Here is a 144,179-nt window from a genome sequence, read left to right on the forward strand (position 1 = left end):
GAGTGACCCGGCCAGAGCCCGGACTTGAACCCAATCAAACATCTCTGGAGAAACTTGAAAATGTCTTTCCCCCGATGGTCCACATCCAACCTGAAAGAGCTTGAGAGGATCTGCAGAGAAAAATTACAGAAAATCCCCAAATCCAGGACTGCAATGCCCTGCTTTCATACCCCAAAATACCTAGATCCTTGAGATTGGAGAATCGTCATCTTTTATGTGTGAGTAGGACAAAATATAAACATAGGGGTGACAGAGCATTTTCACGAGCGGGTCCAAAACTATGGAATTATCTCCCCCTCGCTATTAGATCAGCCGAATCACTACCTACTTTTACACTGAGGCTAAAATCACATCTGTTAAACGCTGAGTGTGAACTCTCTTATTTATTTATTTTTATATATATATATATATATATATATATATTTTTTTTTTTTTTTTTTACATATTTATATATATATATATATTTATATATATTTATTTATTTATTTATTTATTTTACATACTGATGTTGTGTGTGATTGTAAAGCACTTTGGGCAACTTGTGTTGTATTAAACTGCTATATAAGAATAAAGAAAGAAAGAAAGAAAGAAAGAAAGAAAGAAAGAAAGAAAGAAAGAAAGAAAGATACCCCAAAATACTTGAGGCTGTAATTGCTGCCAAAGGTACTTCAATTAACAGGGTGGTATAATGCCCTTTTTACACACTGTTAGACATTTTATCGTATTTTTGCGGTAACTTACTGGCAGCACTATTGCCAGTAAGTTACTGTAAGTTCCCCTTTACAGTAGCTTACCTGTACATTTAATTTTACAGTACAATCACCTTATCAAAATAACTATAATTCTACATTTCCACACAAACTTAACCAATTGAAGCGTAATACATATCCCCTCATACCCCTTTTCCACCAAGGCAGAGCTGGTGCTGGTTCGGAGCCAGAGCCTAGTTTCAAATCGGTTCTTTGTTTTTCCACCGCCAAAGCACCAGCTCCGAACCAGTAAAACTGGTTCTTAAGTAGCACCAAATCATTGCAGGGTCTAGAACGGAGCCAAGAAAGAACCGCTTGCGTCAGGGGCTGGGGGCGGGGTTACCGTGACCAACAAGACGAATAGAAACTTGTGACCGCCATTTTTAAATAGCAGCTAGTCGAGCTAATAGCAGCTCGATTATAATATTCGTCTATGTAAGTTACGGCGAGCTGCACGAACGCGTTGGATTCCGATGTATTTTTGCAAACCCATGAGCATCCATAGTATTGCAACGTCCGTTATTGTTGATGGCTTGTTCGAGATGCATCGGAGCGGCAAGGACCGATCGGAGCTGCGGGAGTGTTTGGAGAGCATACGACTCCTTGTGCTTTTAGATCGCTATCGCAGTGCTTTGATGTCATGCGGCGATCGATCTGCGAGAAGCCGATGCATCTCGAACAAGCCTGCCGTGTTTGTGTTTGGCGCTACCGCACTAGCGGTTGCTGGGCAACATGAGACGTATACAGTGACGTAAGATCTGGCTCTGTTGTGGCTCTCTAGCCGGTGGAAAGGCAAACCGGTTCTTAGTAAGCTCGTCAGTCGAACCAACTCTGAACCAGCTCTGGCTCTGGCTCTGAACCAGCACCCGGTTCTTGTTGGTGGAAAAGGGGTATCAGTGAGTCAGTTTTGAGACACGCTAATCCTGGAGAAAATACTATACAAACATAACCCTTTTTCAGATTCAATTAAACACAAGAACCAACTGGATTATTAAACATAAATAAATTGGTTGTAGGAATTCAAACAAATCTGGCTATATGGGGCAGATATGGGAGAACATGTGGTGGCAGTTGTAAGATAGGTGATGGTGAATCTGAACTATGAAACAAGTTCAACAGCCATTAAATATGTCTATCAATAAAATAGTCACACAAATACCAAACTGCTTAAACATATATAATTTTACACAATGAGAATGAAGATTAGCTCATTATTTCCTCATTAGAAGCACGTATGTATGTCATGCAAATGAGATGTTCAAGCATGTGTGTTATATGCATACTGAGGGGATCCCTGTCCATGATTTATTTAACAGGGGGGGTGCTGGTTATTGATGCACATACATATGTGATAGATGTGTCCTTCACATGATTTCTGTGTAATGTGTGTGTGTGTGTGTGTGTGTGTGTGTGTGTGTGTGTGTGTGTGTGTGTGTGTGTGTGTGTGTGTGTGTGTGTGTGTGTGTGTGTGTGTGTGTGTGTGTGTGAAAGAGAGAGGGAGGGAGGGAGATCTTTCCATCTCCTTTAATTTCTCCCATGGGAGGCTGTTAAGAACCAGGCTGAGCGAGGGGGCAAACTGCCTAGGCTCCCCAGCTCCATCCTTACATTGATCCCTCACCTCTGGGGTTCACTCTCTCCCTCTCGGATGACCCTCAGAGGGGGTAAAGATAAGGTCATGACATCAAAGGCTGGAAAGCTCTTGTACTGCAAACACAGGGCATGTTGAGAGAAAAGGCCTAACTCTTTAAAGCTATTTGGCATAGATATGTAGCCAACATATATTCCCCAAGATATAAATGATCATATTTTTTGGGATGCAGCAATGTATAGGCCGATAAAAGCAATTATTTTCCCTATCGATTATCGGACAATTGTTTAAAAACAGTCGATGATCAGGGCCGATTATTTCCTGTCAATCAAAAGGGGGCAGGAAAACATGTCAGGCTGCAACAAATACTGTGTGCGAAGAAAATATCTCTTATGTTGAATTTAGGGCTGTTGGAGTTAATGCGAAAATAACATTTTTTTTTTTTTTAATAGGGACACTAAGGGGCATTTTGACGTTCTTTATGTGAAATGTTCAAGCGGCGCTGTGGATCGTGAGCCTTTTCTTTCGTACAAGCCATTGCACAAAAAAACAAACAAAAAAAAAACATGCATGAACATTAAAAGGTATGTTGAAAGATACAGTACAACTTGAACTTAACCAAATGTATCATGTCATATGTAATCGCTCAATCAGTGTTTCAACTGTGAAAAGACATCAACAAATTGTTCCCTGTATAGTTTACAGCATGGGAGAAATTTGTTTTCAGAATAATCGTGTATTTAGTATCGGTGCATCTCTATTATATTTTTTAAAAGTTTGATCACTTCTTAACCTTTTGTTGCGCATTAGTTATTGACATAAAGCCTCCAGATCGTGCAAGTTTCTCGGGCTTCCCAGCATGCACTGCACATTTTGTTTTTCCCTACATGGCTACATCCCTAAAGACCACAGTCTCTAGCATCAGTTACTAGTGCGCCTCTTGAGGCAAGGGAGTGAGGTTTACTCGCACAGCTCTTACTAGTTGGTCTCCATTACAGTTACACATTCTTATTATAGTAATAACAGTAAGTTATGAATAATTACAAGCATCTAGCCCTAAACCAAACCAAGTAACACTTTATTTTACAGTGCATGTATATATTTATATTACATAAATATATTATGTTTTTTATAATATTATATTACACATTGCATGTAGTTACTTTAGTAATAACTATAAATTATGCGTAATTACATGCAACTAACCCTAAAACAAACTTAATCCTAACCCTATAGTAAGCAAATCTGGTTAATTAAAATACTCATTACTTATTTAATTACACTGTAACAACGTCACCTTAAAATAGTGTAACCAAATGTTTAAACAGGATAGTTTGTATAAATTAAATTATTATTTTGTCTTGATGAATATTCTTAAATATCCATCTGTAACTTAGTCCACTGAAGCAAGCGTATGTAGAACCCATATGCAGTTTAATGGAAATCAGAATCAGACATAGAAACAAAAAACATGGCAAGGCATGGCGAACACAAACTCAGGAACATGAACTTACTAAGTGGTTACAACAGCAATACAAGACACTGACACACGGCAAACATGAGGGCTAAATACACACAAGACTAATGACTAGACAAGGGACACCTGTGAACAATGAACAAACAATCAGACAATAAACTCATGACAAGACACATGGCAGGATCACATGACTACAAGGGATCACATGACAGACAAGGAAGCAAACATGACAAAAACAGAACCAGACCAAAACCGTGACAGAATCCCCCCCTCTAAGGGCGTCTCCCGACGCCCAGCAACACAAAAGTCCAGGTGGGTGGTGGAGCGGAGGCGGTCTTGGGGGAGGGATGGTGGGCCAGGCCCGTGCAGGGGGACAGGGCTAGGGACGTGGCATGACGTGGACGGACCTGGGTCGTGACGAGACGTGGGCGGGCCTGGGCCGTGACGAAGCTTGGGCGGACCAGGGCCGTGACGAAGCTTGGGCGGACCAGGGCCGTGACGAAGCTTGGGCGGACCAGACAGCTCCGGCGGCCAGGGCGGACCTGACAGTTCAGGTGGCCAGGGTGGACCAGACATCTCCGGTGGCCAGGGTGGACCAGACATCTCCGGTGGCCAGGGTGGACCAGACAGCTCTGGTGGCCAGGGTGGACCAGACATCTCCGGTGGCCAGGGTGGACCAGACAGCTCCGGTGGCCAGGGTGGACCAGACAGCTCCGGTGGCCAGGGTGGATCTGGATGTGTGGGAGACCATGGTGTCGCCGCCTCCATGGTCCTATCCATGATCCTATTACCCCCTCCCAAAATTTTCTTGGGGAGAGCCAGGGGGTATAGGACTGGCTCAGACTGGGCAGACGTGGCGAGATCAGGCGCTGGCTGGGCAGACGTGGCGAGATCAGGCGCTGGCTGGGCAGACGTGGCGAGATCAGGCGCTGGCTGGGCAGACGTGGCGAGATCAGGCGCTGGCTGGGCAGACGTGGCGAGATCAGGCGCTGGCTGGGCAGACGTGGTGAGATCAGGCGCTGGCTGGGCAGACGTGGCGAGATCAGGCGCTGGCTGGGCAGACGTGGCGAGATCAGGCGCTGGCTGGGCAGACGTGGCGAGATCAGGCGCTGGCTGGGCAGACGTGGTGAGATCAGGCGCTGGCTGGGCAGACGTGGCGAGATCAGGCGCTGGCTGGGCAGACGTGGCGAGATCAGGCGCTGGCTGGGCAGACGTGGCGAGATCAGGCGCTGGCTGGGCAGACGTGGCGAGATCAGGCACAGTATAAACCGACCACACACACCAAATGGCTGTGGCAAAAATGGTGAGTGTGGCTGTCATAGAAGGCTCAGATGTAGCAGCAGCCATTTTGTTCGAAGACATGGCGTGGAGAGACTCAGGCATGGCGTGGAGAGACTCAGGCATGGCGTGGAGAGACTCAGGCATGGCGTGGAGAGACTCAGGCATGGCGTGGAGAGACTCAGGCATGGCGAATATTGTGGAGTTGTGGGGTTCTTCATCAAACCTCACGTTCTCCACCTCACCCACTGTGTAATTAGAACCAGTTAAAAACAAAATAAAGTCTATTTGCTGGCATAGTGTAGAATGGTGATCAAATGAAGGCATTAACTCAGCGAGTTCATCATCCAATCCATTTTGAAAGCACCATTTTAAATAAGTCTCATCCCAAGATACCTGATCCGTGAAACATAGAAAATCCTTAATGTACGCTTCCAGGGGACGATTCCCCTGCCGTAGATTTAGGAGTGCAGCTGCTGGGTTCATGGTTGGTCTTGTATTATGTAACTTAGTCCACTGAAGCAAGCGTATGTAGAACCCATATGCAGTTTAATGGAAATCAGAATCAGACATAGAAACAAAAAACATGGCAAGGCATGGCGAACACAAACTCAGGAACATGAACTTACTAAGTGGTTACAACAGCAATACAAGACACTGACACACGGCAAACATGAGGGCTAAATACACACAAGACTAATGACTAGACAAGGGACACCTGTGAACAATGAACAAACAATCAGACAATAAACTCATGACAAGACACATGGCAGGATCACATGACTACAAGGGATCACATGACAGACAAGGAAGCAAACATGACAAAAACAGAACCAGACCAAAACCGTGACACCATCATAGCCTACTTTAATGCACGAAGAAGAGAATGAACTAGAATAGTCTTTAATCAGGAATACAAAACATACAAATACAAAAACAAACAATAACTGACAAAGGACTAAACTTAACAGAGTATACTGTATATGCAGCAGATAATCAGGAACTAAATACGATGCAGCTAATGATAATCACAGAAACAACAGGGACATAATCAGAAACCAAAACTAAACAGTGCATGGAAACAGGATCTAAAGGAAACAAAACAGAATATCAAAATTAGAGTCCATAACTAATAAATAATAATAATACAGTAATAATAATAAATTGTCTTTGTTATGCACTTTTATTGAACCCAAAGCACTACAGTAAAATAAACAGAAACAACAAGGGCAATACAACAATTAATTCAAGAAAAACAGCCTTAAATAAATGTGTCTTAATCAACTTTTTAAAGTGTCCCAACGTTGGTGGATTTCTGATGGTAAGTGGAAGCACATTCCATATTATAGCTTGGGGGCTTTGTATGAAAAGGCTCTTTCCCCCGGTCTTGAGCTTACATGAAGGCTGATGTAGTAAAAGAGTGTTAGCAGAACGGAGAGAACGTGATGGAGTATAAGGGCTAATGAGATCACAAAGATACTGGTGCAGTCCCATATAGTGCCTTGTATGTTAAAATTATGGGAAGCCAGTGGAACTGTGAAAGCACTGGTGTAATGTGTTCACGAGGAGAAGTACAAGTGAGCACACGGGCGGCAGACTTTTGAATGTACTGTAGCCTGCTCGGAGATTTAGCTGGAAGGCCAGAGAACAGGGCATTACAATAATCTAACCTAGTTGTAATGAAGGCATATATAAGCTTTTCTGTGTCTGCAAAAGCGAGAAAAGGTCTGAGTCGAGCAACGCTTCTCAGATGGTAAAAAGCAGTTTTAGAGATGTTTTATATGTGCTTCAAATGTTAAAGGTCCCATGACATGAAATTGTCCCTTTCTGAGGTTTTTTAACATTAATATGAGTTCCCCTAGCCTGTATATGGTCCCCAAGTTTCTATAAATTTCAATCAGTGTAAATCAAGCTTTTGCTATCTTTCTCTGCCTTTGAGAAAATGGAGGCTCATACGCGCTGATCTTGAATCTCCTCTTTATGACATCATAAGGAGGAAATGTTACCTCCCCTGTCTCTGCTTTGCCCGCCCAGAGAATATTTTCCGCCCATGAGAAAATGCGCTAGGAAGTAGGAACGCGCGTTCGCGTGATTTTAGTTTGTCCACAAGAGATATCATGGCTTTTGAGCGAGCGAAGCATAACAATTGCTCAATAATTGGATGTACAAATGAACACCGAAGGGTCAATACAGAGCTGGGCTTGCTGAACGTCTGAAACTAAAGTCTGTATCACTCTCTTTGGCTCAGCTACACACCTCGGACAAGTAAGTCAACTAATGATATACTGTAAGTGTGTTGCTTTACTGTTTATGGTTACCTAGATTGTTACACGTAGAATGTGGCTGTAACATTAGCTATGCCGCTATGCAGTTTATGTGTGTGAATACACACACTGTAACGCGAGTGTTGTATACTTCTTTGTTATTTGGATAACCGTTTTCCTGTTGGTTATATGGCGCGCGCGATATCTGCATTTCAAGATCGCAGAGCTTGATGTAATTGTAATGAGATAAATACAGACGTTACAGATCTCTCATGAAAAGGCAACCGTAGGTTAGCGTTAGCTACATGATAATAACTGTAAACCATCCGAATAAAGTAGCGTATCCAGACATAATATTTTAAACTAACCATTCGGAAACGTCCTGCTGGAGCCGCTGAGTTGCAACTTCTTCATCCGTTGCTTCTCCATCCGGATCAGATTCTGGGTCAAACTGAAATGCTTAAAAGACTGCGTGTCTTCGTGCCATTGCTATATCCAACGTAAACATGCACGCCACGGTCCCGTTGCGCAAGATGGTCAAGGCCACACCCACCCTCCACCTTGCGCCGCCTTTCTCCTCCTCATTATCATTTAAGGCTACAGACACCGAAACGGCCTGTCTGAAGGAAGCTCATTCTGGGACTGGCTTGTAGTGGCTATAATTCTGCACCAAGGCTGAATTTTTGGAAAGAGATTTCAGATACAGTACTAGAGACCACTAAGGCCTATATTAAAGCCTACAAAAAGTAGCATGTCATGGGACCTTTAACTGTGGATCAAAAATGACACCAAGATTCTTCACCTGTGAAGTGGTAATTACCATGCTGGAGTCAACAATCAAACTAATCTGCACGGCCTTACCCAAGCTTACAAACTGGGCACGATTCGTTAAATAAGACCGAAACCAACTGAATACTGCTCTAGAAGGAACGTCCTCGCACAGTAACTGATAGTTCAAGTGTGGAGGGAGGGGGCTTTGGAGGAGGGCGTGGAGCTAATGATGGACATGAATGTGGAGTCGGTGGAGAGATAAAACATAGTGGAGCCGACAGGTGGAGGAAGCCAAGGTGGAGGAAGCCAGGGTGGAGTTTTTGCTGAATTCCTCGGTGGAACATGGAGGGACGAGGGAGCCTGGAGGAGTCTTAGGGTAGATGGACCACAGTGGAGCCGAGGGAGCGCAGAGTCAAAGTGGAGCCAACGGGTTGACAGGCCGAGGTGGATACATGGGCCTGGATGCTAGAGGTGAAGCTGGGGAATCCGCATTCTCGTGCCAAACTGGTGATTGGGACGCCATAGGTGAATCCGATGAGCTGCATGGAGTTAGCGGTGGGGGCAAAGCCAAGGAGCAGGACAAAACCAGTGGAGCCGATGGATTCAGGGGACTGTATGTAACCAGTGGAGGAGATTGGACCAGGAAGTCGGGCTATAAATAGTGGAGGAAGATTTCCGAATGGGACCAGCAGAGAAGGCAACGATTTGACGGTAGGGACTCGGGAAAGAACTGGATCTGCGGACCATAGGTCGATAAGGTAGTGGTCCGCTCCTGACTCTGGGCTGGACCGGATAGAGTGTGTAGACTCTGAGACTGACTCAGTGGTTGCCTCAGGCTCGCATGTTGTGATGGGGAAGCTGCCATGCTGGAGCATCCAACCCAAATACTCCACCAGACTCCATGTTTCTTTTAGTTGTCTTGAGGGGTGGTAATTCTGGAGGGGATAATCATGAACTAAATAAGATAGAGCTGATGATAATCACAGAAACAAACAGGGACATAAGCAGAAACCAAGGAAAACGAAACTAAATAGAGCATGGAAACAGGAACTAAAGGAAACAGAACAGAATATCAAAATACACATGCAACTTCAGAAGCTAAATACAATTTTAATTTAAATTTAATTCAGTTTTATCACAGGTTATTATGTATAAGAATACAACTCCCAAAATCTATATTAATGTATCTTCACGAGAATTTTTTTTTTTGTGCAAAGCCAAACAAAATTAGTTTGAAGATGTTTTGGATGGTTTGTGTGTGTGTGTGTGTGTGTGTGTGTGTGTGTGTGTGTGTGTGTGTGTGTGTGTGTGTGTGTGTGTTTGTGTTTGTGTTTGTGTGTGTTGTGTGTGTGTGCGTATATAGTATGTGTATTCATGAGTGTGCAGGAATCTATGTTCTGCATGCACATGCTGTATGTTGTGAATTTGTGCTTATGTGACGCCTCAGTAACTGGGGCAGAACTGATTGCTGCTGATGGCTGTAGGCGCGTAAAGACCTACATTCACCACACAGACACAGGAAGGAGGCATAGAGAAAAGAGGAATAACGTAATGTTGCAGACAGAGTGTCTACTGCCTTGGTTTCATTTTCCTTCACTAAATGTCCACCAAACAGCTGACTACAAATTATTATTTTTTTTAATCACAAAAAACAGTCTGAAAATCACTCCAAATAGAAGTGGAATGACGAATGATTAACAGATGAAAGAGAAGGCGTGATAAAAAAAAATAAAAAACAACAACGCTTAGATGGGTCAATCACCAGGGACAGGATCTGGCCCATCTGCTCAGCTGATATAACAGGGAATTATGCATGCAGATTGGCATTGCATCTCCATCCTCACCCCCAAACACGCTTCATGACGCATTTATGCCGACAAAGATCTGGATGTGAGAGGATGAAAAGAGGAATGTGTTATGGGGGTTAACAGAAGTGAAAAGAGTGTTGGTGCAATGGAGAGACATTGTGAAGAGAGAAAATTGAAAAGGCAAAAGGAAAGAGGAAGAGTGTTGCTGCTTTAGGGAGTATAAAGGATGAAGGTGACTTTTCTTCCTGTTTCCTCGTGTCCTTTCACAGGTGTGTGTCTGTGCTCGTGAGAGAGAACCCCTGTGTGGAGGAAATCTGTTCTTCCTTATAAGAATCATACTGCATGAGCTGACATCATATGACATTATTTCCTTCTAAAACAGCTTTTAGCAGGGGCGATTCTAGGATTTCAATAAAAGGGGTGCTCGGCCCCCAATGAGGGTATGATTAAAAAAAAATTAGAGTAGGCTAAGCAATAACAATGCATACTGTAGGTTCTGCACTACCAACCAAGTGAACACCTGAATATTGATTTTATTTCAAATAGTTTAACCAGATCATATTCATTCATTTAGAATATAGACAAACCTTATTTTGCCTTAACTGTCTAGACTGGCAATATGTTTAATCTGTCCTGTATTAAACTATTCCTTTTTTGTTTTCTATCTTAACAATATGCCACTTTTATAATTCAAATTGACATCAAAAACCACAAATACCTTTACTCCTAAGGCTAATAAATGTGTCACAATTAGCTGCTGGGTAGTTATCAGTCAAATTAATTTTTACTTTGTTTATATAGTTTTTCTTTTTTACCCAACAAACATAAGGATACTGATAAACACAAGGCACATGCATTTTTACTTCTTGCGTACTCAATCTATGGCAAATTTTTGTGAAGGAAGACAAGCATGTGAAGTTTATCTGGTTTCAAACTTAAGCGAAACACTGGAGGTTTTCTGAAGAACTGAAAAGCTCTTAAACCTATTGTTGCGCCGGTGCCAATAAAGTCATGCAGATAGCAGATTTGAACAAAAAAATCAAGTGCAAATACAAATACAAAAATAAGATGAGTAAAGAAAACGGGGTTCTTAATAATCACCCTTTATTATGACCGCCGCTAGCGTAGCTAGCGAAAGCGGTCATAAAGGGATTGTCAAAGTTTTTTTTTTTTTTTTTTCCGTCACCTTACTGAATTTTTCGTCAACGATACCAGGGACACCGAAACACCGGGGAACATGAAATTTGGTGAGCATGTAGCCCCACTAGACTTCTAAGGAAAAATTTCGTTTGGTCCCCGGGGGCCACTCCCCCCCCCGCGCTGGGCCCCCCCAAACCCCAAAAAATGCAGTTTTTCCTAAATAACTACCTGAACCGTGGCACCGAGGATGAAGAAATTTTTATGGTATGTTGGTCTACTAGACTTTTACGGAAAAATTTCATTTGGTCCCCGGGGGCCACTTCCCCCCCCGCGCTGGGGCCCCTGTAAATTTTTCGTCAACGATACCAGGGACACCGAAGCACCGGGGAACATGAAATTTGGTGGGCATGTAGCCCCACTAGACTTCTAAGGAAAAATTTCGTTTGGTCCCCGGGGGCCACTCCCCCCCCGCGCTGGGCCCCCCCAAACCCCAAAAAATGCAGTTTTTCCTAAATAACTACCTGAACCGTGGCACCGAGGATGAAGAAATTTTTATGGTATGTTGGTCTACTAGACTTTTACGGAAAAATTTCATTTGGTCCCCGGGGGCCACTTCCCCCCCCGCGCTGGGGCCCCTGTAAATTTTTCGTCAACGATACCAGGGACACCGAAGCACCGGGGAACATGAAATTTGGTGGGCATGTAGCCCCACTAGACTTCTAAGGAAAAATTTCGTTTGGTCCCCGGGGGCCACTCCCCCCCCGCGCTGGGCCCCCCCAAACCCAAAAAATGCAGTTTTTCCTAAATAACTACCTGAACCGTGGCACCGAGGATGAAGAAATTTTTATGGTATGTTGGTCTACTAGACTTTTACAGAAAAATTTCGTTTGGTCCCCGGGGGCCACTTCCCCCCCCCGCGCTGGGGCCCCCGTAAATTTTTCGTCAACGATACCAGGGACACCGAAGCACCGAGGAACATGAAATTTGGTGGGCATGTAGCCCCACTAGACTTCTAAGGAAAAATTTAGTTTGGTCCCCGGGGGCCACTCCCCCCCCCCGCGCTGGGCCCCCCCAAACCCCAAAAAATGCAGTTTTTCCTAAATAACTACCTGAACCGTGGCACCGAGGATGAAGAAATTTTTATGGTATGTTGGTCTACTAGACTTTTACGGAAAAATTTCATTTGGTCCCCGGGGGCCACTTCCCCCCCCGCGCTGGGGCCCCCGTAAATTTTTCGTCAACGATACCAGGGACACCGAAGCACCGGGGAACATGAAATTTGGTGGGCATGTAGCCCCACTAGACTTCTAAGGAAAAATTTCGTTTGGTCCCCGGGGGCCACTCCCCCCCCCCCCCCCCGCGCTGGGCCCCCCCAAACCCAAAACAATGCAGTTTTTCCTAAATAACTACCTGAACCGTGGCACCGAGGATGAAGAAATTTTTATGGTATGTTGGTCTACTAGACTTTTACAGAAAAATTTCGTTTGGTCCCCGGGGGCCACTTCCCCCCCCGCGCTGGGGCCCCCGTAAATTTTTCTTCAACGATACCAGGGACACCGAAGCACCGGGGAACATGAAATTTGGTGGGCATTTAGCCCCACTAGACTTCTAAGGAAAAATTTCGTTTGGTCCCCGGGGGCCACTCCCCCCCCGCGCTGGGCCCCCCCAAACCCCAAAAAATGCAGTTTTTCCTAAATAACTACCTGAACCGTGGCACCGAGGATGAAGAAATTTTTATGGTATGTTGGTCTACTAGACTTTTAGGGAAAAATTTCGTTTGGTCCCCGGGGGCCACTTCCCCCCCCCCCCCCCCGCGCTGGGGCCCCCGTAAATTTTTTGTCAACGATACCAGGGACACTGAAGCACCGGGGAACATGAAATTTGGTGGGCATGTAGCCCCACTAGACTTCTAAGGAAAAATTTCGTTTGGTCCCCGGGGGCCACTCCCCCCCCGCGCTGGGCCCCCCCAAACCCAAAAAAATGCAGTTTTTCCTAAATAACTACCTGAACCGTGGCACCGAGGATGAAGAAATTTTTATGGTATGTTGGTCTACTAGACTTTTACGGAAAAATTTCGTTTGGTCCCCGGGGGCCACTTCCCCCCCTGAGCTGGGGCCCCCGTAAATTTTTCGTCAACGATACCAGGGACACCGAAGCACCGGGGAACATGAAATTTGGTGGGCATGTAGCCCCACTAGACTCCTACGGAAAAATTTCGTTTGGTCCCCGGGGGCCACTCCCCCCCCCGCGCTGGGCCCCCCCCAAACCCAAAAAAATTCAGTTTTTCCTAAATAACTACCTGAACCGTGGCAACGAGGATGAAGAAATTTTTATGGTATGTTGCTCTTAAGGGCCCACATCAACCTAGCCCATAATCACTCATTTGTGATTTGCGCCCCTCCCATAAAAAAATGAAAATGCAATATTATTCTGCTTTAATCGCCCCTATCTTCAGTGGAGATGTTCAGAACTGCACCATATTTCATGTGTATGATTAACTTGACATCCTCTGGGGGTATCCTCTGCTAAGTTTTGTAGAATTTCATCCATGGGGGGGTATAAAATAAATTCATTTATGTGCACATTTAGTGACTGTACACTCATCGGCCTGTAGATGGTGCTGTTGAGCGAAGGGTTGCTGGTTTAGGATGATACTGTCACACACACACATGCAGGAATACAAAGAAACGCAAGCATGCACACACACTGACATCCACACGCACAGACACACACCCATACACACACATACAAATCCACATGCACAGACACACACACACAAACACACACGTGCACACATGTACGCACACATACATACACGCACAGACACACACACACACACACACACACACACAGACACACACATACACAAACACACACACACATACACACACACACACACACACACACACAGACAGACATGCACATACTATTACTTTTTTTAGGTATATACATAAACACGCAATACAGCCAAATTACTCCACGTCATTTATTTTTGTGGAAAGCCAGTGCAGGCCTGAGCGGCGGTCATATTTTGTACCGCGATGCGGTACATCTAGTTATATATATGTACCCCCTGTTAATAGGTTAAGTCACGTTTCCCATTCCATGACTAGTAAAATAATAGCAATTTACTCTCCGTAAAATGGCGTAATCCGCAGGGTGATGGACCTGTCTATGTGATGTACACGGAGATGGGTAAAAAGGTTGATGGCTACACATTCTGCCACGTCACGTGTAGGACAACTCGAGGTATCGCACACCGGACGCTCACTTTCTCAGTTTATGGCCAGCAATATTCTTATGTTTAAGGACATTATGAAATTAAGATAATGTCTGTACTATGTTATGATTGTACTGTACAATTAAATGCAGTAGTTGTGGAGTCTGTGATCTGAACACTTTACCTCAGAGCATCCGTTAACTAAATGAATTGAGAATATCACCTGAAAATCCGATAACATCAGCAATTTTCATTCAAGCAGCTGATTTCTGTAAATGAATGTAGAATTAAATGTATATTGCAGCACAGGGTGAAGTCATTTACGATGATTTGAGACAAATATAATGTAAATTTAAAGTCCACATGAAATCAAAATTGACCATATTTACTTTGTTTGTCTAAATTGATCGTTTAGAATAAAACCCTGCCTTCTATTAAATATTCCGTTTCACTGGGAAATACGTCACAACACTGGAGAAAAGTCGTTTGCAACTTCCGGTAAATCAAATCAAATTTGCATTTGTAAATCACTATTTGTGAATCACTTCCTGCATTTATAGATCCCCCCCCATGCATGTGTGGATTTTGAAACCTTTCTAGTGTCATGACGTGCAGACAAATCCACAAATAAGTGGACTCCACCCACCGTCTACTTAAGCCAATCGGATAACAGCCATTTGCGCTGACCAATCATAGCACACTCTCGCTCCGACCAATCACATTTTGTTTTGTTTGAAATAACTTTGCTCAGTCATCTGCATAGGCTCAAATAGGAAGTATAAGGCCCATAAAATTGGTACAGTAAAAGATGTTTAATTTGGATTTCGTTAGACCATTAGACTGTGTATTAAGACAAGCCACTGTATTATATTTTATGAGCCTTTGAAAATACCATAGAAACGGCGCTTTACATCTACGCTTTACATTTACAACACATTATGGAAGCATCATATTATTCAAGATGGAACAGTAAAGCATCAATAAGTAGCTGACTAATGAATAACTGGATTCAACCTTGTGATAAACATGCGAGTTTGTGTCCATCCATCCATCCATCTTCTTCCGCTTATCCGGGGCCGGGTTGCGGAGGCAGCAGTCTAAGCAGAGATGCCCAGACTTCCCTCTCCCTAGACACTTCCTCCAGCTCTTCCGGGGGGACACCGAGGCGTTCCCAGGCCAGCCGGGAGACATAGTCTCTCCAGCGTGTCCTAGGTCTTCCCCGGTGTCTCCTCCCAGTGGGACGCGCCCGGAACACCTTCCCGGGAAGGCGTCCAGGAGGCATCCGGAACAGATGCCCGAGCCACCTCAGCTGACCCCTCTCGATGTGGAGGAGCAGCGGCTCTACTCTGAGTTCCTCCCGAGTGACCGAGCTTCTCACCCTATCTCTAAGGGATCGCCCAGCCACCCTGCGGAGAAAGCTCATTTCGGCCACCTGTATCCAGGATCTTGTCCTTTCGGTCATGCCCCACAGCTCATGACCATAGGTGAGAGTAGGAACGTAGATTGACCGGTAAATCGAGAGCTTCGCCTTGCGGCTCAGCTCTTCCTTTACCACGACAGACCGGTACATCGACCGCATTACTGCAGAAGCTGCACCGATCCATCTGTCAATCTCCCGTTCCATCCTTTCCTCACTTGTGAACAAAACCCCAAGATACTTAAACTCCTCCACTTGAGGCAGGAACTCTCCACCAACCTGAAGTGGGCAAGCCACTCTTTTCCGACTGAGGATCATGGCCTCGGATTTGGAGGTGCTGATTCTCATCCCAGCCGCTTCACACTCGGCTGCAAACCGTCCCAGTGCATGCTGAAGGTCCTGGTTTGATGAGGCCAACACGACAACATCATCCGCAAAGAGCAGAAACGAAATCGTGTTGTCACCAAACCTGACACCCTCCGGCCCCTGGCTGCACCTAGAAATTCTGTCCATAAAAATGATGAACAGAACCGGCGACAAAGGGCAGCCCTGCCGGAGTCCAACATGCACCGGGAACAAGTCTGACTTACTGCCGGCAATGCGAACCAAGCTCCTGCGAGTTTGTGTATTAGGTGAAATTACTGTCACACAACAGCCAACAGCGTTTTCTATTTCTTCAGTCAAGCAGTTTTAATGACGCATATAGAACATCTAACGATCTATAGAGCCTTATAAATAGTATTTTAAACCTTAAATACATGTAGTATGATTCCCTTTGTTTGTAGAGAAGATATTGGTGGGTTCTTTTTAACCGTGTGTCAGGTTGTTGCATTCCAAAGAGATCATACCATGCATTTAAAATTTAAATGCCCAGCAGACAAGCGGTATGCATATTTATTTATCTGTTAAAACACTTGATCACTCAAATAATATTCCATATGAAGCAGACTTAATAGTTTTTGATTGTAAAAGTTACTTACAGCATCCAAAATAAATAAAAGTTTTTTTTTCATTATTGCAAGATTTTTACTTGCATGCATGATGTTTTTTCGGGCCAGCCTGAATGCTGAGATGAGAGCACGCCTGCCTGGAAACGGACCTTTAGGGACCTTTTAAGGAGTATGTGGAGTGGGTCCTCCTCCACAACGGTTCCTCCTTCACTGAAAGTGGAGCCTGAGCCCACTGCAGATTGACGCCTGAGCCATAGATCGCCCCGGAGCCTAAGCCAACCATGTCTGACCAGGTGTGTGAGCCGGCAACATCTCTAGTTCCTGTAGACATATTTGTGGAATATGAGGGGATGGAGTGGAACCCTACCCCTTCAACTATAGTGGATAAAGATGCATTGGACTCTGAACTCTTGGTTGATTTTGAGACTGTTTCTATCCTGCTTGTTTTGTCACATTACACTGAGCCTGTTTCGTCACCTAACACTGAGTTACTGAAATATGTGTTCCTGCCCTGCCTCCCACTCCCAACTACACTGCCTGTTCTGAGTCTACTGAGAGATTTATGTATACATTGTCTGCCTGTTCCGAGTCAATAAAGAAGATCGTTCCTGAGATATTTGTCGGTCCTGTATTTACCTAGAGATTTTTTTGTGAAACCCCTGTCTGTACTGCCCTGTACTTCAGCCCACCCCTCAGCCCTTCGTCTCCTGATCAGTTTATCATGAATACGACTCAGGTTGAGCATTTGCCAGTCCAGCCCTGGAGTGTCGACCCAATAGCCCCATCCAGAACCTCCGTGCCAAGCACCCCATCTCAGCTCCTCGCCCCCTCTGCTCCACCTGGGACAATCGTCCTTACGGCTACACCAGGGTTCCTCATCCCTCAAGCTCTGCCTTGGTCAGTCGTCGCTCTGCCATCGCCATGGTCTTACAGGACTTTGTCAGTGACTTGTTCTGGCCTCTGGCTTCACCTCAGTCCTCAGGCACACCGGCTCTGCCTCAGGCTTCCGGCACCCTGGTTTCACCTCGACCGCTCGTCCCATCGGGTCTTCGGCTCCCCCTGGGTCTCCACCACCATCGGCTTTGTCTCAGTCAGTTGTCCCCCTGGTTCCACCGGTCAAGCCTCCACCATCCCACCCTCCCTCCCTCGACTCTGCCATGGGCTTATGTCATAGGATTCCGGCTGGGTATTCCACTCTGCTTAATATTTTTTAGGTTTCTTTGATGAATTAAAAGTGCATAAAATATTTTTTTGATCAGTGTAATGCATCCTCGCTAAAAAGTAGTAATATCTTTTTTCCTTTTTTTTTTTTTTTTATCACACTGACCCCAAAAAATAAAATAATAATAAATAAATAAAACCTTTTTTTACTATACTAAATTTGAACATCACCAAATAGAGCCACTCCAAAATAACACAAAGTATATGGATATTGCCCAAACAAACACTGTAATACACTGTGTGTAACATGAAGTATAAATAAAAGCCTGCATACTGCAGGCTGCTCAGATTTACCAATGTTCATAAGTATTGACCTCCACAATCTCCATGATAAGGTTTGTGAAATTTTATTGAAATGTCAAATAGTATAAGAGAGTAATGCAAGAGAGTAATGCTAGAGGGTGGGTGCCACCCTTGCTTCGGCACATTGGATGGACCTCACTGGGGATTTCATTGTGGATATTATGAAGTGTGCCTTTTTTTTTTTTTTTAAGTCTTTGTAAGACACCATTTTCTTGTTGTATACATCCTCATTTATGGTTGCAAAATTAATGTAAGCAGGACATTTCCCAACATACACAGTCACACAAGAATGTGTTGTTGTGTCTGATTGTTTGAATGTATATGAGCTGTTACAAAAATGTAGTTTCTAGTTATTGTCAGTATTTTAGTACATTCCAGTAGTTTTGATTGGGTGGACTAGCTGTCAATCAGTCGAGGCCTTAATGTTGCCCCTCCCTTAGTTTGCCAGCAGGTTGTGCTCGTGTTGCTGCTTCAAAGCAGTAAAAAAAAAAAAAAAAGACAATTTAAAATTCTGACAATACATATCAGCAACATGTGTAGCCATGGCCAAATTGTAATTAGTGTCTGTATGGTCAATTTCTACATTCTCCTTTTCATTTATGCCACAAAAATGTGTGATAAGGGTTTTGTGTTCTCGTTAGGGAAGTATTATGTGCTTACTCATTCAAAAATGCTGTTTCTTGAGTAAATTAGCTAAGAATGAAGGCACTCTAAAGGGTATGTTTTCAGAAAAACTGTTGCCAGAGCATCTTTATTTTGTACTTATGAGGTTTGCAGTGCATCCAAAGGGTGAGAATCTCAAAAAAATCCCAAGTCTCTGAATTCTATGTTTTTGAGGCCCGACATGCTAGATTTGTTACCAGAAACCCAAGGGTCTAATGATCCTTATTCAAGAGACCTCACAGTTACCCACAACACCACACTTTATGGAAATCTCCATCTGCCACTGTGCTGAGATGTGGCCTTTCAGAAAGATCATATAAACCAAAATAGATTAAATGTATATGGAGAGATGGATGATGGAAAACACAATTATGCTGCATTTAGTGGTCTACACAGCGAAATGAAAGAAGCCTTTATTTCTTAAGTCTGTGAAGATGTCTGATAGTTTGATGTGTCCATATGATGATTCACGTGGATGTAACAGTTTGTCCGGGCATTGCTGGTCAAATCTCCTGTGGAAAATCATCTATTTAGTCAGAGGAGTACGATAGACTTCAAACATAAGAAAAAGAGCTGTGGGCGGTTCTGTACTGTCTAGCAGAGCTAAGGAGAGGATAGAGAGAGGAAAAGGGGGAGGGGGTATGTAGCGAGAGTGGGTTGTATGACTCATTCTGACCTAGTTTATGGGCTAAGATGGGTAAGTAAGGGATAATGCAGAAACGTGATAATGAAATATTTTTTTGGTCTCCAACATTTAAATCAAAGAATAGTCATAACAGAACCACAAAACCTATTAATTTAGGAGGAAACTGAACCAGTTTGCTCTGGGCACTTTAGTTTGCTTTCTGATGTCCAGGTAGGCAATCAAATAGCTGATTTGCAGTCTTACAGCTTTAGAGTTTCTCACTGTTTTTAACACTCTGCTTGCCTATGTTAGTTTGAGTTAGTCCGTGTTTTCGTAGTGGGGATTTTTCATTGACTTTCTGCAGGTTGCATCGATACACCGGAAGGTGGTGACAAGTGACTGTCTTTATGAGTGGATCCTTGAATCATTTAGTCAACTGATTCGTTCAAAATACTGATTCGTTCAGGTACGAAAACAAATCCGTAGTTGCGTCCGAAGTTCCATATTGCCTGAGAGGCACAACAGTTAAATAAGAACTGTTAAACCAATATGTTATATATAGTATGGTAGTACTATATAGTATTTGAATCATTCATTCAAAATCACTGATTCAGGAACGAACATTGCAAAGCTTCTACTTTTACTTTGGAACTATTTCAGTTTACAGTGCAAAAGGTAATATTGTGTCTAAAATGTAAGTTACTCAGTATTAACTACTTGTTTATTGAACCATTGTATAAAAGCAAGATCCCACTCGCAGTCTTGCTGTTGGGTCTCAATATAAGCATTCTAAACGAACATAAGAGGAGTACTATATAAGCATTCAATCACTTTTGTCAGTTAGTGTTTATCTAAGATCAGACTCAACAAAAAGAGTGCCATGTGCCATGTCACACCCATAGTCATTTGATTCTTGCTTTATATCCACACATGCTGGTTTATTTTTAGGGAAAGTATCTAGTTCCTTGTTGCCTTAAACCTTGATAACAGTGCCCCCATGAATTGTCATAAAGCAAGATTTCAAATGTAAACAGTTCATTGTGAGTGGAAAAGAGAGCAAAATATGAATTGTCACGATGCCCTGTGGTCGTGCCCAAGTTTGTGGTGGAGCCTAATAAACCCTTGTGACTGGCTTGTGTACAAAATAACATTGGTGCTGTGAAGTTAATGCATCATTGAGCAAGTATGGGATGTTGCATACATATTAAATTATACCATTACACTGAAGAAGTGATTGACCTGTATTTGGGAGACTGCATAAAAGACCCTAAAAAAAACGAGACAGTGGTTTTCTTTGGCATTGAAATTTTGAAATCTTTCCCAGAAATAGTTTGATGAAATGAATTCGTTTTCTTCCTTGTTATTCTCTCTCCATTTAAAGTATTAATAGTGTAAAGACCCAAGGAATCGGGATTTGGAGGAGGGTTTATGTTCCACTTGAAATGAATCTGATGTAAGGTACTTGGAATTTGGTTATATTAAAGCTTTGTGTTACTCTGTGTGGAAGAAAAAGAACAGTTGGGATTGGAATGCATCTGTATGTGCTGGGTGCAGCATAAGGTAAAATATTATGCAATGTAGTGCTATGGACAATTATCAATATTTTAAAATAGAGGTCATTATTTTCACCAACTGTAATCTACTTTTCTCTCAGGTAAAATTCTAATTCACACTCTGTAGATCTCTGGAGATTTGCGTCATCGCTAACTTGCATATAAAACAAGTTCCAACAATCACAGCAGCACTGCTGAGTCCCTGAACATCATTTGGTGCCAAGTACGTGTTCGTGGACAGTAGATCTCAGATATGTGAATGTGAAGATACTAAATTCTAAACACTTCAAAACTTTCTGAAAAAAATATGAAAGGAAATGTGGAAGATATGGTAATATATGTATTTTAATAACTGGGGATGAAGGATGGCTGAAGCAGGTGGTTTGGCATGGTTGTTGGCAGGACAATTTGATGCTGATGCAGGCAGTCTAGCTGTCTTGCTGAGTAATGTATGAAATGGAGGGGAACCTTGTTATAGGCACAGACAGTGAAGATCAGCAGACACTGGGTGAGAGAGTGCAAAAGAGAAAATGTTTTAGAGTGAGGGACATTTACATTTGTCCAGGCAGATCTTTTCTGACTAAAGTGACATACAATAATGCAAAGTGGCAATAAACAGACAGTCAATATACAGAACTGATTATATCTCTCTGTCCGTATAGCCAATACGCATTGGCAGGCCATGAACAGTGCCTTGACTTATTTCTAGCAAACAGCAGAGCAGATCAGAGGTGTAACGTGAGAAAATTCCCAAAGGAGTAAAGAGGGAGAGGCCCTTAACCTGGTATTTCTGTAAATATGACACCCGGTTTTGGAGGCAAAGGCCACTCGCCGTGACCTTGCTTTTGAACCTTTGCGAGAGTGCTTCATCCTCCCCCTTCCACTGTGACAAGAGAACGAGATGATTGTTTTTTTTTATTACAGCATTAAGACATAATCATTAAATCTGACTTCAGCTTCATTATCATTTATCATGAAGTGCATTAATGAAGTCACTGAATATGCAGATTGAATCCCACCCTTTATGTCCAAACTGAGATGGTTTTCATTTAAGGAATGATTCACTAAAAATGGAAGTTCTGTCATGATTTACTCACCCTCATGTTGTTTCAAACCTGTATTTCATTCTTTCTTCGGTGGAATATAAAAGAAGATATCCATATTATGGAAGTCAATGATTACCAAAACTTTGATTTGTCATACTCAACTGGATCTATTATACACACAATATGCAACATAACAGGATGAATAATAATATTTATTATTATTCTTATAACGTGAAATATTTAATATATAATAATTGTATATAGCCTAATTAGACATTATTAATAATTCATTATCTTCCAGAATTTTAATAGCATATTTATATAGGCCTGTAGTAGCCTATAGACCCTTTTTCAGTTGGTAAACACGGTGACGTATTTGTGTGGGCGGAGCTTAGCTGGAGGCAGAAAGATCCCTCTGGCCGCTTCACTAACGTTAGTTTGCAAGTTTTGTTAGCTTGTTTTATAACAATGACTGGAGAAAATCCGATTTTGTCTTAATGTGCAAGGTCACTCACTGTCCAGGATGCCGATTGTTATTTGCAAAAGTTAATTTTAACGGACGGAACCAGATGACCGTACACGCTCAGTCAATGGACGAACTGACAGGATTAACGTTAACGCTACCCCCGGTTGAGTGGCCTTACTTCTACACCTACCCGATAGAGAAACTGAGGGTAAAGAGAAACTGAGGACATATAAATATATTTAGATGCCTATAATATAACTATGTGCTGAATGGTCATGTAAAGACTTGTGTGGTGCGATCCGCAGTTCTGCCTAGCCAGCGCCAAGACGACAATGTAAAGAGTGACACTACGGTGCAATTTTAATGATATGAATATTTTCTAGAAATAAAAATTCCAGATAGCCTACAGCTAATCATTTTTCATTGATTCTTGCACCCAAGAACACAACAAGATGACTTTTAATAATAAAAATAATAATTTAAGCTCCTTATTATGTAGCCGAATCTGTGCTGGTTTGTATTGGCCGCCTCCAGTTTTCCGTTTGTTTTGCCTCCAGCCAGCGCCGTGACGTAGGCGCAAAAGGGGTCTATATAGCCTAATCCTTAGGAAATGTCTGTCTTTCAGAGTTTCATATTCAGACTCTACAAAACGAATGACACGCTTTGGTCTGTATGTTGTGTCCCATCTCTCCTCCCTTCGGCCTCCATGTGACAAGAGAAACAGTTCTGCCCAATACGATTCGCATAGATCGAGTTACTGGCCCTGCCGCGCTGCGCCGCTGCTGCTCAGTTCACTCACTCACTCACCAGTCTCAGCCGGGCGGGTGGCGCACCGATGCACCGCTCCACACACACTCTCCGCTTCTCACATCCATTCAGCTCGATTAAGCCTCGTTGTCCGAAGATGACCGTGACTATTACGGGGCCATCCACGAGCCTAACCTCCTCCAACCGCGGAGAGTAGATCCGGAGCCGAGGAGAGAGAGAGTTAACCCCACATCTCTCTCGTCTCTCCCCATCATCTGCCTCAATCCTCTGGGCAGCAGAACCGACAGCTTCTGCTGAAATCTAGCTCTCACCCACAAACACTCTCCTGCTTTTAGCTCTCAAGACGCGTCTCTTCGGGATATTGTGGAAGTAATTCAACACCAGGATTTTTTTATTTTTATTTTGCTCTGTATTCGCTGAAGATGGATAATATAAACGTGGAGTCTGTGGAGAAGGAGTGCGGGGCTCTTGGTGGATTATTCCAGGCGATTGTCAATGATATGAAGGTGAGAGGTTTGACACGACGCTTTAAACACATGGAACCGTAAATTCTTCATGAGCGTGACCAGCATGCAGATGGTGAAAATCTGAAACCTGTTATCACGAAAGTGACTTTGAGCAAATAACCATAATGCAATAAACAATCGCCTATTTATGTTAGACCACAATGACAGGGGGAACTACTGTATGACATTCACTAGATAGATGCAGACATACACGCACGCACGCATAGTTTACATACGTATACGGGCATGTTGTGTATCGTTCAGCTCGATACATTTTTCCCTAATGCCGGTTCGGCTGATGTAGAGAGGAAATGGAGGGGGTTTCACTCACACAATGGGAAACAGACTCAACTGCTGCTGATTAAGCATATGTGGCCGCGCGCCATTCACACACCGTGAGATATGTTGCGTCTTGCGTTCCGTCATATCATTGGGTCTAGTAGCGTAAAAGAGCGACCGCGCTCGCGTGAAAGACCCGTATCGATCTTCTGTCGGGGTTCATATTTTAACCACAGCGTGAAAAGCACACACAATCGTTCTGAATGTATGCTGACCGATTTTTGGGTTCTCTTTTCCATGCAATAGCCTATATTCTGACGTTCTGGCAATAACACAGTCGATGAGACCCAATAAGCGACCACATGACTTCTCCCTTGAGACGCTTTCAACCTGCTTGTTAATTTCACAGTGTTTTACTGCATTGCCAAAAAGACGTGATTTTCTTTAGATCTGACAGCTTTAAACTTCACACCCACCCCATCTGACTGCATCTGATCTCTGCTCTCCTTACACAGATATTCTCTTCTCATTCATAATTTAACTCTTACTTCGCCAGCATGCTCATGGTCCCATTTGCTTCCATGCTGTTAAATGAGGGATTGCAAAATATGGGTCAGCTATCATGCCAGCATGCCTGTCTGTCTATATGTCTGTCTATTAAGCAGACAGTGGCATTGGCACAGTGGGTCGATGATGTTTGCCTCAGAGCCCCTCATTTCGGTGTCTGGCACAGTGAACGAGTGCTAAAGATCCAGATCCAGACTTCACCTTTAAGATGTAGGTTGATTCAGATGCTGCGCTGTTCCTGGTCTCGCTCAAGCTCGCTCTGTGATTGGACCTTGTTGCCGCGTGGATCCAATGCAGACATGCTGTTTGTCCTCGCCAGTCTCTCATGTTGCTATATTGAGATGGGGAAAAGCAGGGAAGTATTGTATAGCGGAGTTGTTAAAGTTGAAGAATTTTATGTTGATTACTCAAACAAAGTGCAGACATTTCATTCAGTAATGAAACAAAAAGGAAGTTACTGTTCAAGAGCCAAGATTTGGAAAATCTACCACTGTCTTCTCTCTGCTTCTGCCTTTGCGTGTCTTTGTTAGTGGGTTGTGGGCAGCCTGTGGCTATGCCAGCTCACTTGTCATATGTGTCTCATCACCAGAATGTCAGCTGGATCTTCTTTGTTTCATCTCTGAGGTCCTGACAGTACTGGAATAAATAAGAGGCCCCAATTCCCCACCTGAATCAATGAAGTATAGATTCAGCTCACTGTTCTACTAGTGCTCTTCTTCACCCAGAAGATCTGCAGGAAACGAGTATGTGGGGAAAATGTCACTGTATGTGAATGATTACTGTTTCCTGTCAAATAGGAACAGAAAGGAATAATATGCCATACAAGGCTCTTTTAGGAATGTGAATGTTGTTTCTAATTTAAAATCAGCATCAGTTTGATTTCGATGCAGAGCTGTACATGTGTGTTTTTGTGTCTGGCTCTTGGGGGGACATTGTTGTAAAAGGGTTGTTATGATGAGTATGGCTCTGGATCATGGGGGAGGATGATCGGATTTGAAGGGAGGGGGATGGAGAAATGAGATGGAAGGGGTTGAGGAGTGGAGTGGGCTGTCATATTTAGACCCACATTCTTACCCCCCTTCTTTAGGTGAAAGGGCCCTAAGCAAGCGAGAGGGACTCCAGCATTAGACGTGATGATGACACAAGCACACAGTTGTCTGTTTGCCAGCTGGACCTGTTGTATATCACTGCTGTTTACATTCGCGTGCCTCACACAGAGTTGTGCATACCAGCCTAGAGTAGAGACGTTCATATAGACTCACACACTTGGTCTAGATCGCATTCTGCCTGGCTACTGAATCTGAACTATGCCTTTAGTAATCCTTTGAATGTTTGCCTGGAAATGGACCTGAAATCATGGTATAAAGCGCTGTTTCTTTGGCTTCTGGCACTTTTAAATTCCAGGGGTTGATTTTTAGTAAAACTAAATTTAAATGTAAATAAAACGAAACTAAATTTACTTTTAGATTTGATTTCCATCTTTTCTTTTAGTTTTATAATATCACATTAAAACCAACTTGGCTCTGTTCGTACTGTTGTTCCAGAGGCAAAATTTCAATCTTAAAATATGAAAACCCATCATAAAAATATGAATTATCACTTTGTATTAATTGTCAGTAAGGAAAATACTTGAGATGAAATGTGACGTGATGTGTGATAAAAAAATATAAAGGTACATTTCACTTTTCACAGCAGAATTTTTTTGTTGAGCCAAATTGTGCAAAAAATTGGAACATTTCATGTAATTTCAATTTAAATATAATGTAATGTGTATTTAAGAGACATAGGGTGCTAGCTATGAAAATAGCTAGCCCTTTTTATAAAAAAAAAATTAAAATGTCATTTTCACCACTGTCATTTCTACAACAGAATGCTAATATAATTTTAGATGTGGCAGAAATGGCACTGCAGTGGGAATTTCAATGATTCACTTTCAGAAATAAATGAGAAAAAAGAAACGTGATGCATGTGTTGGACATTATTAGTGGACAAATAAAACAAACTAGAGAGTCCACACTGCCAGAAGTGCCCTAGTTGAAGAAACAGCTGTAAATGTGGCTTACTGATAACCAAATTTAGGTTAACCAACATCATTGTCTTATTCACTTTTGCAGAGCAGTTCAGTATGAGTGAGTATGACAGACAAAAACTATTTGTCTGTATTAAGACCCATTCACACCAAAGGTGATAACTATAATGGTAACTATAACTATGAATAAACAGGGAAGTCAACACCACAACTATAACAATGACAAGGAACAATATTGTTGGAATCAGTGATTTTTCCTGCTGATGAATGATAAAAACACTGACTGGCCATCAGAATCCACCAGACTTTAACAAGCTTGAGCATTTAAACCTGCAGATGACATAACTGCAGTATGCTTATAATAGACAGAATGTTATCATGCTTGGGTATATATGCTAATATAGTTATCATTATAGTTATCATTCTGGGTTTGAACTGGCCTTTACTGCTTTATTCAAACAATGAGGCTGAGAATCCTCACGACCACTCAACTCATGTCCACTCATTGTTTATTTTTTAATGGGAAAGCCCTGAGACAACAGGTTTGCGCCATCTAAATGAGCATGTGTTTTCACTGTCCCCTTGTTAAGCTTGTTAAAGATGAATCAACTTGTTTTGGATGGAGGAGTGTTCTTGGCAATTTCCCAGGAATACTCAGTGCGTCTTTGTTTGGACTGTCAAACTCATCTCATCTCTTGTGTCTGCTGACATGAGTAAAATCTCCCAAAGAGTGATGATTATGGGTAAGCACTGAAATATGTGTCAAATGAACATTTTACTACTCAGGTTCAAAGCGGGGATCTTTGATGTTGGGAATACTGTTATATGAGCCCAGTGGCCTCTTGGTAGGGCATCAGATTTTAGAGCTGAGGATTGTGGGTTTGAGCCCCATCTGGGTTGCCTTTTAAGCTCAGCTGATCCTGCAGCTGAATATGTATCAAACTGCATTTCATTTTAAAGCTCTATCTTTCACACATGGTGCAGCCTAATGGCAAAGGATCAGGGGTGTTAACAGAGGGTTTTAAATGCAGTGGCAATTAAGGGACAGGAGAGGCACATATACCCAGACTGCTCTATAGACCCATTTTTGACATTAGAAATATTGAAATTGCTCTGAACAGAAACAGGATTCAGGGATCCCCAGAGATCCGCAATGGTTCTTGGAGGTCTCTGAATGTGAATGATCAAGAAACATTTCTTATTAGTATCAATGTTGAATTTTTTTTTTTTTTGTGGAAACCATGACATTCCAAAGGTTGGGGTAAGTTAGATAATAATGAAAAAAGCCTTGGTGAGCATAAGAGACTTCTTTCAAAAATTGTAATGCATTGATAAAATCTCAATTATTACAAAATTTTGACTGGTTAGTGTATATATATATATATATATATATATATATATATATATATATATATCAATAATGAATAATATATATGGAAAAAAAAATATATATATATATATATTTCTATTATTATATAATATATATTATATCATATATTATAATATTATATATAGGCCTATATGAATATATATGTATGTATGTACAGTGTGTGTGTGTGTGTGTGTGTGTGTGTGTGTGTGTGTGTGTGTAATGCGATCTGGGAAAACCCGTCGGATGTGCGCTGGTACGTTTTTTTCAGTAAGGTCTAAAAATAGGTCGAATGTCAGTTTTTTGTCAAAATTGGGTTTTCATTAAATTATTATTCTATAACATTTTGTCTATCATCTCTTAATATATCTTGGCAAAATTCTCTAGTTTAGTGCAGAAATAGCGATTTATAGTGGCAAGCTGAAAAGACTGTGTCTTTCTCTTTATATTATATTTTATATTAAATTATATTTACTTAATTATTCAGTAAAACCACATGTTATTGCGATTGTTATTTTTACTTGTTCATCATTGTGTTAGTCTTTTATTCACTGACTTTACCATGGCTTGTTTCCATGCTAGTGAGTATAAGATAAGAGCTATGGATAAGAGCATCAAAGCAGCTAAATAAGGGGAAATAGCTAACGTTACGATGTCCGAGGCGTCGTTCAGACAGCATGTTTTTCTCCACGTTTGCAGAGTCAGGGACAACCTGAGTATTCTGCTGCGTCTTCTTCTGCTGCTTCTCATTCAAGTTAGTGACGAAACGCGCTCTGTAGCGCTGTTTGTTCGCTGTCGGCTACGGTAGAAACATGACGTCACAATCTGTCGACCTTCATAGAAGGGGGGTGCTCGCGGTTATGTAGATATAAATGACTCATTCTGAGGTAATAAAAACATAACGGTTCATTAAGTAAGGTCTTTATACACCACTGAAAACATAGTTATGGGTCTTATATTGCATTTCTGTCAATAGATCCTCAGAAATATTACACATTGCACCTTTAATTAAACCTGTTTACCTCAAAATTCCGTTCCTGGAAATCACAGCGATCAGCCGACTTCAGATAACCATAACTTTTGTTACCGACAAACGATGACAGAAATAAAAACAGATTTGGAAAGGGCTTGAAACCAGTTTTAATATGTTATAAGTAAAATTTCACCATGTGATGGGTTTTCCCAGATCGCATTCGAATCACACATACAAAGGTTCTATATATGTGACACGTGTCATGGTTTCCACAAAATATTAGCCTAAGCAGCACTGCTGTTTTCAATATATTGATTACATATGTATTGATTATATATTGATTATATATATATATATATATATATATATATATATATATATATATATATTTTTTTTTTTTTTTTTGCTTAGCTATTATTTTTATCATCATCATTGGTCCTTGGTGTTTAAAAAATCAGTTTTAACGGAAAGTAAGTAAATTTCATAGGCTTACTTGTTTCTCACTAGCTCTAACTAGAGCTATAGACAGATATTGTTGTGCACAAGGGCACCTGTTCTTTCAGCTTGATGACAACCCTGTCGTTAAAGTTGGACCATTTCTCTGACTGGTAGTCAATCACAGTAACCTCCCTTCCTTTTAAATTACATACATCAGGATATACAACATCTGAGTGGTTTCTGTCATATAGCTTTCAATCAGACTCAGTACCCTTATTGAACTTGAGGCAGGAAAACAAGAACATATTTGAGTTGGGTTGGTGGGTTGTCTTAGAAAGAGATAGGAAATACATGTTTATATACACTCAAATCAGTCTCTGTCTGTGCCTAACTGCTCTCATCCTTATGTTGGTATGTTCTGTTATTATCAAGGAACTGAAAAGAATGGAAATTACTGGTGGTTGCGTATTAGAAAAGGATTCAAATTGGAAGGAAAGGGAAATGAAAATGAGCAGTTCAAGGAAAGACACATTTATATTAGAGAAAGAGAGACGGGGAGAGAAAAGAAGAGCTTGCACAGCGCTCATGTTAAGTGATTTCCATTATTCATTAGGGCATGGCTTCAGGCGGCTGTGGTAAATGTCAGAAATAGAGATGATTTTCTTCCATCTTTCGTTCGTTCATTCGTTCATTCATTCATTCGTTCGTTCGTTCGCACCAAATACTTTTGTGTACTGTATTGAGTGCTTTGAACACACTGGCACTTTCTGTCCTCTGCCCACAAAGGCACAAAGCCAATCAGTGCCGCTTCAAAGAAGCCCAGCGGAAGCAGAACAGCCAATCACATTTCATGGCTTCCACTAGCCCCTTGATGTCTGTTCTCCGAATACGTGCATTCCTCCATTCCCCCATTCATACCTTTATCTGCTCGTTGTAGAAGTGGAGGAGGTGAGAGAAGAGATTGTTTTATTAAGAGCATATCAAGAGTCTCAGAGGTTCTATCACAGACCCATCATTAGCTATAGCTGAGGAAAAAAGAAATCAAATGGAGCAAATCTTCTCATCTTGTTAGACCCCTATATCTAATAAAACATCCATAATTTGTTTGTATTAGTATGTTAGAATAAGTAAGCTTTTTGCTCATAATTTATGAAACATATAATCTCACTATTTAATCTGACAACTGCTTGTCTGCAAGTGTAATTCAAGCTTGAAGATGTTCCAAAGAGTCTTTAAGAAACATGATAACAAATGGCACTCTGTTAATAGCATTTCATTTTGTGTAAATTTTTAACCCCATGAACATTATTAATACAAACTTTGCAGTGTAACATTAATCTGTTAGATGAATTTGTATCAGCGAGATAATTTTAAAAATACAACGTTAACATTGATAGTGGGGAACAGTATTATAGATGCTTGAATATACAACAGTTAAATATTCATCATCTACATGAAAACATTAACAACGATTTCAGAGGCCCTCTTAAGAACTTTTTAATGAACTACTGATCAGGGACCAGTCCTCATGGATCACTTGTTACAGTCATATGAGCCTTCCCAGTATGAATCTCTGATTTAATTAACCTGTTAACTGTAATTTGTGTAATTTGTGAATGCTTTGAAATACAGACCTAAGGTTGGTCTCTTCTATAGAAGCCACTCAGCAGATTATTGCAGATGTTAAAGCACTTAAAAAAAAAAGCACAAAATAATTTTAACTATAAAAATGCTAGACAATTAAAGCCACATGCACTGTAAAAAATCCAACTTGCAAATTGTTTACTCACCTTAAGATTATAAGTTGAGTGGGCAAATGTTTGAGCGCAATGTTGAGTTAACTTATAAAAACTATTTAACTGCATGTTTATTACTATTTGTTCAATGAACACAAAAAAATAAGTTGAGAAAACTTAATGTTTTGATTTCTGCGCTGGAACGTTTAACTTCCCACCATCGCGCGTGCGCAGTCTGTCTCTATGTACGTTACACGGGGTTTCCTCCTTCAACTACGCTATCGAAGGGCTGGATTCATCTCTGAGGTAAGTTTTATTTTGCTTTATGAATGAAAATAAGCTACATTTATTGCAGACATATGTTGGTAAAATATAGTATCATGTTAAAAGATATTTTCTGTGGAGACGATAAGTGTCTATTGTTAGAGATTATCCGCGTAGCACATGGGTAACTTACTTAACCATTGACACCTAGACTAACGTTAAAGCGAGGAAACATGCTTGAATGAGAAAAGACAAGAACGTGCACGAAGTTTAAAATGTTAAGCGCAGTAAGTCGTTAAAAAAGACTCAAATCTGGTGCTTGCGCTGATTGAGACAGAAGAGAGCTGTTTATCTCAGACAGAATGTGAGTGCGAATTCAGTTATCTTTCACGGCTTATTGCTAATTAATAGTGAAATACACATAATTATTTTAAAAAACCCACTGTGTGTGTAGTATTCATGTAAATACAGTCGGCTATGTCTTAAGTGAACAAATGTTGTAAAATCCAGATGTTTCAGTATTAAATCTGTGCAATAGCTCTTAAAGTGACAGTAGTCTATTCGATTTAAATTCAATTTCAAGTTTATTTGTTATATAGGCCTATATTCAAATGTCAGTGACAATTTGTACATGCTTAGGTTGAGGCTCAGGCATTCTACAGTAGTGCAATATAATTCAATATAATACAATTTAGAGGGGAAAAAATATAGGCCTATATATGCAAAACAAATGTTATGTTAAAAATACGCATGTTTGCTTTGTATATTAAATAATGTTTAAAGTGAAAATATGTTATCTGCCGCTGTCAGTGTCCTTCCTGTTAATCAACGAAAGACAAAATCGCTCACTGCTCTTTAATAACTTTTGTATTTTTAAGGAAAAAATGAATTAATTTTTTTTCACATTTGATTATTCCATTTCTGTAGTATTTTTACTATATGTAAATTAATCTACTGTAACTGTTTTTTTTTATATGAATCTTTGTTATGTTGTATTTGTCCCTTTTAGACTAAAGAACATCAGTACAGCAACAAGAACCTCTGATGTGCTAAAACAGTGGCCTTTGTTTTTGAAAGATCAGGTGAGTTTATCATTTTTAGTTAGTAGAACTGAACTAACGTGTAGGCCTACACTTAATTTACTGTTTTAACAATGTTTTTTTTTTTTTTTTCAGGGTCTGTGCTGAGTATTACAGGTTTACACAAACTAATCAGAAGAGCACCTTTTTCTCTTAGTTAGATGAATACACATCTAATTTTACAAAACAAGTGGTGGAGCGTATCCGATGAGATGAAGATCCTCCTAGACCAACTTAATTATCAGGTAATTATTTTGCATGTGGTCATATCTCTCTGGTTAAAGGCTGAATTTTGCCATCTCCTTTTCAAGGTAATTCCCATGCTTCCCTTTGGATATAACATGCTTGTTCCATATTTGTTTTCTGTCTTTCAGACACAGAAACTGCAATGTGCTTGGTCAAAGAAAGGCTACAACTCTCAGAGCTCTACCTTTGTTTATGAGGGAAAAGTCAGGAAACATCCTGAAGACTTGCCTGGTAAGAAGATGTGCGTCACCAGCATATACACTCACACTTGATATAATTTCACCTGTTCACCAGATCCCCATGATGTTGTGCCACGTGTAACTATATTAAAGCTGCCGTCGGCAACATTTTTTTGATCAAATTCAGTGAAATTGACACTATAATCCGACAGAACAACATAAATAAGGTGGTTTTAGAAAAAAACCCAAACTTCTAACTCCACCTGAAGCATGTTATTTGTTTTGCAAAAATCCACCGCTCCCGTCTCATCGGGTCCAATCAGCGCAGGGGGGTGTGAGATCTGACTGTCAATCACAGTTCGTGCACATGCCACAGATCCCCCCTCCCTCGCGCAGACGCGCACATTACAATATCACATGCACACGACATGCCTGAAGTTCGCCTGAAGATTGTACGAAGCGTGATGGCGGAGAGAAAATCTACTAACAAGCTTCCAATTCCTCGGTTATTGCTATCTATGGATAGATTAGCCAGGCCAGCCTACCTCCGAGTCCATGTATGTAATGGTGTTGATCGATGCTGAAGAGATGGACGCGTTCACAGAAAATCAGGTACACACGCACTGACGATGGGCGGGTGCTCGTTGGTAGTGGGGAGGGGCATGAGAGTTGTAAACATTCAAAATTTTGGCTAAGTCCACTCAATCTGCCAGACTTGCCGACTGCAGCTTTAAAGGAATAGTTCACCCAAAAATGAAAATTAGCCCATGATTTACTCACCCTGAAGTCATTAGGTGTATATGGCATTCTTCTTTCAGACAAATACATTTGGAGTTATATTAAAACGATTCCTGGCTCTTCCAAGCTTTATAAGGGCAGTGATATAGTGGCAGACTTGAGGGTGAGTAAATCATGGGCTAATTTTCATTTTTGGGTAAACTATCCCTTTAATACTGATATGGCATCTAACAGCACAGGTGCAGGAAATTGGGAGATGTATTCTGTGTATCAGTTTTAGTTCTATGGCTGAATTTGAACAAGCTTAAAAACATGACCACCTTTACTTTTCAAGTGAAGGTACATGAGCACATGTTTAGGGTCACTCTGTGGTGTAACGTAATTCAAAATAAAAAAAAGTTATGTCAATTTATTTTCTACTGCAGGACACAGAGCCAGAAGACATTCACAAGGGGAGAAGATGAGGATCTTAACTATCATTGAAGATGATGTTGCAACTGTTCCACTCCAACCCAATTATAAGGTGCCTCTCTGTAGTACTATAAGAGCAGATTGAGCTAGATAATGTGCAAGAACTTTGCCACAGCTGTTACTCTCATCTTTGGCTTGATTTATGCCCTCAATTTGAACTGTCCTAAACAATTAAAATACATAAAATACACTTTTGACTAAATTAAAAATTGTTTATTGGTCTTGACTTAAAGTGCTCAGCAAGAGTCCGGTCCTTCAAAAACAATTTGTTCAAGTAGCTGCAATCCATATGGATAATTGTAAGATTGAGCATTTATTTGTCCCAGTTTGTACTCTTATTTAGTGCATAGTCTTTTTATGGCTTCATTTCTTCTCTAGAACATAAAGATATAAATGTAAACCATGTTTTATATAAATGTAACACATATGATTTAATCCATGTCTTCTGAATACAATCGGATATCAAGATTTAAAAAGAATTGTTAGTTTATTGTTTCTCCCAAAACTGTATTACTTGAGAAAATACAAATTACAGCTGCATGTCTTTGTGTCTTGCACAGAAGAAAATAAGTCCTATGAGTTTGAGACAGAATAAAGTAAATAATTATGATTTTGGGGTAATATATTCCTTTGAATAAAAAAAGAAAATTCTTGTCATGATGACAGCTAATTGAAATGACATTTTTATTTGCCTTCAACATGCTTCTGAATAAATGTTTTGTTTTAACATTGACTCACTGTTTTCAGTTTTTGACTTGGGCAAAGTTATTGTAGTTTCCAGTCTTAACATATTATTACTTGGTACCAATTTCCTTTAGGATTTTTTTGTTCACTCAACTTCAGACATTGAGACAAATCTTTTTGAATTGGCTCAACTTAAAAAGGTTTGTTAAAAAATAGTTGCACCTCTCCAAAAAACTAACAATCTTAAGTTAACCCAATAAAAAAAAAATTGTAAGACTTACAACTTAATTTCAGTCAGTCTAACTGTTATTTACAAAAGTTGAGTAAACAAAAAAAAGCTGAAGGAAATTAGTACTAAGATTTTTTTTGTTGTACTGGCTTAAAATTTTTTACAGTGTGTCTAACTAAGTTGTGTTCCAGTTGATTTCACAAAAATTGAGCCCACAAAACAGATTTTAAGTACCCTTTCCACGGTAACACAATGTCCATATCACAATATGAACTTTGAGTGTTTAAGCTTTCAAATGATACCTAATTTATGATTATTACTAAAAAATATGTGTTTGGGAAAAAGGCAATAAAAAAAGCATGCCTAGTGTCCCTCTACCAGGACACTGACAGTTAACAGGGTATAGTTATATGTCTCTACTTTTTTGACTTTGAAGCCCTCAACAAGAGTCTTTAGTTTCTCACTGTTGTAAGATGTCATTAGCTATGTTTCCATCTAAAGTTGCAAATTTAACTTATGGGCAAAATTGAAATATCGCATAAAACATTTGCAAATAAAGCATTGTCTTCATCCCATGTGTTCAAGAGAACAAAATCGTCACTTCCTGGGAAATTGGCACAATATATTTTTAATCAAAATGTAAGTTTCTGCAATTGGGAAGCCACCATGGCTCTTTTATCCTACATCATAGGCCTACATCATATACATAAAAAATGTATCCACCTCAATTGAGCTCATATGTTTTTTAAGCGTTTTTTTTTTTTTTTTTCACTTTGTAATTAATTAATTGATATAATTGATAATTCGTTACATTTATATAGCGCTTTTCTGGGTACTCAAAGCTCTTTACATGGAAGGGGGAATCTCCTCAACCACCACCAATATACAGCATCCACCTGGATGATGCGACGGCAGCCATATTGCGCCAGAACGCCCACCACACACCAGCTTACTGGTGGAGAAAGGACAGCGATGAAGCCATTCAGTATACTGTATATTGGGATGATTAGGAGGCCATTATGGACAGAGGCCAAGGGGCAAATTTGGGATTTTTAATGACCACAGAGAGTCAGGACCTATTTCATTCATACAGTAAACACCAGCAACAAAAACTATAACGTTATAACACATTTATTCCTCTGCCAAGCAATGTAGTTAGGTTGCCAAGCAACACATGCAGCAACAAAGAATCACAAACGCCAGTTGCACAGTAATACTAATGTAATGCGGTCTCAGGTGTATGTTTGTTGAGTAATTTACAACGGCTTCGAACGCGGCTCAACCAATCAGAATCAAGGACCGGAACTCTCCGTTATATAATCTTGCTTTACCAATGCAAGGAATGAAGCTTTTGTAATACATTCCAAAGAGCAGCGGTTGTCAGCCCTACAGTGGAAAGGGAACCATATCCGTACCGCTGGCCTGGATCGGTATGAAATGGAACTGTTAAAGGGTAACTAAACCCTAAACCAACCATTTTGACATTTGAGTATAAAGTGTTTTAATTCTACAATATATGGTGTAAAAACGTCTGAGTGCTGCCCTCTTCAGGTTGAACGGTGGCTACTGCAGTTGAATTTTCCTATTGGATGTTTGCGGTACTAAGTGACGTAAGCAGGTTCCAGCTCACCACGCCCTCCCTTGGTACGAGCTACCATGCCCTTGGATGAGCTAGCGTAGATTTATCTGTATTTAGTACAGTGGTCAGGAGGGTACGTAGGTGTAGTGTTGCTGGTTGCAACAGCACTACTGGACTGCATAGCTTTCCAGCAGACTTGGAAATTAGGCTTCCAGTGGTTGCATGCACTTGGCCTGGAAGACCGTGAGTGTGAAACCTGCATTTTACGCGGAATTGCTCTTGAAACGCAATAGAGGTGGAAATGGGCTTCTCCACACAGCTCTCGCTGAAAAGCGACACAGTGCTAAACGTTGCTCCTCCTGCATGGACTCCACCACCGCAGCGGCGTCTTGATGTGAGTGATCATATACATAATCACAATTTATGGTTAGGCTAAAGTTAATCCTCTGGGGTCGACAAACGCGCCGGCGCAATTTGCTGGATTTTTTCACAGAGCGGCAAAATATGAATATGCCTATAGAGAGCACGCGCTATTGACATCAACTCGATAAAACTCATCAGATGCATGTACTTTACGTCGTCTTGCGACCCTGTGAGCAAACTCTCCATTTTAGAGAGTCTGACAGCAGGTCTCAGGTGCACGCCCTCCACCCCACGGTTCGTCCCCTCTATCTCCGCTAAAGTCTGCCCACTTTTCTAGCATTTTTCAAATATTGCCAGTGGGTGGAGTCAGGCTCTGACCAGGGGTTTAGTTACCCTTTAAGCAAAGACAACGGTTTGGCCAGACCGTGGAAAAGTGGCTATACAGAACAACTATACTAATACTTCAGCTTGGACATAGTAAGAAAAGGCTGACAATAGAATTCAGTTGCAAAAGTGATACTCTAGATAAGTGTATGAATTATGAAATAAAAAAACCATTATTGTTTAATGGCTCGGGCCTTTGTTTGAGCATTTGAATTGATTCAGTTGTAGAAATAGAATTAGTCTAATGCAGCTCTGCCTTTGTCTTCCGCAATCACTAACGAAAGCAGTGGGGAAGAAAAGAGAAATGAAGGCAGCATGAGCTATTTATTTTAGGATCATAAATGAAAATGAGTCATTTGAACTTTGACAGAATGTGTCTTTTAGATCTGAGGCAGTGGCTCCTCGTGGGATTCCATTAGCAAGAATAATGCCAGAGAGGGCTTCCTTTGTTAAACCAGATCAATAGCAGCAAAATCAGTCTTCTCTGGTGATTTCATAGACATCTATGGAGCTAGACTGCCTCTTTTAGTTGCATATGTCACTTTTATAGGAATTACATAGCAGACATACTGTACTTCTGAAGTTTAGGAATCATTTGCTTAAGGATCATTGACAATGATGGAGCTCAAATTGAGCAAGGAGTATTTCTCTGAACAAGTTGCGCTGACCTTTACAAGCGCCATCATCATAATCAATTGAATTGAATCCTCCTCACATTATCAAGGCACATGGTTTGTTTGCCCTGTACACCTCTACAACAGAACCTGGGATAATGGCTGACAGAAAGTATTTAAGGCCAATTAGAGTAAACAATGCAGTGGCTGATCAATACATGTGTTCATGTGTGCGTCTGCGGTTGATACACCATATGATTCTCAGAGATTTTTAATCATGTTGATGATTTTTTATGTTGAAGTATCTTTTTCTCTTAATTGTCATTGACCCAAATCCAGCAGCTGCCTGCTGTGGTAATGTTGGCAGATTTAGTAGTTTCACTATATTGTGCTGTTGCTTATGGAGTGCATGAAATGGCTTTAGCTTTTATCATCTGCCAGAATTCTGGCTGTTTTTTGGCCTTATTAAAATTCACCTTTAGTGCCGTTTTTTTTTCCACTTGGTTTGGTAAAACAGAAAATAGCCTGCTTCCTTTACAGGGCTCATCTGAGCATGTTTTATCTAAAATGGTGGGGAGAGGTACTTACCCAATTGTTTGTGGATCACTTGGCAAGTCCAGAAAGAGACTGAATAAAGACAGGGATAGAAAGATGTGAAATGACTTTAGTAAAAATGAGCCAGCTAACAGTATTTGCATAATTGGACACAGTGCTGCCCTGCTATTGGATTAGCCTATGAATATGCTAATGTCTGGAGATGGATGAGGGGGGTGGGTCTTGTGCCTTATCACTCTCCCACAAGCCCCCGAAGATGATGAACCTCTGTCCCGTGCTGCAGATTAGAGCACTTCAAACAGTGCAGGGGTCCCCTCTGGAGTAACGTGTTCAGATTTCAGAGCAAATTAGCAGACATCAAACAAGCAGGACGAGATGCTGGATCAAAGGAGAGACGCTCACAATCTTTGTCAGCGTACCAGTCGCTTTTGTAGTGTCACCAGTGACTGGGCCCTTCTGCGCTCATCCACTGTCCTCTGCACTGCACTGCACTGTACTGTTCTTTCTTTCTTTCTTTCTTTCTTTCTTTCTTTCTTTCTTTCTTTCTTTCTTTCTTTCTTTCTTTCTTTCTTTCTTTCTTTCTTTCTTTCTTTCTTTCTCTTGCTTGACACATTTGATAGATTTGACATTTTATTTTAATCCCCTTCTAAAACAAACACAAATCTAAAGGTCCTTGCACACTGAGTCCGAAATTCAAAAAATAAATACGACCTCACGTTGTGTCAATCACGTTTACACACTGCCTCCGAAACGTTCGTCCGTCATAAAAAAATTCTGATCGGATTCAATTTTCCTGCATTTTTCGCATTCGTAGCAAGCATTTTGAGAGTTGTTTTGACAATTCAGAGCCACCGTACAAGCGATTGCTAAAATCCAGAACTGTTCAGGATCATTTGGTTCACAGAAATTGGTGGTCTTCTTTATAATATGTGGCTCCAGTATCGCTAGCAAAGCATCAAACTGAGCCACTGACATTCTGAAGTAAACTTTGAATCGCTCGGGATAATCCCACAGCTCCTTGATAAGGAGGTGGAACTCTCCTTCCTCTCTACGCTATCTCAGGATTGGATGGACCCAATATTTCCTCTTTTTTTCCTCTTTTGTAAGAAGAGAGAGGACAACAAAATCATCCACCCTGCTTGAAGACTCAAATTTGCTTGATTTGCAATTTTTTTTTCGCAACGGATTCATTAATACGCATGGGACCGCGCGATATAAGTGCTGAATTGCTGCGGAGCTCTCCGGCATCCGGCAAAAATAGAAGCTCTGCGTATCTGCTCCGGAGGGCTGCGGATCGCCGAAGTCGGAACGCAGCCGTTCCGCAGTCAGTGAAAATACACACATTGACTTTAATGGAAACCTATTGACTCCGCCGCCGTTCCGGAGCAGATCCGCAGCCGTTCCGCAGTTGGTGGAAATCAGGGGTCAGTGCATACAACCAGTACTTTTGGGGCTAATTCAGAGGTCCTCAGAAAAATATTATCTTGTCTGAATAGAAATATCTGCTATTTTTGAATATTATTTATTAATTCTACTAATATTAATTCTACTTTTCATTTATTTTCACCTTCATCACATAGCCTACCGTAACTAAAGCTAAAAAATGTCTACCGCTTACAGTGCATGTCGGAACCAAAATGGCCATATCTGAATTCAGAGGCTTACTCTGCACTAGTATACACAGTGATATGAACAGTATCACACGTTAGTTTTACCATATCAAGTCCTCATACTTGGTAGTGCATGAAAAGGACATTTGCTTTCCCAGCACAGAAAACAGCGTCTTCTTGACATTTTGACAACATGAGCCAAACTCTTTCAGGCCTCAGCTACAACTACAGTGTTTAGGGGCTTTTACACTGGAGGAACCTTTTCATAGTTCCTAGAACTATTGGTGGAAGTACCCGCCGCAGGAACTAGGAATGATTTTAGTTCTAGGAACTCCTTTTGGAGGAACTAATTTAGCTCCTACCTCAGAGTAGGGTCTAAACCAGCACTATAGGAAACTACCAGTGATGTTAGTGTACGCTGATTGGCCGAAAGCACGCTAAACACCAGTACCCATCATTTAAAAAAAAGCTGTGTACACACACAGCTTATAGCCTATATATCTACTCCACAAACTTACTCTACGAACATGGAAAACAGTGATAGATGGGCCTCTTAACCTTTACACTAAGGAGAAAATCCAACACAACTTTGAGGGGACCAAGCAAAACATGATTATGTATTTCAGCTCAGTCAGCAACACTGGACATCAACCACACGGCATACGCTAATTCCTTTTCATATACTGTCTACTTTCTATGTATAACAGTTCTATCTAATAACGTATTAGACAGGACTGTTAGGCCGATCGTAAACTAATGAACACGGAGAATGCGAGCACTATGTGCTCACTGCTCAGGCTCTGGCTGGCATTCTCAGCGCCGTCAAAATAAAAGGCACAACAACGAGCGCGGCTTGTCATTTCAGAGTTCCAACTGACCATGAGAATGCAACCAGGAAAATGTTCCTAAGGGAACCATTAGTTCTCGGGGAACCACCCTGGTGGCTAGTTACTAGAACTAAGTTCCTAGAACTCCCCGATGCGAAAGCCACTTTTAAAAGCGGGTCAAAGTAGACGTAGGTTCTTATAGGAAGGAAGACTGGAATTACTGATGGCTCGTTTCAGGCCGTTCAGATTCGCTACTTTCTTTTGAGAGACAAGAACTCCATTTATTGTGGACTTTAATCTTTGAAACTTTGCACACCTTTTACATTCACAAAGTGCCTATAACACACTACATGAAAGGTAATGTTTGAAAAAGCAGAATGGGGCACTTTAAAACATAAATTAAATTAATAAAGAGCGATAGTTAACAGTAGAGATCCCGATTCTGCCCGATTCAGTGGATGAAATGACAGATGTCCTGAATTAAGAATAGTAAGCCAGATGTCATGTATGAAACAAATCCCTTCTGAACAGCGCTCTAGGCTATTTTGCTCCAGTCCTCATGTGTCAGTCTCTTTTCTCTTTATCTTAAAATTGTTCTCTCTTTTTTTGACTGTGGGGCAAGGTGAGACATGGCACAGGGGTTATTTGGGTAATGTGTGGGTGTATGAGGAAGGGGAGGGGTCTTCTTCCAGTTGCTGAGCACAATCTTGACCTCCAGCTATGCTCTGAAGTGCGGCTAATTTCACCCCTTGACACACAGCGGTCTGAATCTGCCCTGCTCAAAGCCCAACTGAACTCAGCGGTCTTAAGATGCTAACAAAGACAGCTGTGGCCAGGGGCGGCTTATGGAGATACTTTCAAAAGAGCTGGAAGTGGAGATGCAACAATGATAGTGAGATCACAAACTAACTTGCTGATGAGTCATGCTGATTGATAATAGTAGAAGATTCTTGGGTTTAATAAATTAAAAAAACATACTTAACATTGAAGTAACAAGGTACTTCATAAATGTTGCTAATAATTTGAGAGTTGATGTCCTCCATGAAAATAAAAACACACCAAGATAAAAAAAAACATACTAAATTTCACATGCTTATATTCTACACTCCTGTTTACATGATACTCCGAAATCACACTCACTGTAAAAAGTAACCTGCAATTGTTACTTTAAAGAACTATTTATACCTTGTCTTTCCACTAAATTTAGTTTTGTTGGTGTAACTTACCAACGCATTCTCATTAGGGCTGAACGATATATCGTTATCGTATCTATATCGAGATATGAACTTTCAAGATATTACTATCGAAAAAAGCAACGATATAGACGATATAGATTTCCCCTCTCCGCGCTCGCCCTGCATACAACTCTGGCAGTCATAACAAACATCAGTTTTACGAGTGCCCTTGAATGCACCGCTAAAGCAAAGAGTATAGAAGCCCTTCTATACTCTTTGGCTAAAGCCAGCGCGCACACACTACCAGGGACGTGGAGGGGGGCGGCGTTTCCATGGTGACGCGTCATTGCTTGTCACGTGACACACAGCAGCAGCAACAGCGCTGAATGAATGATGATCTGCTTTTATGTCATTTTCCTTTTTTATTCAGAATATTCACAAATGTGTTAGCTATGGCATGAAATATCTGATATTCCGATTGTCAAATACATGCAAGTGGAAGTATATTGTTGTTTAAACACCTTTATAACGATCGCGTTAGTTGAGCTGTATGCGCGATGGGCGCCGCCGTGTTAGTTTGTGCCGCAGACGCAGTTCAGAGAATCGGATCTGTTGGATTTACAACCTCTATGTTTACAACACGTGAATTCATCCACTTCTCCCGAAATACTTAAAAGTAAGTGGCTGGTGAACTGGGAATAGAATAGAGTAAACACTGAAGTTACACAATGCGTATCTGATATGAATAAAACGTGTCGAATTATAATGGAAAGGATTATTAGTACCTCTTCCATAGACATCAGTGTGTATTTTACAAACTCTAAATGTATTGTTTTTTTAGTTCTTACGTAGTCATATCGTATTGTATCGATATCAAGATATCAGGCATGAAAATCGAGATATGAAATTTTGTCCATATCGTTCAGCCCTAATTCTCATCCTTGGGCGTCATATACTGACGCTTTTGACATTTCGTCGACATCGAACGCACATGGCACCCTTAACGGTGCGTTTCCACTGGCGCGTTGCGAGCGGAGCGGAGCGAGCGTTTTCAATTCATTCCTATGGAAGTTGAGCTTCACGCTCGCGCAGTGCATTTTGGGATTGCCAGCGGACCGGAGAAAGCGTTGAGAGCGACCGAGAGCGTCAAAAAGGTTGGGCAGTTTTTGACTTTATGCAAATATCAAGCGAAAAACGCGGTCGGCAGCCAATTGCTGTGAGGTTCGTGATGTGACGTCTGTTTTGAGAGTTTAAAAATATGCAAATTGTGCTGGAGTTTATGCTGGATTTAGTGCGTAAATCATTTTGTTTACAAATTAGACGCTTTGCAGTTGTTATATATGTTAAAGATTTTATTTTGGATGTGTTCATTGTGATTATATTGGCTGGGTTTATAAAAGTTTATAAAATTGAAAGGATATCTTTGCTTGGTGCATCTGGAAACAAAGCTTGCCTATTTCTAAATGTAATCGCGTGCATCGCTGATGATTATACTGTCCGTGTGTTGAAAAAAACTTAGATTAAACACACTCGCAGCAGACACACCCCAGAGCGGAGGCGTTATAGCGTTGCCAGCGGCACTGAGCGGACTTTTGCCGCTGTAGTGGAAACGCACCGTTAGCGTCAATATGACACGCACAGAGCTTTGTTCGGTTATGGGTAGGTTTAGGTCTGGTGTAGGGTTAGGGTTAGACCGCTAGGCCGCTTCTGGCCCATATCTATCTGCGTCTCATACTGACGCTAAAGGGTGCCATGTGCGTTCGATGTCGACGAAATGTCAAAAGCGTCAGTATATGACGCCCTAGGATGAGAACGGGCTGAACTTACCATATTTAGGTTGATTCAGTAATGTTGCATAACACTTTTAAAGGTGCTGTATGTAACTTGTTCACTCTACTAAAGCATAAAATACCACAATATGTTTGCAGATATTTAGGAAATTACTTTGAAATGTGCGTTCCGTGTTGGAATGTCTGTTTTTGTTTTGGTCTTTGTTGTGTGATCTCGCCCACTGCCAGTTCACCCAGTAGTATTTCGACACCCCGGGATGCCAGATGGCAGAAAACACAGAGTATTGCAGCCAGCAAACAAACTGGGTCAGAGATGGCAGATTCTGCCCAACCTAAAATACCCTGGTATCCATCTAAAAATCTCAAAAAATCATAAATATAAATAAATCATATAAATCAACTCATCAACTTACAGTGTGTGTAAGTCTCCTCGGCTTTCATTGTCAATTGCGCTTGTTCCTGTTGCGTGTCTTCAAACTGGCAACCCGTGTGAGCGTCGAGGCGGGGGAAACAACGATATAAGCAACTGATGCTTCACGATAGGGCTGGGCGGTATATCGAGTTTGTACGATATATCGATATATTTTTTTGAAACGATATGGAATGAGGCAATACCGTTTATATCGATACAGTAGTTTGATACAAGCACATCTGAAAAACGCGGAAGACGCAGTGTGAGCTGCCGCAGTGAAAGTACATAGTACAATTTGTCCTAAACATGACACAAGCTTATATTAAGGGCTTCAAAATAACTGGTAAGATAGTTATAGTTAACAAGTTTAAAGCAGCTTGCCCTGTCAGATGCTTACTGACAGATACTGTTGCTGACTGACAGATAAATACTTGCGCTGTTTAATGCGTTTGAGATGTGTTGCTTTCCTCAGTGCGTAACTTACATTTCACAGGTATATTCTCTATCTGTAAATGTTAGAAAGTCAAACAAATATGTCCATTTCACTGTCAGGAGAGGACGGGCTTCTGCAATTGAATCTCTGCTAATATTCAAGCTTCCGTGAATGAGCGACGCCGAACAGATGGAGCACAATAGAATAGTAGCGCAATAATTCTGACTAAAATATACATATTGCTAAAATATTTGTTGTTGGAAACAATAAATATGCCATATGGGGAATTTTAAACCTACAAGTATATTTTTATGAAAGTGACCATTATAACGGTGTAATCAAACGCAGGCTAATAGTTTAAGTTCTTTTGTTTTTATTTTCATTTTTAGTTTAGCCTTTAGTCAATTTAAAAACAAAAGCATTATTTTTGTTAGAATGTAATGTGATTTTAACCACCTTTTATATATCGTATATCGCCATTTAACCCAAAAATACCGAGATATGATTTTTTGGCCATATCGCCCAGCCCTACTTCACGATCTCCGATATTTTGAATTTGGACTGCAGTACCTATTTCAACCACTAGCTGCCATTCTTACAGACTGCACCTTTAATCTGAATACAGTTAATTTAAATGGTAGCATATTTTTTACGTTACCGCTTTTTTAAGTAATTATATCATTTTAAGTAGTTATATCGTGCCCAAAAAACATGCCATGTACCATGTTTTGTTATTGTGATGTTGCAAAATTTATCTTGCTGTCTTGCTATATTAAAATTAGTTTCAAGAAGACAGTTCAAGAAAGAAATTTAATATAAGAAAAAACAGTTAGAATCGAAATTGACATAATCAAATCGAAATTGAGTTTCATAGTATACTGTTTCATAGTATACTGTGTTTCATAGTAAACGCCATTATAGCTCAGGATGACAGTCACAAGATTGTGTGTACTAGTCGACATGCTTGTTAGTTTCTGCTCGGTTACTGTGATATTGCATTTAGCCTGTGGCCTGTTGTAAAGCAGACTTCACACAGAATACTTCGTCTGCTGCGTTTCCGTGGCAACTAGGCAGAGATGTACATGGCTCGTCCCCTTATCATCAGGCGACACTCCTGTTCCTGCCCCAGGACAAAACACTCCTTGCAAATTTTCATATCCATATAGATACACACACATTATATATGTAAAGGCCCGCATGACTACAGTGTTTTATCTATATCTAACGTCCTGCTGCAGTTCATACACAGACTTCATTAAATATATTCACCTTTATTTTTACACATACTGATTTTTTGCTATTAGGATTATGGATGCCACAATGAAATTTTTGTTTCGAATGAAATTAATACTTTATTCAAGGACGTATTAAATTAATCAAAAGTGACGAAAAAAGACATTTATAAAGTTACAAAAGGTGTTTTATTTCAAATAAAGGCTGTTCTCTCTATTTGTCAAAGAATTCTGGAAAAAAAAATATCACAGTTTTCCACAAAAATATTAAGCAGCACAACTGTTTTCAAAACTTATAATAACAATAAATGTTTCTTAAGCACGAGATCAACATAATTAATAGAATTATTTCTGAAGGATCATGTGACACAGACTGGTGTAATGATGCTAAAAATACAGCTTTGCCATCAGAGGAATGGATTGCATTTTAAAATATGTATTTTATAATATTACTGTCTTATTGTATTTTGTGTAAATACCTGCAGCCTTGTTGAGCATAATAGATTTCTTTAAAAAACATGAAAAAATCTTACCGACCCCGAACTTTTGAATGTTAATGTATGAACAATGCACTGAACTTGAAAAACAGAAATTACACATTTACTGCCTTGTACATTGAACACATATTTACACAAAGGACGCACTCATAACTCGCCTTGTGTCTTTGTTATTTTGCAGTGTTCATATCCTGTCTGGGAAGACTTCAGTGCCAAGGCCACCAAGCTGCACTCTCAACTCCGGTAAGTTCAGTCTCCGGCTCACATCCGCACCTGTCATGTGAAGAAGGTTTTATTGAATGTTAAGAAAAGACAACGTCATCAATTTATCCCATTGGTTTTGTGCTTTTCAGAACCACCGTGCTAGCAGCAGTGGCCTTTCTGGATGCCTTTCAGAAGGTGGCGGACATGGCAACCAACACAAGAGGTATAGGCACGATTACGGATGTGTGAGAGTGTGTGTGTGTGTGTGCAATTTATGTATGTATATCCCATTATGAGGGTTATGCATAGCAGAAAACACTACTGGAGAGAGAGATACTGAGTGTCCAAAACAAAGGATTATAGAAGGTACAGATCCAGACCCTCTAGATTTAATGCTCTCGTTTGGCTGATGAAGTATGTGAGGATGTATTCGTGTTAATGTTCGTATTTGTGTGCATGTAAGACAAAAGCTTAACTAACTTTATCAGCAAATAATTAAACACAATTGCATTATTCATCTTTATCTCTGGTGAGTTTTGAACAGTATTTTCACATGGCAGAAATAAACAGATGACTATATTGAATAAATGAGAGGGAAGAAAGACGTGGCTCGAAGTTGTAGAGAGTGTTTTTGGTTATTTACGGCGTGATGCTTTATTAATGATTTGACAGAGTCGAGATCTTCAAGGGGAATCAACTGATGAAAAAAGTTGTTTGGAAATAAACCACAAGCCTCATTATGATTATATTACTGTTTTGGGCTTTTTTCTCTTGGTTGGGGGATTTTCTCATTTCATCTTGTCTCGTGGCTTGCCTGAGGTGTTTGAAGGAGTATGATGATCTGAGTTATTATGGTTGCGTGTGGACATGTTGTGTTTTTAATGAGCTGACGGAGGGAGCCTTCCCGTATGCCTTATAAAGGCATCAAGGATCGCATCCAATCCCACTTGTGACACAAGCTTCAGATGGAGGCTGTTGAGGTGCAAAGGGAAAGTGTGTGACAAACAAAAGAACAAAAGAAGCATTAAATAGTCAGAGGAACAAGGCTAAAAGAAAGTGAGGCATTTTATTACAAACATTTTTACAGATAAATGCCCTTTTGTCTCATGCAGTCTTCAAAAATGTGCATTTTTCTCAAGCTTTCATATATCTCTGTGTGAACTGTGAATTAAATTCATAAACTCCAAAATTCAAACCCACAAATCTGTGTATTATTTTTCAATAATATTAACTTCTCGTCTTGAATAAATGGATTTTGGTGTTTTTCTTTATGCTTAAACCTAAATATATTATTTTATATCTTATATTTGGCCAACTCTCATGTTCACTGTTGAGTAACTCACTGCTCTTACCAGAATGCCAGTAATTTACAGATTGTATAACTTATTGATGACAGTATAGTTTTGTAGCACATAGCTAGTATCCTGGATGTAGGTCGGATTATGCTGCGCATCACTCGTTTCTTCTTTAACACTTTTTGATATGCAAGCTTTTGCGTGATATTTCCTCTGTTGTGATTTAGACATGCATCACCCCACATCCAGCCTTTGGCTCAGAATAGACTTAAAATGACTGTAGTTGAAAGGATGACAACAGCTTTCACAGATACACATTTCAGAATGATATGAACACCATATTTTTATTTTAGCAGCCAATAAAAGTGGATTAGGAAGATGTGGAGTATATAAAAGTGGGCTAGATAACCCGAGGGTTTAGCTCATGGCACAGGTGAGTGCTCTTAGACACACGTCTCTCTATGGGAAGGAGAGGTCACGTACTGCTCAGTGATCATGTGACCTGATTGATGTCAAATTTGTTGAATGCCAAAAGGAGAATGGCCACGAGCTCCGACACACCTCACTGGCACTTCAAAGAGAGAGAGAGAGAGAGAGAGAGAGAGAGAGAGAGAGAGAGAGAGAGTGAATGCGTGAGGCAAGCAGACATAGTCTATGGATGTGTGACAGTGTGTTGACCACAGGGCTGCTGAAAGATATTTTAAGACAGAGAGAGAAACAAAAGGAGAGAATATGAGGGCACGGTTGGGGTGTCGTGTGACAGGATAAAAGTCAAATGAACTCTGAAAGGAGGATGTATCATAATGTATGCATCGCATTCATTTTTGGGAAGTTTCATTCAAGCAGGGCCATCTGGAGTGTTGTGGGTGAAGGGACCCACAAAGGTCCTTAATGGGGCCCTGAGAATTATTATTATTATTATTATTATTATTATTTAACCATTACTTTGAAATATCAATTATCAAAACTGACTCTGAAAAGAATACAAATGCATCTCATATTTACAACCCAGGTTTATTGGAAAAAAAGTGTCTCTACATTTTGTAAAATCCCCAAAACAAACCTATACATGCAATTCAGTGCAGGTTCCAGCTGAAATTTCACATGGTTTCACATGCATCACATAGTTAGCTCAATATGTCTGGCTTTTCTGATGCTTTCTCAGTAGTTCACCTGGTACAGCACTCAGGATGATGATGCATGATGATGCGGTGCGCTCGGGTATGAGTCCCGTGAAACACAAGTCATGAGAAAAGAGCTCAAAGAACCAATTCATTTTTATCTCACCTTTGCTTTTGTTAACTCTGTTGGTTAGGTTTAGGGTAGGGTTTAGTGAAGGTGGTACGTTATTTTCAAGCACAATAGAGCATTAAACTTTTAGTGACACTCACCAGACATTTTATTTCTAAACTGCCACGATATGCACAACAACCAATATAATAAAATATTGCCGGATTCACGTTCATCTATTTCAGATAAAACTGACAGTGCTTTTAGTGCCACTCACTAGACATTTCACTTTGCATCACACAAAAAAGTGTAAAAAGCAATGTAAAATTATTGTGCAGAAATGTTGCCACAAGCACATTTTTCCAATGAATTGCATATTCATGTTTAGCTGGTAAGGTTTATGTTTGGGACAAGTTGCACCCCCTCCCCATCACAGCGCCACAGACTGCCACGAAGCAATGAAGGAGGGGATGGCAGTGAACCGCAACGAAACGGAAGCAAACACACAAACACAACCGAACACACACACACAAACACACTCCAGGCCTTCATCCTCTCAATGGGGGTCCGCCGCTATAGTGAGGGAGGAAACTGATGCTTCCTGCCACTAACTGCCTATAATCTGCTTCTCATTTACTTTCTTTACTGTTCTTCTTCCTTCAGCTCATCCTCCTCTTCTCCTGCTGAGATTGAGTCTAGCTAACTCTCTTCATCACCAGCACTTTTTCTTGTGTTCTCACATTGGCTATAAAATTACTTAAAGGGATAGGTCACCCTGAAATGAAAATTCTGTCATCATTTACTCACCCTTATGTCATTCTAAAACTTATGTGGAACCTAAAAAATATATTTAAAAAAGTTTTTTTTTTTGTGTGTGCGCACACAGTGAAAGCCGCTGGGGTCCAGTGTTGTTTTGGACCCCTTTAAAGGGGTCATATAATGGTACACTTTTAAGTTGATTGTACTGAAATGTGTGTTGGCAGTGCCTGTACACAACCACCATAAAATGATAAAAATCCATCCAGTGTTTTTTTTTTTAATCTTCTTATATGTTTCCTCCTGTCTCAAATCATGCTGTTCGATATTGTGACGTCACAATATCGACGCCCCTCCCACGATGGGTGATTGACAGCCGCGTTTCACACACAGACCCGCCCTTGCGCCCTCGTGAGCGAGCTGTCAATCATAGCACGCGCCGACGCGCGTTCATTGTTGATAGCTGGAGTGCTGAGTAGAATGGCGTCTAACGATTGTGGTGTTCTTGGGTGTAATAAAGAAACACAGCAGTCATATTGATGATGTTTCTAAATCCATAAAGCTGAAGACGCAGTGGCTGAGTTTGTTTTCGAAGGGAATATTCCCCACGATCAACGTCAATACTTTCATGTTTGCGCGAATCATTTCACCAGACTCGAGACTGCTTTACAAACGAGGGTCAGTATAAAGCTGGTTTTGCTAAGAAGCTGCTCCAGAAAAAAGGATCAGTACCAACTATTCGTGTTCCTGCTGAACCTCCAGAAGAACTGAAGTGAGTGTAAAGTTTATTGACCTTTATATTAATCTTTGCAAATAGCTTGCACGCTTCACGATGAATGTGGCTATTTTTACACTCAGGGTACATTATGGCATGTTTTCTATGTACGACGTTCTCAATATAATTCATAATCCCACGTTTATAATAAACAACGCGTTATGGTTTTTGTATTATTATTTTAAACAGTGTACGCACAGAACAGAGGGGCGGGGTGAGCAAAGCTCATTATCATTTAAAGACACATGCACTGAAACGGCGTGCTGAAAACAGAGCTGTTTTTGACCTGGTAAAATGAGTGTTTTCTTACAATACTAATGAGAATTTTTAATTCAAGTATATTACAAACTTTTAATTTAGACCCTAAAGAATCATATTAGCTTGTATAAAAATTACATTATATGACCCCTTTAAGTTAAATTGTTCAGACTAACCTTTCAAAAGACATCTTCCTTTGTGTTACACAAAGTCATACTGGTTTGGATAACAAAAGTCATACTGTTTTAGATGACTAAATGATGATAAAGTTATTATGGTCTAACACTGTCTCCTTTAAGGAAAATCGGGGCTTTAGCCAAGTTATTGGCTTTTTCACATGTGTACAATAAGTGGCAGGGGAAAAGAACACAGCATCGGGAGGCCTAGATAATAATCTTGTTCTGTATGGACGGATTCAGTGGAGGGAGTCTGGCTGTGTGTGTGAAAACCCTAATTCATGAGCCAGAATCAAAACAAAAAGTGCTTTGGCTCGTCCTCTCGATCTTCCTCTCGGCCTCTCACTCTCTCTTTCTCCTCGCGCTCAGTCTCTCACACAGAGACTCTCTTTCCCACTCTGTTCTTGGCTGTGGTGGGAATAAATGTTGATAGATCACAGTCTGTCCTGGAAGCCTGGCACGGGAGCTCGTAAAAAAAGGCGTTCTGCAGATGTGCGCGCGGCGCAGAAGGCTCGTCCGGCGCTTCATAGTGGAGTTTTACTGCCCTGCCTGCATGAGCGGAATAGTGGCAACCATAATGAACATCATAAATCTGATTCATACACCAGGGGGCAAAATGGCTGCCCCTCATAGTCAATAGTCAAAGAGAACATGAAAAAAAAAAGTCTGCCAGCTCAGCAACCGGCAAGCTATTTGGAGGATCAGTTTGTGTGTCTGAGTGTGTTTGTGTGTGTGATGGGGGTTAGTATTTCCCCAGATGTTTTAAGTAGACTGGTGTAGGCAGCAGGGTGTTACCATTCACACGGCAGTGTAAGCAAACACCAGCCAAACAGTCTGAGAGGAACATTCTCAGTCGCCTTAACACGTCTATTTCTGATTTAGATTAGATTTTCATGGCACACTCTATAATATCAACAAGAGATAGTAAATTCTGCTTGAAGTGTACACAAATGTATATGTACCATGAATAATACGTAATGAAACCAGAGGAGCACCTTTGCCATCATTTTAGTGTAAGAACAAAACACCAAAGTATGACCAGTTGTGCTTAACACAAGCATGGTCTGCCAAGATGGTCTCCAAAAATAATTAATGATCAATTAGTAAAACTGCAATGGAATTGCTTTAATAATTAGCCCATTCTTTCTGAACTGTTATTTTCTTGCTCACATTGCATTACCTTTGCATTTCTAAAGTTTTCAAGACTCCATTTTTATCTTTACTAGGTGAAAAATGGAACGATGGACATTATCCAGTGTGATACATTCAGGATGTACAGTATTAATTCAATATTATAGTCACCTTCCTAAAATAATTGCCCAAGTCATTTTTTCAGGTTTCTCAGAAAACACAAAAAACTGAACCAATAATTGAGGTTGAGTAGATTTTCGTTCTTCTTGATGCAGCTGCCATCTTGAAAAGCTTGTAAAATTGCCTAAGTCTCATTGTCTTTTGACTTAGGCAAAATAAAACGGCCTTAGTCACACTCTTGACATAAGCCATTATACTACTGGGGTAGAATTGCATGATCTGTTCAACTGAGGATGTGGGCCAGAGCTCTGATTTTACCAGAGGTGGCGAGCATCATGAGGAGATGACTTCAAAAAAATCATTTTTGTCAAAAAATTACTAAGGCGGCAATTATTTTAGGAAGGTGACGACAGTTTTTCTGAACACATTTCTTGAAACCACCACTCACTTTCTCAAAACCTTAAACACAAAACCAAATTTTCAAACCACATTCAGAGAACCTCTGACTCTTCTGGCAAAATCAAACAATTGCCTCAAAACCATTTTATCTGTGCTCAAAATCAGATAATGCTTTCAGATCATACACACATGAGTCAATATTATAAACACTCCAGATCATACATTAAACACTAAATAAAAAAATGGAGAACACTGAATCTAAAGCATGCAGTTACAGAAAAAAAGTATATTGTGACAAAGTAAACAATTTTTGCAATTACATAAAAAAGTATAGTAATTATTACTGTATGCACTGCAAGTATAGTATTGTACTGAATATTGTATAGTATTGAATGTCTGTATATTCAGCACTTGCATACTTTAAAAATAATGACCCAACTGCAAAAGCCAAAAAGCTTACAGTAAAAAACTCTAAATGAAAAGCATGTTACAGTAAAGTACACTCAGAAGAGTTGTGCAACTGCAAAATCAAGGTCAGTGACTGAGATTCTGTTTCAGCATCATGTCTTAATGTTGGGTTCAGACTGAGGACTTTGTCCACATCTCTGCAGCCAAAGGGAAAAACCCTAAAGCCAGATCCAGCCTTGACAACATTCTCCACATCTTGCTGTTTCTCGTCCTCATCCTCGTCCTCCTTATATACCTCTTTTACATTGTATTGTTTCCATCCATTGTTGGTATCAACATTGTATCAGTGCAACATTTTGAGTCAGTTTTGGCACTCTGAACGGACTTGTACTATGTACAGTGGGTTTGGTCATATCATTAGAAACAAGTGTGAACTATTTTGAGTTGTTGTGTGTAAACGATGACAACAGTGTTGTAGTTGTGTTTAACTTTTGCCTGCCTGTGTTTAGGGTTTTGAAAAAAAAGTGCATCACAGTGCAAAATGTGTTTTAGTGAGTGAGAATGTGTTAAGAGTTTTGCAAAAAAAGGTTCATGAGATTTGTGTTTCACTACCTGAACTTGTTGAATGTTTTACAGAAAGAGTGATGTATTCGAGAATTTGGTTTAGGCTATTGAGAATTTGGTTCAGAGAATGGGGTTTAGTGTTTAGTAGCAATTCAGAAAAACTGTAACATAAAATAATAAAGCATTTAAAGAACTTAGACTGGTATTTAAGCACAGCTTAAAAATATACATTGCTGATCAAAAGTTAGAGGTCAGTAAGATTTTTTAAATACATTTTTTAAAGACATTACAGGGAAAAAATATTTATGCATTAAATCAATCATAAGTGACAGTAAAGACTTAAAATGTTACAAAAAAATGTATTTCAAATAATCATGAAATAATTAATGAATGTAGTCCTATATTTATGCAATCTTTAGATTAATAAGCATTTATAGCATTCTTTAGTTCTCTCATTTCATGAACGTAAAGCATGTGTGAGTGTGTCAACCAAATGAAGGGGAGCAGGTGCAATTCTGAATGCTAAATGTACCATTTTTAATTCATTCACCTTTAATTCATTGCTGTCCAATTTCTAATATAAGTAATTTTATAATTGTAGTAACTCTAAGTGCTGTACATTCCTTTGTTACAAGGAAGAATAATCTGACGCTGCATTTAAATAACTGAGGATCAAGTGAAGTCCATCTGTGTCTGCCAATCTATCTCTCTATAGCCAAGCCTTTGACAGCCAGTGACCTTGAATGATCCCGTTTCAGTACAGTACAGCCAGGCACTATTATGGCTTCTCCTTTTAGAGCTGTTTATTCTTTTCTCATTAAAAGGATGCATTATCTGAAGAGACAGAGTGTTTTGAATATTTTGAAGATACAGGCTCTGTTTATTAATATAATGTCAGCTTAAGGACATAAGAGGGTTTGTGTGATTAAAAAAGAAACGTGAAAAGACACAACACACAACACAGCCTTGTGATATATGTTTGATAGCAGCGGCTGCCAGAAAATGTATTAAAAAAGGCAAGAAGATAGAATCTCTTCTTACAAACCATCACTGGCTTTGTGCTCCCCATCAACACTCTCTTATTACAGGAAAATTACTGGTGCTCTTTAATTCTACAGGGCGGTTTGATGGTGCAGGACCTCCCGCCAGCATGGTGAGCCTGACTCAGCTTTCCCAGTATACCTCCCCAAATACACACACGCACACTCCTGACCTCCTCTAGGGAACACCTGTTCTTACTGAGAGACTTGTACAGCTCAGCACTCCTACATCGTCCCAAACTACACTATCATTAAAACCTTATAATCAAGAAACACTATTAACAAAAGACAGGATGCTTGAAATTAGCTCCTCGACTAAAAGCCAGACGCAAAGATTTCCATGAACAGGTTCTTTGAAGAGAAACACACATTTGTTCACACTGTATTAAAGACCACCAAGAAAGAAGGACCCGCTTTTTCTTTGTCAGTGTTTTTTTTTTTTTTTTTCTGTTAAACTGTAGGTAATTTACAAGCACTATAAGTTTGGATTCTTTTGTCGATTTTATTTTAAACTCTTGGCTGCAATATCCTTCATTTCTCACTCCATCCTATACTTAAATAGCTGCTTAAACAGTTAGTTCTGGACCTACAATTTGACTGGACTGGTAATGTAACTTATTCCCATTGTCTCTGTTTGTTTTGTGGGTAAACATGGCCTTTCTCCAGGTTAAATCGTTACGCCAGTACGTGGCGACAAGTAGCTTGTCTTTATGACTGAGTCATTGAATCATTCGCTCATTGAAAAAATACTGATTCGTTCAAAAATACTGATTCGTTCAGGAACAAAACTTCACTACTAGGCTTCGCTAGGTGTCGGAGATGATTCTGCAGTGGATTTGGAACTGTTTTTGTTGGACAGGCAAAACTAGACAAAGTAACTTTCAAAGTAATTTACTACAGTTTTTCTTAATTGCTAACACACTATAACTAATTCAGTTGGCCGAATTTCCTTAACCATTCATTGAATTCTTAAAACAAATACACGTCTCTCAAAACGTTCAACACATTTCACTTGTTTTGACACTCATTCCAATTTTCTCAATGTTTTCTGCAAAACTCTGCACAAAAATGTCCTCATTTTGCACATTTAACCATGCTCTCATTCAGAAAACACAAGTACACCATATAATTAGCTCAAGTGTCACACTGTGAGCTCAGTTAGCACACATTTATCCATGTGTAAACATTAAGTAGGTTTTGTGTGCCATCTGAGGCAAAAGAGAGTATGTTTTTGACTGACAGTGGAAATTTGAGGTTTGTATAAATTGATAGATGGTAGTTTTGAGATTGTGTTTATAGTTGTGAGAAAATTGTGAATTGTTTCATGAATTGTGTGTTAGTAATCAAGAAAAACTGTTACTTATTGTTTATTGAACTGTTGTGTATAAATATCATACTCACAGTTTTGCTGTTGGTCTGAGGAACAGCACTGTGTACTGCTCCTGTGATATTACCTATATATAATATTTACCAGTTCACACAAAAGGCATTTTTTTAATTCCACCGCGCAGCTTTTTTACTTGTTTTTGTATGTAAACATGCATAAGATACATGCATTTGGCCACTGCACAACATTTGCGTGTAAACGCTGTGGTTTTGAAAAACACTGTGTCCACTTTTGAACTTGCTTTACCAGTTATATATGTAAGTTCCAAAACAGTAAACCGATCAAATGAGCTGAGTCTACATGAGGCGTGGTCGGCCTGAAATGGAAAAAAATTTAGGATGGAACTTGATTTTGTCCATTGGTAATTGATTGGATTGTTTGTCGTCTGCAATTGTTGTGAGTGACAGGTTGTTACTCATACTTTTTAGTGTATTTTTTGGGAGGTATAAAGAGGGGGGCGTGACCAAAACAGTTAGAGAACCACTGGTTTAGAATGTGCTTTTGTTTTGTAGTCTTTAAATTTGTAGTTTTATTCATGTTTCCTGTGCCCCTGTTAGTTTAATTACCCGTGCGTATAGTGTTTCCTGTGTTCATTGTTAGGTTTTGTCCTTACGCTTACATGTGCTCAGTTTTGGTTTCCTTGTTTCTCTGTTCCCATGTTCTTTGTAATCTACTTTGGTAAGGAATCTGCATTTGGATCCAGCTCTCTTGTGTTTTTTAGTTCCGGGCGTGACCGTACATTTACATCTGTACATGAACATGCTCTGAAACAGCATGTACAATATGGAATTAAGAGGCTCGATTTTGCCTTAATGGCAATTAAATATTAACTATGGTTTGAGTTATAGACCTAATTAAGATAGCATCCTGGGTAGACCCTCCAGCTCTTATCCCCTGAGAGGATTCATAAAGCTGCTCAGAAGCTGACAGAGATGTCAAAAACTGATCGAAAGACCCTCATTTTTATACAAAGAATGATTTCTGGTGTGCATGGATTATATTAATCAAACCATAAGGTCCTGTGCCATAAAGCCCAATGTGAATAATAGCATCTAGAGAGATTATTTCTGCTCTCCCTCGTGTAACTGTATCATCTTTTTCTGCTTTTCCTTAATTCCTATCTTCTGATTGGTTCTGACAGCTCAATATGACCAGACCCTTGTTATAACAGACTAATCCATATGGGAGAGTGTGGGCTTGTTTGGTATTCTTGGCATTTACCACAGGATGTCGACCCGATTTTCCTCAAGCTAATCTGAAACACTGGATGCGGTGCAGTGGCACATGACACACAGGTAGACTCTATACCCCACCGCCAGCTAGCTCATTGCAAAAAGGGAGGGCGATCACTGCATTGTTGCCTAGCAACAGAGAGAGATGTGCCCCTGTTGCTTATAGTGTTGCTAAGAAACTGGGAAAAAAATTTGCAGTCATTTACAGTGTTTGCAGAGTGGCAAAGAGTAACATGGTAGGCTACATGCAGAGCTGCTTGTTGCCACAAGCTGTTTCAGTGTTTTTACAGCGTTGAGCGAATGCAAGGGTTCAACAGAGGATACAAGCTCAAACCTTGAAGCTGTAGGTGAAGACTGGGATCAATCTGAATCAGGACTTACAGTGTGGGCGAACTGTGAAGAGGATGCGTCTCTTGTCATTAGTAACAGAGTCTCTGTCTAGCACATATACTCCCATGCGCTCACACGCACATACCCACCGCTCTCATTAAGAAGACGGGAGACTTGCCTTGGCAGCGGAGTCTAGTTTCTGCCGCTTCCCACGTACATGCTGCTGGCTGCAGGCACAAAGAGAGCCTGTGACACAAGGAAGTGTCCTAAAGAGAGGCTAAAGAGAGAGAGAGAGTGAGAGGGATGCAGAGGGAGGAAGAGAAGCAAATAGATGAGCATTGTGAACGCAGCTTAATTAAAGACAATAATGTTGTTTTTGTAGCACATTCTCAAAAACAAATGGCTGACTCAGAGAGGTGGAGATGGCCTAGTTTCCCACTCGAGAGAAACTCTCAGCTTTTAAGAGAGTTCAGATGAGATTGGCTTTAGATGAAAAGCATTTTCTTGAAAGACTTGAGAGTGTTTGCATCTGTATACATTGACTTGGATTATATGGACAAAAAAAACCCACTGAAACATGCAGGGGTTGGACATTAAAACTGAAACACTGGCCAGTATAGTGTTGGATGTTTCACGCCTATTGGCGTCCTGGTGGCCAATCATCTCTGATTTTACATTCCATCAGTAAGAGCAGAGTGTGAAGGTTGGATTAGCAGAGCAATAGCACAGGCTGGGCTGCTAATGCCAAACCTTTGGTTGCTCATGCCAATGCCCAAATGTCAGTTTCATTGGTGTCAACAGTGCAAACATTGGGCTATGGACAGTGTGAAACATGCATTGTTCTCTGATGAGTCCACCTTCACTGTCTAATTTTCATTATTGGGTGAATTATCCCTTTAATTTTAACCAGTGTGAGAAGTCAGTGCATATGTATGGAAACATTGTATCAGACACTGTTTACATTTAAAATGATTGAAATGGGTCAGATCATAAGGAGAGTGCCTTGATCGTTGGAGATAAAAGAGTTCATTGCACTGTAAAATATACTGTAGAGCTTGAAACTTCCAGCCCAAAAACAGCATAAAATAAAATGAAGCTGCACAAGCACAGTTCTCATGCAAATCACTCACACGGTCAAGACATTTTCACATCAACCATAGACATAACCCAGTTCTAGGTTTTGGTTGGATTATACAATAGGTAGGATTATACATTTCAGGTAGTCCTTCTCTCTCGGCAAGGACTTGCACAAATTCATGCTCTTATTCAGTAAAATGTTTGTACTCAGGGTCTCTTTGTATTTGCTGATCTGGCAACATGGGAAGTAAAGATACATTTTCAACATTTCCATCCATTTCTACCAGTTTGATCCATTCAGGCCCATTTGTGAATGTTTGAGAACATAATAGACGACCAAAATTGCATTGATAGGGTAATCAGCCAGACACAGTGCTAAGGAGGCACTGCATGCTTTCTCGTGACTGTTTTCACCTATATTTTGTTATGCTCCCTTCACATGTACACTTTTAGACCTTTATAAAGGCCTGTTAACACCAGTACAAATATCCATGACATGTACAAATGTGAAAATTCAGCGCAATAAACATTTTATTTGAATGAATAGCTGTTAATGTGTTTGTTCAGACTGACACAAACATTTCCACGTGGCTTCCACTGATTTAGAGAAAAAGAAAAAACTGGATAACCAATAAGATTTGCTTTTTTGGTCACATGCCCGGAACAGCATTGGTCTAAACAAACAAATTGCATGCTAAAATCAGACCTAATTTTCGTTCCAAACATTCATGTTGTGAACACGCCTTGAGAATACATTGAGTTCTAAGGAAGCAAAATAGACGCTGCCTCCATCTGGAAGAATTTCACCTCGTGATTTGTAATCTTTGTGTTGTTTAGTTTGTTGTATTTTTTTATTATTTTCTCATCCTGCGGTTGAGGAGGTGCTGTTTCTCCCTAGTCCTCAGAGCACAGTAAATGTGTATTCCACTTTTTACATTTATTTTTTCTTCATTTTTTTAGTGCAGGTGGAATTTGTGTCTATGCCTTTTGTGTAATTTTGCCATGGAACTTACAGGATCAAACTGCCTAGAACAACCTAATATACAAGTGTCTATATGAGTCCAGTCCACTGATAAAGACAGATGACTTTGATATGTGCTGTGTTCAGAATGTATGTGTTTTCATCTGTGTGTGTGTGGAGCATGAGTGTTGTAGGGTGATCAGTGGGTGAGCCCAGGCCGGACTGAGCATAATCCCTGCTATTAAGAATCAGCATTCAGGCGTGATCTACCTCTACAGGCTCTACTGCTGGCTCAGCTGGTGCTATCATCACACATTTAATTAACCCTACACTGCCATTCTCTCTCTCTCTCTTGTCTTTATGTCTCCTTCTCTCCTGTTCCATCCACGAACTGAATATGTCAATCAGGGAGCTTTTGATCCACCTCTGCTTTGTCTGCACTGCACCCTTTGTGTTCTCCTCACTTACATGTGGATGTCAATCCAGAGCAATAAGTGTGTCATATGTTTCTACGCCCTACCCCAGCACCCCAGACAGTCAAAGAATGTCTTGAAGGGTCGTGCTATTGTCTTGAAAAGCTATAAACTGTTGAAGTCATTAAGTCCATTTGCAGTGTGCACCGTGGGATTGAGAGATGACAGGGTCTGATGGACAGAGAGAATGAATATAGATCTGAATGATGAGAGTATTAGAGCATGAATGGAGACAAAATGAATAGACATTGACGGGTTTATCGATGGATTATGTAGTGGCTGTACTGTAATTCCATGTTCTGCTCTCTCAATCTCTAACCTTCCTCATCTTTTATTATTATGGTCTCTTTCCTGTCCACTTTCTCTTGTTCCCAGTGGAAGGAGCACATTTATAGTGCTTCTTTCTTTGTCTTTGGGAAACTCCTCTCTCTTTTTTAATATGTATGTTGTTATTTTTTACTTTTTCCTGTTGTTTCTTTCTGATTTTACCTGTATCTCTCCATCTCTCACTGTATATCACTTCTATATCTGTTGGTCCTTTGGGTGTGTTGGCATGGCCATCACCTCTGCAAAATCCTGATTTGGGCTTTGTTGTTTTATATGTCTTTGTGTGTTTGCATATCTTTGTTTTACTTCCTTTTTCTGCATGTGTTCATGTCTAGAAATAGACATCTCTAACGCACAGACATAACTGGGATATGTATGTATGTTTGGTGCATCTGTATGTATAGATGCACCAAACATCTAAAACAGAAAATACTCCCCCTCCCTCCCACCTCCCCTCCATATAACACATTATTACAAATTATCATTACAGATTATTGTCATTACAGATTATATTACCAGCATAACAATTTAAGTGGAAATTTCAGAATGTCTTAGAATTTAGTATTTACTTTTGCTTTAATGACAGCAACACTCAAACTGACAAGAACTACTACGTGTGTGTGTGTGTGTGTGTGTGTGTGTGTGTGTGTGTGTGTGTGTGTGTGTGTGTGTGTGTGTGTGTGTGTGGAGTTTTATGAGATGGGTAGGTTTTGGGGGTAGGGTTAGGGTTAGGGAATAGAATATACAGTTTGTACAGTATAAAAATCATTGTCTATGGAATGTCCCCATAAACAAGGAAACTCATCATATATGAAAGCATACCGATTAGGCCTAGAGAGAGTGGGAGAGGTTGGAGTTTGGCAGCTCTTTTCACTCTGAATCTCTCAGTCTCCCCTGGAGGTGCATGGAGTTCACTAGGGTGCAGATTTTGTATCCCTAAAGTTTTCCTGTGAATGGCCTTCTTGGCCATTGGTCTGTTTGTCTGGTTTGTTACCATTGTCTTGTCATGTTTGAAACGCTGGACACGGAAAAGGTCAGCAAGGGCTGTGGGTTTTCAGTCCTGGTGAAATGATTACAGAGCTCTGCAGTGCCGGACACTTTTTCCCACAGCCTGTAGAAAAAGGAGAGCTGGAGCTCAGCCAGATGGGATTGCTGTTAGCAAAACCATTCTCAGGGAGCCCCTCCACCCAGCGAATGAGGGAAATCTGGACCCATGACAGAGGGGAAAGTGTTTAAAACTCATGCTGCAGTGATGCTAAATTTACACAAAATGGCAGCATTTGGCAACATGTTGGAGCCTTACCATTTTCCTAAACCAAACTTATGATGAATGTCTTGTTTTTGTCTTTCTCTACTTATTTATCAACTGCCCCCTCTTCTTTCACATAAAATATATCATGCATAATCTTCAGTTTCTTATTGCATTCATTGTCACCTACCATCTTTTTATTTTGATAATGGAGCAGGCTGGAGACTTAAATTGATTTACCCCTTGTTATTAGGTCCTCAACCCTTGTCCTTGTAACACTGATTCAAAGATTCCTACAGTTCTTGCTTTGCAGACGTCAAGGATTTCCCAAAAATGTAAGGAGTTGTGAAGATCCCATTAACCCTGTGGAGTGTTTGGAATGCCTGAAATATCCAGAATTCTGTTCTGCTCCTTGTAATGAACTCGCTGACAGGAACTTTTTGTTTACTTGAATAGTTCAGGGTACATGTTTTTTAACAATTGCTTTAATACCCTAACATAATTTGATATTATTCTTCTGAACAATCAAACAAATTCCCAGAATCTTCTTATCTGTCTGTATAAAGCAACATACATTTTATTTATTTATTTTTGTGGATCTGAGGGCACAAAAAGTTTAAGAACATAAATACTCCCTTCTATTCTATTCAATTCTAATCTACACAGGTTTTACAGCTGAATGTAAAAAACATATATTTTTGGGATGCCCCATTTTTAATCTCACAAGACAATGATTTTTATCCGGACAAACTCTTTTACTGAGTTATGTACAAAATTGTTTACTATATTCTATAGGTTGAATTTTATTAAATGATTGTATTTTTTGAATGATTAATCTGTTTCTGCAATGATATAGCTTGTGACACTGATATGGCTGTAATCTTAAATACAACAACTACAGCTGTATGTGTGTGTGAGAGAGAATATGAGACGGTGTATTGATGGGTGTATTTATAGTTAGGCTATTGTGGGAGTTTTCTGAATTTCTGAATTTTTCATGAAGACACTGACAAACTGACTAGATCATGTGTCAGTATGTTGATTGTGTGTGGTTAAAATGCCACAGGGTTAGTGGTTAGATCACCATAGTCAGTTACAGTGGGATTATAGCAGAGCTAATACAGTAGTTAGTGGATATTATAGCACTATTGCATGTGTGTGTGTGTGTGTGTGTGTGTGTGTGTGTGTGTGTGTGTGTGTGTGTGTGTGTGTGTGTGTGTGTGTGTGTGCATATGCATGTGCATGTACTATGTCTGTGGTCGATAATGTAATCCTCTTTGTCACTGTGACACACAGACCGAGTTTTTATGAGACCTGGCATGCCTCTACTTTTATACGGCTGTGTGTATGGGCAAAGCTCAGCAGATGGTGCGTAATAATCATTGCAGCCATCAGGTTTAGAGGTAGACGGCAAGAAAGAGGCATGCATATCCATGTGCCTAAACACACAGTCACATACAATTCTGCACTGATCATGTAAATCCATAGACAGTTGCAGTGTTGTGTTACATTAATTTATTGATTTATATAATACCTTTTATAGATTATTTGATTGTTCTGTTCAGTAACTAAAACTTAACTCGTCTGATCCAGCTAACAAAAAAATATATTCTTTAAACGTTTTGCTAACGTTCCCATTAAGTTATGAAAATGTTATTTCTGAACGTTTTCTGAACATTCAAAACATTCAGTTTTTTAAATGTTTTAATACTTTTTTCATTACATATTTTAATTATATTTTTCATACACTTCATTATATATCATTTTGTAAGATGAGAATATTACTCTTTAATGTTCTGAAACAAGTAGTAACGTTTAAAAAACTTCTTTAAATGTTTCAGAGAGTGAAAAAAAATTCAATGAATGATATATAAATAATGTTTTTGTGCTAACATTTTGAGAACATTATTAAAGACCAGATAACTCTGAACAAACATTCTATGAACTTTACTGGAATAATGTTTATTCATAACTGAGAGAACATTGCCATAACGTTAGCTCAAGTTTTGAGAAGGTTCCCTGTTAGCTGATGAATTTCTCATCACTGCATTGTTTATTAGATTTTGGTGTTTTGCGATTGTTTATTGTGTGATTTTTATGTACTTCTATGTACTTTTTGTTTTTTTGCTGGCCATCTTGACCAGGTCTCACTGGTAGAGGAGATACTGTATCTCAACGGGACCTTCCTTTGTTTAATCAATCAATCAATCAATCAATCAATCAATCAATCAATCAATCAATCAATCAATCAATCAATCAATCAATCAATCATTAAATCAATGAATAAATAGGGCTTCATTACTGTTTCATGGCACACAGAATATTTAAAAGTGAATAATAAAAATAATAATTACCCATATGAGATGTAACTTATTTGCATTATCTTCAAATATATTTGAATGCTTCCAGTGTTAACCCCCCTGCCTGCCCTTTATCAGTCTGTTCATCATGAGTATCTAGTTAAAGGAAGAGTAAAACTGTTTTTGGCTTGTTTTTCTTCCTTCTCAGAGCTGCTCTCCATATGTGTAGTCTAGAGGCTTCTGCCCAGGGAGTTCTAATATATTTGGTAAAAGCTATCCATTAGTGTCCCATTCATCTCAATGGCAGTTGCTTGGCTGGTGTCTTCAGCCCCAAAAGTATGTGAATTGGAAACTGCTTTTGGAAACACTTTTTTGAGCCTGTCGGCTGAGCCGTAAATGCCATGTGACTTATTATTCTGGAATTTATGTCATTTTCCAACATGACTTAATGGTGTAGTTTCAGCATCAACCAGCCAGGACTGACTGCTAGAGATGACCATCCAAACCTTGACCCCTGGTTTGGCCTCTCTTGCCCTGGAGACTGTCTGTGGGCCTTACTTTTTCCATCCCGTCAGCATTTCTCCTGTTCTGATAGATGCAGAAACACACTTCCTCTTCTCTCATTCCCATGCATACAGCATACACAGTCTTTCCTGATCTCATCTCAACACCATTCCTCAGTCATTATCTGTGCATCAGGAAACTTGCCATGAAACATCAGTGGGTCACATCCTTTTAACTAGTCATTTTCTGTCCCTAGAGATTGGGTGAGATTTCCACCAAAAAAATGTATCTCCAGAATGCTTTATAATACTTATAATCATGCACAGTTGTATCAGGAACTTTGTAATTTCAGGAATGCAATCTAGACAACAAAAAGAAAAACTACAGCACATCCCAGAGTGCATTCGTGGCTGTTGATGTTTCAGGTGGTTTAACCTTTGAGTAGCCTACATTATTATAACTGTGAGCTCACTTTACAGTCTGCAGGAGTGCAAGCATACGCAAAGTTTAATTTGTACTTATTACCAAAGTTTAGGTTTGGTGAACTGTGACCTGTGAAAACATATAGCAAAGATAAATGTTTGACCAACAGACAGTGGTTCTGAATGTCAATTTTTGGCTCAGTACAGCAACACCTACCTTTGTAATTTCCATTGTTGTGGGAAAGTAGAGTGGATATTATACATTGAACATACTGCTATTTCACTTTTTTTAATTCATTAATATCAGAAGCCCTTGAATTGGGGGTTCTTATATTCATAGCATTTTCATATTCATAGCAAAGTCTAAAGTAATTTTACATAATAATAAACAGTCTGAGATATTATTTCCAGGGGCGTGTCTAGCCTTTCATCGTTACTGGGACAAAGGACCCCCATCAATATGTGCCCATATTTTGATAACTCAAGCTGCACATACAATAAAGAATAAATTACATATTATTAGGGGAAAGTATACTCAAATATTTATTCAGTAATAATCATCATCTGGAAAGTATTTATCAGAAATATTTTACTGGGGCACACCGGTATTTCACGTTCAAAGGGAAAAAGCTTCACGTTCAAAGGGAAACTCTGATCTTCCTCTCAAGAAGTTCAGCATTTCACACTATCCATATTGATGAAACATTATTCTTCCATATCTCCAAAGACTGTGGGAAGGGGTGAAGAAAATAGAAAGTTTGGACTGTGCACTATGGCAACAGCTCAAATGAGTGAGCGTTTGTATTGTTTAGTGCTGGTGAGATCATGTCTTCCGAGTGCTGTTTTTACCGCCTACTGTACATGGATCCGTCAACCATGAGGTCATTTTGTTTCCTGAAATACTTTGGCAAATATCCGAAAGAGCCGGGACGAAAAAAAAAAGAGTGAGCAAGTTGGGGTGGATTGATCCAAGAGCAGATTAAAAAAAGTTCAACTGTGGAAGGGTTAAGACAACGCCAAGAAAATGGCAGGGGTGAGGTTGTACTAGGAAATTTTTGTTTGGCTAAAACTTCTAGTCTATTTTTTCCCCTATACCTTTTTTATTTTTAATGAAAAGGACATCTGGTGTCGGCAGTGGCGTTGGAGTATTTTTAGCCTTAGCAGCGTCCTTTGCCAAGAACTTCCCTTTAGAGTAAATATTTCTTGCCCTCTGTCTGTTCATTCTCCCTTCAGCCTCAGGAGGGCTGGGTAAGCGCTTGCTAATCAAACCCAGATCCTGCCATTGGCCCCCAGCCCAGCTGATTCCAATCATCCTCCATTACACCACCATAGTTAACAGCTGCGCTGATTGGCCCGCTGGATTTTGTCTTGCACCTCGGGGCCAATTGTCTGTTTCGGTTCATGTTAAAGCAGGTGATTAGAAGCTTTGAAGTGCTAGCCATAAACTAAGGCAACATTCCCGATTATCTGCATTACAGCATAGCTCATATTCCTGCTAGACCAGCTAATGAAAAAAGCTTCACCCAGCATTCACCTTAAAACCAACCCAATAACGCCTTTAAATTCTCGCTGACTTTGTTCGCGGATGCTTTGTTCTTTGCATTGAGTTTCCATCTGGAAAGCATCAAACCCACAGCCTTACGATGGTTTAGAGTTGGAAATTCTTTCTGACGCTGAAGAGTGTTGATAAGACATGAGTGGAAGCTTAATGTGTTAATGTGAGTTCTCCATGGAGTGTTGAAACAAACAATGTGCACATCAACGTTACTGATATGATCTCATACACTCAACTGAGCAATTGATGAGTCTTGTTTGGTTTTGTTCATCTGTCAGGTCAATGAATATCCAGGTCGAGTTTTTGAAAGCGGTCATTTAGGGTGTTTTGGGAAGCCTGGGATGGCGATTTGCATTGAGCTGCTGCAATATAAAGGGATTCCGTGACAGACGCTGAATGAGGCTTCTTCATGTGTAAAAAGAGGCCTGGTCAGGGAGATCAGAAGGTTGCGAGAGGAGCACACTGACCTAGTGTTGTGTGGTAATGAATGACCAGAGGGCCTGGCTGATCTGGATCTACACTTCTAACTTTGGTGACGGAAAGTTTCCTGTCTCGATTAGATTGCACATGATTGGTGCTTTAATGTCTCTGAGGGATGGTTGGCCTCAATCAGAGGGACATTGAGGCCTGCAGACCTACTTTCTTTCCCTCATAATTATACTTTTTTTTTAACTGCTGATGTGTGTTAATGGACAGTATGGCTTGATAGAAGATTGGAGACACTTGGCTCCTCTCAGATAAGAACTGACCTTGCTATTTAGACACCGATTTCCTCCTGGGCCTGAAAGAATATGGATTGTTGATATTTTTGGAATCTCACTTACATTTGGGATTCTCAACAAAGTATATCCATGCAAACGACAGAAAGATGATTGAGCACTGCATTAATGTATATAGAAAAGAGCTTTGTGGATATTTGCATTCAGGGACCTGTTAACCAAGCTGTGCAGAAGATACTTAGCTTAGCTGTAGCATAAATGGGAACTAAAAAAATCATACACTTCTAAATGTTTTAGCATTGTACCATTAAACTGTTGAAACATAACCTTAAAAACGGAATAAATCGGCATAAAACAGAAGTTCTTCATGAATAATCTTTTCTTCCCTTTTGTGATGAGAAAAACGGCTTCTCGAATGAGAAAAAAATTTAGGGAAGGACTTGGTTTATTGGGAATAGATTAGATTGTTGCTGTCCACAAATATTGCTGTGATCTCATGTGAGTGACTGGTTGCCCCCCTGTTGTCAATAATTTGATCCCTTTAAACTCATCTTTGATCACCAAAATTACATATTTAAATGTTTTTCCTGTGAAATAAATGTCCTCATGCCTTGGAATAGTTTGAATGTAAATCTACACCTTTCCATTTAGTGTACATGGATCCATGAATATGAAAATTAGCCCTGCCTCCACGCAATCACTCAAGCTCAGAATAGCCTAACTGATCCACTCGGTCAACTTTACTGTAGTAAACGCTACACAATGGCAAGGAAATGCGATGTAAATACTGATTTAAAGGTGCTGTATGTAGGATCCAGCGGCCTCTAGCAGTGATGTTTCAGATTGCAACAACAGTGCTCGTGCGCGTGCTCAAACTCAAGAGCGCGAACTCACTACCGGCGGCCACACTGAGACTTTCAACACAACGGAGAAAGCATCACACAACATGCTGGAAACTCATGTAAACTCCCACTGCAACATTACCATAATAGGCTACTTTTATCAGCTTGACGTAGAACTAATGCTCCATGCTCGTACCATGATAACGTTACATTGACTGTATTTTGCCGACATGTGGTGTTATGTAGCATTATTTTAGTAACTATTTGTGTATCTTTCACAATCAGCAATGTCAACATAGGTCAATGAATGAAAACGAAAACGGTTAGTCAACTACTGGACAATTTCAGTGTAACAATAAGACAGTAGGAAGTAATATTACTGTACTGAACATGTCTGGAAATGTGTATTATAATCAATATGATAGTAGTGGGATGAGTGACGTTAGACAGTAGATCTAGTACATAAAATAAAAGTTACATCCTAAAGCACCTGCTTTTTGTTATCATGGAACAGTCTTTTGTATTCATTTCATGTCCTATGTATGTTATATTTTACCTTGCTATTTCAAAACGGAGGTCTCTCCATAATTCAAACGCCTTGCCGATGTTGATCCGTGTTTTCGTCCTGTGTCGATCCGATTGACGTTTGGCCTGACGAGCTTCAGCAGATATATATATATTTTTTTTTTTTATATTTATATATATATATATATATATTTGTTTTTTTTTTTGAGTTTGTGTTGGAGTCTGTGTTGGAGTCTGTGTTGTGCTGGAGGCAGGTCGTTTTTTGGTGTTATCAGACTCCATGTCGTTAGCTGCAGTGCAGTTGCAATAGACTGTAGGCTCGGGGGCGCGCATGCACGTCACATCCGGTGGATTTCGCAGAAAATCCGACCCGGAGACTTCACATAAAAATAGGAATACTGGCCTTCAGAGGTAATAGCAAAACACGAAAAGTGGATAAATGTAATGTGTGATTACAACCCCTTCACAGACGGGCAATAAAAAAAGGATTCATTTTATAAAAAAAGTTACATACAGCACCTTTAATTCAGCCATGTATGTTTGAACCAGAAACTGATTCAGAAGAAGAGTGAAAGAGTGAATTATGCAGGCTCATATACAAGTCGATGTATCAGAATGGTAATTCATTTTATGTATTGCTCTCTACGTTGGACACATAACGTTAACTAATAGTATTTTGCTTGGCTATGTTATCAAACAGCTAATAATATATTGCTAATGTTTCACAAACCTTGTTCCCGTTCGACATCTCAGTCTGCCTTCCAAAAATCTATATCCTATGCTTTGAACATCATAGAATGTCAGTGGAGAAAGGCATATAGTTCATCATAACATCCTAATAAACAACATATACATAAGTCACCCGCTATATTGGTAAATGTACCCGATTTTTCATATCAATAGAAAAATATACTGGGACAACCTGGCTTCTCTTGAGACTTTGGTCACATCATCCTTCAGAAATCATTCTGATATGCAGATTTGCTATTTGAAACATTTATTATAATTATCAATGTTGAAAACAGTTGTGCCGTTTTTACAGGATTCTTTCAAGTTAAAAAGAATATCACTTGTTTGAAAAATAAGTCTTGTGTACCATTATAAATGTCTTTACTGTCTCTTTTAATCAATTTAATGCGTCAAAAACTCAACGCTAACAGAGTTAGTTTCAACCTAAATAGTCACTATGCCCATAATGTGAACTTAATGCATCAGTTTAAGTAAGATTATAGCTGGTGCAACCCTAAACTGGACTGTATCAGTGTTCTCTGAGGATAAGTGTGAGCTCTTCCAGATGTGTCAGATGTTTTGCCTCACAGGCAATAAAATATGAGGACAGCATCATCCAGAGAGACAGCCAATCTATGTCCCTGCATGTCAGCCCACTGTCTACATGTATTAATATGTCAGTCAAAACAAAATGTCAGTCAATGCAAAATGTTTAATACTTCCAATACATTATTGTAGGTGAACATTTAGGATGATCAGTTTTAGATGTTCCAGATCTCACTCTCTGATGCTTAATGTGCAAAAGTTGTCATGCAGAATGACTTGAGTGGTGAGATCTGAGTGAGCGTGACCTGGTGTGGACTGTGATGGGAGGTACGATTCACCACTGTAGTCAGCCCAGATACTGTAATGCAAAGTGACACACACACTCTGACTCAGTGCAGCACCTCACCTTACCTTACGTGTCACTCTACAGGAATTGAGCTCAGCCAGTGGCCACTGCACTGCCACACTACCTATGTAAGCATGTGTGTGTGTTTTTTTTTTTTTGTATGTGCAAAAGCAAAATATATAACGTCACTGACTTCCATGTTAATTATTAGTATTAACGCATAAAAATAGGGTTAACACAACTTTGAATAGACTGAAAGCTGATTTGGGTAAAAGCAGAAACTGCTGAATCCATAGATGTGATGGACACTCTAAAAAATGGTGCTGTGTCAAAAAGGGACTACCTCAGCACTGGGTTGTTTTGACCCATCTTGGGTTAAATGTTTGACTGAACATGCTGGGCTGTTAAAGAATTTTGCACATTTTAAAGTTAAGGACACCAATCTGGTGTACATTGAGAGCAAAATTAGGAGTGACCAAATTAAACAGATTTTTTAATTTTATTTTTTGCATTGATTTGTACTTGGACTTTAAAGTGGACTCGAACTTCTTTTCTGTTGTGATATTTTCTCAGTCCGCATTACGTTCGCACCGGTGTTTTTAGGAATTCAAATATAATGATGATGATGATCTCTCTCTCTTTTACGTCCACATTCCCAATCCAGCACCATTGGGTTACTGATTATGAATGATTATCAATGCAAATTGGGTCAAATCGTCCCAGCTTCCTTACCCAACAGTCTCCAAAAAAAATTCATTTCATGTTTTTATGCATGTACTCCCCCTTTTATTTGTTTGATGAAATTCATGCGGTGTCAGGTTTGACGTATATTTGGTTGCCAGTGATTCTCTATGCAGTTCTTTCTGAGCATCTCAGTCTAATCAGAAGCAGTTTTTGGGGCAGAAGCTCTGAGGTACAGACGCATGCTGAGAGGGGAATCAAGGCTTGCATGAATTATGCTATTTCATGTGCTGCTGCAGTCATCATTTGTTGTCTTTCTCTTTCTTTCTGTTCGCTTTTAGGGTGCACCCTTAAACAGCACAGTACTGTTGTTTAATTATATAGTGTGTATTCATGCCTCTTTATAATAACTGCATGAGTGTCTGTGCAAATCAAGACATTTCGGTGATGTGGAGACGATATTTACCTTCATAGCTTTTCTTGTTTTGAACATTTAGGGACATTTCTTTTTAAAGTCGCAATGTAACAGAAGTAGATAATTTGTTCTGTATTGTGACATACCGTACATCCGAGTAAAATGTATTTTTGAGAAAAAAAAAAAAAGTAGGATGGGGACTTAGTTCTGTCCATCAGTTGTTGTTTTTTTACAAATCTGAATGCAAACTTGAGGTTGAGTGTAAGAAGGGTGTGTGGTTTAAGCAGACTAAAATATTGGAGAAGTCTGGCATTTGTCACCAGAAGATCGAGTTATGGTATTTTAATTCAAAATCAAGGTCTATATTTTTTTTTTTTTTTTTTTTTTTACAAAAATGAGATATGCATGGATGAATTGTTTGGAATTGGATCAATAACATGCATTTAGACAATTAGATTAGGAAATTAGAATTTCCATTCCATTTCGACTTTAAAACAACTGGGGTAAGAAATAGTAAACCAAGGAACATTTAACAAACATAAGAATTACTATCTTCAATAATTTTGCTTCTCATATTATATTGTCTTGCTTTAAGGATATCAAAATCCTTTTTTTTTTCTATAAGAAAACAAAATGAAAATTATGGTCATTTTAACATGCTTCAGTGTTTAATCCCGTCTTCAGTCTCACTTGGATGTCCCGCAATAATGTTAACACCCCCAACCCTGGCACACTGGATCGGCTGAAATGAATCTTTTGTCCTCAGACTGATTTTGGCAGTACTGCCTAAGGAAATGAATTTGCCTCGGTTATGGGATACAAAACAAATTAATGAGTGGCTTTAATATGAAATTTGGTTGACATTTTATTAGCGTAGTGTGTAAATTTCAGCCCTGGCCTGTACCCCATACTCTAATCTATGGAATGACCTGCACAGAGGCATCATCAAAGGCATAAAATCTCTACATGTCAGTTATGTTATATTATCTTCACTGAACCCTCTGGTGCTGTTTGGCCATTTTTATTTGAATTGTTTACTTCATCAGAATAGTATGAAACTTGGTCAAGTTTTTGGCACTTGCTATGTGAACACACGCACACACACACACACACACACACACACACACACACACACACACACACACACACACACACACACACACACAAATCATGGACATGATTCGAAAAGATAAATATTCACACTTGTACTGTTAGCATTACTGTCAAAAATGACCGCATTGGAAACAAATGGGAAGCGAATTTCATCTAGTGGAAATGTTTGGTACTGCTCCCAAACAAAATCTTTATTTTTTGAAAGCTCATTTTTTGAGATATCTAACTCAAATTTAGAGCACAACTTGTTTTTAGATATACAGTTTTAGAGTAAAACATATACAGTATATTTCATATACAATTTAGTTTCACTTTTTTATACTTTTTTTCACTTCAGCAATAATCTTCTTTCTGCAGAAAAGAAAGAGTGGTTTCCAAAGTTGTTAATAGATTATAAATGTGGATCATAACTATTTCATAAATACAATTTAGTACAAATAATATACTTCCCCTAAAAATACAAAATATAAAATAAAATAAAAAAAACATTTGCGAACTAAAATATAGTACATTAATTTCACTGAAATAAATAAAAATAAAGAATTGGTCATTTGTGCCCGCCAAGCAAGCTGCACAGAGAATAAACTTCTTCTTCTTTCTTTTTTTTTAGAGTACTATTTATGTGTTTTATTTTTGTTATTGTATTTTCTTGTACAGTATATTTTGTGTAACCGGGGCTTCAGATGTCCACGAATGTCTGATGCAAAGGGACACAGACTATCCTGGGAACTAGGCCATCTTGTGTGGTTTACACTACTGGGCTTACTGTAAACATACAAACAAACAAACAAACAAAGAAGCCCCCACTATACTCCATTTGACCCTTGGGATCCAGTTCTTCATAATCGGTAGTTCTTAATGTGACCTGTATTTGAGTCCTGGTGTCCCTACATTAACTCATACTGTGTATACTGTGCTTCCATTTCTTCCATAATCAAACAGAATCACTTATAATCTGCAAATGATGATCATCCGATCATTGTCTGTGTTCAGTGTAAATTACTATAAAAAGCCCCTTTAGTATTTTCTCATATATGAGTTGAATACACAAAGTATTAGTGTTCATGCAGTTGCATAACAGTGAAACCTTGTGTGTTTGTGTGAGAGCATGTCTGCATTATATGAATGGTGCAAAGAGAAGAAAACTGGCAGGTAAAAATCCTTGAGCAGATTGCATGTCTCCAGTTGCTATGGCAAAGCATGAAGGGCATAAAGCTATGGCTATGGAGCAAGGTACAGGAAACACTTTCGTATGGTGTATTTGCATCAAGTGGAAATGAAAATAGCACTATTGCCTCATTGAGGTTAACTGATAGTCCATGAAATATGAGCTTGATGTGATTTATAAGCTCAGTTCTCCCTCACTGAATGATTAAATGGATTTGAGGGTCTAATAATAATACTAATGTAAAATAAAGGTCATTTGTTACCCTTCTAAGTACTGGAATTGTTCTGTTCATGATCATTATGATATAGCTAGTTTGATGTCTGTCAGAATCCCTGTGTGTAACTATCTGTTGTTTTGATTTAGATACATATTAAAGCACCTGTGTTATTAGCAGAAAAAAAATATTGTATGTCAAAGGTTAGGTCTGGTGAAATGAGAGGAGGAATGTTCTGGAGAGGTGCGGGCTGGTCTGTGGGGGGGTTGAGGCCCGGCAGGCTGAAGTCTCTCTGACAGTCTTTCATGTTCAGGAGCTCAACAGGGAGTCATGAGGCAACATGCGCCACACATCATCAGCTCTCGTGACGGAGAAAAAAGGGATGTCTGAATTACTTCAAGGAAAGGGGTGGTGTGGGGTTGGGTGAGTAGTGAGAACTTTGACAGATGGGAGAGAGGGAGAGGAGGGGGTGGAGAACGATGTGATACAATCACTTTTAATGCATATTCTAATATTTCCATAGTCCATAGATACTGTGGTACAGTGATGATATTTCATTATATGATTTATTTTTTACACTGTACATTATAATGTTTTGAAGCAAACATTCACTTTAGTTTTTAGTGTTTTATTTTTCATTTATGTAGACAAAATAGTATAGAAGTTTATCATACTTTTTTTTTTTTTTTACTGTATAGTGTCATGCATTTATCGGTTATTGGCCATAACATGAAAATATTTATCGGTTTATTTTATTTGTATCAGCCAGAATATTAATATTTAAGTTGATTCTATTGATTTCATTTGGCTATTAAACTATTTTACGTTTTTGAGAATTGGTGGCAAATTTGAATGAATTTGTATGAAAACATCATGAAGCATAGTCTGGCTATCACCAGACCAAGCTCAATCTTTTAAGACTGAACATTGGTCTAGGGAGTCTGCTATGTATTATTTTATAATTTTCTACTACTCTGTACGCAACTGGATAGTCCTTCAACCAATCAGACCAACGATCCGGGTGACATACTTTGCAGAGTGACGCGAAAACTCCAGGCAGGAAATGTGTAACCAAACGTGTTGATCAGCGGATTGCAAGAGCAGCAATGGAATTGAGCGATATTTGCAGGTTACGCAAAAAAAAACAAAAAAAAAACATGAAAGTTAGTGTTATTTACACCCACTCGAGTGATTTGTTTGCTAAAAAGAAGCCATTGAGCATCATTGAGAGGTTAAAAGGAATTGGACAGAGCTGTAACGGCCTTGGAATTGGATTGGATTAAACCTGCCAATAGCGCGCCAGGTGGATTAGCCAGTTTGTGAAATTTGTAAAGGAAGCAGCAGAGATAAATGTACAGGTTTCCAGCCTGAGCTGCAGAGCGAAATCAAATCGCCGGCAGATCAGGCTGGGTTTACCCAGTCTACATGAAGCATGAAGGTCCACCCTAAACCGAACCCTCAAGAACCAGATCGTACGAAAACGTACAAATGAGATCCTATGAATTCATACAAATTCACTAAAATATAAAATACTTGCAAATTGCCATGAGAGAGTGTTGGCTCTTTTGTTTAAAAAAAAAAAAAATCTATTTTTTTATTTATTTAATATAATTAAATCTAGTGGACATGCCAAAATGGACAAAACTTTCGAAACATCAAATAATTTGAACATAATTTAAAAGAGGGATTCTATAGCATTAGATAATTCCTGGAGAGCAGCACAGTGCCCTGTCATGGCAGCATCTGTCTCGTCATTCTGCACAGACTAAATGATTTTTGGACCACTCACTGGCCTGTCTGTCCTGAGTCCTGCACTGCTCTACATGTCTCACCCACCATCTGTTGCCCTGTAACAAGCAGAGAGACTGGACAGTAGAAGCTGCCCATAGAGAGAGTGAAAACAATCATCACAATACTTGAATATTAGCAGAGCCATTACATATTTCTGTTTGCATTCATTTACTGTATATGGCTAAGTACATCTGCTGATTTTATTGCCTCCTCTATATTACTGGTGCTCAACTGCTTTTGATGACCTAGATTTCGCATTGGACTACAAGTAGTGAACCAGTGCTGTACCAATATCATTTATTGTACAAATAAAAAATGACACATAAAAAAATTAACATGAGTGAAATAGGCTAAATGTTTTTATGTGAATGTTTTATAAGGGCACAGCCTGTTTGTGTTGACCTAATTTTGCTTACTTAGAGCTACCAAGTTATTAATATTTTGGTAATATTTAGTTTTTTAGATATATATATATATATATATATATATATATATAATATATATATGTGTGTGTGTGTGTGTGTGTGTGTGTGTGTGTGTGTGTGTGTGTGTGTGTGTGTGTGTGTGTGTGTGTACATTCATCACTGTTCTGTGTTCATCTTTATGCTCGTTTTTTTCTTTATGGTTTGAGATGGCAAGTCAAGATTAACGATGATAACGTTGAGTAAATGCACCTGTACATCAGCTATTTCTGAAAACCCAACTCAACATTATAGACCTGCCACTCTCTCTCTCTCTCTCTCTCTCTCTCTCTCTCTCTCTCTCTCTCTCTCTCTCTCTCTCTCTCTCTCTCTCTCTCTCTCTCTCTCTCTCTCTCTCTCTCTCTCTCTCTCTCTCTCTCTCTCTCTCTCTCGTGTAAGTGCTCTGCTCTGTATGCCTTTCTGCTGGTCGTCAGCCAAGTAAATGGCCCTCTTTATCCAGTTACTCTATTCAATTAAGTTCGGAAGCCACAGAAGGAATTCCCAACAGGCAGATCTCATCCATTTTTGTCTCTGATGTAAAATGATGGAAGATGATCATACAGTACACGCTGACACAGAAACACACACACAGTTATTATCAGGTGTTGGTGAGTGAGCAAATATTCTGCCGTGAATAACTTTTTATGCATATGGAGCGCACAGCCGGAAGAGTGATTTAATGGGCAATATGTGTCATACTGTGTCACCAGTTTGATGCAGGGATGCATCGGAATTGGTAGCAGCCAGAATTTTAGTAAGTATATAAGTTTTTTCCATGTTATGGCCAATAACCAATTAATGTCCCATATTAAAATTGTGAACTAAAATAATACACTAAAATCTAAAGTCATATTTGTTCATTTTGAGATTTGCTTAAGTTTATATTGAATAGTGTTAAAATATTAGTGTTTTTGAAGATTAGGTGAGCTTTAAATTGTGGAAATGAGCATGCACAAATAACTATACATTACTTGACCATAACACATACCATTCATATGTTGGGGTGGGTAAGGTTTTGTAATGCTTTTGGAAAAAAGTCTCTTATTGTAACTTTTCTAGACAAGCAACATATATGGTCAGGAATTCTCTAGAAAGACTTTAATGATGAACACATGACTAATAAAATACTTTACATAAGACAATAACAGACAAGGGACTGAACAAAAAACACAGAGTTTAAATCTAAGACAAACCAAATGTCTGACAGGTGAAAATCATACGTAACTATAGAAACAAACGAGGAGATAATCAGTAACCAAAACTAAATGGAGCAGAGAAACAGGTATTAAACAAAACACAACAGAATATGTCCAAGTCCGTGACAGTAGTCACCCCTTCCTCCCGTGCCATAAGTAACTGTGGAGGGAGGTGGGCGAGGAGCTGGTGACGGAAGAGGACCCGGAGGAGTTAGTGGAGACAGACACCATGATGGAGCTGATGGTGGGAGGAGCCAGGGTGGAGCTTTGCCTGAAGGGCTTGGTTGAACCCTGGGACTGACATGACAGAGACGGAACAAGGGTGTGTGGAGCATCTTACAGGGCAGAGAGGCCGATGGACCAGGTTGACATACACGGCCTGGAAGCCCAAGGCGGAGCTTCTGGCTTCCGGGACCGAGGTGGAGACAGGGACTCGGCTGACCGGGGCGACGATGAAGCGAGCGAAGACAGGCCGAGATGGAGACATGGGCCTGGAGGCCCGAGGTGCAGCTGGGGACTCAACCTCATGCCGAGCTGGTAGAGGGGAAGCCAGGGAGCCTGTGTTGGCAAAGCTGAATTTTCAGCACCATTACTCCAGCCTTCAGTGTCACATGATCCTTCAGAAATCATTCTGAAATTTAATTATTATCAGTGTTGAAAAAAGTTGTGCTGCTTAATAGTTTTGTGAAAACATTGATACATGTTTTTTTCAGGACTCTTTGATGAATAGAAAGTTTAAAAGAACAGTATTTTTTAACATTATAAATGTCTTTACTGTCACTGTTGATCAGTTAAATTCATCCTTGAATAATAAAAGTATTAGTTTCTTCTTTTTTTTTAATCTTACTGACCCCAAACTTTTGAACACTAGTGAATATCCAATATCGACAGATGCCTATAAATTAAAAATAATATAGTAGTAATACTGTATCTGCAGATGACCTTCATGGTGCCCATATTTTATGCAAGCCTTGATTTGTTATGAGACATTACATTTATATTGATTTAGTCATTGTATTGACAATGTCTTTGTTATTATTATATTGTGAATTTTAGACTTGGTATGGCAATGTTATGGCACTGAAAGAGTGATTAGTGAAATACAGTCATTCATGAGGAAGATTTACCCCCTCTTTTACAACAGTCCACCAGCTTGTAAACACTTTCCACTCATCTTTCCCCAGGATGGTCGTTTTCACATTGTGGTGACTAAATGTCATGAGAAAAATCAATATGTGGGGGCTAGTGTGGCAGTGTGGGTCTTAGCGATGAGGCCAACAGTAAACACAGGCTGCTGTAACAGATGGAGGCGACAGCGCTGTGTGAATACTGCCACTCTGTACAGATTACTGCGGTAACAACAGTACACTGCTTCAGAGCACACGCTGAGCCGGACATTCTCAAATGGCCATCACATTTCAGTCTGATATTTTCTTCGAAAGGTTTGGGAGAGACACTCATTGGGAAAACTGAGCATGCGCCGGGAGAACTTGTATTGTTAGCCAAATGTTTGCTGTCTCCCTTTACGTTAAAGTAACAATGAAATGGAAGTAGCATCAGATCTTATCTTCCGTATTGTGACGTACATCCAAGTTATTATCAAAAAAGCTAAATTTAGAGCTCTCTCTTGGTTCTATCCATCATTTGTTGATAGGAAGGAGGCAGATTTGAATCTGAGCTTGCAGATGATTGGTGTAGAGTTCAAGCGAACTAAATGATTGGAGAAATTGGGTATGCATCACCAAGAAGTCTGACATTTTCACTGGAAGACTGAGATGAATCCTTCGCAATATTTGATTTTATATACAGTAGCTTTGTTGGGGGTGGGGGGGGGGGTTAGCGGAAGGTTCACAAACAGAAAAACATCTCATGTCGCTGATGCAAACAGACACAAACACTAAAGAACGTCTCATTTCAGAAGCAATTAAAATGTGCAACCTCACTTGCGCCTTCCGTTCTCACGCTTACTCGTTCCCGTTTTTTGTCTTTCGGAATGTTTTCTCACTATCTTAAGATATGGTGGCACTTTGACATTAGACACTGTATCATCTCACTCTGCTGTGTGTTTGTGGGATGGATTAATGAATGGTTGCTGGGTAGAACAGGAGGCATGAGGCAGGAATGTGTTAATTATGAATGGAGCTTCTCTCGTGGCTTACTGGAGGCTCTCATTGGAGAAGCACTGTTTGTACGCATGTGTGCCCTGTGTGTGTTTGTGTGTGTATCGGCTCGCATGCATGTTTAACTCAATGCGCTCAGAGCAGCCATGCAGAAAATCTGTTAGTGAACACCTTACTGCTCTTGCAAAATGGCAATAGATTGTTGGCCATAGATAATAGATAATGGCAATACAAGTCAAAGGCATGTCAAAGCAAGATCGCTGTGATTTTGCCAAGCAAGACGTGTTCCTGGATCAACATCTTTTGTTGATCAAGGAACAACATTCCTATCCAAAGACATAGTCCTAACCCTATCCCTACCCCTAAACTTAACCCTACCCTTAACTCTACCCTTAACCCTTGTTTTAAAGTCGCCATGAAATCTAATTTTACAATTCGTGTTTTTATATGTAATATTGTAGTGTTTATTATAAATGATTTATCTGTGCACTTCATTAATTTTAAAAAATTCAGGGCCCTAATATTATTTAATCAAATATGTTATCCTTCCCTCCCCCCTCGAAACGACTTCTCGTTTCTTCCTGTCATGTGCTATGGCGCGAGGGCGTGGCAACTCCCCTCAAACCGTTAGTCTGCTGTGAGCGAGAGATGGAGAGGAGGAGCGCTAAAGTAAAACCCTGCCCTCTATTCAATATTCCGTTTCACTTGGAAATACGTCACAACACTGGAGAAAAGTTGTTTGTAACTTCCGGTTCATGGCGACTTTAAGCCTAAACTTGACATTAACTGATAACCTATCCTTCCATCTGATTGGTTGATTTGAATGTTGTTCCAGGATTAATAAGAATGTTATTCTACTTGTTCAAAAAATCTGTCAAAAGATCTCATCAAAGTCTCAAATTATTCTCATATTTGTCAAGACACTAAGTACAAAAGTCTGACATTTCAATATTAACAAATTCTTTCAAAAACAAACAATCTGCGCAATGGTATTCAGATTTATTTTATATCTCTAAACTCTCAAATGTCAACAATTCAATTCAAGACTCATTTATGTCTTTATCTCTCCTCAAATTGTAGGAGAAACATCTGAGACAGTGTGGATCCTTAAGAAACATAATTGAGAACCAAATTAGGCTCTTAAAATTACTTAAAATTACAGTTGGTGATTTATTTAACATAAATATGGGCTGAAATAAATACCAGTAAGATATAAATAGGTCTATATCATTTTCCATAAATGGTAAAAAATAGATTGCTCTTCAACCCAATGTTTAAGGCACAGTTTTTACCTTTTGAGGGCCAGGGTTGATTTGTTAGGGTTTGTGCCTGTTTGACAGGCCTAGATTAACCCTGTAAGGCCTAGATTACTGAACTTCTCTAATCTGGCTGAATCTCATTCCTCTGGTACTGGAGATCTGAGGTCAGCACAGACCAGGATTTCATGCTGGAATGTAGGTTTTCATCACTCATTTGAAAATACTCATTTGGAGAATAGACGGGTAAATCCTTCGCCACAGCCACCCCGGTAACAGAGAATCATATAGGCTACCTTTTAATGTTTATTGTTATGATGACATGACATTGAGTTAGATTGCCAGTCAAATTTCAACATTTAATCTTTAAAACTGTCTTCTTTCTTTTTTTCGTATTGTGTTGTGACAGTCGTATGAAATACAGTGTTTCTATATTGTAAATAAAAAATTGTATCCTATTTTGAAGGTCATGGTACAGTTAAATCTAAAGGGTTGTTGTGGTTCCAGGCAACACTTACAGACTTATCAGTTCAACAATTCAGTTTGACATCTTAAACACTTCAGGAAAATTATAGCTGCCCAGACCACCTTCTTTGGAAGAAAGCACACTGCCTTTTATAAACACTGGGGTCAGGATTTTCCAAAGGTTTTTTTTTTTTTTTTTTTTACAACCTGCTACTAAAAATAGCCTAATTTATACTGTGGCTACAGGTTACATACACACTTTGGGGAATCTGGTAAATGAAACCACTCTATTTGTACTTCAGAAAGCATACATTACTGGTCCATGTTAATGAGAAATTAATTCAGTCATGAAACTCTAGAGGGCGCAGGCTGATAGGTCTATTAATTACAGTCCACAAGCAATCACACCATTACCGCATGACACAAGCTGATTGGCCTCTGTTGATCCCTGCAGCCAATGAGACTGCTAGTCCTGCAGCGCATTATCAGAGTTAAGGCCCGTTCACACCAAGCACGATAACTATAAAGATAACGACAAAGATAACTATATATGCGTCCACACCAACGAACGATAACGGTCTTTTTATTCTAAGCACGCGCGCGCGCGCCCCATTTTAAATGCGCGAGACCTTTAAATTAGAATGGATTCTGATTGGCTGTCAGTGTTTTATCGTTTGACAGCTGAAAAAAAATCGTTCTGAAAGTGATCCCAACGATATCGTTCCTCATATCTTTATCGTTATAGTTGTGGTGTGAACTCTGTTATTCTTTAATATGGAGAACGATTTTTAGAATTATTTCTTTATCGTTATCTTTATAGTTATCGTCCTTGGTGTGAACGGGCCTTTACTCTGAAACCCTCCACCTCCCTCAGCTCCACCTGCCTAGATCTGCTACGGGATTTATGTATGTCTATTTATGCAGCAGCAGCAGCAGCATATATCTTACATATAACAATGGCAGCAGCGTGTCTGCGTATCTATTAACTCTAGCGAGGCCATACTTGCTCTGCAGCAGCGTAGCAGATCTAGTCCGCCGATACCAAATACATTAACATTGCCATATTCGAATACATGCTAAAGCCATTCTAAGAGTTGTCATAAATTAAGTATTTTAATGTCTTGAAGTTAAAATGCTAGTGATTAAAGTGCAGCGTATAAAGGTGCAGTAATTTCAGTGTTATAATTTCAATGTTGTTCTGACAAGGTTTTCTTTCACTTGTGCATCCTTGTAGGTGCCACCAGGGATATCGGATCAGCGCTGACCCGCATGTGTATGAGGCATCGCAGCATTGAGGCGAAACTACGCCATTTTACTAAGTACGACCGCACTCCTCCTGTTAACTACTTCCTGTGTGTTATAGTTCAGAAGTCTATATACAACACAAATAATATACTACATATGATTCTACACAACATAAGAACATACTAGAGCACAAACAAGGGCCAAAAGTAATAGCTATACATTTCATATGGAAATCATATACAGTATGAAACTGAACAGTGTTGTCTGTTATGTAGCATTATGACAAGTCACCTGGAATACTGGACTCTGATTGGTTTATTGTGGCATTACATGGTTTATTTTTCTAACATTAATTACAACCCAAATCAGTAAATCAATCAATATTTCATGTCTGCTTTATCTTGTGTTTTGTTTTGCACACTATAATCGCAGACTCACTCTCAAAGTCTGATGACACTGGCATGGCAAGAGAACACAAATACACACACTTTTCTCAGTTCATTAGTGGACATCTGCAGACAGTTCCCTCTGACAGTCTAATGAATGGTAGCCTCAAACTCAAAGCCACACTGTAAACCAAAGCTTTCATTTCGCATGATCAGAACCGGCCACCGGTTTGATGATATTTCCTTGTGAATGTTCATATCCCTCTGTAACTGGATGAGAACCTCTGACTCGGCTACGAATGGTTGAAAACATGACTTTTTCTCCATTGCTCTCAGTGCTTTGATGGAGAGCCTGATCACTCCTCTACAGGACCGCATTGAAGACTGGAAGAAGACAGCCAATCAACTGGACAAGGACCATGCCAAAGGTGACTAAGCACTTTTTTTTTGTCCATATGCGCACTATGTCAGTTCTTAAAAATTAAACAACACAAACATTTTCACACACTTCCATTTCCACAGAGTACAAACGGTCTCGTCATGAAATAAAGAAAAAATCTTCGGACACCATGAAATTACAGAAAAAAGCCAGGAAAGGTAACACACCTTCTTTTCACCAAGACATTTTCAGCATGACAAAAAAAATTGGTCAATTTATTCTGTGAAATATTGTCATAGTAGCACCCACCAACAACACACTAGCATACCAGTGTTTTAATGTCAGTGAACCTGGTGGATCAGATCAATATTACATAACTTTTCCCTATTGCAAAGCAGAAATGTGTTGGGAATAACTCAAGGACATTTCCTCAAGGTCAAAACTGTCTGTTTCATTTGACGTTCAGAACAACCAGCTGATTGGATGCCATCAGCGTTCACTATGTTTTTAGTGGCTCTAATGGTCGATGATGGACAGATGAATCTCAGAGCTGTTGTTAAAGCCGCATAGACTGCATAGAGTGCACAATGCGAATGCGCTTGGTGAAATTACTGATCCCTTTCTATCAGGCAAACAATCCTCTGTAACGTAAGCAACCCCCTCTGCCGGCTGAAATGCAGAAGTGCAACTCTCACCTCATTTGCTAAGCAGTTCGTGTTCATATCCCAGCAGCCAATAATTTCTGCTTTTGAAGATAGGATGACAATCCTGTGTGTTACTAGGAAGAGTCCGGTGTTAAAGGGAAAGCTCCCTTTTATTCTTTTGTTACAAGTCCGGCATCTCACTCCTTCTAAGACCAGGCTACCTATTTGTTTTTCTTTTGGATCCATTGCACATTAAATCGTACATTTTTGGCTGGTTTTTGATTAATTTGGCTGTGGTGGTTGGCTTTTCTGAAACAATTTGGCCGTGAAATGAGCTGAATTGCTTCCTAATACTAACCCTAACACAGTGCTCTCCCTCCTCTCTTTATCTCTTTCTCTCTGTTCTTTTCCCTCTCTTGGATTCCCCCCCGCGTTGTGTTCTCTCTCTCTTTCATCTACTCTCCCTCTATAGAGCTACAGGGTAAGTATGTTTTTCCACGCAAAGCTGTGGCTCACTTAGATTCTTCTCACTCGTTTCTCTGCATGGCCCTTTAACCCGGCCTCAACTCAAAAAAGACCCCAACACGTCTGCAGACAGCTCTGTGGTTGTCGGATTTAACCCCCACATGACATTTTGGCTTGACAACTTACAAGTGATTTCTCCTATTATAACAGCTGAGGGTTTGCTTAGTGCATGATTTTGCTGATGCCGTCCCAGCATGCATGCTGCTTGTGTTCCTGGAAGCAGTTCTTCTGCGGCTAACTGACTTTGCTTCCTGAGCAAAGGTCATGACCATCTCTAACAATCTAGTCTGCATGAGTTAACCTTTAAACTTCCTCTGGGAGGTTCAATGTGTTTAATTAAGAGTAGAAGATGTTTGATCGCAGAGTTCAGAGGTGTCTGTCTCCATTTGTTGTGTAGGTTCTAGTCGGAGTAGTTCGTTTTGTTCTGTGTTCACACTACGTCTGTATTGTTGGAGGCTGGAAGAGAGAATGATCCTCATGTTCTAATGCTGTATTCCCTCTTGTGTCACTTTTTTTTCCTTCTGATTGTTCTTTACAATCTTTTCATTTTTCCATTTGACCTTCTATTTTGTCTGATACTTTGGCCATTTTTCATTCGGTCCATTCTCCACCTTGTTTCATCCCTCTCCCTGTCTTCCTTCCCTTCTTTTCTGTCACGCTCTCTGTCACCCCTTTTAGGCCGGGGGGACCTTCAGCCTCAGCTGGACAGTGCCATGCAGGATGTGAATGACATGTACCTGCTGATGGAGGAGACAGAGAAGCAGGCGGTGCGGCGAGCTCTAGTGGAGGAGAGAGGACGCTTCTGTACCTTCATCGGCTTCCTGCAGCCTGTAGTGGTACTGCCCACCTCAACCCCACTTACACCAACTGTACAGCTGCTCCACTTATTAACTCTTTCCCTGCCATTGACGGAATTTTCCATCATTTATGAGACAACGCTTCCCCAGCCATTGATTTTCTGGCTTTCTGTGTTTTCACTGTCATACGGTAGGGGGTGCTATTACGCATCTTCTGAAAGAATAGAAAATCTGACTGATCTGATCCGACATGAATTTCTCAGCTTTTTGTTCAAAATGTTGCATTTTTTATGATACTTAACCACATTGACAAGTGTTGATAAAAAAAAGAATGCATGAAACAAGAATAAAACCTGTTTTGTGTTGTTTTTTAAGCTGAGGCTCTGTTCTTTCTTTTGATATATTGCATGTTCAGATATTCATATTTAATATATATTAAATATATAAAATATTCTGGGGGCCATGACATTTTTTGTGGAAATGATAAAACATGCTGGCGGAGGTTTTTTTTAAACGCTGGCGGGGAAAGAGTTAAGAGAACATGAGATTTTAGATTTGAGAGCACCTTTAATTTATTCCTCAGTTGACTTAGTTATGCAGTATGCAGAAAAATTTGAACAAAGCAGGTATCATTTAAAAGCCTTTAACAGGTGTCAGAGTTCCCATGTACATCACCGTTCAAAAGGTTTGGGTCGGTAAGATGTTTTAATGTTTTTGAAAGAAGTCTCTTATGCAAGGCTGCATTTATTTGATAAAAAATACAGTAAAACAGTAATATTATGATATATTCTTACAATTTAAAGTGTTTATTCAATTATTGTTTTATTTGAATTTAATTTATTCAATCATTACTCTAGTCTTTAGTGTCACATGCTCCTTCATAAATCATTTTAATACGCTGATTTGTTGCCCAAGAAACATTTCTTATTATAATGTTGAAAACGGTAATGCTGCTTAATATTTTTGTGGAAACCGTCGCACTTTTTTTCAGAATTCTGAAAGTTTTTTGAACGGTAATGTATGCTGGACATGTAATAACTTATAACTTAGTAAGCAAGTAATACATAAATAAATAAATACAATTTTAGATGTTTGTAAAGTAATTCATACATAAACACAACATTATTTTTTATAATTACATTTATCTACACAACTTATTTAAACATTAAATGAAAAGATTGAAATGAAATGCGTAAATGTTTCATACATTTTTTGGGTTATTTTGTATATGACAATGGTAATAAAGAAACTGTCCTTAAGCAGATATTCACAAAAACAATATGCTCTTAGAATTTGTTATTGTCTGTCATTTGAATGGCATTATGCACACAAAAAAGGTTACCTAAAAATTATAAAATCTTAACTGGTTTTATTCAAATCAAAAAATGTATTTAACATAACTGAATCAACCTAAATTATACCAACAAAGCTCATTTTTATTGATTCAATTAGGTAGAAATAGCTCTTTAAGGTCACAATTGCAGGATACTACATTTTTGATCTATGAACTATTTGTTCTTCTCCCTTGTGTAATTGTCAGAATGGAGAGATCGCCATGTTGGGAGAGATCACTCATCTCCAGGCCATTATTGATGACCTCACCGTGTTAACCACAGACCCCCACAAACTGCCCCCAGCCAGCGAGCAGGTGCACATACTCCTTATACACTTCAGTCATCATGTAGCATGTGCAGTGCTTTACAGAAATAAACCATAGTGAGACCATTCATATTACAGTTGTGTGTCTCTCTTTCAGGTAATAAAAGACCTTAAGGGTTCTGATTACTCTTGGTCGTACCAGACTCCCCCCTCCTCTCCCAGCAGCTCCGGATCCAGGAAAAGCAGCATGTGCAGGTGAGAGCAAGAGTGATGAAGAAATAAAAAGAGACAGTGATGTTAAATCTTTATTTCTGCTTATTAGCCTTTTTTTTCTCCTGGATAGGTTTGTTGCTTGTGCTGTGTACTATGTTGCTTGGCTTTTCATTGTTGTAATTGCTGTTTGTTGCAAAAAAAACAGTACAGTTTACTGCAAAATATAAATTGCTGAATGGAAGCTTATACTTGTAACTACCCTGTTAGAAAATCAAGCTTATGCTGTGCTTTGAAACACGGTCGCTGGTATTGAGCTGGTCTAAGCTGGTAGACCATCTTGGACCAGCAAACAAACCAGATGCCAGCTGGTCATACCGTCTTAAAGGGATATTCACCTAACAATGAAAATTCTGTCATCGTTTACTCACCGTCATATTGGTTTAACCTATACTTTTGTTCATATTCAAGACACAAATGAAGATGTTTTTAGATTTCAGTCCCTTCATTGAAAGCCCATTACTCCAAAACTGATGTTTCAAAAAGTTCATAAAGACATCATAAAAGTAATCCATATTAATTGAGCTGCTATATTAAACAAACAAAAAAACTTTTTAATCACTTTTTATTTTTTAATTTAGGCTTCGTACATACGTCAACATACATGCATTGTGCTCATCAAATGGTAAACGAAATCTCAACTATACTTGTGTGACAATGTCTTTATAAACTTTTTGAAGCACCAAAGTTTTAGCTGAATGGACCTTCAATGGGACAGAAATCTCTCAGGATTCATTAAAAATATCTTTATTTGTGTTTCAAATAAAAATCTGAAGGGTTTGGAATGAGGGTGAGTAAATGATGACAGAATTTAGATTTTTGGTGAACTATTCCTTTAAGGGGATGCTAACGCCAATGACCATCTTGCAATAAGTTAAATGACTAGCTAGAAACTAGCTAACTTAATTTTCCAGCAGGGTTGTTTTTTGTGGAAGAGTGTGTGTATATTTTGAATGCAAACGTGTGTGTACTATAAGAAGGGGGGGGGGGGGCTGCTGATGCTACTGCTGCTGCGCTACACAATCTCCCTGTATGTTGGCATCCCATGTAACCTCCTGACTGCATATTAGTCACAAGAGACAGAGCACTGCGGTCATTAAATGTTATTTTGTATTCCTGTAAAAGCCTTGCTTTCAACGGCAACAGTTGAATGCTTATTGATTCATGTTATCCATCCATTGAGTCCTTGTGAGTATAATTAACAAAATAAGACTAAAGTAGCTCGTTTAATATGATTTTATTACTTTTCTAATTCTCTAGCAATTAGTGCGTCTGATGAGTGTAACTTCAGTGCTGTTCTCTTTTAAATGAACATTCCAGGTTAAATACATTTTAAACCTCATTAGCAGAATACGTCTAATATCCCTGTACTGTTTTTAACCCGAAATATGAAACAATTACTTCAGTAAGAAGTGAAAGCATTTCTAGATCACTTTTACATAACCAGCCCCTTTAGAGTTTTTGATTAGACCATTAGTGTTTTGCTTTGGCTCCAGGGCCAATTAAAGCTTCATTTTGTAATAGTGTCATTTAGTACCTGTTTGTGTGTGCCGCCTCGCATGGAGTCATGGGGGTTGATTCAAGTGCGTTGGCTGCAAAGCGCCGACACATCTGAACGCAGCCTTCAATCTCCATACTAGGCCTCCTGTGTCACTCCTGTCAAACTTTGTCTTACATATGTTCTCCCTCTGCCCCCCCACCCCCACCCTGACCTCCATCCTTACCCGTCAACCCCTGCTCGAGACCTTTGTTTCTCCATCTCCTTTTCACCCACAACTTTTTTCTCAACTATCATTATCACGTAATTTTTCTTTACATCAATCACAAAATGCTTGACTTCATCTGTTCCTGTCATCCTGTAAAACCCTCTCATGCTCATTCTGACCTTGTGGGTGTGGCTCACACTTATCACCAAATAATCACCCTCCGTACCCCACCCTTGTACCCTGGTCCTCTGCCCTGTCACACTTTCCCTTGCCCCTGCAGCAGTGTAAACAGCGCCCATAGTAGTGCCTCTCGATCCTCTGGTGGCTCTCAGACTCACTCACCCAGTTCGTCCTGTCGCTACCGCAGCCTGGCCCAACCGCTAACAACCGCTGCACACCGCCTCAGCAGCGTCTCCTCCCACGACTCCGGCTTCATCTCCCAGGACGCCAACGTCTACTCCAAACCCCCGTCACCCATGCCCTCCGATATAACCAGCCAGGTATTTATTTCTTGTTTGTTATTTCCTGTTGTCTTAAAGAAATGTTGGTAATGTAAAGTTAGAAGGTACATTTAACTGATTTTCTCAGGGGTGATATGTCAGTCAAATTGACCCTTGTAAAACAAGAGCAAAAATATCTATTGTTGTAATAGATGGTAAATATTTATTTATTATATACACTTCTGTTTGGGGTCAGTATTTAATAACATATTTAATTTCTCCATTTTTGGTTTGTTTTCGTCATATACACTACTGATCAAAAGTTTGGGGTCAGTAAGATGTTTTGAAATAAGTCTGTTACACTTACCAAGACTGCATTTATTTGATAAAAAATCCAATTCAAAACAGTAATATTATGAAATATATTTGAATATATTTTAAAATGTAATTTATTCCTGTGATGGCAAGGCTGAATTTTCACCATCGTTACTCCAGTCTTCAGTGTCACATGATCCTAAAGTCATGATCCTATATGTGAGTAAATTCTAAATTAAATCTAAATTAATTAAAAGTCTTTAACTGACATATTTGATCAATTTAATGCATCTGTATACAGGTATGTAAAAAAAAAAAAAAAAAATTAAGTTTGTAAGCGTGAGCTCACCAAATTGTAGTGCTAACTCTTTCGCCGCTGACACCGCAATGACAAACTGAAATTGACGCCCTGCATAATCTCTTAAAGAAACCACTTTGTTACCACACATCTGTCTCAGCTTTAAAGGTGGTATCAGTGATTTCAGACCCAAAAATATTTTTATCACATTCATCTAATCTTTCCTAACGATCCGCTAGCTGCCCGCCCCATAAGCATGCCGTCAAAAAAACGTGTCTCTGTAGGCAGCCTAGGCTCTGAGATCTGCACACAAAAACAAATGGTTTAGCCAAACACTCAAAACCAAAACAAATAGTGTTCCAACCAATCACCGACAGGGGGAGGGTGTTGTGAGGTTTTGAGCCAGCTTTTTCTTCAGCTCTGACTTCGCGTGCACGAGCACAAAACCTCACAACACCCTCCCCCTGTCGGTGATTGGTTGGAACACTATTTGTTTTGGTTTTGAGTGTTTGGCTAAACCATTTGTTTTTGTGTGCAGATCTCAGAGCCTAGGTTGCCTACAGAGACGCGTTTTTTTGACGGCATGCTTATGGGGCGGGCAGCTAGCGGATCGTTAGGAAAGATTAGATGAATGTGATAAAAATATTTTTGGGTCTGAAATCACTGATACCACCTTTAAACATGCAGCAATAGTCCCTCTCTGAAAGATTACAGTGACCTCTTGTGGACATGACTCATGAAACTGAAAGAAATATGAACTTATGTATATCAAACAGTTCTTGACTGATGTTCAAAATGTGGGTGAGGCAGATTTTTTTACATTTTTTTTACAGATTTTTTATACAAAGGTGTTATAGAAAGAGCTTGAAATTTGCTTGTGAAGCTTTGTATGTGGAACATAGGCTTTACATTATGTACACAGACAAGGTACATCTACTTTCTTAAGCACGTTTCTTGGAGTAAAGCAAAAGAAATGCACTTGTCTCGGAGCTCACAGGCTACTCTCTCCATGGGATAAAAATGGGATTTGCCGAGATGTGACACTGAAGAATAAGCATGTTGCGGGTCAACCTAGCATAGAAAATTCAGAAACACACCAGACAATGTTCGTTTTTAGATGGTAGCTTAAGCACAGTAATAAACAACCCTTTGAATCGTTTAGTTTCTTTTTAGTCAAGCAGTCAAGAGAATTAATTTCAGAGGTTTATTACTTAAACCCCTAACCAGGATGTTAAAGTACTAGCCATACACACTCACACACCTCTACAATGTGGTAGATATGAAAACAACCAGCAGATGGCAACATATTCATTAAATAAGTGAGAGAGAGAGAGAGAGAGAGAGAGAGAGAGAGAGAGAGAGAGAGAGAGAGAGAGAGAGAGAGGACTATAGTGCTTAAAAAAAACTAAATAAGTTCATACAAAAGTTGCACTTGACTTTTAGAAATCCTAAAGATTGTATATCCTGTTTTTTGTGTTCTTTAATTCTGCATGTAATTAAAATACATTAAAAGTATAATAAAATATTATAGGTATTATAAATGTTATAATAATTACTGTAAATATTTATAAGTTTGGGGTCGGAAATTTTTTTAAAATGTCTTTAAGTTCTTTGGTTAAAAACTGTTTTAAATTTAAAATGTATTTTATCTGTTTATGAAGTGTGCATTTATTATTAGCAGTATACCACAAAATATCCAAAGAATTCAAACTTTGACAGAGCCCCTCTAAATGGTTCCCTTGCTGTAAAAAACAGTTGCTGCCTTAGATTTTTAAGTTCAATCAACTTGGATGTTTAAGTCATTTCAACTTAAATTACATTCAATTGACTTGAATCTTGCATAACTTATAAAAAAAAGTTGAAAATAGCTTAACTTATTTTGATGAGTTGAAGCAATTTAAAAACATATGATGTCATAACCTATTGATTATATAATTTTTTACAGTGCTGCTTATAGCCCGTCTATTCTTGTCTCTCTTGCAGAAGTCATCAAGTTCAGCGTCCTCAGAAGCATCTGAGACCTGCCAGTCAGTTAGTGAGTGTAGCTCTCCAACCACAGTAAGTACGGAGCGCTCTGTCCATCAGACATACATGTGCTGAAACTGTCAGTGATATTTTGTACTTGTCCGTGTGACCCATGAGGGTTTTGATGCTGACTGGCATGGTTGGGGTCTTCTCTTTCTTTCTTGGCGGTATCAGCTTTGTGTTGTCATCAGATCTGATCTTCCCTGCCGCTCTAAGCATGTATCTGCAAAGTCACACGCAAAGGCTCCCATACCGTTGAGTAAAGGGGGTCTCTTGCTACTCTCACGGTCTCGATCTTATCTCTCCATTCCGCAGTTTGGCTCGTCCTTCGCTACCTTCCGCCCTGCTCTCTCTCACACTGGCTCCATCAGGCCTTTCTCTGTCATACTTCCTGCGTCCCCACCCTATAACCGCTCCCCTGGATCCAACACACCCTCTCCCACATCCAAGGTTCCTTGCTGGAAGGTTTGTCTTCATTGGCACTTCTCATTGCAGTTTTGTTTATTTCCTCTTCTTTTATGTGTGTTGAATACGTGCCTCCTGCATAACACTTTTTGACAGTGCTTCATTTTGGTTTCATTCTGCTTAACCTCATCCATTACCCCATTTTGCTTTTTAACACGCACCTTTTCTGTTGGCTGTTTGATCCTGGTTTCAAATCTCCGGCTGTGAGATTTGCTAAACCGAGCAGGCCACGGAAGGTACCTGTTAGTTTATCCAACTCAAACAGTGACGCAAACACTGAGATTGGGCTTTTTCTAAAGCACATTGTTGAAAGGACACTCAAACTGCTGGATCGTGGGCCAGGCTTCTCTCCCGCCCCTGAGACCGTTGCATTTGTTGCTTTACACTGCCTTGAACTAACCGCTTGTACTTCCTCAGGACTGGTCCAAGGTAGGTTCCAGTGAGCAGCCGTTGGCCAGCACGCTTCAGAGGAGGAAGGAGCCTCTTGATAGGCTGAGGGAGGCAGAAACCTCTCCTCAGTCACAGGGGTATTCTGGGATGCATTCGGAAGACCCCCAGAGGGCAAGGATGACCCCTGCTACTATAGCTGCCAAGGTAACTTTCACCATTTAAAACATTCATCATGCAGATTTTAATTTTGAAAATGCCAAGCGTTTTTTATTTGGCGAAGACAAAATCTGCCTGTTTGCTTAGGGCTGTTTTTTTTTTTTTTCAAATATGGATGGTTCTGGCCTTGAGAATTTAATAAGGCAGTGGCTTAAAATTATTTTTAAAAAATTACTGAAAATTAAGCTAATACCGGTAAAAATCGAAATGTAAACTAACGTCATATTTATTTTAATTTGTTCCCTTAACAAGTTATCATGGTCTTCTAAACCTGGAGGGAATTTTAAAAGTGTGATTCATATACCTGGACAAGTCATGGAAAATAAAAATAAAAATAAAAATCCCCCCAAAAATTATAATGAATATAATTTTTCATAGTTATGTTGAGCTCTAAAATGTAATATATAAGGTAGAAATTGCAATTTGTGAGTAAAAAATCATAAATAAATAAAAAACCCTGGGATGACAAACAACTATAAGTTATTTAAATTCACAATAAAAAGGAAATAAAAAGTGTAAACCCTGAAGAACATTAGGTTATTGAAACCTTATTGTTATTATTTTGTTTTAATACTATACATTGCCACTAAATTAAAAAGTCTGAAAATAAGCAACCTTCAAATATTATGATTGACAAGTTCTTAGAGGCAATAAATTGAGAACCACTGTAATAAAGGTTATAAAAAAGTCTTAAAACACATTTTACTCTCACTAGCTTATTAAGTTTGTCCATTAACAGTGTCCAACATTGACATCCATTCATCAGAATACATTTTTTAGCAACATCATGAACATTTCAATCACAGTGTCATTTCCACCGCATCTCAATTGATTTATTGATGTATTGCATTAAGCATTTTCAGCGCATCTTCATAGTTAGCAGTTTAATGTATAATAAAGTTTAACAAATAAACATTGCATTTATACTTTCAGTTTTTACATAATTGTTTGGAATTGGCGCACAATAAAAAAAAAATTGTTTAACAATTCTTCTTCATGTGCTTTTTACTGACACTGGTTTCTCCTTGATAAACAAGTACTCTAACCTTTGAAAAATCTGTTTGTTCGTTTGTTCACTCCATGATTGTGGGACAGTCGTAATTCATGTAAAATGCATCATGTATCACAATAAATATTTATTTCACTTTTCAATCATTTATATTATTCAATGTTTTTTGATATTTACTTAAAAAAAATGTAATTCACTTTTCATAGTTTAATATTCAAAGTCTAGGTATATACAGTACACATGCACACATGTGTGGAGTCTGTGCTTGATGTAACTGTTTGTATATATTGTGTTATGGTGCAGCATGGTGAGGAGGTCTCTCCAGCTGCTAGTGATCTGGCCATGGTTCTGACACGAGGCCTCAGCATGGAGCAGCAGAAGAGCAGCCGAGACTCCCTTCAGTACTCTAGTGGATACAGCACTCAGACAACTACTCCCTCCTGTTCAGAAGATACCATCCCCTCACAGGGTAATGCACAGTCAGAAACACCCACATTTACTCAGTAACTCAGTTATTTACTCATTATTCATTTAAAAACAAGTTATGAGATTTGAAAAGTGGGATTTTTTTTTATTTATTTTTTTGTCAGGCTCCGATTATGATGGTTACTCAGTGAATGGAGACACTGAGGCTGACGGTCAGGCTGAATTCGATAAATCCTCCACAATTCCTCGCCACAGTAATATCGCCCAGAACTACCGGCGCATGATACAGACTAAGCGTCCCGCCAGCACAGCAGGCCTGCCCAGCGGAGTGGGCGCTCTGGGCGGACCACCCGGCGGAGGCGGAGGCACGGCCACCATTCGCCGAACACCATCTACGAAGCCCGGGGTGAGGCGCACCCTCTCTAATGCTGGCCCTATTCCTATACGCCCACCCATCGTGCCAGTCAAGACCCCAACTGTGCCTGACTCACCCGGCGGGAACGCAGGCCCCCCCGCCCGTGTGGACAGCGAAGAATGTGTCTTTTATGTGCCGGATGACGCCTCCCCGGGAGCGCTGGAGTACGTGAAGGCCTCTCCAAAGCGGCTGAGCCTGCCCAACACAGCCTGGGGTTCAGGGGGCGTGGGCGGCTTAGAGATGAGCGTGTACGGCCAACCGGGCGAAGAAGATCACCTGCTGGCTGCGAACCGCCACAGTCTGGTGGAGAAGATCGGGGAGCTGGTGGCCAGCGCTCACGCCTTAGGTGAGGGCCAGTTCCCCTTCCCCTTGCTTCCGAACCAGCCCCCGCCGGGCCCCGAGGCCGAGCCGGACCCCGAAGTGCCCCCGGAGGGTGAGGACATGCTGAGGTCTATTCGTCGAGGGGTGCGACTGCGCAAAACCGTCTCCAACGATCGCTCAGCGCCCCGGATTTTGTGATGCCTCCTGGAGAGATGGGAGAATAAGAGCGAAGTAACCCAGAAAAAAAAAAAAAAACTTCACAATGACTCTCTTTAGAAAGCGAGCTATGAAAAAGAGGATTAAAAAATTAAATGTTTAAAAGTCATTATAGAAATAATGAATAACAGTAATGAAAAAAAGTAAATGATATGTAACAGCAGGCTCAGGCCACTATAACTCTTAGCGTGTCCGAACGCATGTTTGTCTTATTAACACGCCCATCACTGCGGGATAGTTGAACTGTGGTGAGACAATTAACTAATTAAAGAACAAGGGGCCAGGATGTTTGGGGGATTTTTGTGGTCCGCTCCAGATCTTCGCATGGTCCCCCTAGAATAACGGCCCTCCTCAAACTATGGACCCCAGGAATCAGTGCTGGAGAAGCTCATGGGGTACGCAGGTTCTCTTTGAAAATCCTTGCTCTCTCTAACCCCACCCTCACCTCCAGTAAATTTGACATCACATCCTGAAAGTCTAGTTGATATTGCTGTTGTGTGTTGGTCTGCAGTCTGGAGGTGAGCAGGGCTCTGCTGCAGGTCAGCTCGTGGTTGCGTAGAGGGACGGGATTTATCTTTTGTTTGTACACTTCCGTGGTTTCGTGTTTTATTTACAAGCAAGTAATCGCCTCCTAGCTCCTATGAGTAGGAAACGTATATGTCAGGTATGTGGATTTTTGTAGAATTAGGGTTTAAAAACCACCATGATAATGTGGAGCAATAATGCTTTTTTTTTTTTTTCTTTCTTTGATGGGGGAAGGTTTCAAAGATCAGCTTTTAATAAAGCTGTACGTTTTTGATGTTCAGGTGTCTTCGGGGAAGCAGATGCTTTCGAAGACTTCTTGTCGAGTCTAATTATGGCTTATTTTAAAAGAAAATGAGGAATAGAAAGGATGCAGAGCACTTTTCAAGGTGTAGTTTAGACCACTAGTTGTCACTGTGGCCACACTATGTGTGGTGAATGCTGTGAGACGCCGCGGTCACGTGCCCTGGTACTTAGGGAGACAAATGTGCGTAGCAATGTCAGGATATAGGAAAAAGAGAGTGATGGGATGTGAAAGAGGTAGAAAAAATGATTTGGAAGTTCTTTGCAGTAGGGTTCAATTTCTTAACATTATTCGTTAATGCATTAGCTACCAGGAACTAGCAATGAACAGCAATTATAAATCTAGGTTAATGTTAAATTCTACTTGTTCATTTTTAAAATTTCAAGCAGTATAAATGAGCCTTTTATTTCAAACATATTAAAATATAAAACAGTTACTTAAAATGTTCACAATATCATGAGTTTTTACTGCATTTTTGATCAAATAAGTGCAGTTTTAGGGAGCATAAGAGACTTCTTTGAAAACATTCACACACACACACACATATATATATATATATATATATATATATATATATATATATATATATATATATATATATATATATATATATATATATATATTGTTCATTGTTAGCTTACGATACCTATTGCAGTAACTGTTAACCAATTGAACCTTATTGTAAAGTGTGACTAATGATCTTGAAAGGGAATTGGTTGATACGATATATATAATTTCCAATTCGAGCTTCTCAAAATATGAGTTTTTCAGAAATGGTCTTTTACTTGTCAAGCCTCAAACCACAGTCCCCTGATGTATCCGTAGGAGGAGTGGAGAGAATGAGCTAAGATGAAGGCACACACCTGGCTGCCATTTTTTGGGACATAAGAATGAACTTTGGTTCTGCAGAGGGAAGAAAGGGATGAATAAAGGAGGTGGAGAGAATGAACTCTGGGAAGAAAATCATCCAGTTGTTTATGATAAAAGCATTCCACTGCCTGTTATAGATAATATAGGAGTAAATACCTATGACGCGAAAGGTCGCAGGTTACCCCGTTCACTGGACATGAAGAAAAACAATGCTCTGTGATGATACTGGATGTGGAAGTGATATGTAGGAGGTCAAAACATAGTTTTAGTCATGTAGTGTCTGTTTGTGAGTGACTTTCTGTTCTCCCAAGACTCCCTAAAACCCCTGCAGTCATAAATAGTGCTGTTGCGCCAGACACTTGCTCCATACTCAGATTTTTGGGTTGTTTTTTGAATTATTTATTTTGCATAGAGCACTCTGTTTTAGGAATGCCTGTAGCGTGTTCAAAAGGAAAAAGTATGTCTGCTTTGTGAAAGTATGTACGAGTGTACCGATCTCTTGCCGAAAATAGCGTCGTTCTGGAACTCAGAGGCAGTATTGAGCGCAGGCTGAAATGAAAGAACGGGGTTACGCCAATTCAAAGCCCACACTGCCAGCCGGTGAAAGAGCAGGTCAGAAATTTGTATATATTCATATACGTACATGCATATACTGTAAAAGAAGGTGAACAGTACTAGTAGCTTCACTAAAAACAAATGTCCCACATAAATGTTGTCTTGCAATGGGGCGGGTAAAGAATCAACGACAAGTGCATTGACTTTGGCAGCAATATAGTGAAGTTTGCTGGACGAAGAGAAAAAAATATCTGTTACATATCCACATATTTTGTGTGAAGCTTCATGGCCTGCAAATCACATTCAGCTCTCAGAGGTTCGAATTCACAGCATTTAATGCACAGACACGTAAAGGCAGGAGAATACAACAGGAAGGAAGATAGAGAGTGGACGAGAAGTGAAAGAGAAAGAAGAATGAGATGAGTAAGCGTGAGAAAGACAAGGCCAGCAGAGAATAATTGCTGAAAGAAACAGGTGGGAAGCGAAGCGGAGAAGACGTGAGAGGGAAGAAAGACACAAAAGTCTGGTTGCAGATAGTTGGCTTACTGTTGTCTCTTTATTGTAACGTAAGTCTCTGCAGGTTTCGGCTCTCGAGGTCATGAAGCAAGATGACAGTTAAAAGCCCCTCTAGAGCAAACTGGGGGATAGAAAAACTATCACTAAATAGAGCTCAGCCTTCAGCGTCTAAATATCCACATACTCACACAGCAGATTGATTATTTTGGTTCTCAGGTGATTCTAAACAAATGTTCTCTTTGTTTTGTTCTCAGTGTTTAACATTACTCGCGTCATGTTCATTTGTCTCCCGCTGAATGTCATGATATTCTCACAATAAGGCAGCAATCACAATTCAGCTGTGAAAATGTGATTTTGTTGGCCTGTTATCTTACACCTGAAATTGTGAAGCTCAGAATTCAGAATTTGTCCAATACACTCTCATGGAAATTCAGAACTATTTTACGCTTTGCTGAATTTTGGAGTCGGGCCCAGTGCGGTCGATAACCCCCACTGACGATTAGGTTTGGACTTAGACCTTCATGCTTATGTTTTATTATTCTAAAAATCATACTTTTCCATACAAATCACATTGTACAAAACTTATACGAAATCACCACCCTCTCTCTAAAAAATGCTGGGATGTTTCAAGCCATGTTTGGGTCAAATATGAACAAACCCAACCGTTGGTTTACATTTTTAACTTGAATTTCTAAACCCAATTGTTGGGTTTGTTCATATTTGACCCAAACATGGCTTGAAACAACCACGTTTTCTCATGAGATTGGGTTGTTTGTTCCTTGAACACCCCTGGTTGTTTTAGTTATTATCAGGGAAGGAGTGCTTTAGAAATATATGTGCTTTGATGATGTTTAAATGTGATTTTTGAGAGCAATATTTTATTTTAATCCTAACATCATCTCGCAACAAAGGAAGCTCTTATAAAGAGCTATCCCCAACGTCTCCCACTCTCACCTAAAAATAAATCATTAAAAAAAAATGAAATGCGTCCCTTCCACATGTTCATTTTGATGGGATTTGCTGGAGGACCATTAGTAAGTAGGCTAGCACATTGGATATATATTTTTTAAACTGAACAAGTGTCTTCAGTTCTGCCTTCACATTCTGTAAGATTTGTTGGTAAGCCAAGCAAATGCCAAAAAAGAAGTCTATTGGCTATCCTTTATATTTACATCAAGTAATTGACCAAATCCTATAGAGTTAGCACAATCAATAAGTATAATGTTAGCCTTAAGCAACTTTATGCCTTTTTGATATTCACTCTGCACTCAAGCCTTTTCTCTGTCATCCCATTTCCTTCTGCGTTGTGTTTCACATCTCTAAAATGGCTACAGACAATAAATGATAATGTGGTGCGGGTGACAGAGGGATGAAATGCTCATTTAGACCGGAACACGTGCAGCCCCCATCATCCCTATCCACCCGCTGTTCTTGGAAAATGGAGAAATGCCCTGAAAGACACCCGTCTCCCACGCTCGGTTCAGCCACGACACTGCGATTTCCGCTCGCTGTCATCTCCACCGCGCGCTCATGGAAGGAGTGCTTGGCAACCGGGTGTCATGGAAACTGGGCCGTAGGCCGTCTGTCTTACGCCGTTAGCCTGAGTTGAGAGTCTTTTCTTTTCTGCTCGCATACAAGTAGCATCACCCACATGCCTAACAACAGGCTCTACAGCTCAACATTTAGCCGGTGTACATGAATATTTTTTAATTCATTCTCATGTAAAAGATATGACGTGTGTAACGTTATTTGTTTTGTTTTTGTTCTTTTCGTCCGAGCCCATCCTCCCCTCCTTCATCCTCTGACTGAAGTTGAGTAACGCTACAGGTTCTGTCGTCTCTGTCTTTCTTATCTCTCGCTCCTCTTCTACTTTAATTTATTGTGCTGTTTTCCTAAGGCTAATTTACCACTGTTGCTGATAACATCATTTCCCTTTTTGGTAATATTTATCCTTCTAATTTTTGTTAAGTTTAGTCACAGCTAATGTAACAAAACACACTGTGATGATTCCAGTATTAATAAAAGTTGTACTTAAACTGTGTGACGTGAAGAATATTCATTTGTATTATGTTAACATTTTTGTGAGGAAAAAGAAAAGAAAAAAGAAAATCAATTTCATATGGGTTGGACTCGGGGTGGTGTGTATGGAAGCACATAATAAACAGACAAAAATCTTTCATTGTAAAAGGTAGAAATTATGGGATGAAAACTCTAAATTATGACAAAGTCATAGGTTAGTTATGAAATAAAAAGTCGAAATGATAACCAAAAAAAGACAAAGTAATGACAAAGTCATTTGACAAATTATGACAAATATGTCAGATTTAAATGTTAATGTCATTCGACGTTTTACCTCATAAAATCATAGATTTTTCTCATTATTAGGCTACGACCTGTATGACTTGGTGGCCTGGTTTCACAGACAAGGCTTAGATTAAACCAGGATTAGACTTTAGTTCAATTAGGGCATTTAAGTAGCTTTTATAAACGCGCCTTAGAAAAAAAAAATTACTGGTGTGAATCTTGAGACAAAACAATGGCACTGACATGTTTTGATATAGCCTATATGCCTAGTGCAAGTTGCTTTCAGTTCAAACAGCTCAAACATGCATTTTAGTCTGAGAATAGCTTAAGCCCTCTCTGTAAAAGCTATAGGGTAGGCCTATTATTGTCATTATTTACCAACTAGCAGACCGAAATGGGATTCCGCGATGGTGGTAGTGATAATAATGTAAAAACAGATTCTGTCCTGGCTAGTGCGCACACACGCACACGAATACAAAATGAAACGGGATGATTGAAGTTCAGCTTGAAGGTGCACAGCAAGTGAGAAAAGATCAATCTGATCAATTTAATGTGTGCAAGGTTTATTTCAGACGCCAGGTGGCGTCAAAGCGTTTGCGACTGCAATACAGCCAGACACTGAAAGTTTGTTCGATTTTTTTCTATATTATCTGTAGAATTTGAAGTTGAAACACAAATAAATCTTGTCTTTCACACTGAAAATAAACAACTTGCAAACCCCCTGTAATTAAAATCACAAGTCAGTCTCTAAGCGCCAATCTTGTGCTTATCAACGACTTTCAACAGTAGAGAGAAAGACCGAGATTAGCAATTCAGCTGTTATTTGCTGAGAAAGCCCTTGAAGGTGTATAAGACAGTCCCAGCTGCACACTGGACTGCTCAGAACCCAAGCGTGTATCTTTAATGATAGTCAAGTCGCTTCATCTATAGAAAACACTTCCGCAACTTAATTAGAACGTCTTCTGAGCTCGTCATCTCTCCGGAGTGTTCTTAAACCACACGAATGCAACTTTAATTAAAAATAAGTAGGCCACGATTAATTTAAGAAATCTTAACAATGATATTCAATGGTACAATAATGGGATTAGAGAGTTAGAACGAGAAAAAAAGTGTTTGAGCTCGTTCAGTTTTCCATCCTATGTATTTACACCATCATATCCATCATGCTGAAACACTGCAGGTGAGTAAATAAAAATATAATAAATAAATTTTCATTTGAGTAAACTGTTGGTTGTTGGGGGAGCTATTTGAAAGTTTACTTTGTCCAGCAACATTTGAATCACCATTTGTTAGGTCAACAGTCAAGATCCTGAAGAAATGTCACATGGTGAGCATACGAATCCCAAATCCCATATGAATGGTTGTCTCAACTGGAGATTATATATAATAGTTTTTTTTTTGACCAAAATTATATTTTGTTTTAGTACTTAAACTTCTGCAGATAAAGTCATTTTTAATCAGCATTTTTATCCTGCTAATTTCAAACCATTAGGCTAAAACAGCTAGCTAAACAATAGCTGACAGTGGTGGGGTAGGTTGTAACATTTCTTTAAAAAGTGTTACAACCATCCCCTTACATTCAAGAAAAGTTTCTTTTTAATCATTTTACAAAATGCCCAGATATTGGAAAAGAAGGGTAACTGGTGAGGTTTCAAAAAGACAATGTTGAAAGCCAGTGGAGGATTCTGAGACCTCAGACCAACTGAAACTTTAATGTTGTCTGGAGCTGTTTGGCAGCTCAAAGCCAAAGGAAGTGTGGGTAAAATGTGCCCAATGCAGTCTCTGGGTCCACCACTCTATGGTTAACAACATTCATTTCCGTTGTGCCTGATTGAGAATATTCACACATTGACAAACTCAAACACACGTTGACAGTTCTTTAGGCAGGTACACTGGAGTTGAGCGTTCATTAAATACCGTTAGGGAAGTTTGTTCTAGTAGACTAACTTGCACACACTTCTTAGTCAAACAGAAAGTGGATTTGAGTTATGGTCAGTTACAGTAAGAGAGACATTGTTTTGTATTGTTCTTTTGTAGTTTCAATAAATCTGTTTTTTGAAGCATATTGCATGGTGTGGCTGCTGTTTTTGCCTCTTTTGTCAAATTGTTACAACCTACCCCGGTAGTGGGGTAGATTTTAACAAAGGCACACCACGATGTATTTGACATTAACTCATAAGGGCTGTGCTATTCTTCTTCTTAAGCGGCTAATGAATCCGAAGTCTCACACATTCAAATATTATAGCTTACATCCTTGTTGCAAAATAAAACGGATAGGCAGGGAAACACCCTGGGTGGATGACCAGTTCATGGCATGGCTATCACACACAGACATTAACTAACTCTCGCTCATGTGTGTTTGGATTGTGGGAAAACCGCAGCAACCAGAAAAACTTGCACAAAAACAATGAGGAGTTTCAAATAAATGATTATTTTAATTAGGATGACTTTATCAAACTTGAACAAGTAGCCTACACTAAATACAACAAAAACAGCCAACTTAGGCCTAAACTAGTCAAAAATACACACAGGGACTCAAATCTGCAAATGGTGTATTATTGGTACGTGAACCATCCGAAGGAACCGATTCAAATGGACTTTTCAATGCTAGAGAGAGAGAGAGAGAGAGAGAGAGAGAGAGAGAGAGCAAAGACCATTTAAGTGATTGTGTTTGATTATTTCCTCAGCTCAAAATGCTAGCTTACTCATTTAAATAAAAAACGTGCTTGCTTGTAAGTGGTTAGTTAGTGTTAAATAGCGTCGTTATTTTAGTTAGTTACTTCCCAGCACTGCTGTTCCCAATCTTTCCTTTTGGAATTACTGAAATCTTCTTCATTTGAAGAATCCCTCATTGCAAACCTGGTGATGCGGATCACATGAGAGAGGTCCTTCCACGCTTGACCCCCTTACCTCAGATAACAGAGCTTTTCAAAGGTACACGTTCTCCCACCATGACAAGAGGAGCCACTAATCGGCCCCTCACACCCCCTGACCGCTCTTATTGCCCATAATACATTTATATCTATCGCCTTCCACCCTTCTCCCACATGGATGTGTTCAATAAAATGTGAAATGAAATTCGTGTCCACTCTGTGCCTTATTATCCCGCTAGTTATCAAGGAAACACAGAGAGCTGGCACAGGACTCAAGGGGGGATTCTTCACGCCTCTGTTCCACCTACACAATCCTGAGTGGAAGACAGGAAGAACGCAATTTTAAAACTATTGATTTCGCTGAAAATTATTATACCTAGATATTCAATTACAACATATTTGATATTTTCCTCAAATAAAAAATATAATATGTTTTATGTATCTTTTCTCAATGCCTATACATTCATAGCTACTGTATTTCAATGGTGTGGTATTTTCAATCAAAATTCCTAGGCTTTGACTAGACAGTGCACATTTCAGTCAAGGTTTTTATTCATTTAAAATAATTGCAGGTTCATGTCTTAAATGAGAAAAATACATTGCATCAAGTGTGGTCACACATTAGATGTGTTCTTGGTTATGCCTGTTTCAGAAATTTTGGCATTATGTGAAACATTCTTGACAACTCGAATGATGTCAGAATTATGATTTGGCCAATTATGCTGACCTGTTCTTGTATATCGTTCCCAGTGGCCATTTAAACATGGATATAGCATGATTTTTACATCACATTAAGTAAACTGTGTTGCTCCCACACTGAAAAAAAGTGTGTTGGATCTACATGATGTAATCGTGGATATTGGATCCACATGAATCCATTAAGTATAAAACATAATTTGTTCACATAATGACAATATCATCAAATTGAAACGTTTTGAATTGACCAAATTAAGTAGTCTCAGTGATGTGGTTCCCTGATTAATTCAATCTTGTACACATTTTCTGTCACATGACTGAGTTGTATGATAGTACTAGTTAGCTAGCAAACTGTTAGCAATCGATAGCACATATTAGCATGCTAAATGCTACCCTTAAAGCAAAAATAAGACATACACTTTATGCATCCACCCTCACCCTAAGCAAAAGCTTCACTCCTCACCACAATAGTGCACTGAACATTAAACACCATCAAGTCTCCTTCTTTTCTCAAGTTCAACCTGCTGTTGTTTCTTCATGTTTTGCGGGGACTTTCCATAGACATAATTATTTTTATATGTACAAACTGTATTCGAAAACTGACCCATCACAGAAAACTCTTAATTTTTACTGTAGCAAAGTTAGACGTTGTGGGAAGAAGGAGGCGGGAACCGGCAAACATTCAAAGACTTTAATAATGTAAAACAACATAAAAACATAAAAAACATAAAAAAAAAAAAAAGTAATGTTAAAGTGTAAGTTGCAGGTAAAATTTTTCACGAAGAAAATGCAATAAACATAAAGATAAGAACCGCCCACCACTGTTTTGTATGTTTTTCATACCAAAATGCTGAATATAATATGAAAAGTTGGTACTTTTTAGTGGTTTTAAAGGGCACCTATTATGCAAAATTCACTTTTACATGGTGTTTGAACATAAATGTGTGTTGGCAGTGTGTGAGCAAAACCACCCTACAATGATAAAAATCCACCCAGTAGTTTTTTTACTATCTCAATAAATAGGCTTGTTTGAGATGCGCCTTGCCTCGCCTGAAATGTAGTCGAGAGTAGGCGGCTGCAGTGAGAGGAGGAGTGAAAAAAGCGCAGGCAAGCCGGACAGTTCTCTATTCTCGTAGTGGATCTGACACCTGTGAGATCAAAGACGGATATCGCGGGATTCACGCTCGTGCACAGTGTTGATAATAAACTGGATGGAATTTAAGTTCTGTTGCTTTTATATGAAAATAAATATGATAAACAAGTCACCCAAAGTAGCCTACTTATTTAATTGGCTCTATGCACGATCGCTTCCGCGTTTTGTCTCAGCCCGCCCAGTTACATCCGGTGCTGCGTCAGAAGCCGTTTTTGCATTAGGTGGAGATAATGGCAAATTACACTCTCTGTTTACAAGAACTTCCAGCGGTTAACGTGAATGATGTTAACAATATTGTGAGGCAGTTAACTGTCACAAATATGAGTAAGAAAGAGAAGTTCTTTAAATTAAAAATTTCGAGCTACATCGACAACTTTGAGGGTGAGTATTCTCTCATATCACGCGAATCCGACTAGCGAATCAGTTTCTAAAATCGTTGTCTCCGTTTCTGAGAAAATGAATTTTATTAAAGTGAATTGTCCTATAGAATGCGCTATGCGGAAGTAAAGACGCCGGCTGAGATCCTACCGGAAATATGTCAGCAGCGTTCGTGCATAGAGCCTATTCCATTCCAAATACATGTTTATCAATCTTTTTTATTTAATACAGACATATGTGTTTATTTATATATTTTTTTTTTTAAATTACATTGCATAACCCAAAGAGATCGCACTGTCAGATAGTTTGGGAATATTCACACATAACGTATACTCATAAAACATGATATCAGAGTTTTAAAATCAAACATTTTAAAAGAGAACGATACATCACGGTTGTTTAAACCAATGAACATTAAGCTGTGTCGTCAGCAAGTCGTTTCCCATCATGCTTTTGATCAGCGCAGTCGGTGGAGAGCAACTGCGCTCGACTGCAGAATCCGACAGGTGCGCCTTGCGCTCGCGAGAGATTTTTGACATACGTCAGCATGACATCAGAGCAAGGCGGGCCGCACTCGGACACATTTCTAACCGGCATGCATCTCGCGCTGATCACCGGTGATCGATTCTGCGCAGATTTTGCTCATCTCAAACAAGCCTAATCATAAGCACTGTCTCAGAACACCCTGTTCTAGATTTCCCTCACTGTGACGTAGAAATGCGCTAAGCCCCACCGACGTGATTTGATTGACATCTGGTTTTGGCATAGACCCCGCCAGAGACAATTTATATGAGACATGCCACTTCCTCAATCCTCAATACAACTATATAAGGAAAACCCGTAACGGCAAAGATGGCGGTTGTATGCACATGTCCCGCCCCTCCCGCTGGAAAGCCAATCATCTGCTTTTAACAGTCAGCAGCTGACCACTAAGGAGCGAATGTACAGTGACGTGACATAACTGCCATATTCAACCCAACCTGTGCTTTCGCGCTGTGGCTGGCGCTGAGCCAAAGACGGACGCGCTCAGCGCTTGTCATCTCATCACAACTGTTCAGTGATTTAACCACATAATGTTTATTTTAGGTTTCAGACATTTAAATACATATAATTGTTTAAGTGCTTGGCACAACACCGGCATTCTGGATAGAGACGTAAATGAAGTTTGGTGTCCTGAACGTGAACCCTTGCGCATGCGTAGTAAAGGTATAACCTGTGGGGAAAAAGGCATTTTAAACCTTATTTTGGGGCAAAGTCATCAAACTTTTTCAGCGATTTTTATCATATTTTACTGCTGTTTCTATATGCAGTTTTTATGTCCCAGTGACCAGTGAAAGTAAAGTTCTGACTCTCTGCCCATTCATTTAGATAGGAGCCTGGTCTTGTTAGTCCGAAATAGCTGCCCGGAGGCGTTGCCAAGATGGCGGCCGAGTGGCACGACTTGTTAGTCCGAAATAGCTGCCCGGAGGCGTTGCCAAGATGGCGGCCGAGTGGCACGACTTGCCTAAAAGGACTTTGACCCCGCCCTCGGTGATCTGTGTACACCATCCTCCATTGTTTCAACGACAGCCGGTAATGTCTCCTAAGAAGTGTAGGTGTTCTGTTGTGGGATGTAAGAATGGACATACTAGTCTTCACTGACATTTTATTTATGAAGAAAAGGCACCACTTAAACTTCCTAAATACGAGATTCATTTTCTGACTGACTATTTAGTGAACGAGGGTCAAAGTTAATCCTCAAGTGTGGATCGTTGCCTACTGTTCGCGATCCAACGTCACCTCCAGAATTAAGTGTATTTTATGATTTTTGAGCAAATAGTCATTTCAATCGATGTCAGCCAGTTCAACAACAAATGCGTCTAAAGCTATTTATTGTCGTCGTCATAGGATGTCTCAACAAACAACGTCAGACAGTTTTATGTCACGTAGGCATTTTTTTTTTGCAGCATTTACAAATGTAAATAAATTAAGGTCTGCTCTATCTCCATAGACAGTAGGCTATATAAACGTCTATCTCCCTCCCCTTAAGAAAAAAAAAAAAAAATCGTTTGTACTTAGCAAACGTTATCACAGTAGTGTGTGTGTGTGTGTGTGTGTGTGTGTGTGTGTAGTTTCAAAAAATTGCGCGAACGTTATCACAGTTCGTTTGTGTGTGTGTGTGTGTTGCACATCCATAATGGCAAAGGGGACACGATTAAAACTTTGTAAGTACATAAATGTATCAAATAACCATTCCGAGACGTTTAGTCCATTCTCATTTGTGTTTATTCTGTGCCGGAGTCTCTGTCTTCATCATCTGGGACTGGGTCCAGCAGCAGGGCGGGGATATGCAGCTCATTTACATTTAAAGTGGTAGACGCCAAAACAAGCTCTTTTTAAAACAGGCCCCAAAAATGACATTTTCAAATGGTTATAATAAATTAACTGTGGGGTATTTTGTGCTGAAACTTCACAAATGCATTCTGGGGACACCCAAGACCAATATTACATCTTCTAAAAAGGGGCATAATAGGTGCCCTTTAAGCACTCCCTCTCCCTTCCACTAGGCTGGGCGTGACGTCATAAGAGGAACTCCAAGCCTAGAGTTACTGTAGTCTAATGGCAAGTAGGCTAGCAGTTATATTGAAAAACCTCAATTGTAAACATAATTGTGTGTGCTGGCTTCAAGAGGACCGTGATCCTGCCTGAAATGAGAGTAAGCTATTCGCAAAACAAACAGGTTCAGGCAGCATGCACACAAAGTTAAACCGAACTTTTATTTTGACGGGTTGCCGCGAAGACCTTTGAGTTTCTGTGTGTGTAGCTCTGATATGACGATAGTTTTTCTCAAATGAAACGGTAAAATGACTAAGAGTGGTTCTGGAGATGAATTTCATCATGTCATCATATCGTGAGTGGCAGCAGCTAGACTGAAAACAGCGCGTGCATCACTCGTGCTTAAGTGTGTGTGTGTGTGTGTGTGTGTGGGTGTGAGGTAAATGACACCTCGCGTCTGCGCCATTCATTCACACAGAGACAAACAGAACATGCAAGGTTTATATTTAAATAGTATTTCTGCAGTTTAATATACACAGAGTAGACACACGTGGAATATATCGGCTACAGTGCTCATAGTAATAAAAGTTAGTCTGAGCCCCGTGCTTAGATAAACATGGAAGCGACTGAACGCAGCTATTACTGGTTACCGAATATACCCGGTGCTACAGAAATGCTGGTAACGTCACATTTTCAGTATAGTACCGGTATTTTGACAACACTAGTAGTTTCCCACCTCCTCAGTCTCCCAGTCGTTCTCCATAATCAAGCCACAAACACTAGGGCTGCGTTCGAAACCGCATACTCAATGAGTAGGTACTTAATTTCATAGTTAAGTAAGTACAATAGTTAAGTACTTACTTAACGAGCGCTAAAAGAGTAGCTACTTTATAGCCAAATCTCGTTGAGTATGAATGAGAACCGGACATCTGCCATGTTGACGTTATCATGTGACCTACGACGCGTTATCACAAGCGCAACAACTATTAGAAGATTTGAACGACACGTTTAATTAATCTGTCTGTAAATATCATGATATTGATTAAACTTGCTCCTTTTGTGGACTTTTTGAAGAACTGCCCATTTATTTTGTGAGTACATTTAGGGTTGATTTAAGTTCTTATACCCTACTAATGTGACCCACCGTTTTATCCTTAACGATATTTATTATAATATATATTATATAACAGAAAATGCATTTTTTAAATGTATTATATAATTAATTATTTAAGAAAATATATATTTAGATATTCAACCTTATAGGTTTTTTCCTGTGTATAAAATCTCATGTTTGCAAACCCATGATTGATATATATATATATATATATATATATATATATATATATATATATATATATATATAGATAGATAGATAGATAGATAGATAGATAGATAGATAGATATACACATATACCTCATAACATCAGTAACTCGACAGCCCTACCTAGAACGGTTTTCCTCAGCGTTTGTAATGTCTGCACAAAGGGCAGCTGTGCGAAGATTGGAGAAAACTGTTGATTTTATACTCGAAAAATTTAAGTATCATTATTAAAAATTAATATTACCCCAGAACGAATTGCATTGCTATCCCACCCCAAAACATACAATAATAACAACGATAAATGCTGACCAATTAATTATATTACTTTTTACTGAAAATGATATAATTCAATAAAACAAACAAAATGTAATGTATGTCATTTGAAATAGCTATGCATGAATTTACTCTAGATGTGTATATAGCGAACATACCTACATTTTCATTCAAACAATAAATAAAGCATGAATTAATTGTATTTTATTTACTGACAACAATGAGAAATATTAATAAATTAGTTAAAGAATGAATCAGTCACCATCACACAATAAACAAATGCATATACAAGTCAACACATGAAACAAAGCTTTATTCAAACTACAATCGTATGTAGGCTGAAGGTGCTGAACCCCACATCCTTCTGCCGTCTCAACACAGCGGTTCCCATTCTGCGGCTCTGATGAATCAGCTGACCGCCAGAGGTGATCCGTGCCTTCGTGCCTGAGGTTGTTGTGTGATGTGTTGTGCTTCACAATCTGAGGCAATAAGGGCAGGTGGAGTGATGGAGGGTCTCATGAGGGCAGGTGGAGGTTCTCATAAGGGCAGGTGGAGTGATGGAGGGTCTCATGAGGGCAGGTGGAGGTTCTCATAAGGGCAGGTGGAGTGATGGAGGGTCTCATGAGGGCAGGTGGAGGTTCTCATAAGGGCAGGTGGAGTGATGGAGGGTCTCATGAGGGCAGGTGGAGGTTCTCATAAGGGCAGGTGGAGTGATGGAGGGTCTCATGAGGGCAGGTGGAGGTTCTCATAAGGGCAGGTGGAGTGATGGAGGGTCTCATGAGGGCAGGTGGAGGTTCTCATAAGGGCAGGTGGAGTGATGGAGGGTCTCATGAGGGCAGGTGGAGGTTCTCATAAGGGCAGGTGGAGTGATGGAGGGTCTCATGAGGGCAGGTGGAGGTTCTCATAAGGGCAGGTGGAGTGATGGAGGGTCTCATGAGGGCAGGTGGAGGTTCTCATAAGGGCAGGTGGAGTGATGGAGGGTCTCATGAGGGCAGGTGGAGTGATGGAGGGTCTCATGAGGGCAGGTGGAGGTTCTCATAAGGGCAGGTGGAGTGATGGAGGGTCTCATGAGGGCAGGTGGAGGTTCTCATAAGGGCAGGTGGAGTGATGGAGGGTCTCATGAGGGCAGGTGGAGGTTCTCATAAGGGCAGGTGGAGTGATGGAGGGTCTCATGAGGGCAGGTGGAGGTTCTCATAAGGGCAGGTGGAGTGATGGAGGGTCTCATCCATGGCACCATCTCCAGGATTCAGCTCTGGGCTCTTCATCCTCAGTACTCACACCAGCCTACTGACATTTCAGATCCTACAAAATGCACAAACATAACACAAAAGCAGTCATTATTTTTAGAAGACAAAAATGCTTTTTTTCCACAAATGCCGCCATCATCTTTCCTTGCAGGTCCTGCTCCACCACAACAGCTGTGCAGCAAATGCACAGAAATCAAGAATCAGAAAGGTGCTGTAGTAGCTCAGTTTGAAATTACAATAATTAAAATAAACTACAACTTAATATTTAAATAGTTGTTGTTATTCATTTCTGTAATGTCACAAAGCCTTTGATGGCAGCATTCAGCTTCACGAGCCACTCTCCACTGGATAAACACACACGTGTTCATCTGTCCCTGTAATATCCAGACCAGACTTACATACCTCTGTGATTTATGAGCTCAACACTACATTTACATGTTGAGGTTGTTTTAACTTTTTATCCTACATAAATGTTCCATAATTTATCAACAGTACTAATGGACAAATAAAATAGATAACTTATGTTTAGTCACACATCACTCAGATGCCTATTTCATATCTATTAGACGTAGTAATCTGCAATTCTTATAGAAGAGTTTCTTGCCAGATATTAAATAGACATTTAGTAATTGTATTTAAGATGTATACGGTTTAAAATGTATGCAAATCCACTTTGGAGACGTATGTGTCCTTACTGGAGCTTCTCTGTTAGTAAGCTGCTCATCCTATCCCATAATAAAATGTGATTTACAGCAAAATCACAAATATATAGCGTCTTTACACCTTCAACAGTTTACTGTACAGTAGTTCAACACATGCGATCATTTGATTTGTAAAACTCACATTTGAAAACAGTCTCATCCGTCATCCTTTCCGTCACGTTCGAGTAGGCCTATGACCTATCCTTCTTCTTTTTCATGATGTATCCTCTCGCGTGGCCTCCTGGGAGCACTCAAAAATCTGTCCAGAATCAGTAAGCCATCCGGGAACTTCTCGCCTACTCTTTTATGAATATCGATGTTTCGAACGTACTGCTTCCTTCACGTACTGTTTTCGCCTACTATATAGGAAAGTAGGCATATTCGAACGCACTTCAGTCCGAATCTCGCGATAATTAGTACGTCGCCCAGGTAATTCTCGCCTACTCTTTTGGATTCGTACATACTTTTTCGCTCGCCTACTCTTTTTCCCATACTAAATAGTAGGGAAGTATGCGGTTTCGAACGCAGCCTAGGAGTCTAGCAGAGTATGGCTGCAACTTCCTTTATGACGTCATCACCCAGTTGCTGTAAAAACGCGCTACCTTTGAAAAAACCCTAATAAATGTTATTTTAACGCATTTTAAGATAGAAATGTTTACATATATACATATTGAGCACTTAATTTACACATTAATTGGTTGTGGTGGTTAACCTGCAACTTACACTTTAAATAACTTTTTATACTTGACCTGAAATTCACTTTTCTGCCTTGTCATTGTTCTAATGTAATTGTTTAGTTGTCTTTGAGTTGAGTCTTTTGTCTTGATCAGTTTTTTGGGTGTAATTTAAACTATTGCTTTAAATCAATTTTATGTCCACGTTCAAACCACGTGACTACTGACGTCATTGTGTTTGGGTCTAGAATTTTCTGTTCGGCCGCCATCTTGTTTTGCTGTATGAATACGGATACGAAATTTCGTATTGATGAGTACTCCTACAAATATGTTTTCATTAAGTTTTATCTCTGTTGACATAGACTTGTATAATATTAAATTAGAATTCAATGAATTAATGCATGAGTTGAATATTTGTTTTCGATAAATTAAAGTTCACGCAAAGTCGTCTTCCCTCAGCTGCAGCTGTCAATCATTCTCCATTCAGCATTCAAACAGCGCGTCAGTAGTGTACCAGGGCTGCGTTTCCCAAAAGCTTCGTAAGCCTAAGTAGATCGTAAAAACGATCGTACGACTGATCGTAATATTACGGTCTGTTTCCCAAAAGCATTGTAACTTAAGTAGCACTTAAAAATCATCGTACATCTACGAGTGCTCTGGAGTAATCGTACATCCCCAAGTGCATCGTAAGAAGACAGAGTTATGAGGTCACCTCCAGGACAACCGGCAGATTACACCTTTAACTTTATTCAAATGCAATGTGATTATAATATAAGGTTTTGATTGTACTTTATTACTTTTTTTTTTTTTTTGGTTAAATTAATGTATAAATTAAATAATTAAAAAAGGTCAGAAAACAAAACAATAGAAATAGAAATAATAATAAAAAAAATAGAAATAATTTAATCGAATAATTGTAATCAAAATTAAATGAATGAACAAAAAAATAAATAAAAGATGTAATATGCTTCAAAGACTTGGAAAAATAGGGATGAACAAAAAAAATAAAAAATCTGTCAATGTCTTGCTGACATGCACGAAAACCACCACCTCCACCACCTCTTCATCTTCCTCCCTTTTAAATAAAGACACTCTCATATGCCCTGACTACAACTACAAACATTCTCAAAATGCTGAGGTGTTGTGGCTGCAGTCTGGACAACTGGAGATGGAGGCTGAGGTCTGGGAGGGTTGTTTAGAGCACTAGGAGATGGTAGGTGCTGGGAGATGGTAGATGAAACTGATGAAGGACCTGACTCAGGCTCAGGCTGTGTTACCCCACTCCTCCATGGATGTCAATACCACCACAAATGCCATCTGAAGCACTGACAAGGGCTCATTGGTCCCACCACCTGTTTTATTAAATGTTGTCCTCTGCAGAGTCCTTTTCCTTTTAGCAAGGCTGGCAAAGTCCTGCCACTTCTTCCTGACCTCTTTCCCTGATCTTTTAATGCCCCTAGTTGCAGTCAGTTTTCTAGCAAAACTTTTTGTTTTTGTTTATTTATATGACTTCCCTTAAACCTGCTGAAAATAATATGTTTGTATAGCTCCATCTCCTCTAAAATTACCTTAATCTCCTCTTTAAAAAAAAAAGTTTTTTTTTTGTTTTTGTTTTTGGTTCAGCCATTTTGCTGGTGTCTCCACTCGTAGATTTGTGCTTTTATAGATTATTGGCCTCGTAGAAAATGCACATCAGGTGAAAACAGCTAGGTTAAACATTTACAATTGCAAGCATGTGCTGTAATTACAAGCCATTCTACAAGGTGACATTTCAGCACTTGACAAACGGACAGCGACTCTTAAGTAGCACTTAAAGCACAGCTGATCGTGATAAGTGCATTTTTGTGAAACGCACGTGAAATGAACACGAACGTTCGTAAAGTCGCTCGCAGAAAATCCTCGTAAGTGCTAAGATCCATCGTTATCTGGTAGTAGTGCGATGCATCGTTGGAGAAATCAACTAGCTATAGTTTCCCGAAACCGTATGTCGCAAAGTATCGTTCAACCACGTTGGTTTATGACGTCTCGAACGTGGTGGACTAATAACTTATTTTAATAAAATCTGTTTGAGATCGAATTAATGCTAGATTTTGTCATATAAGTTACAGACATGGCATCTGAAGACCATTTCTAATTTTTCTCAGTTATTTTGCTTTATTACCAGACTCAATATTTGGCTCGTTCTTACGTAGTAGAGCACGTTCGCACATGCGCAGTCTTCAAAAACGGTGCTTTAAATCTCTTGACAAGCTAAAAGACGTAAATTACATTTGTATGTATTCTAAATAAATAACACGGGTTGTGCTGAATGTCAGCTTGCTTATTTTGCTAAAGATAAGGATTTATTCAGTCTAAATCTCATGTAAACTAGAAACTATGCTTCTAACGACAGCTCGAGAGCTTTCGTTCCAACCACACAAGTTTGCGATGCTGTTTGCGAACGTTCGTTGGAACGATGGTTTCGGGAAACACCAAATTGTTGAACTATGCTGATAACGACGGAACTTGCGACCATAGTTGGCTAACGATGCTTTTGGGAAACGCACCCCAGGTCAGTAGCCTACGGTAAAAAATCCTTGTCTACCAAGTTTAATGATCGTGACAGCCCTAGCTGTCAGATACCCATTTTCCAAGCAGGAAATTTTGAGCATTTTGAGCCCGGAAAAACCCTAAAACAGTATATAATTGTTACTATCGGTAGAGATTGTATAATAGGCTACATTGCGTGTAGGCTATATCTGCATTTCGTTAAAGGCACACTATGCAGCTTTCCGTTTTTGTCAAACAGCGACCCCTAGAGTCGCTGTGGAGTACTTGTATTTAACGTTACTGTCGTAAATACCACTCGCGCAGAGCCGTCTCTGCAATCACGGTCTGATCCCTTCCGCCCTCTATACCGGTTCTGTTCAGTAGGATGGAAGCTGTAATGAGTGGAAATAAGGTGTGGCCCCTTTAAGAGCTGCACGCGCCCTGTTGAACTGTCGTCGGCAGTCTGTATTGTATGTGCACCTTGAACACCCCTATGCGGGTTATTTCAGTTTGATGCTCATTCTTATCCTACTTTTGTTTATCAAGTAAAGATGTGGATGGTAGAACGGGTGACAGACAGTTACACGAGTTCGACTGGGGAATAAAGTGCAAGTTGTGAGATGCCAATCGCCTCCATGAGTCTGTCTGGCCTCTAATAACTTCATCTGTGAGCTATCCCTATTTCTCCTCCTGACAGAACGCGTTACAAAGCGTCGGACATCGAACAGGCACAGATAACCTCTGAAGATGTCTACTAGTCCATCAACAAGAACGATATTTACTTGAGTCTGACTCCTTGCTCGGTCAGTCTGCCGTTTCCTCTTTCTTTCGTCCTCCGACAAAGCTTTCCTAGCTTTGTGTGCAGTGCCGTAAAGCAATTCGTTACATCGCAAGACCTGATATCACGCGATACTTCCTGACGCTGAGGCCGGCCCAAAGTTGCAAGTGTGGTTTTTCGGCTCACAGGCACTTGGGGGATGCGAGATGACCACCATTCAACCCGATAAAAGTCATATAACTATTCCAATGATTCCGAAGCTGTTCAGTTAGGTAAAAAAGTTACTTAGTTCACCTTTAATTGAGTGGATTGCATAAAGTTTCTGACATTTGATTGATGAAGAAACATTGGTGAATGAGAAAAATAAAGTAGGAAGAGTGGTTTATACTTTAAAATTAGTCAAGTAAGGAAGTTACGCTTCAAACCAAATGACAAGTTTGCTTCCGTTTAAGCCACGTGACCACTGACGACATCGGTTTGGCTTGTGAAAATTCTTTTCAGCCACTATCTTCTTTTGCTGCAGGATAACCTCGTGGTGGACACAAAATGACATATGGTGAGTAATCTTACAAATGATTTTGAGTTTGTTACTACCGTACATTTATAATCATGTAAGGATCAGTTAACCGATTAATGCAAGTGTTTTATGGACGAGAATACTTTTTGTGCACCAAAAAAAAAAAAAAAAAAAAAAAAACACTTTATTCAACTATTAATTTTCTTCTGCGACGAGAATACTATTTGTGTGCAATAAAAAATAAATAAAAAAACGACTATTTAACTATTCATTCACAGAAGAAAATGAATAGTTACATAGTTGTTGTTTTTTATTATTATTTTATTGCACACAAATAGTATTCTCGTCGCTTGATAAACTTAAAGGGGGGGTGAAATGCTCATTTTCACTCAATCTCCTGTTAATCTTGAGTACCTATAGATTAATATTGCATCCTTCATATCTCCAAAAAGTCTTTTGTTTTATTATATTTTTAATTGAAAGATTGGCTGTACCGAGTCTTTCCGGAAAAAAACGAGCGGCTGGAGGCGGGCCGTGTGGGCGAAGCTAAAGCTGTGCTAACGCGCCGAGCTAACAACACACAGAGACATTTGTTCAACAGTTTTACTCACCGTTCCAACGCACGACCGCGAACCTTTATCATTGTGACTGCTCGATCCTTAAGCATTAGACGATCTGGGCTTTGTTTATAAAACAATCATCGTCGAAATGCAGGGAACAACAGTCTTACACAACTCCGTTTATGCTCAGGAAAACAAACTCCATCCACGGGTGCCTTAACGCCGGGTTCTTTGGGAATCTGTGCAGGGTTGTCTTGCCCTGGCAACCAAAAACACACTTCTTTGGTGACATTGACTTCTCAAAAGCCGGGCAGGGCGCTTTGATGGCGAACTGCTTTCACTCTCTTGCTCTGTTTTACGAGTGCGCGCGCGCCCGCGATCTTACCGGAGAAGTGCCCTTAGGACCCATATAAGGAAATTCCGCCCTCTCTTACGTAAGACAGAGCCATACTCGAAAAAAACTTTCCGAAACTTGTGACAAACCGGAAGGAGTATTTTTGGAACAAAAATACTCCTTCAAACGTACAACTTAACTTTTGAAACTTTGACCATGTTTAGCATGGGAATCCAACTCTTTAACAGTGTAAAAAACTCAGTATGCATGAAACAGTAATTCACCCCCCCCTTTAAGGTTGAGCCACTGTAGTCCCTTGGACTATTTTAACAATGTCTTTACTAACTTTTCTGGGATGGCAGATATTGATTACCTAGCAGCTTATGAAGGAGTGAGCCAGCTCTCAGATTTCATCAAAGATATCTTAATTTGTGTTCCAAAGATGAACGAAAGTCTTACAGGTTTGGAACAACATGAGGGTGAGTGATTACTGACAGGATTTTCATTGTTGGGTGAACTAACCCTTTAAATGTTCCTCCATGTCTTTTAAGGAGCTTTCAATGTTGATGTTAAACTTTTTTTCAATGAATTGATGTTACACTGCATGATTTATCAATGCCATAAGGGCTTTTCAATTTTTTCTGTTACATTCCTAAATTTAATTCAAGATAATCTGAAATGTTCTAGTGACAATTTTACAGTAGCAAATAGAATTGATGTATACATTTATTGTTGGTGGCGGTTTTATTATTGAATGTTTTTTTTTTTTTTTATTACTATTAAGTCGTGCACTAAAACGGTTTCAGTATTGACTTTTTTAAATCAAATGAATTCTTCCTCAAATGTTTTTAGAACAAGTTGAAATTCTGGTTTCTGTGAGTTTGTTGGAAGATTGCACTAAATAAAGTTAAATGTTTGATTCCAGAGTGTAAAAGACTTATTTTTTCAGACAAATGTATGTAATTTTGTTTTGTATTTATTTTGATATTTAATATCTAAAAGTTTGAAAAATGAAGTTAATAATAATAATCCAAATAATAATTTATAATTTAATGCTAATTAAACAAATCTCTTTGGTTGAAAGAGTATTTTTACTTTCAATTGACTATAGAAATGTGATATGTGTAAATTAATTTTTTTTAAGTTGAGACAAAGTAAACCGATTATAAATTGAAGTATTTTTTTTACTTTGATCCAATGACTCATTTGTTTTCATTGAAGATCTACGAATGTTTTTAACTTATTATATCACAATGCACCCTTGGCAGCATTATTTATTCCATCAAAGCGATTCACCTCGTTGCTGGCATTACAAATATATTAAACTAGATAAGAGGTTAAGATGTGCTCCTGAAAAAACCCACACACTGGATGTCTCTCTGAGTGTGAAGATAAGAAAACAAATGAATGCTGTGCAGGAAAGATGTGGTGGAATTAATAAAAGAAGATAAGTGAAGCTCTTCAGTATGTGCCTTCAACTGCATGTCAATGCTCTTTACAAAGAACAGCCATCTGTTACAAGTATACAGACACCTTTTATTATGAGTTATTTTGCAGCCTTTCAGACAGTTGGAATTGTTATGTGCAACTGAAAATTTTGGTCTGATAACAGTGAATTCCAATTACAGGGATGTAGGGGCGAAGACAGCTGGGTCTGATTATCATTGTGATAGGCTGAGGGTTGACATGCTCAAATAAGATGACATGATGACATGTATAAATGTATAGATTTTGTGCAGAGACAAATGGAAATGAAACCTTTGGCAGGGAAACCTTTGATGTGAACATTTGAAAGAATGTCCACATCAATATGCCAAGCGATTATCAATCTTTTGTGCCGGTGAAAGAAAACGGCAATGAGGAGAGAATGTGAGGGCACGTTGTAAAGGGGTGTGACAATGTGAAGAATGAGAAGAGAAAATAATGGCTATAGAATGCAAGAAGTGAGAGAGAGAGATCTCTCTCTCTCTCTCTCTCTCTCTCTCTCTCTCTCTCTCTCTCTCTCTCTCTCTCTCTCTCTCTCTCTCTCTCTCTCTCTCTCTCTCTCTCTCTCTCTCTCTCTCTCTCTCTCTCTCTCTCTCTCTCTCTCTCTCTTCAGACTGGCAGAGGAAGCCCTAGGGGTGTGGCTGGCAATCTGAAGTCATGGGATTTGTTGCTCTGACAGTCTCCATCATCATCATATGCACCTTCTACTCTGAGGTCAGTCTTATGACTCAGCGCTTCATCAGATCCACTATCTGTTCAGGACAGGTTTGGCATCCACACTTTGGTGATATAGAAATGACACTAGATGAAGAAATCAGATTGTTATCTTTGAGGAGTGTATTCACCGGTTTAAAGTTGAGGATCACTGCAGGCTGCCGATTGAATTTCAATAACATACTGTACACTACCGTTCAAAAGTCTGGGGTCAGTTTGATTTTTTTGTTTGAGATATGTATCACCAAGGCTGCATTTATTCAATCTAATAACAGTAATATTGTGAAATATCATGCAATTTAAAATAACTGTTTTCTGTTTTAATATATTTTAAAATCTAATTTATTTATGTGATGATAAAGCTGAATTTTCAGCATCATTACTCCAGTCTTCAGTGTCACATGATCCTTCAGAAATCACTGCTGCTCAAGAAACATTTCTCATAGCATCAATGTTGAAAACAGGTGTGGCGCTTGTCAGGATTCTTTGAGAAAGAAAATTCTCAAGTAATTCATTTTTATGAAATAGATTTTTTTTTTTTAAACATTAATAAGTAAAGATAAAATACACAATTTAGTCATTTTAAAGTGCACGTAATGATCATGACTCACTGCAATTAACAATGTAACATCATCAAATATCTGCTCAGAAATTGTAATAAATCCCATTTCAATTTTAAAAGTATTAAAAGAGAAAAAACATGAAATAAGATAAAACGTGGACTCTAAAATGCACCGTTTGAAATGATAATAGATGCAAAACTAGAACTCTGTCTGGTTCTACATGTCAATTCCAAGTTTATGTTAAATGTTAAGATTAATTAATATGCAAACAAATGAAAACTAAAAGTACTAAGTTTAGCTAAATGAGTAGTGTTGTTCAGCTTATCATGTGTTCTCATATCTGTTTGCAGAATTGGGTGGCCATCAGTTGATTTTTTTTTCTCCCCACGGTTGAAAGGTTTGACATATTGCATACATTTTATTTGACTGAAATGCTTGTATTGAAATATTCAATGTTATTTGAGCTGTGTTTACGATCACTATGATTTAATGTGTATTTTAGGTTTGGGAGTGCCATATTTTGGGGTTTGATAGCCTATTTGGGATATGGTCATTGGGCTTACTTTTGGGCTATGTGTGATACACCCACCTGCAGGCAGCCAGCTCTCTTTTCTCAGTCATTTATGTGTACAGAAAAGGAATGCACCAAAATTAATAATGATAGAGATGCAATTGTGGAATAAGGGCAAGAATGCAGAAATGCATAAATTAATGCAAGAATTCAACAAAATATCAGCTGTGGCATGAAACAATTACAAATATTGTATTGCTCTGTCAGTGCAAATTGCTTCCTTTGGGTTGTGAACTAATTATGTTATGTTTTGGGTTTAACTACATTGTATTGTCAACTTTTGTTTGCTTGGTAAATGGTTATGTCGTGCTCTGCAGAGCCAAGGATCCAATTGTTTGGTACAGAGAAAGAAGTAAATACAAAATAAGAGGAACAGAATGTGTCGGATGCAATGTGTCTTAAAGGGGCAGTTCACCCAGCAGTTTGCTCTCCCCTCATATCATTTGAAAACCTGAATGACTTTTCTGTGGAACACAAAAGAAGATATTTTGAAATGTTTTTTTTTTATCTTTCCATACAAAAAAAAGGAAAAGGGGTCCAATATTGTTTAGACCCCAACATTTTTCAAAAAGTATCTTCTTCTCTGTTCCACAGAAGAAATAAAATCATACAGGTTTTGAACAACATGAGGGCGAGTAAATGACAGGGTTTTCATTTTTAGTTAACAATCCCTTTATGTTATTCTAAGGGTATTCAGGGGCATAGTGAAGTTATAATTTTATTGTTTTCTGGAGTCTAAACTTGTCATAAAAAGTCAAAACAATTATTGGGCAATTGTTCTCTCTCTCTCTCTCTCTCTCTCTCTCTCTCTCTCTCTCTCTCTCTCTCTCTCTCTCTCTCTCTCTTTCTCTCTCTCTCTCTCTCTCTCTCTCAACAAAACTATTGAGCCTTTTTTGTTTCTTAATGGTGTCATGATGTGACTCCTCATCAAGGTCTGGTGCTTGGTATTACTTTCTTTCACATCATCATCTCCTCTGTGTCATTCAGTCAGTCTTTTTTGCATCACGGTGCAGCGCCTCTTATAAACACCATGGCTCGCCGGCACACTAAAACAGCGGTGCCCAGTCGGCCAGCTCTAATTAATTGCAGCTAATGAGGAGCAACATTAGCATATCAATACTCCCTTCGTGTCTGTTCAATCCAAGCATGGACGACACAGACTCATCTCTAGCAGAAGAAAAAGCATATGGTTGATACCTCACAAAAACACCATTAATTAAATAAGCTCCCTTCATGAAACAACCTCTGCTTCTCTGTCTTACTCTTTTTCTCTTTTAATAAGACTAATTTGGTCTGCTATTATTTTTTGTAACATCCCTTACAGACAGGAGAATGAATGTGCATAGCTGCATTTTTCTACCCTATTCTCTCTGTTTTTGAATTGGCAATGGAAATCAATATGGTTTTTGTATTGTAGAATCTCCCATCAATACTATGCAGCTGAAAATGATACACTGTTTTCAGAAGGAGCTCAGGGCCATTTATTCCAGTGCCACATTTTTAGGAGCATTGCCAAATGTTTTTTTGTTGACGGCAGTGGTTCTGGAATTTACTGCCCGTTTACTTTAACTGCCTCATAGGTGGAGATTTTGTATATTATAGAACAGTTAGTTCTGGTATACAGTCCACACAGCACTGAGATTTCCCACTGTTTGTATCACTTGTTTGTTTGTTCCAGACAATCAGTCTGTGTATTTAGTGGTAGGGATTTATTTTCTGCGGGTTACATTGTTACACGAGTAGGTGGCGCCATGGCTGCATTTATGAGTGAGTCACTGAATCATGAATTCAACCAATTTGTTCAAAACCCTGACTCAGGAATCAGGAAGTAATAAGTGTCTGGTTTTGTGAATGACTCATTGAATTATTCACGCAACTGATTCACTTAAAAACAGTTTCATTCAGCAACGACACACCACTACTGTGTGCTTCATGAGTTTTTTTTTTTTTGCTAAAAAATGGCAGGCTTTTAATTAAAGGAACACTCCAAGGGAACACAAGCCCTTGAAATAGGGCTTATTCACCTTCTGTCCTACATTTAGATAGATGGGCAAATGCATTTTTGTCTCAGTGCATGCATTGTTTTAGTTTGACAGGGTCGGCACTAGCTTAGCTTAGCATAATGAATAGAATCCTTTGTTGCCAGCTAGCATGTCCTGAGTAAAAGTGATATATATATATAAAAAAAAACACCTAATTACTTCTTGTGGCCTACTTATTCACAACGAGTACAAATGCGATGCAGATTAACACTAGGTGATTTCCTAGGCAGATATTAAAACATAGTTTAAACTTTAAACATATAGTAAAGTATGTAGTGTTATAATGTAGCTTTTTTTATCACAGTCTGTGAAAAGAGAGAATGCTGTCCCGATGAAGGAAAACAGTTTGAATTTGCTGCACTGCAGTATTAATACGAATATATAACAGCGGCAATGACGGCTAGGTTGCATGGTGAAAACGAACCGTACCAAGAAGAAAATGCAAAATTGTAACAAATTAAGTACCTGTTTCAGAACAAAACAAGCGATCTATAGGTGTGAAAACGGCATTATTCTAAGATGATTGAACATTGAAAGAAAAAAAAAAGAGGCAGTGATAGCAGTTTAAACAGGTTAGTACTGGGAAAAACAAGGGCAAGAAGTATCATGACACTCAACAGGGCTGCTAGGGTGTGACGTGACCTTTTCTTCATCAGGGTATTTATTCATCAAAGAATCACTCTCACTTTTAACAAGCTTAGGCTGGCATGCGAACACAGAGCTTATTAAGTAGCCATCTTGAAAGACTGACTCCCTGTCATGTTTTAATGAATGGCATTTCTGATGGATCTGGCGGTTGTGTCACTCAGAGTTTTTCCACCACACTTTAAAGGCAAAGGAATGGGGACAAAAATCAGAATTAATTAGCTTCTTTAACCAAAACATGTTCTCCATGGGTGTAATTAACAACAATTTATTTGGACACAGTTTCTCCTTGAAAGCGGTAATGTTGCTAATTGGAATTATTTTTGAGTTGTGTGTTCAGCAATTATGTGCACATTTCCTTCTCCAAGACAAGCTGTGAGAAATTTGTTGTTTCCATTTGCAGATTTAAGAGATACATTTGCTAAGTGTTTACTGGTTTTGTAAATGCAATGATACTTGAAAGACCTCTGAAAAGACAAAATACAGAGACAAGCCCACAGGGTAAACTGACTCAATTGCCTGTTCCCAGTTCAAGGAATATTTCATGAATATTCACATTAATAACAGAGACAATAAAGGACAAAAAACAACTTGCTTATTTAAAAGGCTGGAGCGTTTGGATTTTGAAAGACACATTTATGAAGATCTCTAATGAACATTCTAGATTCTCATTTTCATGGGATTGTTTGGCTCTTGGTTAATTAGCTCATTTTTTGTTTGATTAGAAGCTGCAGTAACTAATGAAAAGAAGAAGAAGAAAATACAAACAATAAGCCATTTAGCATTTTAGTAAGGCAAATTTAGAAACAGCTTACGATACATGTAACCTGGCACTCCAGGCTGGCAATGTCTTATCTTCATTGCCTTTTGAATAAACACTTTTATTTAGTCCACTTCTTCCCCACAGTTTCATCCTTATCTATTTAAAGGATTGAGAATTCATCATGCTAAACAACACCCTGACCCTCAGAAACAAACACAGATTTAAGACCATTGCTTTGAAAATGCTATAGCCTCAAGCGAAGCCTATACCTGAATAGCAAAATACCAAAATTATGTTTAATTAAACACTATTCACTCTTTTTGAGTATAGAAAATGTTTATTCTGCTGGAATTTCTGAGCCTGAAAATCTTGCTTTGATCAACCTACAGGCCATGACCTGTCGTGTGCAGCCTTACGCTGAAGTCAATAATGTATTACATGGAGAGCAATATAGCTAGAATATGAAATACACTTTGACTAAAGAGCAATCATATCTGCATCATGTTTGATATACTGTGGCAGAGACAAACTGTAGTCTATGCTGTCAAAATAATCCTGCAGGTTTGAAGGTAGACTCCTGCAGTGTAAAAGAAAATGTTATTTCAGTCACAAACTGTCCATCCCAGGTGTGCACATCATGAAATCAAAGATTCTTCTTTTTTGATTCCCACAGACCGCTGCTTCATTCAAGGCTGCATGGGAAAGACGTTCACCTGGGGTGAACAAGATGCTCTTTATCCACACAAACTTCACAAACACTTTGGTGTGGCTTGGTAAATAACACCAAGACGTAAATAACACCACATTTTCAGAAAAAAAAAATCGGAAGAAAAAAGAATACAGCAATTACTATAATACAATAATGAGAATCAACCTGAAATGCAAAGTTTTTTTCAATTAGCAAAAATTAAAAGCAGTACAAAAAATACTACCATGATTTAAAAAGTATTTACTATATCTTTTTTAGTTTTTTTTTTTTTTTTTTTTTTTTTTTAAATATATGCTTTATTGTTATAGACACAGGCCTGGTTTCCTAACCAGGCGCGATGCGATAAGATTCCAGCGACAAATAATTTGTCTGTCCACACTAGACGTGACACGACTACGAGATGCATCAAAATCAATCAAAAGCCAATCAGAACAGAGTGTGGGCGGAGTCTCACGGCAAGTGCACAGCACCAGAGAGTAATCTAGATGGCACTCGCAAGAAAGTGCATAGGTAGGCTACATAATAAAATTCACAAATACACCATTTAAACATTATTAAAAATACATAAAGTTAAAATTCTCAATAGCCTAAACCAGTTTGTCGAATAAATCACTATTTCTGCAAAACCGTAAACAAGTTCAGGCAGTTAAACACCGTTTAAAAATCTAAGAATGACATCCATTTAACATCAGTTGGTATTCACACGAACATCATGTTGATCAGTAGTTGATCATCTGTTTTGTTTGACAATACCAGAGCCCGTCTACGGAAAGCGTGGCCACTCCCTATTTAGTCCTATTGTACCGAATTTTGGTAGTTCCACCAGAGTTCCACTGGGGTCGATTGCCCATGAGTGCAAAATGAATGGGAGTCTATGGGGCTAGACGGCTAAATTTGTCTCTTTCACCCGATTGCCGTTGAGAAATCTCAGATTTGATTGTAGGTTTTGCAAGTTCAACATGGGTTGTAGGTCGAAAGTTGAATGAACGAGTACTTGTGTCCTTTCGATTTCTTACAGGTTGAGTTGTTGTTGCCCATAACACGCCAGCATTCTGCTAATGAACGCTGATTGGTCAGTGAAGGACTGATTACGACCAGAGATACCGCTTGATGGCATCGTGGCATCTGAAGCGGGACCAGAAACAAACAAAACAAAAACTCTTCTAGCACGGGTATTTACCTGTGTCAGCTGTGATGTCGATGCCTCGAGAGAAAAGAAAGTGCAGAGCGTGAAAGCACCAAAGCAACTGAAGGATTGCTGTAAAGAAGTATCTCTGGTCGTATGATGTGTATGACGTCATTGACACTTTAAAAGACTTTTTAAAGCAAATAAGTGGCTAAAAAATCTAACACCCAGCAATGTGTAATTTCTTTGCATCTCCTTTCAAATACAACATTCAAATTAAAAGACAAAAAATTATATCCTGAGAAAAGTGGATTTTGAGAGGTATAGCACCATAGACCTCCATTCATTCTGCACTCGTCCTGTGAGCGCCCTCATATGGAACCAGAGTGGAATTGCAACCAGTTCAGAAGCCGGAAGTGTACTGAGAGTGGAACTTCTACCCTTATTAGACATTCTCTGACAATACTTAGATCCAAGAACCATAGATATCATATAAAGGCTAGATGGCTCAAGGCGGAGTCACTTCCGGCATCACCGGCGGCCATCTTAGGACAGGGCTCTGTGAATTAAGGTGAGTGAGCAGCACGCACACAAATCCTCTTATCTCGCTGAAATCTGGACGGATTTACAAACGGTTTGGTTTCTTACAAACGTTATTAACGTGGCTATAATTCTGAATGCTTAAACATTTTGAACATAATTATTCATATGTATGCAGTATAATAGCTACATCTCTGACGTTTATAACAAACCAAACCTTTTGAAAATCGGTAGAAAATTGAGCAAGTTATGGTTATTTAAAAGTACATGCACCATGTTATGAGTGAGCGAGCACCCTGTCGTAAGATGGCCGCCGTGTGCGGATGTCGAGCTCCATTGGCCAGCAGCGCGGACGAGCCATCTAGCCTTTATATGATATCTATGCTTTAAACGTCAACAAGAAGTGACGTCACCCAACATCACTTAGAGCACCTTTAATATGGGCACCAAAATGAAATGCTAAAGCCTGGCACCTCGGTCAGACTCACGGAAGATGTGTGTCATATAAATTACGAATGGTGCTGTAATACCTTAATATTTGTTGCATGTTTATATGCCGGATTAAAAATCTCTTGTTGGCTTACATTTCAGTACGAAAATGTTTTTAGCTATACTTTGTGTGTGTAATTTGCTTATTGTTTGCTAGTAATGCTTTTAGTTAAAAGGAACCCCGACTAGTGCGGCATGGTGGCCTTATAAGATTAACGTGGGCGTCAGCTATAAAAAGGTGATACAAAAGGGGACCCATGAGACCCCCTGAAAGCCTCAAAAGCTAAATTTGAAGGGGGTCTCAAATTTTGTCAAAAAAATTAAAAATAAAATATTTTGTTGTCACCAGTGTTAATTTCGTTAACGAAAAAATGTACGTTAATGACCTTTTTTCCTCTGACCAAGACAAGGCGATGAAAGACGAAACTCACGTCATTAAACGATAACTGTGACTATATCAACACATGCAATATCATTGACAAAAAAAATAAAAACTTGACCAAAACCGTATTTTTGTCGAATAAAGGAGAAGACAACACATTACAGACACATACGTGTAACCGTATGCTTCTGTCTGCGTTGTGTTGTGAATAAAGTGCAAAAGAAGACAGGAGAGCGCCGGATTGGGTCTGTATTAGTGATGCGCGGGTCGGCTTTTTTTCCAACCCGCGGGTCCCGCTTTTAAGAAATTGTTTGGCCCGCCCCAGCCCGCCCCGCACCACTGTATCTATTTTTACAACCCGCCCCGCCCCGCACCCACGAACATTAAATAGACATACTAGGCATTGTAATGTAAATGAAAACAGCCTTTATTTCAGCCTGAAAGTGCTTGGAAACATCGCCATATTGTAAACTGGCAATAACAGACGATTCTGAAAATGAACCATGAATCAGGTCATATAAGATATTTAAACATTTTCAATATTTACAAAGCAGCGTTTGTATTCATCATTCACCTTTTTTCCTTTTAATTATGTAAAATCCCGACCTCAATTTCTCCCGCACCTCATCTTCCATCTTCACTTTTATTTCTCCGTCTTTGTTGTTGTGGCTGGGAGCTGCTTGGCGCGAGCTGCTTTGCGCGAGCTGTGTCACGTGACGCCAAAGGTTTGGGGAAATCACGCAAGTTGCATTGCTACGGCCTTATCAAAGAACCTACTAAAATATGATTAGATTGATATTCCCAAATATTTAATATAGGCTGGACATTGCATGCAACATATATGGATTTTTATTTTATTTTATATATGGGTGGTTGACATGACATGGCCTTTTTTTGGTCCAATGTGTCAATGTTAAGTAAATTATAGAAAAATATATCAAAAACTGTGGTGATATTGTTCAGAAAGTGCTGTTTTATATGGACATACAGAGCATTCATGGATTTAATCTTCCATTTTTTCACAATTTTCAGCCAAACCAGAATAAACTCATATGGCGTGACTGTCCCAAGCACATTAATTTTCACAAATTTTGATTTTGAATAAAAACAAGAAAATTAATTAATTTTCTGTTTATTAAATCATATATTGATATCCCAGATGTCTACTTGTGAGTCTGCTTGACTAAAAGTTCAGGCATAATATTTTGAATCAGCCCTTAACTAAAATGTTTTGTCCCGGAAATGGATATCATTAGGTGTGACGCCATATTCCCTTTTTTAAAAGGGCAATTGTTTGGAGATCTTTGGGGTGTGGGGGTCCTCCTTCTTTCAGGAGGAAGAACAACACCTCAGAAGGACACTGAAAGTTACAATTAGAGTTTTCTCTCTTCATGGTTTAAAAAAAATCAAGTATATCCGGCACTCCTGCTTCAGTTCCCTTTTGCGCTGTCTTTTGGTGTGACTCATTTTACACAAAAATGCCCAAATGAAATTACTTTTCAGTCAAAATTACCTTCAAAACTATATTGTCATATTGTAGTTAGCATGTTAGCATAAAAGCACATTGCTTAATGTCATGCTAAGTACATGAAACCTCATATGGCGTGACACAAAATCATAAGGTGTGACAGGGTTTTCTTGTCACACCACATGATTATTTTGTCACACTATATGATATGAATTGCATTTAAATACGTAAATAATGTTCTTAGATACATTTTTTATAACTAATAGTTAAGCTTATTGAATATTTTGACCTTTTAACACATTTTGATTCTATATTATGTACACATTTAATATCTATACACCAACTCAATTTGGTGAATCCCTACTATCCCATTTTCAAGCTGGATCCATGTTTAACTACAGCATTTTGTCACTCAAATGTTTCCCTTTATTTATTTATTTATTTGTTTTTTCAGTTTGAGGTAGATTTCAGTGGATGGCGAGATAATGCGAATAAAGAAAGAACAACGAAATGATACATCAGCTTGCTGTTCGGTCATTGTTTTACTCATCCTCATTTTGAAATGAATTTATGCATTAAATAAAAAAAATGTTCAATGATTTACTATAAAAATTATTATAATTCATGTAGTTAATATTCAGCAGATTAAAATAAAAAGTGCAACATCAAATGAATACAGTAAGTGGATTAATGCATGTGTTATAAACATATGATTCTTTGCTACTTTGAGCAGAACTCACTGTTTTAAACAATTTTGTGATTTTTGCTGTAACTGAAACAATGATTCACTTGTCAAACTAAGTTGGGTTGTTTGTTAAATGCAGCCAGGCCCGGAGTGGGTAATCGGGAGAATCGGGAGTATTCCCGGTGGGCCGCTTCACTTTTGGGCCGGTCGAGGATTTTTTTATTTATTTTATTTTTACATTTCAATGTCACATTAGTTACATTAGGATACACACGTTCCGCATTCTGCCACCACAGCGCGCAACTCAGCACGGGTTGTACCATGTGAGGGAGTTCTCCCCTCCCCTCCTATAGAAATGGTTGGGTCCATAGCCCGTCTTTTCAAAACGTTTTCTCAGGGAGGCTGCCGCGGCTCCGCCGGCGCCTACTGATAGCTGGGCCGGCCGTAACGGTACGCGTCAGGGAGGATGGATGGGAGGAAGAGGCCAGGAGGTAGGCTATGGAAGCTTTGTTTCCGCCACAGAATAAAACATTTTAAAAGATAATTGCGACTTTTTATCTCGAGTTTACATCTCGCAATTCTGACTTTTTTTCTCAGAATTGCGAGATATAGGCTAAAGTCAGAATTGCCTGAAATAAAGTCGCAATTGCGTGTTAAAAAGTCAGAATTGTGAGATATAAAGTCAGAATTGCCTGAAATAAAGTTGCAATTGCGTGTTATAAAGAATTGTGAGATATAGAGTCAGAATTGCGTGATATAAAGTCGCAATTGCTTCTTATAAAGTCAGAATTGCAAGATATAAAATCAGAACTGCCTGAAATAAAGTCGCAATTGCTTATAAAGTCAGAACTGCAAGATATAGAGTCAGAATTGTGTGATATAAAGTCATAAAACGTGTTATAAAGTCAGAATTGCGAAATATAAAGTCAGAATTGTGTGATATAAAGTCGCAATTGCTTATAAAGTCAGAACTGCCAGATATAGAGTCAGAATTGTGTGATATAAAATCATAAAACGTGTTATAAAGTCAGAATTGCAAATTATAAAGTCAGAATTGTGTGAAATAAAGTCGCAATTGCTTATAAAGTCAGAACTGCAAGATATAAAGTCAGAATTGTGTGATATAAAGTAGCAATTGCGTGTTATAAAGTCAGAATTGCGAAATATAAAGTCAGAATTGCGAAATATAAAGTCAGAATTGCGAAATATAACGTCAGAATTGTGTGAAAAAGTTGCAATTGCTTCTTATGCTTCTTATAAAGTCTAAGTGAATTATTATTTAACCTTTACATTATTTGTTAACCCATGGTATTAATACTAACTACACAATAGTACGAGCTGAACTGTTGCTTCATTTATCCAATTTTAAAAAAGTGCTAATTTGGAATTCCACCATGGAAAAAGTGGGCCGGTCTTGGGCCTGAAACTCCCGGGCTGAAAAGTGGCCCCACTCCGGCCCTGAATGCAGCGAATACAGATTTTTGCATATGTTGTGTGGTGTGACATCATATGGCGTGACACCATGTCATTTGGTGTGACATTCAGAATTTTGAAAGATATTAAGGCTTTTTGGTTATTAATCATAAAATCATCAATGTGACAGATGGGGAATAGTGTCAGCAAAGGTTACAAGCATTTTGGTACTTTTATAGCAAGGTATTCCCAAATTAATTTGAATTAAATTGAAAGATTACAAGTAAACGTCTGTCTATGAGTGATGATAAAGTAAAATAATGCAAAATGTAACATATTTGCACATAAGAATTGCTATACTTTTATATAGTAATGATAAAGAATCAGGATAAATTGACTTACATTATCACATTATACCCCTTTTTAATTTAATACACAATAACATTCATGTCACACCATATGACATTTTTAGTCACTAAGACAGTAAACTAGTGAATAAATGTAAATTTTAGGACAAAATCTACAAGACCACATATATATTTGGAAATATAAGAGTTGGTAGAATATAACCCAATGAGTTCCATGACTTACATTTGAGATTTTTTTAAAAAACTTTTTTTTAGCCAAATATGTCAACCACCCATTTAATGACCCGCCCCAACCCGCCCCGCAAATAAAGTGACAATTTCTTTACCCGCCCCAACCCGACCCGCGGGCTATGAGACGACCCGCGCATCACTAGTCTGTATAAGAGAATATATTTTGATTAACAGGCCGTCACGCCAGCTTCCGCTCAATCACAGTGACACTCATTAACTCATTTCGTTTTCTCCAAACAAGATCGACAACAAATATGTTAGATATAGTCTGAATGAGCCTATTTAACGGCTTTACTAGTCTTAACAGACTATACACTATTACATATTAATCCTCTTAAACAAAATAGAAAACAGAAAAGAATAGACATAGTCTGAATGAGCCTATTTAATGGCTTTACTAGTCTTTATGAGCCTATTTAACGGCTTTACTAGTCTTAACAGACTATACACTATTACATATTAACCCTCTTAAATAAAACAGAAAAGAATAGACATAGTCTGAATGAGCCTATTTAACGGCTTTACTAGTGTGAATGAGCCTATTTAACGGCTTTACTAGTGTTAACAGACTGTACACTATTACATATTAACCCTCTTAAACAAAATAGAAAACAGAAAATGTATCGATAGAAATCGTAACAACAGAACAAAAAAAACTAAAAAAATATATATACAAGAATAAGTAACCATCTACCAAATACTCGTAGTATAATTTTCTTTTACCCAAAAAGATTCTTAACAAGTTGACTAGACATAGTCTGAATGAGCCTATTTAACGGCTTTACAAGTCTGCCATGTCTAGTACGATAACCCTCACTCTGATCAGGCCTTTCCACTGACAACTCCTTTCCAAAGGTAGATGGTTGTACAGAAAAGGAAGACTCATTAACCAGGCTTTCTTCGTGAACTGCCTCAATCTCAGTGACATTCTCCTCATTCAAATTGACACCTTTTCGCCGAATCATCCTGATTCCCATTCCTTAATTCAGAGGTCACAACCGCGTTTATCATCGCCCACATGGAAGTCAACACCAGTAACCGTAACATCACACTTACTGGTAGCAGATGTTACCAACTCCCCCTCAACTTCTACATCACTTTCGCGAACCGTTTCCTCACACATCACATTCTGCTCATCCAATTTATCTCTATATGCTAGAGAACCACCAGAGCCGCTAGATAGGTCAGCAACCCACTGAGTAGTCCTTTCTTCTGCAAGCTGCTCAAAAATAAAGTCCTCATGTTCATCACCACTCACACTGGATAACTGTTCCTCGACAGCGTCTGCATCAAGCAAAAGCAGAAAGTCAACCGGCATAATCAGATTCCTATGAACAGTTTTAACAACACCCAAAGGGCTTCTGAGTTTGTACGTGTTCATTGAGGGATTTTTGTCAATCACTACATAAACTGTACTCTCCCAATAATCTGCCAGTTTCTTTTTACCTCTTTCGCTTTTGTTGGCTAATAAAACTCTTTTCCCAATGTCAACTGACTGTCCTTTACTCCTTTTGTTATACATTTCTGCTTGTTTGTGTTGTTGTTTTTCTGAATGTGACTGTGCAAGTTTCATAGCTTCACAAAGGTCTCGCTTGAGTGACTGCACATACTTATCAATGTCAACTGTTTCTCCACTCAAAAGTACAGGTTCAAACATCAGGTCAACGGGTAGTCTCGGACTACGTCCGTAGCCTACATGAGAAAGAAAGGTGAAAAACCCGTAGTTTCATGAACTGTACAATTATATGCAAAAGTCAAGGTGTTCAACATTTGCGGCTATCTGACTTTAGATCTGGGGGGCAGTGCACGGATCATGTTACCAAGAGTACGGTTGAGTCGTTCCACCTGGCCATTGCCCATTGGATGGTACGGTGTGGTGTGCGTTTTGTCAATACCAGCCAACTGACACAGCTCCGCAATCAACAGACTCTCAAAATTGGTGCCCTGGTCAGAGTGAACGCTAACAGGAAAACCATACACGCAAAAGAAGTTATTCCAAAAAACCCGTGCCACTGTCTTCGCAGACTGATTAGGACAAGGATATGCACACGCCAACTTCGTGAAATGGTCAGTGACTACTAAAACATCAACAGACTTATTGTTGTGGTCTTCAGCTGACCAAAAGTCTATACAGACTAATTCGAGTGGCGACGAAGTGGTAATGGAAACTAATGGGGCCCTAGCCTCAGGCTCTGGAGCTTTGCTCACAACGCATCTCTTACAGTTGTGTACGTAATCCTTGACATCTTTCTCCATTGTATCCCAATAAAACCTCTGTCTGGCCAACCCCAATGAGCGCTGCTGACCCTGATGGCCCGCATCATCTTATAGAACCTGTGTCTTCCCAATGCTGATGTGTCCGCATGACAGCAGAAACGTACTCGGTTACTAACGTAACCTCGGTTCTCTCTAGAAGAGGGAACGAGTATTGCGTAAGTAGCTTACGCATCGGGAAAGTCTTCTTTCTTCGAGATCTGAAGCCAAAAAATTATCCTTAATTTTGTATTCATTGTCAACGCAGTGCAGCAGCCGACAGACCTAGGCAGGCTGTATAAGCGTGCTCATTGGCTGCTCGGCTGCAACTGCTTAAGCCTATCGGTGAGCGCTCTGAACGCGGCAACCAATGAGGGCGCTTCGCGCCCTCCACACCCTTCTAACCGTCAGAATGGGCGTGGCCAGCGTGTATATATTCAGCGCTAACAGGCTAAAATTCTGGTTTTCGCAGTCTGAAGCGCAAAAGCTCGTGGCGCGACACGGCAGGTTACGCAATACTCGTTCCCTCTTCTAGAGAGAACCGAGGTTACGTTAGTAACCGAGTACGTTCTCTTACGAGAGGTTCTCTCGTATTGCGTAAGTAGCTTACGCATCGGGAACCCTTTGTCAACGCCGTGTGCGCCGAGCATCCAGCCCATGAATCCCAGGGGAACCGGGGAAAACACTGTGCTGGGGAATGTGGCCGGTCGGAGAGACGGGCTAGCGTAGTACATGCACTTCATGCAGCATATGAAATAGAGCGGCGCGGCCGGTCTATAAACATAGCAGTACAAACAGTAGGGCCGGCGGAGCGAGCCCATACAGTACATAAGCACTCATAAGGGTAGGAGAAAACGACATAGTCGGTCTCACATGAAGAGAAAAATTCCCGTGCGGCAGAAATAAATGCGGGCGGCCAGCAGCGCGGGCCAGCACCGATAACAGCGCGTAACGGGAAATAGGAAACAGAACGGAACAGCCGGTCTGAGTCAAACACTTCACCCTGAGTAGTTACCAGAATAGCGCCAGCATATGAACGTAGTCTGCACACGGGAGCTGGGCAGAGCATACATGTCACTTATACCGACAATATTTTTGCCTGTAGGGCAGGAACTTCCAGGTTATAAAACCTCACGAATGTTGATGGGGAGAAATTCCGCTGGACCAGGCCCACGACGAGGCCATGCCTCTAGTGGAATGGGCTCTGATGCCCAGAGGGCACTGCAGGTGTTTGGAGGCATAAGCTGCTGCTATCGCGTCCACTATCCACCTGGACAAGCTCTGCTTCGAGGCGGCAAGACCTTTGGTGCGTCCGCCGAAGGAAACAAAGAGCTGCTCTGAACGCCTGAAAGCGGCGGAGCGCGTGATGTAAACTCTCAGCGCCCGGACAGGGCATAGGAGGTTATCACTGTCCCCACTATCGGATGCTGGCAGAGCCGAGAGGGAAATAACTTGTGCCCTAAACGGGGTTCCAATCGCTTTGGGGATGTAACCGTGCCTCGGTCTGAGAATGACTTTCGAGTCATTCGGCCCGAACTCGAGACATGCAGGGCTAACAGATAGCGCGTGCAAATCACCCACTCGTTTGACTGAAGACAGAGCTATCAGAAAAACGGTTTTAAGCGACAGATACTTTAGATCCGCGGATTCAAGCGGTTCAAAGGGAAAAGCCTTTAGGGCCGCCAGGACCAAGGACAGATCCCACGAGGGAACCGAGGGGGGCCGCGGGGGGTTCATCCGTCTAGCTCCTCTGAGGAAGCGGATAATGAGCTCATTCCTTCCCATTGCCCGGCCGAGCGTCGTCTCAGCGAACGCTGTAATAGCGGCCACATATACTTTGAGCGTGGAAGGGGATCTGCCCTTTTCCAACAGCTCTTGCAGGAAGGAGAGCACCCGCGGGACCCCGCATGCGCGCGGATCTAGGTTTTGAGTAGCGCACCATTTAGAAAACACCGACCATTTAGACGCGTAGAGCCGTCTCGTGGAGGGGGCTCTAGACTGCGTGATCGTGTTCACGACCCCTTCTGACAGGTCAACGGGTATCCGTTGATCACCCATGCATGCAGCGACCAGCGCTCTGGATGGGGATGCCAGATCGATCCAGCGGCTTGGGAGAGGAGATCCTTTCTCACCGGGATCGGCCATGGGGGTGAGTGCGACAGCCTCACTAGCTCTGGGTACCAAGTTTGGTTTTCCCATCGCGGGGCTATAAGCAGCACTGAGTGGTGCGTTTCTCTGATCCTCGAAATGACCTGTGGCAACAGGGAGATCGGAGGAAAAGCATACAGCGGGAGGCTGGGCCATGTCTGGGACAGCGCGTCCTCGCTCTTCGAATAAAACTTCGGGCATTGAGCATTGTCTTTCGACGCAAAGAGGTCGATTTCCGCTCTGCCGAATAGGCGCCAGAGAAACTGGACTGTCTGGGGGTGCAGAGACCATTCTCCCGGGGGAATGTTGTCCCTGGACAGTCTGTCTGGACCGACATTCAGGTGGCCCGGCACGTGCGCGGCTCTCAGCGAGCGCAGCGAGCGGTAAGCCCACACGAGGAGGCGTTCTGTCAGCCTGCACAGGTTCCTGGATCTGACACCGCCCTGTCGGTTCACATAGGATACCACGGACATGTTGTCCGAGCGGACTAGCACATGGTGATCCCGTATGAATGGGAGGAAGCGCCTGAGCGCGTTCTCGACCGCTATCATCTCCAAACAGTTTATGTGGAGGCATTTTTCCCGGTCTGACCATAGGCCAAAAGCCGGTTTGCCCTCGAACAGAGCGCCCCAGCCTGAGGTGGAAGCGTCCGTCGAGATAACTTTGCGGTGTGAGATGGCTCCCATTGTCACTCCCCGCTGGTACCAGTCGGCCGCTAACCAGGGCTTCAGAGCTGAAACGCAGCTCTGAGTCACTCTGATGCGAATACCGCCGGAAGCCCATGCTCTGTGAGGCACTCGGGCATTCAGCCAGCATTGTAGCGGGCGCATTCGTAAAAGACCCAGCCGAAGCACTGCTGCGGCTGAGGCCATACAACCCAGTAGCCTCTGAAATGTTTTGAGAGGTACGGTGCTGCCCGGCCGGAGGGACGCGGCCAGGCGTCGAATGCAGCGCGCGCGCTGTGTCGACAGGCGGGCCGTCATCGCTACAGTGTCCAGATCCAAACCCAGAAAAGAGGTTGATTGACTGGGCACGAGCGAGCTCTTGGTCCAGTTGACCGTAAGCCCCAGGCTGTCCAGATGGCTTAAAAGCACTGTTCTGTGGGCGATGAGTTCGGCCTCTGACTGTGCTAGGATCAGCCAATCGTCCAGGTAGTTCAAAATTCGCATTCCCCGACCCCTCAGGGGAGCGAGAGCCGTGTCCATGCACTTCGTGAATGTGCGGGGTGCCAAAGACAGGCCGAACGGCAGGACGGTGTACTGATATACCTGACCGTCGAAGGCGAATCTCAAGAATGGCCTGTGACGGGGTATTATCTGGATCTGAAAGTATGCGTCTTTTAGATCGAGAGATATAAACCAGTCCCTCGGGCGAATTTGCGCGAGGATTTGTCTGGTTGTGAGCATTTTGAACGGTCTTTTCATAAGAGCCTTGTTCAAACGTCTCAGATCTAGAATTGGTCTGAGAGCTCCGTCCTTCTTGGGAACGAGGAAATAACGGCTGTAAAAGCCCGACTCGCTCATGGAAGGGGAAACCGGTTCTATTGCCCTTTTGCACAGAAGTGTAGCTATTTCTGCTCGAAGTAGATGTGCTACTTCCCCATTCACTCTGGTCTCGACACGCGCTTGAAAGCGCGGAGGGCGGCGAGCGAACTGCAGAGTATAGCCTCGTTTTACTGTGCTCAGCACCCATTCTGACGCGCCTGGAATAGCTTCCCACGCTTTCGCGTGTGCGGCCAGGGGCAGAATAGCCTCCGGGCTCTGATCGCCGCTGATCGCGGGCTCGAGAGCTCGAAACGGAGGGGCGGGCGTGACGCGCGCGCTCTTGGTGCTTAGATACGGCGGGTCGCTCACAGCGGTGACCGGCCGTTTTACACACAGCGTCCCGGTGGCTTTTGACGGGGAACATACAGTGTGAAGCACGACGCTCGAAGGCGGCGTCGGGGGCGAAGTAAGAGAGCGGATGTGTGAGCGCGTGGAAGCGGGCACAGCATCCGTGTTTATAACCTGACCGGTACAGAGGGGTTATGTAACAGAGCGGGCAGTGGGTAGGTGTGGGCACAGCGGGGTGGACACATGACCTACTTTTAACACTCGAGCGGCTTGTGCCAGCTTTATGCGAGTGGGCTCTGTGAGAGACACGGGGTTTACAGTGCTTGTGTGCAGGGGTGAACACAGATAAGTGGGCACATTTACTGCATTTGAAACACTTACAGCGCGAGGCGCGCGACCAGGCATAATACTCTCTTTGAGATTTCTCTGGGTCGCCGTGAAAACGGCGGTTGTGTGCAGGCGAGAGGGTGAGTTCACCGGCTCGTTGGCTGCGAAATGAGTGTCTGCAGTAACCGTGGCAACGGGGACTGACAGAGCTTGAAGCTTTGACGACGGTCCGGCCGCGGCGGGACCCAATCGTCGCTTCTCTCCTCGGGCTAGGAGGATTTTGGAGGCTCAGGCTTCACCGCGATCCTCTGCCGGGGTCCCCGGGGAGGCGGCGGTCTAGCGCGGCTGGTCGAGCGAGAGCGAGGGCGGCCGCCCTGTCGTCGCTGCGAGGACGGAGGTCGAGCTGGACGCTGGGCAGAGCTTTGTGCAGGCTGGTCCGAAGGACGGCGTGCAGCGGGTCTGGAGCGTCGAGGCAGAAACAAATTCATTGCCTCAGAAGTCTTTTTCACCTCCGAAAAACGGTCGACGATCCCGCTAACCGCTGGGCCGAACAGGCCGGTGGGGGAGAGGGGGGCGTTGAGAAACACCGCGCGCTCAGACTCCCTCATGTCCGCGAGCGTGAGCCAGAGATGCCTCTCTGTAACTGACAGAGAGGCCATGCACCTTCCAATGGCCTGGGCAGCGGATTTCGTGGCGCGAAGGGAAAGGTCCGTTGCGCTCCTCAAATCCATAAGGGAAGCAGGCTCCGAGCGCTTCTCGTCCAGATCACGGAGGAGGTTAGCCTGGAGGATCTGCAGTACTGCCATAGAGTGGAGTGCTGATGCGGCCTGCCCCGCGGCGGCGAAAGCGCGGCCGACGAGGGCTGAAGTGGTCCTGCATGCTTTGGACGGGAGGGCAGCCTTTGAGCGCCAACGAGAGGGCGGGCAAAGGTGCGCTGCGACCGCCTCCTCCAGAGGGGGGATGGAATTATACCCCTTCTCAGCGGCGCCGTCAACCTGTGAGAGCGTCGATGAGGCATGTGAAGACACTCTCGCGGAGAATGGAGCATTCCACGATTTCGAGAGCTCGCTGTGAAGCTCAGGCAGGAAAGGTGCTTTTCTGGACGCCGGCTGTCGGCGGCGTTGGTGAAGGAAGCAGCCGTCGAGTCTGTTCGGGGCTGGCTCTTCCGGGGAAGACCAGTCAAGGCCCAGCTGTTCGACAGCTAGCGTGAGGAGGCGTAAAAGTTCCGCGTCCTCGCCCGCTCGAGATCGGCCTGAATCCTGGACTGACGAGGAGGCAGTGGACCATTCCTCGCTGTCAGAGGCCAGGAGAGAACAGCTGTCCGCGGCGCGTTCACCAAACTCATCCGCCTCATCCCCTGAAGCGGCGGAGGCGCCGGCGAGAGCCGGCGGCTGCGCGGCCGTGAGGGGGGGCGGGGAAGGCGAAGGAGAAGCTCGAGGGAGAGACTCCGGCGAGCTTCTGTGCGCCTGGTTGGTCTCCGGCGGTCGCTGTGAGCGGCACTTCTTCTTGCGCGGCCCAGCAGGGACGGGCGGGGAGACATGTTGGTCGAAAACTTCAAGCCGAGCCCGCAGGGTCGACATTGAAAGTTCCTCGCACTCGGGGCAGCCGCCCGTGGAGAGTGCGGTGGCGGCGTGATCGCGGCCCAGGCAGAGAGCGCAGATGAGATGGCGGTCTCCGTCGCTGAGCAGGGCGTGGCACGAGCCGCAAGAAAAACGGGGCATTTTTAGAAAAACGCCCCGTGCTCTTTTAGAGAAGAGGGTGTGTTGCAGTAGGCGAACACACAGCAGTGAAAAAGGATATGACGCCGGATAGCGTAGCAGGCACGGAAGGCTGAAGGCGGCGAAGGCGGCCGGCTTCTTCAGGCGCTGTCCTAGGCTTGCTGGTCGCTGGTTTCAACGGCGGCGGCTTCTCCAGATCCAGCGATGCGAAGAGCTTCGCTGAAGACAAGAAAATCAGAATTTTAGCCTGTGAGCGCTGAATATATACACGCTGGCCACGCCCATTCTGACGGTTAGAAGGGTGTGGAGGGCGCGAAGCGCCCTCATTGGTTGCCGCGTTCAGAGCGCTCACCGATAGGCTTAAGCAGTTGCAGCCGAGCAGCCAATGAGCACGCTTATACAGCCTGCCTAGGTCTGTCGGCTGCTGCACTGCGTTGACAATGAATACAAAATTAAGGATAATTTTTTGGCTTCAGATCTCGAAGAAAGAAGACTTTCCCGATGCGAAAGCTACTTACGCAATACGAGAGAACCTCTCGTAAGAGAACCTCATCACTGCACACATGTACATTTTAGGGGTTGCACGACTACTGATTTCTGCTAGTCGATTTCTTATCAAAACAATGCTCGAGTTACTCGACTACTCGTCGTTCATGCTACTGTAAATGAAAAGACATGAAATAGCTAGATCTTATCAATAAACATTTATTAATTCATAGCCTAATGCAACAATTACATAAGTAAACTCTCAAAACATTATAATTATGACATTTCATTTTAAAATTTTCATGTAACAGTCTAAAGCCAAATAAATAGCCGTTCCTGCCTTTCATTTCAGACGTCTGCTTCTAGGGGCCGTTCACATATCGCGTCTTTTCCGCGCTCAAGGTCGTTATTTCAAATGTAGGCGCGCGGCCGCGGAGAGCGCGCTCATAATGAAAGCAACATGGTGCACTAGTTTTTCCAGGTGGGTTTTTCCTTCTCATCTCCAGAAATATATCCAGTAGTAAAGCTAATGCAAGGGCTAGAAATAAATTAATCCTTTGCTGAATGATAACTACTTCGTCGTCATCATGGAGAGCGCAGTTTGGTTGCATAGCGACGCCAGACGCCACAGGAGCGCATCAGCGCAAGCGCTTGTAGGAGACAGGGGCACGGCCGCGCGCTCTTTCCACACGTTTTTAGACGCAATATGTGAACGGCCTCTTGCAGAGTTGGCCAATTACAATATTTTTGTCATCCTTGATGAAATACTTCCACACAAATGACGTGTGGTGTCTGTTGGTGACGTTCGCCATTTTTAATTCATTTATGGTTTATGGACGCTCGAGTAGTCGATTGTTTCCGACAGCGTCGACTAGTGGTTGAAGTAGTCGATCTATCGACTACTCGACTAGTCTATGCAAGCCCTAGTACATTTCCTGTAGTACACACAGCTTTCACGGTAGCGTCTCCAGTGCCAATCTGAGCTGTCACACCCCTCATCTCAGGAAGCTCCGCCGAGAGCCGAAACATATTCTGAACTTCATCCGTTTTGAAATTGTCTGCCTGCTTAAAGGACAAATCAAGTGAAAAATGAACCTAGGGGTAATTAACACATGGTTACCGAGTCGATCGTTCCCTGCGATGCGTTTTCATGAAAATCGAATGTAAAGAGTTTTATTTATAAAAACAGATTAGCTTATAACAGTAGTATATAGGGCAGAGAGTAAGTAAAAGTAAATTGCAAGTTAATACCACTAACAAGGCTTAAAATAGCCTCACACTAACACGGTAGCATAATGAGGGTCCCTACATGCAAAACGAAGCATTGAGAACTTTGTAAGTGTACAGACAGTTTAATAAGAAGATACTTTATAAAGACAGTACATTACGCATTTACAGGCAGGAGCCATCTTGGAAAACAGTCTTGACTAGTCGAGCCACGAACGCCATGCGATGTGAGCTGGTCGATAGGAATTACGTTTGTGAAATCTAATGTAGCATGGCGTTCGTGGCTCGACTAGTCGAGACTGTTTTCCAAGATGGCTCCTGCCTGTAAATGCGTAATGTACTGTCTGTGCAGATTCGTAGATCGCCGTTCTTTTTCCACACGAGAACCAAGTGAGAGGCAAATTCACTACAAGATTTACGAATTATGTCTTTTTCCTCCATCTCATCCAAGGTCTCTTTCAATTTGTGATAATGAGCAGGCGATATTCTACTATATGGTAACCTGAATGGTCGATCGTCTGTTAGTCTAATACGATGGCAGAAATCCTGCGCCTCACCACAATCTAGATGATTTCTCGAGAAGACAGACTCATAGGCCCCAATCAAATCAACAAGTCTCTCTTTGCACTGCACAGAAACTTCACAGCCACCAATTGGAATGGTAGCTAGCTTTTCCAGCTTATCATTCACATCACAGATGTCACTACACACGCTTCTCGCAGTGAGGCTACCACAGGAACTATAACTTCGCACTTCCCCCACATTTTGGTGAACAGTCAAAGTGTTTGACAACTGATCAAAATCTTCTAAAGCAACACAGGGAAAAACATCTGCAATTTTCGAATTTCTGCGTAAAGTTAGGCTACTTCTGCATTAGTGGGGTTGATAATCTTCATGGGTAGCCACCCATCTCCCCACAATGGAGAAACTATTCGCCCAACCATTATCCGTCTGTTCACACATGGTGATGTACAAGGCTCAACGATAACCGTACTGCCAGCTGATAACACGGTACCCGTGGGTAAACGACCCCACACCAAATGTTCAGTCATAGGCTGAAGAGTTACAGCACCTTTCAACTTCAAAGTTCCGACCATGTCTGGGATGGACTCCCCACGCCATCTCTCCAGGTTAGACAGAAGACGAAGAAACTGGCTACTGTCACTCTGGCCCGGTGCATCAGGTTTACTCATAACACGCCAAAATCCATCATTTGACTTGAAATGTCGTATAAGTGGCTTAAGCACATTAGTACCCAAAACAATGGGATTAATCTGTCCTTCAACAATGGGATCAATCTGTCCTTCAACAAACAGGACTTGGACTAAAAACTTGTACCCATAAACTTCAAGTCTCAAATCGCATAGCCCTAAATGACTGGTTTGTTTACCCCCACAACCCACTAGAATAATATCCGCTGGAACCAGCATGTCATCTGTTATTACGCCTGCTTGTTTTAACATGGGTATTATAGCACCACTGATGGTAGTCGCCATTGACCCAGTATCCAACATTCCTTTCAACTCAACTTTATCCTGCACTAAAATATTAGTGTAGAACAAACTTTCATTTTGAGCTGTTCTCATGGTGTTTTGCAAGATTACTTTGCTAGACTTTGGGACATTTTCACAAACGAAAGCATATACAGACTCAATGTCATCACTATCAAAGGAGGTTGAACTCATATGCCTACCATCACCCTCCTCCAGATGTAGGCTCAATAGTTTCCCTGAGGGGGCTTTTGACTGTGACCATCGACAGCAGCAGTCAAGCTGTTTGGTCTAACCTGTGAAGCAGACATCTCACACATGTCACGTGTATGTCCAGGAAGGTAGCAAGTGAAACACAACTTGTGCAATCTACAGTGAGCAACTGTGCTGTGGTCAAGACTCTGACAGACCCTACACACCTGTGGTCTCTTAACATTCGGTTTACGATGCACGACTGCTTTGGAGGACTGTGCGTTACATGTCAATGCTTTCTCCAGCATATTTAGTATCCTATCCATTGTGTTACTTTCACATGTTGGATTATCAGGCTCAACTGAGACTTGGGTTCTACCCGGTGGTGTACCACCCACATCAGGAATGACAGGACTAACTGTTTGTTGTGAGAGCTGACACTCATATACTTTGCGGTCTCTTACAAATTCATCTAAGCGGTCTTGTACCTCTGCAGCGGTCCACTCACGCTGTGGTTTGCTCAAGAACATCATGGAGAGACCTTTATCGGGACATTTACGTATGAACATAACTGCAAGCTATAATGTCCCGACTTTGCAATGTTCTGCCCTCACTTTTAAGATGCTGTTCAGCTAGGTCAGCGGCTTTGTTTAATCTGATCCAATAATCAAAAGGACCCTCATTTTGATATGGTTTCGTAGCATAAAAATCAGCCATAGGAAGACCTGTGGATATCACACCCCCAAAGTGCTGTTTGAGGATGCGGAACACCATATCTACATCACCAGTCCTAGAGACTGAGGCGCTACTGCGCAACCATATCTGAATGACATCCCTCGCACGGCCCATCAATTTGTTTATGATTTCATCAATCCACTCGGTAACACTTTATTTTGATAGTCCGTTTGTTGAGACTTTACTAGTTATTAGTAGCCATTCAGTAGCTTTTCAACAGTGCATCAGTTGACATTCAACAACACTGTTTCAACTGACAAGTAACATACGTTCAACTAACTGCCTATAGACTATAAGGTACAATTCAAGTGTTAATCTACATATTTTACAACAAAGTGCCTGTTGACTGTCAATATTATTTTGCAACAGGTTATTAACCAGTTGTCGACTAACTTTCAATTGTCAACCAACTTTCTGTAAATAAATAAATAAATAAATAAAGTGTTACCATGCACTCTAGAACAGAATAATTCCCTTTTTCAAGGTAAGCTCTCATCAACTCTTCCCATTCAAAGACTGAACACT

At 40.2% G+C, this 144,179-nt stretch overlaps 1 protein-coding gene across 9 annotated transcripts; it reads left to right on the top strand.

Annotated features, from left to right (window-relative positions):
• The first annotated feature begins 23,330 nt into the window (after positions 1-23,330).
• Positions 23,331-95,526, top strand: mtss1lb (MTSS I-BAR domain containing 2b). Of its 9 annotated transcripts, none has more exons than XM_081359069.1 (16): positions 23,595-23,813; positions 46,747-46,808; positions 46,919-46,992; positions 82,560-82,644; positions 83,293-83,384; positions 83,479-83,553; positions 85,183-85,340; positions 86,842-86,949; positions 87,058-87,155; positions 89,157-89,376; positions 89,785-89,850; positions 91,913-91,987; positions 92,270-92,419; positions 92,837-93,013; positions 94,338-94,503; positions 94,625-95,526. In XM_081359069.1, the coding sequence occupies exons 1-16, from the start codon at positions 23,730-23,732 to the stop codon at positions 95,392-95,394; spliced, it is 2,460 nt and encodes an 819-aa protein (XP_081215195.1). In that variant the 5' UTR covers positions 23,595-23,729; the 3' UTR covers positions 95,395-95,526. The 9 variants fall into 9 exon arrangements, with proteins under 9 accessions (XP_081215201.1, XP_081215200.1, XP_081215198.1 ...); XM_081359071.1 differs by having other exon boundaries at positions 89,244-89,376; XM_081359075.1 differs by lacking the exon at positions 92,270-92,419 and having other exon boundaries at positions 23,331-23,813; positions 89,244-89,376.
• Positions 95,527-144,179: the final 48,653 nt, after the last annotated feature.

Source organism: Scardinius erythrophthalmus (genome assembly GCF_964197995.2).
Source record: "Scardinius erythrophthalmus genome assembly, chromosome: 2".
NCBI classification, from domain to species: domain Eukaryota; kingdom Metazoa; phylum Chordata; class Actinopteri; order Cypriniformes; family Leuciscidae; genus Scardinius; species Scardinius erythrophthalmus.

What these genes read in the sequence shown, in the direction of transcription:
- mtss1lb (XM_081359069.1), top strand. Translation starts at nt 23,730, where the DNA reads ATGGATAATATAAACGTGGAGTCTGTGGAGAAGGAGTGCGGGGCTCTT. An exon ending in AGTGTAGCTCTCCAACCACA is followed by an intron (nt 91,988 to 92,269) that starts GTAAGTACGGAG and finishes TCCATTCCGCAG; the next exon opens with TTTGGCTCGTCCTTCGCTAC. An exon ending in CCAAGGTTCCTTGCTGGAAG is followed by an intron (nt 92,420 to 92,836) that starts GTTTGTCTTCAT and finishes GTACTTCCTCAG; the next exon opens with GACTGGTCCAAGGTAGGTTC.